Source organism: Rattus norvegicus, chromosome 14 (genome assembly GCF_036323735.1).
Source record: "Rattus norvegicus strain BN/NHsdMcwi chromosome 14, GRCr8, whole genome shotgun sequence".
In the NCBI taxonomy this organism is placed as follows: domain Eukaryota; kingdom Metazoa; phylum Chordata; class Mammalia; order Rodentia; family Muridae; genus Rattus; species Rattus norvegicus.
In genome coordinates this window covers 15,646,833-15,765,100 of record NC_086032.1, presented here as the reverse complement: position 1 = coordinate 15,765,100, position 118,268 = coordinate 15,646,833, and the positions used below count along the sequence as shown (strand labels likewise).

At 44.1% G+C, this 118,268-nt stretch overlaps 3 protein-coding genes and 2 long non-coding RNA genes across 22 annotated transcripts in view; 4 read left to right on the top strand and 1 right to left on the bottom strand.

Moving 5' to 3' along the window:
• The first annotated feature begins 6,926 nt into the window (after positions 1-6,926).
• Positions 6,927-10,332, top strand: Stbd1 (starch binding domain 1). The gene is made up of 2 exons (NM_001013988.1): positions 6,927-7,208; positions 8,681-10,332. The coding sequence occupies exons 1-2, from the start codon at positions 6,983-6,985 to the stop codon at positions 9,454-9,456; spliced, it is 1,002 nt and encodes a 333-aa protein (NP_001014010.1). The 5' UTR covers positions 6,927-6,982; the 3' UTR covers positions 9,457-10,332.
• A 1,872-nt stretch (positions 10,333-12,204) lies between these two features.
• Positions 12,205-69,645, bottom strand: Ccdc158 (coiled-coil domain containing 158). Of its 17 annotated transcripts, none has more exons than XM_039092669.2 (26): positions 69,449-69,644; positions 65,487-65,530; positions 64,520-64,589; positions 61,564-61,700; positions 59,832-60,049; positions 56,950-57,059; positions 56,302-56,629; positions 55,907-55,983; positions 54,061-54,171; positions 52,133-52,247; positions 44,869-44,988; positions 44,112-44,309; positions 43,239-43,721; positions 41,211-41,400; positions 39,072-39,224; positions 36,763-36,875; positions 31,716-31,874; positions 29,835-29,927; positions 28,647-28,772; positions 27,879-28,021; positions 25,474-25,533; positions 22,922-22,981; positions 19,724-19,791; positions 15,592-15,750; positions 13,536-13,643; positions 12,205-12,405 (listed from the first exon to the last, which is right to left on the bottom strand). In XM_039092669.2, the coding sequence occupies exons 4-26, from the start codon at positions 61,628-61,630 to the stop codon at positions 12,329-12,331; spliced, it is 3,336 nt and encodes a 1,111-aa protein (XP_038948597.1). In that variant the 5' UTR covers positions 61,631-61,700; positions 64,520-64,589; positions 65,487-65,530; positions 69,449-69,644; the 3' UTR covers positions 12,205-12,328. The 17 variants fall into 17 exon arrangements, with proteins under 17 accessions (XP_038948597.1, XP_038948590.1, XP_038948598.1 ...); XM_039092662.2 differs by having other exon boundaries at positions 13,536-13,635; XM_039092670.2 differs by having other exon boundaries at positions 13,536-13,622.
• On the top strand, positions 41,396-44,270 carry LOC120096575 (uncharacterized). The gene is made up of 3 exons (XR_005493167.2): positions 41,396-41,882; positions 43,464-43,726; positions 44,160-44,270. It is a non-coding gene; the product is annotated as an uncharacterized LOC120096575 (long non-coding RNA).
• A 61-nt stretch (positions 69,646-69,706) lies between the features above and the next one.
• Positions 69,707-70,676, top strand: LOC134481722 (uncharacterized). Its single transcript, XR_010057472.1, has 2 exons — positions 69,707-70,034; positions 70,141-70,676. It is a non-coding gene; the product is annotated as an uncharacterized LOC134481722 (long non-coding RNA).
• A 13,266-nt stretch (positions 70,677-83,942) lies between these two features.
• Shroom3 (shroom family member 3) overlaps positions 83,943-118,268 on the top strand; it is a 297,390-nt gene continuing 263,064 nt past the window's right edge. The window contains exon 1 of one of the 2 annotated variants that reach the window (XM_006250723.5): positions 83,943-85,002. In XM_006250723.5, coding sequence (XP_006250785.1) covers positions 84,838-85,002 — 165 coding nt within the window. In that variant the 5' untranslated portion in view covers positions 83,943-84,837. The remainder of the gene's footprint in view (positions 85,003-118,268) is intronic. The other variant, NM_001100889.1, reaches the window with a different exon arrangement.

The following is a 118,268-nucleotide window of genomic DNA, read 5'->3' as shown; positions in this document are numbered from 1 at the left end:
GCATCAGCCGGGCTGTAAATTCATGGGAGAGGCTTTTGTCCAACAATCTCAAGGCTTTATGGCCATACAGCCCAGAGTCATGTAGCCACCTTGAGCTATGCAGTCACAAAGCGGCCAGGCCCAAATCCAATATGGCTCCCTACATACTTGGAGTCATAGCCACATTACATTCAATACCTAGCACAGTGCAAATTATGACCCTGTCGTTAATACTGTGCTGTTTAGGGGGTTAATGAGAAGAGAAGTCTGTCCATCAGTGTTCAGCAAGGACAAGACGGGTTTGAGTATTTTCAACTCTAACTGGGAGGGTGGAGACCGCGAAGGTACAGGGTGGGCAATGGCACTGCGGTGCAAAAACATTGCCTCCCAAGTGGAGCTTAGGGTCTGGCACACCACATCTATGTGCATCTAGTGTAGTAGATCCCCTTCTCACTTTTGCTGTAAAAACAGCTTCTGCATTTTGTGTGCCTATAATCCTAGCACTCCAGAGGCTGGGCAGGAGTGCCAGGAAGTTTAGGCCAGTGTGGTCTATTCTGTTCTGAGTTAACAAGTGAGGATGATGATGGTGGTGGTGGTGGTGACGATGTTAACGAGGGTGATCAAATAGGTTTCTCAATGAGAGCCAGTACTGAGTGGAAGACTGTAGCCATGAATAAGCGTTCGGTAAGCCTATAAAAGCTGGTGTGGGTGAATGTCTGTTAAGCAAGTCAGCAAATCTAAGCCCAGAACAACTTTCTAGAAAAAAAAAAAAAAGATAACATACTGTTCTTCCCGAAGAGTCCTTCAGTCTGCAGCCACCATGACCCTTTCAAGTGTTCATGGTGGTATTTATCGAGCAGGGTGGAAAGGATTAGGGAAACGTTACAAGTGCTTAGAACAGCCCCTGGCACATCGCTCACACATACTGGAGGTTAGCTGACATCCAGGCTTGGTGGATCAGATAACCCCTGGTTGGTGACGGGCACCTGTCACACAGCTACCAACTGTCTCAGGGTCAGCCTGCTGTATTTAACGACTGCCCGGCAAGAAACCAAGAGAGCAGTTTGATGCCGCCAGATTTGTGGCTCAGCTGCAGAACACTGAGTGCCCGAGCTAGGACTCGTTCTGGACTTGATGAGGTTCTATTCAGAGCCCTTCCTGCTGCAAATGCGAGTGCACCGGCTGCGTGGGTTTGGAGGGCTTGGAGCTCAAAGTTGGGCTCCAAGTTGGCATCTTCTCGGACTGCTGAATGAATGGGCAGAGGGAGCATATCTAAACCAGGCCTCCGGACCACTTCACAGCCCTTGGGCCAAGAGCGAGAAATGCTCTTCCAAAATCCAAATGGAAGTGTAGGAAGCTCTCCATCACCTAGTATATCCAACAGATGAAGTGTCTATGATGAACCTAAGAGCATAGGGAATAGTATAATGTGCTTTAACTAGGCGAGCTTCTTCACTCGTTACCTGTGAGTATCATTTACTTAGCTGCCGTATGTGTGACCGAGTGTTAGGAGCGGTAGTTTGTGCCCCCCTGCTCTCTGAATTCCTAAATGGCTTTGTGGATTGGTACCCTGTCTCGGGCACACTATCTGTCGTAAGAGCCAAGGCTAAAATGCATGTTAGGGGTGAAGAATAAAGACAGCAGTTTTCCTGCCATTTCCCAAAGCTGTTCCCACAAAGTTTATCCCAGAAGATCTCACGGAAGTCAGGGAGTTCCCAGGGGGTAGGGAAAAGTCTGTGGTAAAGGAAAGTACTTCAGTTCAAGTTGGTTGGGAAGCAAACAGCAAACTGGGATTAGATGTCCTCAAGACTAATTCCAGGGGCATCATGAAAAGGTGGTGGAGCTCTCTTACTCTCTGCCCCTTCTCTCCCTGACCCCTTTCTCCTCCCCCTCCCCCCTCTCCCCACATATTCCTGGTCAGCTTCTCTCTCTCCCTCTCCCCTCTTCCCCCTCCTCTCTCCTTCATTCCTAACTCCATTCCCATGCCCTAAATAAACTCTATTCCATACTTAAAAAAAGGTGGTTGAAAGCCATTAGACTAAGATGTGTGTCTGATTCTGGGGAGAATGAGGTCTGAAGTAAGGAGACCTTCCACCTCAATTTGAAGCAGATAGAAGTTCCAGAAGTTTAGCCTGGAGATAGGAAGACCGTCAGGAGGACCGTCAGGAGGATGGTCAACCTGCTTCACTCCTGCCGACTGAGTCCTGAGTTAGGAGGAGCCTACAGGTGGGCAGCACAGCCTCAGTATGACAGTGGACTGTATTCAGGGAAGCATCCAGCTCCTGGAAACAGTTACTCTTGCTAAGGTGACTGAATGACATAGTTCCACGGGTTGGAAGTTTGGGGCACTTGAAGCCTTCTTCATTTTCCTTCATGCTCCCAGGTCAGCACTGGGGACTCAGCCTTTCTCAGGCAACGCTGTATCCTCACGTACGAGCTCTGGACAAGCTATGCATTCAAGTTGCATTGTGGGTAGTTGGGATAGAACCCAGGCCTCGAAATGTTAGCCATGCTGTTCACTGAGCCCTGGCCTTAGCCCTGGAGCCCTGGTTTATAGCTGGTCAGTGGCAGACACGGGTGAAGCTCCCCCAGGCTTGTGAGTGCTGTGCAGAGGTTGCAGTCTCAGGGACCAGGCCCCTCATCTGTGGAATCGGTAATGTCTCCGGGTAGATTCTGCCAGAGTTAAGCTGAATAAGAGGAAACACAGCTACTTTTGCTGAAGAAGGACTTGTTGGGTGGATATGGGGAAGGTCCCACAAATCTGATCACAGAAGTTACCTGTGTTTATAGCGTAAGGGTTCGCTTCATGCAAGGCTTCTGACTACGCCTGGTAACTTTCCCAGCTGCTCCAACCCGTTTTCCTGCCAAACTTTGCTTCTGGGATAGACACAGACACCTTCCTTGAATTCACCCCTTTCTGATTACCAGCGATTTCGACCCTCTCTCTGTTTGTTTCTTCAGTCTGTGGGTACCTGCTGAATGTCAGCTCAGTGAAGAGTGTTCTTTCTGCCCTTGTCAATCTGTGAGAATTTCTTTCATATTTGCATATTAATCATTGTCTTTTAGACAACACAGCTATCTGCCCTTGCCTGGAGCTATCTGGTAGCTTTATCTAACCGTCCTGCATTGGATATAATTATATCCAAACAGCCTCCTATGTCCTGTACTCTCAAGGTGACAGTGTCTTGGCTTTTATTCCTTAGCCTTGTACTTTCAACATTTTCACGGTTTGGTGATTTTTATTCCACCTGAAACACACCTTTTCAAGCAGCACGGCTTACCTAGCCCCGCCCCGACTGAACTAGCTCCACCCCGATAACCTAGCCCCGCCCCGACTAAACTAGCTCCGCCCTCTCCCCTTCCCCGCCCCGCCATGGTGAACTAGCTGGTTATTCCAATACAGATTCTCCATTTCTAAAGGTTTCATCATTACCAAGCATCTCAGCCTGGAGTCCATCCAGGTGTCAAGATGAGTCAGAGGTTTGCAAACAGTTGCAGTTAGAAAATGTCTCTATGAAACCTGAGGCTGGGAGGCTCCGACGTGACTGATCTGCAGGGAGGGCTTGCCTGCGGAGAATGTCACATGGAGACACAGGCACAGCGTTTGACAGAAAGGAACAGGTGCTGTGGTACATCCCCAGAGAGCCAGGGCTTGGAGAGAGAGGAATTGGAAACTACCAGCATGCCTGCAGTGCTGGAATATTCCCGGAAGGCAGCCATGATGTCACCCATCCAAATTCACACACTTCTAAAAGGTATGTGTTGAAATGTGAACACGTATAGCCAGAGGCTCTGGCCCGGGGTCTGGGATCAAATCCCCTGGTTAGTCATGCCCTGGATGACCTTGATCAGATCAGGCCTCTGATGAAATATGTATGAGGTAATCCTGGTGAAGCACTTAGCCAGGGGCCGGCATCAATTACATCAGCAAGGCTCTCAATGAAAAGCAACAATAAAAGAAAGAGTGTATTACGTGATAGACGTGGCATTTGATGAACAGACTCTCTGACCCTCAAGGGATTTGCGAGCTGAAGGAAGAGACAAGTTCCAAAAAGAAGTACATCCTAAGAAACCCCCAGACCTTGTGCTAAGAAGTTCCTATGTGCAGAATTCAGATTTTTAAAAGAGAGTGTGTTCATCTGAGAAATGGGAGATTCTGAGTGGATTCACATTGCCAAGCTTTAGGAAAGACTGAGCAGGGTTAAGCCGAGAATCGTTGCAGGGCACAACACAGCCTGCACAGATGAGGTCTGCACAGGGTGTGGACACTGAGACCAGCAGGGCAGAGGTCAGTGGAAAGGTAGGTTTACTCTGTTCCACTCTTAAAAAACCTCTCCAGACGGAGAGAGCTGGTAAGTAGGGAGAGGTTTTGCACACCAAGCAACTCCTGGGCATCAACTCGATGTCCTCCCATTTAACACAGTTCTGACTTCTACCTGGTCAGTCAGTTTTGATCTCATATGTTAAAGGGCTCAGTTTAAGATTCTTCCCACTTCAACAATCCGCGAGTCCACGAGTTTTCTGCTTCTGTTGACTGATGAACTTCTGAGATCTAGCAGTCTTTTCCTTGGGTTTCATGATTTGCTGGAACTCAAGGGAGCACTATTCTAATTTTCCCTAATCTATTTCTTCTGACTACCTACCTACCTATCTTCCTTTTTGGAATCGTAAATTCACCAAACTCAAGGAAAGCATGGGCTTATGCTCACTGGTTTATGGTGGAAGGTACACGCTACGGTTTGGATATTCCAGACCGTATTACGGTGAACCCAACTTCACCATTAATCTCTAATCAAGACATGAAATGTAGTTGACAGGGAACACACCAAGTTCTATGTAAGTCATGCTCGCAAGGCACTTGGGAATCTATGTAACTTGAGGAAGCCACTGTGGCTGGAAAGGGCCAGCGAGGTTGAAGCCCGAGAGGTCATGGGGACAGGTTTTCGCTATAAGATGTAGGGTCATTGGAGAGTCTTCCGTGAAGGCCTGACATGGCTGCCGTTGGATCTGCTAGCCTCTATCTAGTCTGAAGACGGGCAGCCTGCAAGCCTTGTGACTCAGGTTAGCCTGGGTGAGTTGAATTGGACGTATCATCCGGCAGCTCGGCCTTTCTCCTCTACTTCTGCTTCTCTGGATTATCTGTGTGTTTCTCCTCTTCCACCTCTCCTTCGTCTATATCTTTCTGACTATCTACCTATCTTCTTGGCTTGGGTCTTAAATTATTTACATTTTTAAATTAATTTTAAGCATATTTTGATCATATTCTTTCCTCTCAGTTCATCCCAGAGCCTTCTTGTCTTCTTACCCACCTGACTTCATGTTCTCCACCTTCCCTTTCTCAAGAAAGAAAACAAAAACAAAACAAAACAAAACAAAAAACCGAATATCAACAAAGAAAGAAAATTAATAAGACCAAAAAAATAAATCAAACAAAACAAAAAGTACACACACACACAAAACAAACAAACAAACAAAACATGGAGCCTGTGTGTGTTGACTCCTGGCATGTGGCTGATATACCCAGTGAGACTCCATTGGAGAAAACTGATTTTCCCCTCCATCAGGTATCAGTTGTTGCAAGCAGCTTCTTGGTTAGAAGTGGGACTTGGCGCTCACACACACACCCCACCCCACCCCCACCCCTGCTCAGTGCTTGGATTCAGTCTGGTTCTGGCTTATGCAGGTGTTGTTCAAGCTGTTTAAATCTCTGTACGTGCACGAGTGCATGGAGTCCTGTTGTGCCTGCAAGGCACTGTCTCCTTGGAGTCACCCACCACCCCTGGCTTCCTCCTTCCACCGTCCACCTCCTCTTCACTTAGATCCTTAAGCCTTGAGGGGAGGGATTCAATAAAGGGATTCATCCCGTTTAGGACTGAGTACTCCAAGTGGGTCTTGGTGCGGCTTCTCTGACGAGGGCTGAGTGATGCTCTTTGTACAGGTAAAGCAGTATCCATTTGAATATTAAGCAAGTTAATAATAAAGCAGGAGTCACTGTGTTGCTCTATTTCCTACCTATCTACCTACTACTCCCTTAGGAACTGCAGCCTATGCCAAGAGAAGAGCAACCCACCGGGCAGTCCCTGTCAAGAGATGCTGTGTGATCTTTTATGATCTCAGGGATCCAGCAAGGAGCACTGTTGAGAGATCGATCCTCCCAGAGGGAGCCATGTTAGCAATAATTGCGAGGCATATACTTTCCAGCTGTGGCCTCAGCAACAGAATGTGCGTTATGTGTTTAAGGGAACGACTCCAGGTCTGAAGTAAAAAGTCCTGGCTCATTACCCTGAAGTAGGTGTGCACATCGGTGCACAGCAGTGTGATCTAATTCTTCTCTCACAGGGCTTCTGCTGTGTGAGGATCGATTTAAATTTATCACAAAACCACTTTGAATATATGACGCTGTGATAAAGGGTCGCTGCTTTGTTAATATTTACTTGAAGGGATTCCATCCCCGGGGAATATCCAATTCAGCGGGGTGGGCGTGCATTGTGCTGCAGCGAGCTCCACAGAAAGAGATAGGAGGAAAAGGCTTGTTGATGCAGGCTGTAACTCACAACTTGAGACGCAAGAAGAGTTTGAGACAGCCTAAAGACTTCTAGTCTGGAAGCCTCTGCGCCCTCCTCACGACCCTCACCCTCTCCACCCCTGATTCTGCTAACGCTCCAGCAAGAGCCCTGGGCACCGAGCCTTCACCAGCCTCGGAGCTCCGGGCACCCCCACACCCCCGGCCTCGCTCGGCGCTGTGCGCAACCGGGCTCTTCTGGCATGGGATAGAGTGGAGTGAGACCAGGAGCACCGATGAGAGTAGGCGATCGCGGGTTGAGGAGGCCGGAGGCGGGTCGAGCGGGTCGGGAGGCGGGGCCGGGAAAGTTCGCGGCGGCCGCGGAGGGCTGGGCTGGCCGCCACCGAACCGTAAAAGGCTGGGGCGGGCGGGGTGGGTGTGGCCGTGCGGGGTGAGTTGAGCCGTGCACCGGGACTCTTATTCTCCCGCAGCCTCTCAGCCATGGGCGCCGTCTGGTCAGCCCTGCTGGTCGGCGGGGGTCTGGCCGGAGCGCTCATCCTGTGGCTGTTGCGGGGTGACTCTGGGGCCCCGGGGAAAGACGGGGGTGCGGAGCCGCTGAAAGACGCACCTCCAGGGGAGGCTGCGGCCCCGGGAGGCGGTCCGGGTGGTGGTGGCAGTGGCGGCCTGAGCCCTGAACCTTCCGATCGGGAGCTGGTCTCCAAAGCAGGTACTCTTCCTCCTCTCGAGCCAGTTGTTTTCACGTTCCCCGGGGAAGGGGAAATGAAAGGCACCTGGAGCTGTGCGGGTGGGTTCTGGTGGACCAGCTTCCCCGACCCCGAACTGAACCCTCTTCAGTCCTCATCGCGTTCCGGGGCTGTCCTGTCCTGGAGTAGCCAGGCGGGTCCTCCGGAGGCCGCGCCCAACTCCTGCGGCCTCAGCGAGCACGGTCCTCCGCCTGGCCGCGCTTGGCGCAGTGCACACGAGGCTGGCTTGAGGGGCATCTCACAACAATTTCAGTTTCTGATAGAGCAGGGAGGGACACCCTCTGAGTTCCAGTCCTGACATACCACACCCCTCTTTAGATCTGGGGCTCATGAGCGTTGAGCACTCACGTCTACATCTGGACAGTCCTTCTTAGACTTGGGTCACGAAGGCCACTGTAGCTAGTAAGGCTGTGCGCTGGCCGCGTGAACACTTAAAACAGCCCAGGGTGGTGGCCTACGAGGGAATCCAACTCATGAGAATTGTCACCTAAGTTTAAACCGTCATTTTGGAGATCCTGCAGCAGGCAATCAGTGCGCACTGGCATAAACCCTTAGCTCCTGTGCCCTTTGCCAGCTGCCTGGCAGAACTTATTTTTAGTGGTCATTTGTAGCTACTCCGTGAAAAACCTTTCCTACTGCTCATCTGTTTTCTTCAGAAAATTGGGAATTCAGAGTAATAGTTGTTGACACCTCACTTCAAAGCTCACCCTTAAAAAGAGGCAAAAATGTAGCAAGAGTTCTCCCAACCCCTTGCTGATTTATGGTTTTAGGGTGTTTGGGCTTGTAGGAGAGGTAGCCAGGAAGGAAGCAGGTTTTTAGAGGACTTGGATGTATGCTTTTAAGAACAGTTGTCATAACTGTGTGTACTTATAAAGGGGAGAAAAATCTCGTGCTTGTTGAATGAAGACTTTCTTTTTCCCTTAACACCCCTTCCCCCCCAATTCTGCTCAGTATTCCTCACAGACTGCTCTGTTGCTATGCCCTCCTGTTAGCTGGAGCTGGCCCCCACGTCTTACATTCACTTTGAGGGAGTTCAGATGTCCTCTCTGGTGCAAGGGAGCCATGTAATCCCTTGTTCCACAGAAGCCATCGGCATGTTTGGCTGGGCCTTGTGCTAAGTTCCTGCCCTAACCCTTGGACAGCATTTTTTTTTTTTAAATGACAGAGCCAAGTGGTTTAACTCTGGATACCTGCCAGCATGGTCTGGACTGTGGGAGACTTTGCAACTTGCCATTTCATTCTCTCTCATGGTGTTCACTGGGACTCCTGAGTTTGATTTTGATCGTTGGCTCTACACGTGTGCTCTTAGAGCAGGAATGGGAATGTGCAAATAGGTACAAACAGGGCCTTGAACTGCACCTAGAAAGACAACAGCAACCAGTTTCCTGAAGTTTCCTTTGGAACCACCTAATGTTACTGCACTCTCCTTTCTTAGAGCATCTTCGAGAGAGCAATGGACATTTGATTTCTGAGAGCAAAGATCTTGGTAACCTGACGGAAGCACAGAGACTGCAGAATGTTGGCAATGCCAGAGAATATGTTCCTGTGGGAAAGGTCCCAGATACACACTCCAGAGCTAACTCTGAAACGTCAAGAAATCAAAGCCCAGAATCTCGTGTAGGCGAATGGAGACTCCCCAAAGGACACGAAACAGCTGTTAAAGTAGCGGGCAGTGTGGCTGAGAAGCTGCCCTCCAGCAGCCCGCTCATGGACAGAGCTGAAGCAGCCAGCCTTGCACAGTCGGCAGGCCACGAGGACTGGGAAGTGGTGTCTAGGCACTCGTCTTGGGGGAGTGTTGGTTTGGGTGGCAGTCTTGAGGCTTCTAGGTTAAGTCTAAATCAGGGAATGGACGAGAGCAGAAACAGTCTTGTGGGAGGGGGCTGGGAGGTAGATGGGAAGGTGGTGTCTGTGAAACCTCGGCAGGTCAGCATCCAGTTCAAGGTGCACTACAGCACAAGCACTGACGTGCAGTTCATTGCAGTAACTGGAGACCACGAGAGTCTCGGGGGATGGAACACATACATCCCACTCCACTACTGCAAGGATGGGCTCTGGTCTCATTCCGTCTTCCTGCCTGCGGACACAGTGGTAGAGTGGAAGTTTGTGTTGGTAGAGAATAAGGAAGTTACTCGCTGGGAAGAATGCAGCAATAGACGCCTACAGACTGGCCATGAGGATAAAGTGGTTCATGGGTGGTGGGGGATTCACTGACTCGGCTTTCAGAGCATCCAAGAGGCTGCAGCAGAACTCGGAAGAGGCTAAGGCTGTAGAGCACAGCGTAGTTTAAAGGCGGTGTTATTCTAATTGTAGCCATCACGGTTCCTTCAGATTTGCTAGTGTGGCTTTTGTCCAAAATGTAGGAAGATGTATGCATGCAGATAATGCTTCCTGTAGGCTGGCAGTTGTCCCTTGTTGTATCGACTGGCTTGTGCTGACACATCATGACTTGAGGGATCGAGCATCCTGGGTAGTTGCTTTGGCTATGCCTGAGGTGTGGACTACATATGGGCAAGGAGAAACTAACCAACTGCAAGGGTAAAAGGCAGCCCTTAGGAGCTCTTAGACTAGGAAGATTACAAACCTCATCATACACAGCTAAAGCAACACTGTTTACACTGATGATGGCATCATAGGGAACTGTGACCAGTAAGTGAAACTCCGAGGCTCCCCGTTAGTCTCTTTTTAACTGCTGAGGAGAGGTGGGACATAGCAGCTGTGTCTGTCTTAGTGGTTGGCAGCCCTGTTGAGAGTTGGGCATCCAAGAAGCAGAGCCTGAGGGATTGGGGTGTGAGATGCTGAGGCTTGAAGGGTATAGTTCTTTAGGAGCGAGAGTAGCAGGGCCAAGTCTGAGGCACCCCTCCCTTACCCACAGTGCCCCGGTCAGACGGTCTTTGCCCACTGCCCTGCCCCACTCGAGGTCTCAGCAAATGGACTGCCCCAGAGACCTTTTCCATCTGTTAACTCTTCACTCTCCTGACTAAATACCTATATAGGACCATGGTACAGAAGATTGTCTGTGCTCGGAGAAGAAATAGTTAAGCTTTAAGTTATGACTGAATAAATAAATCCCAAGTTTTACTATCTTTATTCAATGTCTCAGTTATTTGTCTCAATTTTAGCACTATAACCTAGATATAAAATAACTATTTTACATATAGAGAAAAGCAAGCCTCAAAAGTTATAGCAGATGCCATATGGGGAGTCTTTTCCTTCCCCTGGAGAAAGTTTTAAATTTTTTTTTTAATTTTTGGAGAAAGTCTTAAATATTTTTAAAAACTTTGCTTAGAAGGGGGTTTTTGAGGTGGAGTTTCTTGCAACATAGGCTTAGCCAAGGATGCCCTGAAACTGGTCCACCTGCCTACACTTTTCAATCCTGGAATTACGGGCATGTGCCGCCTTATCCAGTTCTATGCAAGCGCTCCCCAACTGAGCTACAGGCAAGCTTTGCTGTTTTCAAACAGGGGAGCCCAGACTGGCCTGGCACTCCCTAGATAGCTAAGGATAACCTTTCACAGCTGATTCTCCACCTTAAACGAGCAAACAAAGCTCGTTAGTCCAGATTCACTGAACGCAGCATCAGGACATCTGTTTGGAGGCTTTGGGCTCTCAGCAGTTTTGAGCCGAAACCCATGCGTTCTGCTTATGGATCTCGCAATGAGATCCACACAAGACACTGGCCATTAATTCACAAAGTTCAAGCATCCCTATGAAGTAAAACAATTTAAATAAGAGTCTCTAGAATTCTATTTATAGTTGCCTGATGAAATTTAAGTTAACCTTTCATTAAAGCCCATTGACTTAAAAAATGATGGGGCTGGAGAGATGGTTCAGTGGTGGTTAAGGGCACTGGCTGCTCTTCCAGAGGTCCTGAGTTCAATTAAAATTGTTTTGAAACAAACAAAGAAGCCATGCTATGTATATACACTTCTGTCATTTATAATTAAATGCAAATCTGTTTCAATGGTTGTTTGATAACTTTGTTGAGAGCAGCACAGGGCTCCCCTGAGAGAGCACGTACACCCTCCTCAGAGCCCCTGCTGGCTGCTTTGTCAGTCAGCGGTATCAGGTCTTCTGGGCAGCATCTTCCTTCCTTGTAGAGTCCTTCAGACCCCCTTCTGCCTGTGGTGCCACCTTGAGGGCCCTCCCCATCCATGGCATCCAGTCTGTGGGAGGAAAATAACTTGAGAAAACTCCACAGATTCAGTATTCACACTCAGACCTGAAGGTAGCCCACAGCTCTGTTCATTCCGCCTGTGGGAACTGGCTAGGTGACCGTCTGTAGAGGTGAGGGATGGACATGGGGCTGCAACTTGGCCTCCAGCTAAGCAGTGTGTCTCCATGACAACGGTGTACTTGGAAGTGGGAGAACACATTTTGGGAACATTAACCCTGCCACATTGTCTCTAATATTTGGCACAAGTGGAACTCTTACCTATCTGTCCTTGCCTCAGTAGATTTGGTTTGCATACAAATACTCCCAGTTTATTAAAATTTAATCAAGGTAGACTGTATTAATTCAATGTAGAAGTTACCTACTCATTTGTTAAAGAGTAACAAAGTATTTTCTTTCTTTAGTTTATGCAAGAAAGAGATTTCTAAGTTTTGATTGGGGGCACCAAAGTTTTGTTGATTACTGATATTGACAGAACAAACACTGAGTTCAAGGTCACCAAAAAAGGCTGGTGTTTGTCCAGCATGCTGGAGTTTGTCCTTCTGTTCTTGGCTCTGCACCCCTTTACACCATCTGAACATGTTCCCCTGGCTCCTGAAACTCAGAATTTGTTAAAGCAGGAAAAAAATGACTCTACTACCTCAGAACCAGTAAAATAATTTAAAACAATTATACCACCATGCTAGAATTAGCATAAATTAATATAATATATGAATACTCTCAAATCTAACTGAAAGTGTTCTAAGTTTTACTGTGAGAGCATTCAAGAAGTTTATTTCAAAATAGTGTACAGGACAGGGTATCTTTTATTAAATTTCACATAAAAAGAAAAAAGTTTGCAGGGCACTAATTATAAAGAACACCACGATCAATCGTATGTCAGCTCTTTGTAGACAGCAGGCAAGCAACTCATCATTTCAGTAACATCTTTTCCTGGTCTTTCACTTTCTGAATTCTCTTCTCTTGATTTCTGATCATTGAAGACATTGCTGAAATATCAATAAAAGGAAGTTAGATTATAAAGTCAACTCAGGTTTTGAACCCCTTCACTCACCTTCAAGGATGAGCTGTCAGCCTGCAGAACAGACCCACTCTGACCTGAGGTGCATTCAGTGCACTCCCATAACTAAGGTAACAGCCTCCAGGAAGCAGGGCCAGATAACAGGGCATAAATCAAGCACCTCAGGGAGGTAACAGAAGAAAGCCTTCTGTCCTTCCATCTCTGGGGCCAAAATCCATGACTGTCAGTAGTTTGGGGAGCTTCTCTGTGCTCCTGTGCGCACGCACACAAGTGGAGATACCTGTATGGTTTTGGCTTCTGCTCGTGCTGGGGACTAAACTCACAGTCTTATGCGCGCAGGGACATCTCAACATCAAGTTCCACCTGCAGCCCTGTAGTTTCAGTTTTGATAAATTCTGCCAAAAACCTCCGAAGACATTTGTTCAGAATGTCAAGTGCCTTCTTGCCAGGCATTGCCTCTGGCCCAAGGCACCATCCTATGAGACAGATGCCGCATGTCTCCCAAACAAACAGATGCCTCTGGGGTGGCATAAGCAGGATGAACTCAGAAAGTGTGGATGTAAGAGGGACCCCAAAACAATCTATGTTCTTTTAAAAAAACCCTCACAATAATACTGGCAGTGCAAAATGTTTTCTTACTGCTCAGAGAGAGCTGGGCTAACACAACTCACTTGAGACTTTCTTTAACAGCAATGTCCTGTGACCTCAGTATGTTAAAGGATGTAGGCCTCCGCGTCAGAAATAGCAAGCGTCAAGCCTCAGCTCTACGGTTCACTGCGTGACATGGGACTTACTGTGTCCTCATTTTCTTTGAGAATGATGATAGAACCCACACTCCCATGCGGTGTGAAGGCTGCATGAAGGCAAGAAGAGCATCAGGAGGCCAGGGGCTGACTGCACATGTGGGAGTCGCTGATGGATGCCGGCTGGCGGGTATAGTAACATGTTTACAGTCAGTCTGCAAACGTCTTGTATGTGCATGTATGTGTCTATCTGTGAGTTTCCCCGCTGCTGGGACTGAACCCAGGGCTTTGTTAGCTAGACAAGTGCTCTGTCCCTGAGCTACCTCCCAGCCGTGGGGACCTCTGCATACTGTACCTTGGTTCTTCAGCTGTAAGTCTTCTACCAGGGTTTGCAAACTTTCCAGTCTGTTCTGCAGTTTTCGGCATGTTTTTCCTGTTGTTTCTAGTGACGGAGACTGTGAATCTATTAGAAAATTGCTTAGATGTGATATTAAAAGTCTATTTAATATTTCTTTTATAAATCTTCAAATTACACGTTAAACAACTTTTCTTTCTTTTTTTTTTTTCTTTTTTTTTTCGGAGCTGGGGACCGAACCCAGGGCCTTGTGCTTGCTAGGCAAGCGCTCTACCACTGAGCTAAATCCCCAACCCTAAACAACTTTTCTTATGAAACATTTAAAACATTATTTTAAAATGAAAAGGTTTCCTACTTAATTAGAGCAATACTAGCTTATTTGATTTTGTTTCAAGTCAATTTGATTTACTATTATTCAACTACATAGTTTAAGCAAACTCATGAGAAGAAATTACAATATACTGTATGGGTCATCTAGACACCAAACCCTACGAGTACTTCCTAACTGGGGGCTTCCAGTGTGCGCCTGTCACCTGAGTGTGGCTGGTCTGTGTGGTGGGAAAGGGCTGTAGGCATGCTGACACCGCACAGGGACTCTACGATGTGGTGGCACCAACTGACAAGGGCCCAGAGGCACCAAAGCTGACTCTACTAGGTGTGTGAAGTTCTATCAATTTCTGAAAATACTTAGCAGGCAAATGGATCTCAGGCCCCAACTAGATGAATACTTTTGAAAACATTTTTATTGACTTACTTTTTATTCCAAAGTACCTTTCATTGTAAATATAGTATTAAAGATAATTGTCTAAATGTTTTCCAGTACAAGAGGATGAACAACAGTATCTTAGGAATCTCTGAACAAAAAGAATACAGAGCGCGATCAGGTCCTTGGTGAGGACCTGAACTAGGGACTGTCCTATCACGGCAATGCTATGGCTCTACCCTCTGCTCTGGACCACTCTTGGCAGGTCCTTCCACCTGCCTGTGCTCTGCTTGCTGTCTTTCACTATTACTATGTAGCCTCAAACGGGGTGTCACTGAGTAGCCAGGGATAGCTGGGGTTGCTATGGATTGCAGGCCTCTGACTTTGGAGACCTCCTTTCTGTGTCCTGAATGATGACCCAAAGAACTTAGTGACAAAGACAGAGTGGAATGCATAAAACAGTAAACAATGAAACATGCTCATATGTGATTAGGTTTTGATTTTTATACATTTTTAGGATCCAGAAATATGTATGGCATAGACTATCAAATGTCTAAGATGCTTGACTCTGACACCCTTTGTGTGGCTGATTTCTTATCAATGGGAATGGCTCACAGGGTGATGGATTGGTTTTGGTCACTGCTGTATAGAATGAGAGACATTTCAAGTACAATTCATCTCATAGGTAACTCACATATTTTAAGGCACTTAGTACAAATCAAATTGTTTTTTATTTCTTTTACAAAACAAAAAGTGAACTTAAAAGATTTGATGAGGGCTGGAGAGATGGCTCAGTGGTTAAGAGCACTGTCTGTTCTTCCAGAGGTCCTGAGTCCAAATCCCAGCAACCACATGGTGGCTCACAACCATCTGTAATGAGATCTGGTGCCCTCTTCTGGTGTGTCTGAAGACAGCTACAGTGTACTTATATATAATAAATAAATCTTTAAAAAAAAAAGATTTGATGAGATTTTTAAAAAGTTTGTATAACAGCCATTTACACTTAAAAAGATGCTGGCTGAAGGAAATCCCTATTTTAACTAAGCAAAAGTGGAAATCCCCAGCACTTAGACACGGAGTATCATAAAGTTATAAAACTAACAGAGAACAGCAACAAAAACCAAGGAGAAGGTTCACTGTTCATGTCACGCAAGAGTAAAATGCGTTTACATATGACATCTAAGTCTTTATTGTACCAAGGCCTGAGTGAGTAGACACGGTAGCTGTCTCATTTAAACACCGCATCACTTACAGCGCCAACTGCAGGCTGCATGGGTGTGAGTGTGCAGAACCGCACCAGCCCCGGGATTAGGAAATCAACCAGCCCCATCCGAAATAGCAGAGCCGCCTTACCTTTTGCCGAGTTGGATGAATGAACAGGCTTGGCAGACCGGTACTGCGGTGTGGAGCCCACCGACTCCTCGGCTGAGCTCGTGAGGAGGGAGTGCACTGGAGACTTTTTAGGAGAGGAATTGAATGAACGAGAAGCTGAAATTTTCACAGATGGACTTGCTAAAATTGCATAAGGACAAAGGTAAAAAGAACTAGTTAAAAACAGTGACTGCATTATAAAGAAACACCCCCCTCCCCCAGTGACAGGGATGGGAGGAAAATTCAGGTTAGAATTTTAAAGATTTATTTATTTATTTTATGTATATGAATACACCTAGCTGTCTTCAGACACATAAGAAGAGGGCATCAGGTCCCATGACAGATGGTTGTGAGCCACCATGTGGTTGCTGGGAATTGAACTCAGAACCTCTGGAAGTGCAGTCAGTGTTCTTAACCGCTGAGCCATCTCTCCAGCCCAAGGTTAGAACTTTAAACATGGTTGTAAGAATGGTTGTACCTTATGTGGTGGGTTAATCTCAGCTAACTTGATTAAGTTAACTAGATTGAGAGACATCTAGAAAACTGGTAGAGTATATTTCTGAGTTGTTTGTGAGGGAGGGAGTTTCTGGCGACAAGTGGCATTTACATGTACAAACTGGATGAGGGAAGACCCACCTTATACATGGGTAGCACTGTCATTGGGCTAAGTCCAGCTGGAACAGAAAGTGGTACAGAAGCTCGTCCGTGGGTACTAGTTTAATTCTTCTCGGGGAGTTTGGTTTTGATACTGCCCTCGTCTGCAGATGTCAGGGCCCAGCATCCCACCCGTGGGAGTAGGCTCAACGGGTAACTCTCTAGCCTCAGCCTCACACTGGGGTGGAATCATTGCCTCTCTTGCTGAACCTTCAAGATTCTTAGCTAAGCAACTCTTCTTCCTGCTGTTCACTTGCAGATGGCCTTTGTAGGACTCCCGAGCCTCTGATCATAAATATCAATCTATAGTTATATAAGCATCATATGGTTTTGTTCCTCTGGAGAAACCTGGCTTAGGAATGAGAATGTGCAGAGCCCTGATATCCAGAGGTCTCACTTCAGATAAGATCCACTACTGATTTGATCAAACTGATTTGTCAAATCACTTAGCTGTCTACAAAAACAAACAAACAAAAAATGAATTTTGTCTTGAAGAAGGTAATCTCGATCTGAGTCTGAACCCAGTATCATGAGATAAAAACTAACCAGGGGTAAGGAGAAAAGATGATGTGGGAGAAAACCAAGAGAGGAAAAGCAAGCAGGAGATAACTGGGCCAGAGGGAGGCCACACAACGGAGCTGAGGCTTCCACTGATTCAAACCACATGACATCGAACACCACGTGTTCTACTCGTAAAAATGGATATATTGGTAAGAACTGCTAAAACAAGCAAGAAAACAAAGGCAAAAATATCACAGCTATGGCCAAGAGGGAAAAGGCATACAACATTAAATTTACAGCTGACTTCTTAGTAGATACAGCAGAAACCCTAAGTGGGAAAAATTACCCACATTGGTAAAAATGTGGTGAAAAGAATCCTAACCTGGAATTCTATGCTCAATAATCCCTCAAATGAGGATGAAATACACAGTCTCAGGATCTGGGAAAATTTATTACCCTCAGACATACATTAAAAGCATTAAGTAAAATTAAACTAGTTAGAAAGTATAGAACCAAGACGTCAGCATATCACAGTGAATATTAATTAAACAGGAAAATACAAATAACCTGTCCTGAGCCAGGTGTGGTGGCACACACCTTTAATCTGAGAGCTTGGGAGGCAGAAGCAAGTCGAACTCTGTGAGTTTGAGGCCAGCTTGATCTTCATATTGAGTTACAGGACAGCCAGGGCTACATAGAGAAACCCTATCTCAAATAACAAAACAAAGCAAAAACAAATAAACAAATCCTATCTTGTTTGGTTTTTGTCAGCTTGACAGAGCTAGAGTCATCTGAGAGGAAGGAACCACAGTTGAGGACAGGCCTCCATCAGACTGACCTGTGGGCAAGCCTGTGGTACATTTTCTTGACTGATGATTGATGTGGGAGGGCCTAGCTCACTGTGGGTGATGTCACCCCTTGACGAATGATTCTGGGTGCTCTAAGAAAGCAGGTGGAGGACTGGAGAGATGGCTCAGTGGTTAAGAGCACTGACTGTGGGGCTGGGGATTTAGCTCAGTGGTAGAGCGCTTGCCTAGCAAGCGCAAGGCCCTGGGTTCGGTCCCCAGCTCTGAAAAAAAAAAAAAAAAAAAAAAAGAGAGAGCACTGACTGCTCTTCCTGAGGTCCTGAGTTCAATTCCCAGCAACCACATGGTGGCTCACAACCATCTGTAATGGAATCCGATGCCCTCTTCTGGTGTGTCTGAAGACAGCTACAGTGCACTCATATACATAAAATAAATAAATCTTTAAAAAAGAAAGCAGGTGGTACTCCATGAGGATAAAGCCAGTAAGCCCCACTCCTTCCTAGCCTCTGCTTCAGCTCCTGCCCTGGCCGACTCCCTTTGATGACGGGCTGTGTTGCAGAACTGTAAACCAAATCCTTTCTTCTCCAGGTTCTTTCTGTAAGCCATGTGTTGTCACAGGACAGACAGTTAGCTAAGACCTAACAACCATGTGACAATGAATGTGCACTACATCAATTGTTGAAAGCTGAAGGATACTGAGTGGGGTTAAAGTGTTCGATGGTATTCAGAATATATGAGAAGGCAACTATTCTCTTAGAGCAATCCAATTGGGCAAGAGCATTGCTGTCAAGTCTTGACTCATCATTAAAGTAACAGTGACAAAGGGCTGGAGAAATAGCTCCATTGGTAAATACTTGTTATGCAAACAAGAGTGCCTGAGTTTGATGGTGTGGCCCATGTCAAAAAGTGGTAGCATGAGTTGGAAATCTTAGTGCTTGCCATGCAAAGAAAGGAGGATTCCTGGGACTGCTGGCTAGCCAGCCTAGCCTAACTTGTGAGTTTCAGGAGGTGAAAAGCTCTGTTCCCTAAAGCAAGATGGACAGCATCCTGGGGAATGATACTCAGGGTTGATCTCAGATCTCATCTCTCTCTCAACACACACACACACACACACACACACACACACACACACACACACACACACAATGTTTTAACTATATTAACATTCTTCTATAAATGAAGCTCTTCTCACATAGTACTGGCCAGACTTACAGCCCTGTTTTCATTCAGTAACTGTGACTGTCATTCTTTCCCAATTGTTTCCTCTTCTGTAAGTCAAATTATGTTTACTGTCGTGCCTTTGCCTTTGCTTCCTAAGGCGTCTAATGTGCTGTCTATAATTTGTCTTCCTAGTGAAGTTTGCTTTCTGTAATTTGTTCTTTGGCTGCAATTTAAGTCATTCTCTGTAATGTTTTTATTCTTCTTTCCCACTCTGAGTCTGAGTTATGCGACTTCTAAACAGAGTCTGTTCTTCTGGTCCCTCTGCCTCTTGTTTTTATGGGAATCACTTTGTACTTCACTGGGAATGACATGGAGAGCTGTGGTTCTCCCTTTATCCCAGCCATTCAATAAGCATTTATTCCGCATCTGCTGGGCGTCAGGAAGGCTCTAAACACTCAGGTATAGCAGGAAGGGAAAGACTACAGGGTTATTTCCCAGGCTATGGCACACGCTAACAACATGAATTAGTAAGTTACATGACATGCTCAGGGATGATGTGTAATTGAAGTAGGAAAGGTCAGGGGGACTGGAAAGTGTGGGAATGTTATGATTTTTTTTTAAAAAAATAAATGATGAGACTTAAGGGTTTCTGGGAAAGTGACATTTGAACATTACTTCAAAGAATCTGGGGCTGTTGGTTGGGGCTGGGGATTTAGCTCAGTGGTAGAGCGCTTACCTAGGAAGCGCAAGGCCCTGGGTTCGGTCCCCAGCTCCGAAAAAAAGAACCAAAAAAAAAAAAAAAAAGAATCTGGGGCTGTTGGCAGTGTTGGTGCAAGAGCCCTAACGGGCAGACAGCCTAGCAGGTTTGACTAACAGTTCAAGGTGGGGAGAACTGAACAGGAGCTGAGTTACTGAGGGCTTAACCACTGCTGTGACTTTGGCTTTCTTCTCTCAGAAGTGAGGCCCCCCTGCACATTCCACTGAAAACTCACCTGTAGATGTGAACGTGAAGCAGCTAGACGGATCTTCCAGGTCTCCTGGATGCAGTGCGACTGGCTCTCTTTAAACATAAGAACAGTGCGCAGGTTACTCTTGACTGTCAGTCAATTGGCAGCCATTTCAATCTAACTGGAGTGAGAAACCATGGGAGATTATCAGGGAGTACAGCTGGGGCAGGGCATCTCTGGCGTTTCTGGAGAGAATGGGGTGTGGAGGCTCTGTGAAAGAAGCTGAGGGAAGAGGAGGAGCCTAGTCATGGGGAGTAGGCCACTGGAGGCTTGTCTTTAACGGTCCCTTCCAGTGTTTTCCCCATGGTCTATTTTCCTTTCTTCCATGAGATAAACAGTTTTTCTCTGCCACTTACTGTTGTGGTTTGCCCTGGAGTTATCTGTATTTTGATGCTAAGCACAGTACTAAGATATATGGAGCAATGGAAGCCATTGTAGGCAAATATGATGGCTTGAAATAGAAACATAAGACGCCCAATCGTAACCGTAAGCTGTAAGGTTCCCACTGTAGTGGGAAAGCCAAAATCACATTATGGTTTTGTATTCAGTACTCAAGAATAATTGTTCCCCCTTTTTGAAACAGGGTCTCTAGCCTAAGCTACTCTACAGTTCCCTATGTAGCTGAGGATAACCTTGAACTTTTGACCTTCCTGCCCACACCTGCTGAGTTCTGGGATTATAGGTATGCACCCCAGCCCATTCCCTAGAATCATATTAATAGAATCTTGGTTAGAAATTTTATTTTTGTATAATAAAGATTACAAATACAAATAATTTTCTCATATATTGTATAAGTTGCTATTTTAATCACTCGTTTACCAACAAGGAAAGCAGCTGAGTGCGACAGCACACACCTGTAATCCCTGCCCTTGGGAGGCTAAGCTTGGCCATCTGAGTTCCAGGCCAGCCAGCACTACATGGCAAACAAGTGACCAGAAAGGAAACAGAAGAAACCAAAGAGAGTTAACAAGAACTCAGCATTAATAATCCAAGGTTACAAAACTCTAAGGTACAGTCAGACCGTAGATGGAAAGAGGCCTGGTCCTGAAGGGCTCAGCTCCTCTGGGTGACTGGCACGGGGATGTTACTAGCTTAGTTTCACTGTGTAAGTGTTGTATTCAGAGACATCATTGTGCATGATACAGAGTAAAGAGAGAGGTAACTTAAGGAGTTTCTGGATGTTACTCTGTCAGTTCCGAAGGCTGCCAGAGTAGGCCAGATGGCTCAGCAGGGAAAAGTGCTTGTACTGGCCTTGATGGTCTGAGCTCAGTCCCTCGTCATACAGTGCAGCAAGAGAACAGGCTCCCACAGATTGTTTCTCTGACCTCCACCCATGCGCTGTGGTACATGCGTGCACACGCACTCACACATATTCAATAAAGGGGAAGATTTCTAAAGGAAAAAGTCCTGGTCTCTGAAAAGCCTCAGTGGAGTCCCTGGGAAGCCCTACTGACAGTTGGTTATCACAATACATTTGATGCAAACGTAGATGAGAGAATCTAGGTGGCTTTGGCTATACTAGTCATTCGATGTAAAATTATATCTTTTCAGTGACTTTTCTATAATAAAATGAGTATTGACAATTTCATTATTGAAAGACACTCTACAGTGGAGCTTCGTACCTGGGGAAGTAACTCTGCTCTGTGCCTGTGACTGGCTTCCTCCCAGGCAGCTCAGGGAAGGCCCCAGAGGCAGGACACAGTAGTGGCTACAAACTTGTGCTTTGAAGCCAAAAAGGCTCAAGTTCAAAGTGGCCTTCAGAGATAACAAACTGAATGCCTCCAGCAAGTGGCTTACACAATCCCGTTTTCTTTATTTCTACCCTAAAAGGAGGAAGATAATAGCTACCACATATACTAGATAAACAAAATGAGATAATCCTAAAGCAACTAGGAAACAGGAGGGATGGAATTATAATATGGTTATTATTCATAGATACAGTGCAGTGCTATACATCAACGAAAGAAAATCAATACATCCTTTCTGTTTAGATGAAAAGACAAGAGCTAGAAGGATTCAATTATTGTATTGGGATTAAGGATCAGAAACAGTATTTAGGATGCTGTCTTGATTCATGCACTGAAAAGTATTTACTGAAAGGTTTTGGGTAGGCATTGTGCTCAAGTGCTGAGGACACAGGGATGACTAAGCCCATTCAGAGTTAACTATTGCTGTCACCAAACACCAGGACCAAAGCAACTTAGGGAGGAAAGACTTTATTCAGCTTACACTTCTACACCACAGTTGTTCACCAAAGGAAGTCAGGACAGGAAGTCAGACAAGGCAGAGACCTGTAGTAGGAGCTAATGTGGAGGCCATGAAGAGGTACTGTTTACTGGCTTGCTCTTCATGGCTTGCTCAGCCTGCTCTCTTATGGAAGCCAGGACTACAGTCCAGGATTGACAACACCCACAATAGGCTGGGCCCTTCCCCCTCAACCACTAATTAAGAAATGCCCCACATGCTTGCCTACAATCAGATCTCATGGAGTCATTTTCTCAATTGAGGCTCCCTCCTCTCTGATGACTCTCTACCTTGTGTCAAGTTGACAAAACTAGCCAGTACAGTAACTAAAATTCAAGCAGTTCTGAGTATGTAATCATTTTCATATTCCTTTTTTATTCTTCTCTCATACAATAATACATCCCAACCACAGTTTCCTCTCCCTTCACCCCCATCTCCCAAGGGTCCACTCCCTACCTCCAGTCTCCCCTAGATCCACTCCTCCTTCATTTCCCTTCAGAAAAGAGCAGGCCTCTTAGAGATATCAACTGAACATGGTGTAACAAGCCCTAGTATCAGGGCTGGGTGAGGCAACCCAGTAGGAGGAAAAGGATCTCAAGAGCAGGTGAGCGAGGCAGAGACACCCCCATTCTCCCTGTTAGGAGTCCCACAGAAAACATGTCCATGCTCTTAAGAAAGATATAAAGATGGTTTATATTTTTATGGGTCATGAAAACAAAAAGGATTAAAGTAAGGATTTTCTATAAGTTATTCTATAAACAGACATTATAATTTTATGCAACCAAAGGGTTAGGACTGAAGTCTGTTTGCTTATATATTCCAAGGGCCTAGGACAGCATGTTTGGTACATTACAGAGTTCATGGTTTTTAAATCAGTGAACAGAACAAAACGGGCGGGGCATTTTACAGGCAGGGGCAGGCAGTGAACTCATTCCTCACCTGCTGAGAGTCTCACTGGATTTGCTGCCTTCGGTGGACTCCCTCAAGGAGTTGTTGCTTCTGTTGGTGGGAAAGAGGACAACAGGAATTAAAGAGACAATGTTATCAGGCTGGGCACAGCAGCCAGGCGCCTAATCCCAGCCCTCAGAAGGCAGAGGCAAGCCAATCTCTGGGCGTTCCAGGCCATCTTGGCCTACATAGTGAGTTGTAGGTCAGCCAGGGCTAAATAGTAAAACCCTGTCTTAAAAACCAAAACAAAACCAAAACCACAAAAAAAAAAAAAAATAGGATGTCATTTTCTTTTCTTTTTTTTTTTTTTTTTTTTTTGGTTCTTTTTTTCGGAGCTGGGGACCGAACCCAGGGCCTTGCGCTTCCTAGGTAAGCGCTCTACCACTGAGCTAAATCCCCAGCCCCAGGATGTCATTTTCTTATTGATATAATAAAAATCTGTAAGAGAAATGGTTTATTCTTTAGTGAGGAAGGGTGCTGGGAATTGAACCCAGGGCTGTGTGTGAGAACAAGCTTCTCCCCAAGGACAACTTATTGTTATACTGATAGCTAGATCATCAAGTGTTAGCTTTATGATATAATTCATTTTCATTTGAGCACTGATTTGGGTCTGATACAGATTGAAAAGAGTGAGGTTGGAGCGCTGGCTCTTCTGGGAGAGAATGCTAAGTCAAAAGGGAGAGAGCTGTGAGATGCTCTTCTGGACCAGGCTGGCTGCAAGTCTGACAACATGAGTCTGATCCCCAGAGTCTGATGGAGAGACTGGATTCCTACAGATTGGCTTGTGGTACTTGGGGACTAAAGACAGCTTAACTTAGTACAGTGCTTGCCCGTCATGTACAAAGCTCTGGGTTTGATCACCAGAAGCATGTAAACTGGGAGCATGGTCTGTGCTGTAATCCTAGCAATCAGACAGTGGAGGCAGGAGGATTAGGAGTTCATTCAAGATCACCCATTCCTGGCTGTACATAAGATTTTAAAAAAGGGGTGGTGGTGATGGTGGACAATCTAGTTAGATTCTAGCACTGTACAGCAGTACAGGGTGTGACTTAGGGTTATCGTTGCTGTGAGGAAACACCATGCCCAAAAGCATCTGAGGGAAGGAGTTTATTTTGCTGATACTTTCACATCACAGTTTCACATCACTCAAGAAATTCAGGGCAGGAACTCAAGGTAGAAACCTAGAGGAAGGAACTGAAGCAGAACCCTAGAGAAATCCTTCTCACTGGCTTGCTCTTTATGGCCCGCTCTGCCTGCTTTCTTAAACAACTTAGGACCACCAGCCTAGGAATGCTGCCGCTCGCTGTGGGCTCAGCCTCCCATCAATCATCCTTCATGACAATACCACATAGGCTTGCCTACAGCACAGTTTCAGGGGGGCCATTTCTTAACTGCACTTTCCTCTTCTCAAGCAACTCTAGGGTGTATTAGGTTGACTAAATTGACTAAACTAGCCAGCATAGACTTGTTGCTAGAAGTCAGAGAGTTTTCAATGCCAGACTGGGAGATCAGTGTTCATTGTACCAGGCAGTGATGAGAAAGGATTTTTAAAGCAATGAGTTTTGTGTCTTCTCTGAACAACAAACTTTTAGACTTTTTTTTCTTTTTCCTTTTACTCACATTGCTCTCAGGAATTGTCCTTTTTAGAGTTTTATAGAATGTTGTAAGTTTTCATTTTTTTAAATTATTTCCTTTAGAATTCAGCTATTCAATTGATGAATATAGGATTACCTTTAGTACAAGTCTCACAATCTTACATTGATGCTGTTGTAACTTCCTTCAAAGTTACAAAAGACACGTAAATACATGTAAATGTATAGAAAGTCCTTCAGTACCAATAGTTCATGTGGCTAAATATCAGTGCTTTTAGCTGGATGCTGAATGTCCTCCTAAGTCCCGTGAGCTAAATGCAGGCGTAAGGCTTGGTGCCCAGCTCGGAACCACTGGAAGGCAGTGGGGCCTTCAGGTGTGGGCAGTACTTGAGTCACCGTGAGTGACATGCAAGGGAACTGGGATTCCTCTCTCTCTCTCTCTCTCTCTCTCTCTCTCTCTCTCTCTCTCTCCCTCCCTCCCTCCCTCCTCTCTCTCTCTCTCTCTCTCTCTCTCTCTCTCTCTCTCTCTCTCTCTCTCTCTCTCTCTCTCTCCTCAGCAATGAGGTGAGCAGCCTGCCTCATAATTACACAGCTTTACTGTTGCCATCTGACACCCTCAACAGGCTCCCAAAGCAATGGCAAAGCCTGATTATGGGCTGGGACCTCAAGCTTTGTTCTTATAAGTTTCTCTCAGGCAGTGTGCTAGCTGAAGCTCACAGTCAGCAAGATTTAAAATAAGCAAAAAAGAAAAGAAAATGCTTTCAGTTCACTCCTAGAACCTTGGCGTCCTTTTTAGGGCTAAGCAGTGTAATAGCTTTCCTTCTCTGAAGCCAATAGGCACTCAGGTTCCATGAAAACTATTCAAACAGACAACCAGCCGGCTTCCCAAATTGCCAGGCCATAGAACACATGCCTGTACAATGAATCAGACCAAGAGTCTGATATTCTTACCTGTGGCAGAGCTCTGATCTCAGGCTTGAGTCAGTGATGCAGTCCCTTACTCTGTCTTCTCTGTGGAGACAGACAGAACCCAGCTGAATTAAGCATGTGCATTTCTGGATTTGTCTTAGACAATCACCTACTCACTTATTTTGATTTTTCTCTAAGCTGTGTATCTCCACTATGTCTTAGGCATCCAAGCAAGTCTACCAAGAGCCAGCTAGTTCTGGATTTCAGCTCAGACCATGCTTTCTTCCATGGGTTTGTTTTTGGTGTTTAGCTTGTTGTTTGAACAGGATGGAGGTGTCATAGCACTGACTGGCCTGGAACTCACCATGTAAACCAGGCTGGCCCCAAACTTGCAACAATCCTCCTGCCTCTACTCCACAGGCACTGGACTAGGATTCCAGGCACACACCACTACACAGGTTTTCTTCCAGGCATTCCTCAGCATTAGGGAGAAGTCAGACTTTAGTGACAGGGCCATTTGGAGGATTACAGAAAATTCACCCGAATTATCACCAAATACATTTGTTTGAGGCAGTCCCAAGTTCAAGGCCACTGGGCAGCAGTGATGGAAACTAACTGGGGAGGCCATGGTAACCCTCTGCACCATTAGTGCTCAGGACAGGGCTTGTGACATTCTCTTGGTGTCATAAGAGGAAGGTCAATCCATGCTGAAATGTATTCATCTGTGAAATCACCTTACAGCACTGTCCTGGCACAGGGTCTATTAGAGTTACAAGAAAAATGACCGTGACCAGCTAGGTGTGGAAGCACATGCATGCCTGGAGTCCTCACAGTCTGGATGTGGAGGCAGGAGGATCAAGAGTTCAAAGCCTGAGGACTGAACCCAGGGCCTTGCACTTGCTAGGCAAGCGCTCTACCACTGAGCTAAATCCCCACCCCCAAGACTCTGTTTTTATAAAAAGCTGTATGTGGTACTGCACCCTTTAATCCCAGCACTAAGGAGGCAGAGGCAGGCAGATTACTGTGAGTTTGAGGGTAGCCAGGTTTACACAGTGAATTCCAGCACAGCCAGGGTTATACAGTGACCCTGCCTTATTCCCACACACACAGAAAAAAAAAGTTCTGCAAGTCAAAGGATTCTTTGCTGGAATAGCCAACAGAACAGTTCTGATGCTATGTGCCAGAGGTAATGCAGTATGATACATGGCCGGTATACTACTGATGCTTTACTGTTATTACTAGCCATTGTGTAAGTCCAGCTAATGCCAGCATTTAGATTAACTATACATTCTCAGAACATCTTAAGGAACTGGAGGTGAGTTACACAGAGATATTCAGAAAATTTTACTTTCAGATATTTGCCTAAAAAAACACTTCAATTTACAAAAATAATCTTAGCACCAACATGGATACCATGTGAAATGTTTAACATAAGTTTATCTAAATGGCAATGGAAATCCCCCTGAGAAGCACCCAGGAGTCTCACTGGTCTGTAGATATGGGCAAGGCGGAGCTGGTGAACTGACTGAATCTGTTTTGGATGGGACTTATTACTTTGATGTAAGCCATTGTCAAGAATAGCCAGAGACCTGACTTTTGCTATTAGCTTATTCCTCGAGTGCTCCTAGTCCCCAGTGCTACACAGGTCTAGCCTCACAACAGACTGTGTCGCACACAAATCAGCCCTTTGGGATTTGTTTCTCTAGATTGTGAGTCTGACAAATAAATGCTGTCCCACCTTGTATCGTCATGCTTTTTCCACATGCTTTGGAGGGACCAAAGGTGACCACCATGTGAGAAGTCAGGCAGAGCAGCCATAGGCCGCTTCTCCAGGCAGGAGATTAGCAATGCAACTAAAGCTGGGGGCAGTTCTGAGTTGCTGAACAAGGAGAAGGTAACTGAGCAAGGGAAGTTGAGGAAAGATTCAGGGTGCTGAACTAAGAGTATTGGGAAGGAAGGGCAGGCTAGCTCCGGGAGACTAGAAGAGCCCAGCAATTGAGCCAATAAGGCAGGTTGAAAAATAACCGTGTGTGTGTGTGTGTGTGTGTGTGTGTGTGTGTGTGTGTGTGTGTGTGTGCGCTCGCGCACGCATGCACGTGTGTGATCCTCAGACCTGATGGGGCTGGCAGCACGGTCTTCGCAACACCACCTTCTCACAGTTGGTGGAGTGTGGTACTCAGGTAAGATAATGGATGTGAAATCTCTGGGGAATCATAAATTAGCACAAATAACACTGACTGACACCATGCACAGGTCACTATCTGGACTGAATGAACATTCTTTTGCTCTCGGGGACTGGCCTCTTTGCTTTTGTCTAATCTCTCCACCTTCACACTTCTTCAGTTGTCTAATCCTTGCCCTCCCAAAAGGAGCACGTGGACAACCTAATGGCGGCACACTCCTGGGAGGAGCTTTGCCTGAGCGCGCAGCCTTCCAGCGGCACCTACAGTGCACCAAGAGATGGGGTCTCCTCCTCGGTCTTGCTCAGGGGCATGGCCGGCTCCTCATTGATCACACTTCTCAGCTCCTGCAGAAGCTGCTTCAGGTCCCTCGTCGGGTCCTCCTTCAGTGTGTTGGTTTTTAAAGAGTGCTGGTTAAAGCAACACACACATCTGCACATTAGATTTTTTTATAAAATTAGTGTAGTTGCTAAACAGAAGCTCGGGAAAAGGAGAATAAATGACAATTTATTTTGCAGTACACAAGTCCATTTCAACTACTAGTCATTTGGTTAGCACCCAACTTTTATTTAAATAGTATTTGCAGTGGTTCTGATGATCCTGTCGCCATGTTAAAGACAGGACTTTTAAAAGTAAAAGTTTGATTATTAGAACTGATGGATGGAACAAGTATTTCTTTTTTAAGAGTTAGAGCTGGCTACCAATTATAAGGAATTTGTACATTTTCAGAGAAAGCCTGAATTATACTGTCTATTTTTGAAAGAATAAAAAGTTCTGCATATAATGCAATTAAAAATACTTTAATATTTTTGTTATCATTAATCCCAATGCCTATTTCATTTTGTCTTTTCTAAGAAAATAATTAATAGTGAAGAAAATAATTTTTTCAATCTGGATTCCTAGAAATTGTATACATCTAAGAGCTAGTCATTGGAATGCTAGCTATGAACATTACTTTTGAAGGTGACTTTCCCCACCTTAAGTCACGCCTATCTTTTGTCATTCATTTCATGGAGTACAGGATTGGTTACTAACGTGAGACAGGAAGCTGGCCGTAGACTGGGAGGATGGTACGTTGGAATGAGACCGAGCTACAGAGGCTGGCTGGAGAAGGCGAGGTTTCATTGAAGAATTAGAGGTGTATCCAGGGCCCTGAAGTTCCTACAAATAATGCAGATGTGAGCAAGGTGATACCAGCCCACAGCCTCAAAGAACTGCGAAGTCAAAGTCACTTTTCAATTTCACAGGCAAACCTATTATTAAAACTTTACAATAATGATCAACTTAAGCGATACAAAATAAAAAATATACATTTCTGTATAAAAGCACTGTTCTTAAGAAAAGATGTTTCGGGGCTGGGGAGGTAGCTCAGTGGTTAAGAGCACTGACTGCTCTTCCAGAGGTTCTGTGTTCAATTCCCAGCAACCACATGATGGTTCACAATCATCTGTAATGGGATCTGATGCCCTTTTCTGGTGTGTCTGGAGACAGCTATAGTGTACTCATATACATAAAATAAATAAATAAATCTTTAAAAGAAAAGATGTTTCGTCCTGTAGATTATTCCACAAACAAGCTAAGCATTGATCCCTTGGGTCTCTGTATTTACTCAGCATCCTAGTGTGTAAAACTCTCCCCTTAGGTATTCAAGGCAGGTACTTGTGGGACGCTGTTCTACTTGATTATTGTCTAGTAGGACTAACATGTGATGTCTCAATGTTCTCTTACATCACAAGTGTGGACACATGGAGAAGTAACACCTCCACAGACTTCATAAGTGCTAGCAGCAGACTATGTGGAAACAGTATTTTAAGATAAAATATGCAGGGACCCGGGGTTGGCTCAGATGGTGAAGGACTTGTGTGCAAGCCTAAGGACTTGGACCCCAGTACTCATGCAATGAGTCAAGTGTCTGTGACCCTGGTGCACAGAGGTAGAGAGATGGGGTCCTGGGGCCCTGCTGGTTGGCCTGCCTGACCTAACTAGTGGGGTAGTGACTGAGAAGGAGCTAACATGGACCTCTGGACTCTACAGTGATCACTTAAAAACACACAAATATGTTTGCACACACACACTCTCTCTCTCTCTCTCTCTCTCTCTCTCTCTCACACACACACACACACACACACACACACACACACACACTGTATGTAAAGAAAATATCAACATGCCAAGCATAGGCCTCTTTTCTGCTTAAACTATGTATTATGAAAACACCCTTACTTTCACATCCAAAGTGTGCTGAAGTTTTAGACGCACTGACTCCTGTTCCTGGCGCTGTATTATATCTTGACACTCTGCAAACTGCAAAGATGCCTACAATCGAGCAACAAGTGGTTTATCCCCCATTCTTTACACACTTTGAATTCATTAACCTTTAATATAATTTTCAACACTTCAAGGAAAACCATCTATCCCGGCACACTGTATTCTAGTTATCCATGTATCTGTTGCATCCAGGCATGTGGCCAATACTATCCAGTGCACACACAGCATATATGTAGTTAATTAGTATGAATGCACGAACTAAGGATGAAATGGGCAAAAAAGCTTTATTAAAGCATGAACTTTATATCTGGGCTCAGAGGTGCTAACCTAGAATTCTAGGACATAGGAGGCAAAGGCAGAAAAATCAGTAGTTCACTGTCACCTTGGGCTATATTATATAGCAAGATTGGGGCCACATTCAAAAATCCAAAACTACAACTGAATTCAGAATAGCACGGTTTAGGAAACATGGCTGGCACAGTCAGATCATGGAGTATTTTACCTAACCACAAAGGTCTGGCTTCTTACGAATTAATGATTGGTTTTGATACTGTTAGGTTTTCAGGGTTTCTACGTTATAGGAAGACAGATTTACCCCTGTGTAACAATGATAACAGTGCCAGGCCCTTCTCCTTTCAGTTGTCTTCTACCCAACCTTTCCAGACCCAACAAGGTGTCAGATATTAGCACTATCATTTTATTAACATTTAAGAGACTATATTCCCCCTAAAGTGTTGATCATTTTTGATGCTAAGTTCGATGTTCCTGGTGGCATGTTTACTCAGGTCAGTCAGGATAGCAAGGACATATTATATCTACTGCTCTGATGACTGTGTTAGCTTGAAAATTGTAAAGAGAACATCTTGTGTACTATCCCCTGAATGGATGCATAACCTGCCAATTAAAAAAGCCTATGGCCTATGGCTTAGGCAGGAGATAGAAAGTGGAAATCTAGGAGGAGAAAGAACTCTGGGATAGAGCCAAGTGGGAGTTACACCCGGGAAGATGTGAGGAGATGGACACAAGGTACCTGAGCACAGGTGACCAGCCACGTGGCAGAATGTAGATTAGAATGAATGGGCCATCTAGTTATATCTAGTCAGACAAGAGCCTGGCCATATGGCCAAGGTGTTTGTGAATATAGTTTGAGTCTGAGTCTTATTTCAGGGAACATGGGACTGTAAGGAAAAACTTAGACCCTAACTTCAACAGAAAATGGTTATTTTTTTTGAGGATGGGGGAGAAGTATGCTATTATGACCTGAGTGAAAAATGTTTCCCACAGGTGGTGGAAGCTTTAGGAAGTGGGGCCCAGCAGACAAAAAGTCCCTAGAGCAGCAGTTCTCAAGCTTTAGGGGTTAAATGTCCCTTTCACAGGGATCACCTAAGACTATCAGAAATATCAGATATTTACATTTACTATTCATAACAGTAGCAAAATTACAGCTATGAAGTGGCAACAAAAATAACTTTATGGTTGGGGATCACCACAACATGAGGAGCTGCATTAAAGGGAGCAGCATTAGGAAAGTCGAGAGGCACAGGCCTAGAGACAGACTTTGCTTCACCCTGACTTCACCGTGACTCCCTGGTCTGTCATGATATGAGTGTGGCTGCCATTCTTCCTACTACCAAGAGCTCCACAGCCACCTTCCTTGGTACTGGCTATCTACACAATGGCAAACTTCTAAATCATCTCCTCACTGAGGACAGCTTGCCTCCGTGCTATAAGATTGGGATATGATGCAAGTTGGTGGTACAGAACTGCCACTGAGAACTCTCCTACCCAGCTACTGTCCGGGTGCTAATTCCCACATCAACTCAGCTTACAAACTACCTTGTCAAGAGCGACTTCCATGTTGGCAACCTTCTCCTTCAGGCGTCGTTCCTGAGACCGCAGCACTTCTAACTCCCCAGCCATCTTGTTTTTCTCTGTTGCTACGGTGCTCAGCTCCTGGCTGAGCTTACTCTTCTCTTCTTTCAAAAAGTGTTTCTCCTACAATTATGGAAGAGAAAGAATCAGGAATAATTGCTGATAAAAAGTGCTGATAAAAATTGGATAAGTGCTCAAGCCCAAAGCTTCTGTCAAAGACTCTGATACATTTTCATCTCTACTAGTATCACTTCTTAGGTCCTCAGATCTCTGGTAACATCTACAAAGTATGAAGCAGCCATGCATTGTAAAAAACAGAATTTTGATCTGTTGTACAGCTTCAGGTTAGGAATGGTGATTTATCCCGAAGTTCTTTTATTGTTCAGGATTGTTTTGGCTATCCTGGGTTTTTTTTTTTTGTTTTGTTTTGTTTTGTTTTTTCCATATGAAGTTGAGAATTGTTCTTTCAAGGTCTATGAAGAATTATGTTGGAATTTTGATGGGGGTTGTACCGAATCTGTAGGTTGCTTTTGGTAAGATGGCCATTTTCACAGTGTTAATCCTACCTATCCATGATCATGAGAGATCTTTCCATCTTCTGATATCTTCTTCATTTTCTTTCTTCAGGGACTAGAAGATCTTATCATATAGATCTTTCACTTGTTTGGTTAGAGCAATAGTGATAAACTCCATGGTATTAGTACAGAAACAGACACATTGTTCAATGGAATCAAATTGAAGACCCACAAGTAAAGCCACACACCTATGGATACTTGATTTTTGATAAACCATACAATGGTAAGCCAAAGCCATACAATGGAAAAAACGAAAGCATTTTCAACAAATGGTGCTGACTAACTGGATATCTGCATGTAGAAGAATCAAAATAGATCCATATTTATCACCTTGCACATCACTTAAGTCCAAATGAATAAAGGATCTGAACATAAAACCAGATACACTAAATTTCATAGAAGAGAAAGTGGGAAATACCCTTGAAAGAATTGATACAGGAGACAATTTCCTAAACACCAATGGCTCAGGCTCTAAGACCAACAATTAATAAATGGGACTTCTTGAAACTGCAAAGTTTCTGTAAGACAAAGGACACCATCAATAGGACAAACTGGCAGCCTACAGATGGGGAAAGGATCTTCACCAACTCTACATCTGAGTGAGGGCTAATATCAAAACTTTACAAAGGACTCAGGACGTTAGACATCAACAACCCAAATAACCGAATTTAAAAATGGGGCACAGAACTAAACAGAATTCTCAACAGAGTAATCTCGAATGGCAGAGAAGCACTTAAAGAAATGTTCAAAGCCCTTAGCTATTAGGGAAATACAAATCAACACAGCTCTGAGGCCCCATCGTACACCCATTGGAATGGCTAAGATCAAAAACTCAAGAGACAGCGCATGCTGGTGAAGATGTGGAGTGAAGGGAACACTGTTCACTGCTGATGGGAGTGCAAACTTGTACAACTACTTTGGAAATCAATTTGGTGGTTTCTCAGAAAACTTGGAGTCGTTCTACTTCAAGATCCAGCTATACCACTCCTGGGCACAGACCTAAAAGGTGCTCCAACATCCCACAAGGATGCTTGCTCGACTATGTTCATAGCAGCTTTATTCATAATATCTAGAAACTTGCAACAACATAGATGTCCCTCAACTGAAGAATGGATAAAGAAAATGTGATACATCTACATAATGGAACACTATTCAGCTATTAAACAAAAACATCATGAATTTTGTAGGCAATAGATGGAACTTGGTAATATCATCCTGAATGAGGTAGCCCAGTCCCAAAAGGACATGCGTGGTGTGTACTCACTTATGGACATGCGTGGTGTGTACTCACTTATGGACATGCGTGGTGTGTACTCACTTATGGACATGCGTGGTGTGTACTCACTATAAGCAGATATTCGCCATGAAATGCAGGTACCATGCTACACTCCACAGACCCAAAGAAGCTAAAGAAGAAGAAAAGCCCAAGTGAGGAAGCCTGAGTCTCACTCAGAAGGGGGAATAAACTAGTCAGAAAAGGCAGATGGAGAAAGGGTACTGAGGTAGAGGGGTGGGGAGGGGCATGGGGGGTTCGGGATCAGGTGTAGGGAAGGACAGGAGAGATGGCTAGATGCCCATGAATATGAATAGAAATCTGCAACTGACTGGGGAGAGGAGGTGAGGGGCATCTCCAGGAAGAGACAGAGACTGGGGATAAGGGAGGTTCCCAAGAATCAATGGAGGTGACCTTAGCTGTGACTCACTACATTGGGAATATGGAACATGAAGAGGCTACCTCCTATAACCAGACAGGAATCCCAGTGGATCAATAAGAGACACCAACTCACCCACAAGACTTCCAATGCAAAATTTATCCTGTCTACAAGAAATGCAGACAGGGGGATGGAGCAGAGCCTGAGGGAACAATCAACCAATAACAGGCCCAACTTGAGACCTATCCCATGGGCAAACACCAATCCCTAACACTAATAATAGAGTATTAATGATACTCTGTTATGGGGCTGGGGATTTAGCTCAGTGGTAGAGTGCTTGCCTAGCAAGCGCAAGGCCCTGGGTTCGGTCCCCAGCTCCGAAAAAAAGAAAAGGAAAAAAAAATGATACTCTGTTATGCTTGCAGACTGCATGTTGTCCTCTGAGAGGCTCCACCTAGCAGCTGACTCAGACAGATACAGAGACAGCCAAACATTGGATGAAGCTTGAGGAGTCTTATGGAAGAATAGGAGGAAGGATTTCGGGCCCCAAAGGGAACAGGAACTCCACAGGAAGACAGAGTCAACCAACATGGACCCTTGGGGCTCTCAGAATCTGAACCAACATCAAAGGGCATAGACAGGCTAGACCTAGGCCTCCCCACACACATGTAGCAGATGTGCATCTTGTTCTTCATGTGGGACCTGAACAACTGGAGCAGAGGCTATCCCAAAAGCTGTTCCCTATGTGTAGGATATGTTCTTTCAGATGGACTGCCTTGTCTGGCCTCAGTGGGAGAGGATGTGCCTAGCCTTGAAAAGACTTGAAGTGCCAGGGTGGAGGGATACCTGGGGCCCATCTGCTCAGAGGAGAAGTGGATGAGGGATGGGGGAAGGACTGTGGGAGGGGGTGACTGGGAGGGGAAACAGTGAGTGGGATGTAAAGTGAATTAATAAAAAAAATTAAACTAAATTAAAAAGTAGAATTTTGGTGCAGTTGGATTGAATAATGATATACTAATTTTTTCTGAAATTTACTTTAAATAATAACATAGTTAAGAAGATGCATTTATTTGAAAGTCACAAGAGTTTCAATTATGCTTTATGGTTGAACACTTATTTCACAAATGTCTACTGCAGATTGTATGACATAGAAACAAATGAGACAGACAGAAATCTAGCTTTCAAGTCACCTGTCAGGACAGTAGTGGAAAAAATAGTTGATATAATGTATTTGGTATTAAACAAAAAAAGTTTTCCAAATTATGTGTGTGTGTGTGTGTGTGTGTGTGTGTGTGTGTGTGTGTGTGTGTGTGTGTGTGATTTCCCCCCTTTTCTGACTGGACTGGCAGGAACATCTGAGGAATGGAAGATGGATTTGTATACAAGTCTCCTCTTATTCTGTTTGAGAGTGTCTCTGAGCTGTTGGACACTTGTTTCATGTGGAAGCAGGCTTGCCGTGACATCCAGCAGTAACCTCACAAAGTCCTGATTACCATCCACTGGGAGAAGCACTGCTTTAGATTCCCAGAAGGAAGGAAGAAGGAGACAGAGAAAAGACTGTGTTCAGGAAAAGAGAAAATGGGAAGGAGGCGAGAAAGGAAATCTGGTAAGAACATCAGATAAGGGGTAAACCAATATGAGTACATTCTGAAGGATCCCCAGGGCTCACTGTGGGTGATCGGCTAGTAATTAATTTAGTTATACTGATTATTTTTACTTATGCCATTTCTTTTGCATGTTCACTACAGTCAGTTCTGTTATAAATATGACAATGTAAATTTGCTTCAAACTGACACCAGGGAACATCTGAACATAACACAAATTCCATGTTTGCTTATGAACATTTTCAGTCAATGACTGTGAAAACTCCATGTGACTAGCCAGAGCTGTGTAGGAGCACACAAAATGCCTACACACACCCCTCAAAGGCATGTATCAGCCACCCCTGTATGCTGGATTGTGAGCCATTCCTTCACAACAGCCGACAGCTTCATGAGCAAAATGCAGCCTCCTCTTCAGGTAGAAGACCACATATACACGCACATGTACACACACATCTCATTTCCTTACCTGGGAACCAAACCGGGCCTTTGCACTTGCCAGGCAGGCAGCGAGTACCCTATCACTGAGCTGTCCCCAGCTGCTGTACTGGACAGCTCCAACTACCTCAGTAAAGCTGTCCCTGTGCTGTAGAGCTCCTGCTCATCGACGCCCTGTGGTGTTCTTTACATCATAGTTTAAGGAAGACATCAGAGCAGCATCAATGATATTTTTTAAAAATATAAACTAATATAATCCTGCCACTACTAGAAACGGCCTTTGACTGTCCCTGAACCTGACACTAGCTATTCTTTAGGATCCTGGAGGTGACTCAGCAGGTTAGAACGTGCTACTATTGCACAAGACCACGGTGTGGTTCCCAGCATCCACATGGTGGCTCACAACCATTAGTGACTCCAGTGCCAGGGCGTCTGACACATCTTCTGATTCTGCACACACATGGCATGCATGTGGTACACACACATGCATATATACACATACATACACATATATGTACACACGTGTGCAGGCAAAATGGTCAAATATATAAAATAAAAACCCTAAAAATTAAAGTAAATTTAAAAATTCCTCACACAATATTCCTTTGGAAACTTCCCCTCGTTCTCCCAATGAGAAATCTCTCCCTAACTGTACCTCCTGCGCTACACCTCCTTCTGCCTTATGGTGCATTAACCAGTGAGCGGGTGAGCGGGCGAGCATGCTGGTTTCGCAGGACAGACTCACCTTATTGGCACTTGTCACGGCCTCTTCTAAAAACTGCACCTTGCTCTGCAGGGCATCGATCTGGCCTCTCTTGGCTGTGATTTGCTTCTGCATGCCCATTGCCACCTTCATAGCTGTGAGAAAGATGCGAGTGGCACATCATCTTGAGCCTACTGAAATTTATGGCACGACAGCAAGGGACATAAGTACACTAAGGTCCCTGGGCGGTGTCCATGAAATATCGTGAAGTAAGGACTTTAGCGTTCACAGTAGTGGGTTCTATAATAACTGCAGCAGACACCACAGATTCTCAACTAAGGGAAACATATATGCTGATGTTTTGTGGTTTCTTTGCGATTGGAATTAATTTCACTGACTACTGTTAGTTCATGTTTTCACTAGTAGTAATAACACTGAACAGATTTGTACACATATAGAAAACAAACACATAAATAGCCACATATATTTAACCAAGATGATTTTTTTCAGAAACCCATGTTTTAAATATCATTTGAGATGTCTACTATTAACAGACTTTTTACAAGATTTCAGGATGTCACAAGCTATCCCATTTCATTCTCAAAAGTTATTGTCACACGCCAGAACCCAGTACAGTCTGAGTAGCAAAAGTGCCACGGAAGCATACAAATGCTTGTTTTGGGGAAAAGATAGGACTTTTATTTTATTTTTAATTTTTAAATATTTATTTTATTTTATATGGATGAGCTTTTGTTGCCTGCAGTATGTGTGTGCACCACATGTGTGCTTTGTGCCGTCTGGGAAGGCCAGAAGAGGGCGTCCGATCCCCTGGAACGGGAGTTACAGAACTGTGAGTCACCTACAGGAGACTTCAACCCTGTTCTCTGCAAGAGTGACACCTGCTTTAATGCACAAGCCTGTCTCTCCAGCCCAGCCACGAGAATGCTTTAGCTGGACACACCCCACAGGCTCCTTAGGGTGTGGTAAGCTAAGGAAACAATATGGGGAGCCTATCTTTACATAGAAATGTAAAGTCAGAAGACCCTATCTTCTATTACAAGTCAGTTGAGGAAATCGGTTTGAAACTAATACTGCTTTGAGTGAGGCCTAGCTATAAATTAGAAGTTAAAAAGGAAAAGAAAGGGGTTGGGAATTTAGCTCAGCGGTAAAGCCCTTGCCTAGGGAGCACAAGGCCCTGGGTTCGGTCCCCAGCCCCGAAAAAAAAAAAAAGGAAAAGAAAAACATACTATCTGTTGAAAACAACTCATTAGAAAAATACTAAGTCTGATTTTTCATTAACAACATATGGTTCTTGCCAGGTGTGGTTCAGTATTCCTCTATTCCCAGCTTCTGGAAATAGAAACAGACAGAGCGGGAGCTCAAAGGCAACTTCAAGGCTAACCTGAGCAAACAAAACTGCGCTGTTGGACAAGCATAAATAACTAATTAGGACAGACAGACAGAAGGGCCAACAAAGGGGTTGGGGATTTAGCTCAGTGGTAGAGCACTTGCCTAGCAAACGCAAGGCCCTGGGTTCTGTCCCCAGCTCCGAAGAAAAGGAAAAAAACAAAAAACAAAAAACAAACAGAAGGGCCAACAAGATGTCTCAGGGGACAGCCAACTTCAGAAAGTTGTCCTCTGACTTTAACACACATGCTCTCACACAAGAAAGACTGTCTCAAAAACTAAAGTGGAGAATCATGGAAGACACCTAATGTTGACCTCTGACGCATATTAAAGAGATCATAAAATACAAAACCTACACTTAAATCTGTACAGTGAGCCAATACAGATACACCCAGAAGGGCAGAAGGCCCTGAGAGGAGCAGCTGCTGTCACTGACAACCCTTACCAGCACTCACAAGCACTGCATGGGTCAGCACAGCCCTGAGCAGAAAGGTGTCAACTGCTGAGAGATAAAGACACCTTGTCTAGAGGTCCTATTACCAAATCTCATCTCACTTTTATCACAGAAAAGTCAAGAGTTGCCAATCAGCCATTTAGTTACAGGTTATATAGACACTGTACCTGTAAAAAATATGAGGGTTAATGAAAATAATCAGTGGCTTGTATTTCTATCTTGAAAAGTAAGGGGAAACAGTGGGATTTGTTAGAAATTACTAAGATAGCCATAGAAAGAAAAAGTGATGTCTTCAGATGAGGTAAGGGCTCAAGCCCTTCTCAATCTCCCTTAAACCATAGAAACGCTCATTCGTGCCACCCAGCACGCACGCTTGGGCATGTATTTCTCAGGTCACCTGCACTGTGAGGAGGTTCTAGGCAGTACATTCAGGACTGTGAAACCATCTAGGCCATGGGTTTAAAAACCAAGGGACTGAAGCAGGGCGTACCGTGGCCATCGGATCCTTCCATGGTCTTGAGCGTGTTCCTTGTTTGCTCCAGTTCTGACTGCGCCGACTTGAGCTGCATCTTCAGCCTGTTTGTAGTGCTCTCCATCTCTTCACTTTTGTTTCGGAAGTTCCTCTTTAGGACTTCATAGTCCTCTGTATAACACAGCGACAATGTCTGTACTTAGTGATGGTGGCACCTTAGAGGCTGAGACAACCTCACTCACTACCGACATGAGCTGTACACACAGCGCCGGGATCTGCTGTACTCACTTTTCACCCGCCTCCCTCTCGCCCACCTTATTCTAGGGCTTCTCTCTCCCAGTCTTCGTAATTAGCTCACAACTGTCCATCTTCTTGGGGTTTTTTTTTTTCAGTCTTTTATTTATTGATTGACTGACTGATTTTGAGACAGGGTCTCACTAATGATGTAGCCCTGGCTGGACTTGGAGTTTCTTTGTAGTTCCAGCCTAGGCTGGCTTGAAAACCACAGAGAAGCACATGCCTCGCCTCCTAAGTGTTAGGATTAAGGCCATAATTGACCATGCCTGGATTTATGTCTTTTTATCTTATGCCTTCTTCTTGGATGACCCCCATCTTCACGACTACTGTAAATAACTAAAAGGTTTCACATGTCTTTTCAAAATCTGTTTTTTTAAATTGACTTCCAAGTCAATTTGCCATCCTAATGTACTATATATTGAAACCAAGACCTTGGCTATGCAGGCAAGTATTTTACTACCAAGTTATACCTCTATCTATCTATCTATCTATCTATCTATCTATCTATCTACCTATCTATCTATCTATCTATCTACCTCAGTAACTATGGAAACACCTGGGACACAGTCAACATTCCAGCATTAATGAAGGGAGAGCCTCCCAAGAGCCCACTCATAGCTGAGGAACCGTCTGGTAGTTGATGGCCACTGGGGAAGACTTCCTTTTCTGTTTGGCTCTGCAGGGCTGTTGCAGGCTGCGCATGCGTACTTACACAACACTGAGTGGAATCAGTGGCTATAGAAGTAATAGTGAGAGGACAGACGCCAAGTCGGGAGGGAGGTGGAAGAGGGCACCAGGCAGAGTAGAACAGAAGTGGTGAGGATGGGGTGCCCCAGTGCAGTGCGTGTGTGAGTGGAGGGTTCAGAGGTTTATGTACTGTCCCTCATCTGCTGTACGTGCTATTTACATAAGAATAGGATAGAGATATTTGAGGGGAAGCCAAAGTCTCACGCAGTCAGGCTGGTCTCAAGCTCAATTCACAGCCAAAGACTCCTGGCTGTCCTTGTCATGCATCACCCTTGGCTACGATAGAGTTACAGACACAGGTCCAGCTGCACATGTCCTCGCGCTGCCTCGTGTCTTACCCTTTGCTCTCAAGCCGCCTCTTCTCTAGAAGGTCCCTTTTTAGTTATTGCTGTTATTGTTTCCTAATCCCAAGCTTAAAAAACCCAGCACATATGTGCCAGTCACTAATTCTACTGCTGCAACCTTCCCAATTATTCTTTGTGTGTGTGTGTGTGTGTGTGTGTGTGTGTGTGTGTGTTGGGGGTAAGTGTGTGTGGTTTGTGGTTGTGGTTGTTGTTGTTGTTTTGAGAAAGGGCCTCACTATATAACTCTGGCCCTTCTGGAACTCACTGTGTAGGAAAGGCTGGTCTTGAACTCAGAGGCCCACTGCCTCTGCCTCTCCATTGCTGGGTTTAGAGGTGTGCACTACCACACTGCCCAAAGGAGTCTCAAGACTTTGCTCTTCTCCCATTCTTGCTGCCACTGCCTCTGTTCAAGTCCTCGTCACATGGATTTCTCCTCTCAGTGGTTTTGCATAATTCTATTTATATGTGTCAGTTTATTAAACCTTTAGAAGGCTGCAAGGTTCCCATTTCCCTAACCGTAAAGCTGTAAAGACGACTCCTCAGGAGACCTCTACTCTTTGGAACTGAGGACTGAACACAGGTAATGGTTAGCAGGCATCAAGATGCAAGCCCCTCAGACAACTGTGAGAAGTGCAGTGCAGATCACATGACTGGAGCAGTGTGGCATCTGTATTTGTGGTGTGAGACCAGATACTCTTCTTTTGTAAGTGTGTGGGCAGCCATGTGGGACCTCACAGTATTTAGGACAGAGTGAACTGAGGTGCCATACCTGAGAGGTTGTTCAGTTCAGTCCTACTAGTCTTCACCTCATTTAACAACTGATCTCTCTCCTGTCTGATGTCCTTCACTGCTCGGAGACGCTCGGAGCCTGCATTCACCAGCTTCACCTTCTCCAGTTCCAGGTCACTCACTCTGGCTTCAAGCTCCCGGATCTTCGCATCTTTTTTATCTTTTAAGATCTGGGTTGACAAATCCAGAGTCCAGTGAAAGGAGTAAAAGAACATGTACACGTATAACACAAACCAGTCTCGCTGACACTATCTGCCTTTAATGTCAGTACTCCTAAGGACGCTAGTATCATTTCCTTGTGATAGAATGCCCATGAGAAGCAACTTAGGGTATATGTGTGGGTGATACTTTGGCTCCAGTTTCTGAGGATGCACCATGACAGGAAATCATGGGAGCTCAGACATCTCAGTCCAGTGGCAGGGGTACGGGGTGCTGTATGGCTTCCTGACATCTTGTCAGAGCAGAGAGCAGAGAACTCAGGCCAGAACCCAAAGCAAATATTGCCTTCAAGACCTGCCTCCAGTCATCAATTTCTGCTGATTAGGTCATAGACCTAAAGGTTCTACAACCATCTAACATATCACTGTCACCTGGAACACGCTCTCAAGCCACGAGCCTGGGAGGACATCCCAAAGTCAAGCCATAATAGCTGGTAAAGGGAAGAGACTAGCAATAGAATTGGAGGGAAGTGAGGGAGGGGATGGAGGTGGGGGAGGGGATGGAGGTGAGGGAGGGGATGGAGGTGAGGGAGGGGATGGAGGTGAGGGAGGGGATGGAGGTGGGGGAGGGGATGGAGGTGAGGGAGGGGATGGAGGTGGGGGAGGGGATGGAGGTGAGGGAGGAAGATGAAGCTGAGGTGAAGGGCTGCCTGTTCCTGTTCATCCATCGAGATGGCTGACAAGGCTGGCCTTTGGCTGGCATTTAGGAATTCATGAACCCTTTTGACACTTAGCTGCTAAGAGTGGCCCACTGTGTAAACTGTTTCTGTGAGCAGTGTAGTTATGCTAATCACCTGCTTTCCTTCTTGGAGATGAGAAACTGGACCCTGCAATGAACAGGCACTACACCATCAGCCTCCATAAAACATCCTGGGACTGTGTCTGTGACAGTGGAGAGGGGCATTTTAGTTCTCATGGTTTCTTACTAGGGAGGAGCTGAGGCTACATGGGGCATAGAGTGACTTCTGGAAGCTGGCTTCCTCTGGGCTTTACCACATTGCCTTTTCCCTTTACCAGCTATTATTGTTTGGATGTGGGGCTCCCTTGACAGGCTTGTGGTTTGAATGCTTGTTCCCTAGCTGGCGGTGCTACTCTGAGTACCTTCTTAATGGAAACAGATCATAGGGCAAGCTTTTGAAGGTTGAGCCAGTCCACTCTGCTTACTGATTTATATAGTAACTCCAGACAGTCATGGTTACATAGTGAGACAATCTCTAAAAAAAAAAATCATAAAGATGGGGAGAAAAAACCTACAAAGATAAACAAGATGTGTGCCCTGCTTTAGGAAGTCACTTGTGCAGTAAGGAGACTCATTATTTAAACACACAGAGGACACACAGACAAAGTTGGTGGGATAATGAATAGGGAGAAAAGACTAATATTTACATAGGCCAGGCTGTCTTTGATGTATATTTTCTTATCTAAGCCTCACAATAGTCCAATAAAGTTGTTTTTCTGTTTGCTTGTAATTTTCACAGACTCATGCACCAAGAATCAGTGAACAGGCCCATGTTATATTAGGAGGAAGGACATGGAGTCAAACTCACATCTGTGAAAACTCCCTCCGACTCCAGGCTCCATGACCACTCCACAGAGGGGTTGCACTCCTTGCTATTTCCCTGAAGCATTTGGGAGCCACACATTCCTTTTCTCAAAAGCACAAATGCGTATCGACTCAGATACTTCCCATGGTAGGCCACAGCCTCAAGGATCCTTCTCAGTAATTAGGTCACTGCTGCTTTGAGAACAGAAAATTCAAGAGCTAACCCACCCCAAACCACCACTCAGACCTTAAACTCCTGCAGTTCCAGCTTCCGGTCATTAATCTCTTTCTCCAGCTGAGCCTTCTCCACTTGCATTGCACCTGCCGTCCGTCCGTGCTGGCCAACCAGCTGCGTCATGTTCTCAATCTGCTGCCTCAGAATCTCAATGACCTTGTCCTTTTCTGCCATCTGCAGTCTGAGCGCCTCGCACTCCGTCTGCACGTTTCTGAGGTGGTCCCCCTCGTTCTTCAGGTGCTGGAGCTCCTGTAACTTCAAGTCCACCCGGGAGCGGAGCTTCGTGATCTCTGCATTGGTGGCCTCGATGGCGCGTTCCTTCTCCTGGAGGGAAGCGGTCAAGTCGGACACTGTCCTCTCAGAGCTCTCAAGGTTCATCTTCTTGGCTGTCAACTCTTCCACCACCTTGCGCAGCATCTCCTTGGTGGACTCCAGCTGTGCAGTGAGGGAGGACACTTTCTCCAGACTCTCGTTCTTCCCCTGAATGGCTGCCATCTTTGGTAAAATGAAATTTCATAAATTTTATTTTTGGTGGTGGGTAGGCAAGTTATCTCAAGGCATGCAATCCTGAAGAGTTCAAATGTTCTAACTTAAATCATTTTGCTGTCAGAACATTAGGACTCTGTGTGTGTGTGTGTGTGTGTGTGTGTGAGTGTGTGTGTGTGTGTGTGTGAGTGTGTGTGTGTGTGAGTGAGTGTGTGTGTGTGTGAGTGTGTGTGTGTGTGTGTGAGTGTGTGTGTGTGTGTGAGTGTGTGTGAGTGTGTGTGTGTGTGTGAGTGTGTGTGAGTGTGTGTGTGTGTGTAAAGAAGCTCTGCAAGCAAACATGAAGAACATTCTCCCCCTGGAAGAGGCCACCCGGCAATGGCACAGCTTGTGTGCTCTCACCTGCCGCTCCATCTGGCCCTGACACTCGTTCTTCATGGCCTTGAGCAGGGCCTCCAGCCGCTGCACCTCCATGTTCCGGTCATCCAGCTCGCGCCGCAGGTGGTCGATGGTGATGCTGTTGCCTGTGTCTCGGTCCCACAGACGCTTGTTCTGTTCTTTCTCCAGACTAAGCTCCTTCTCCCTCTTGTGGAGATCTGCCTGAAAGAAGCGACAATGTTCTTTCTCCATCCTCTGTCATATGATCAGAACAAACACTTCCTTTTGCCTCACCTGGTCTGGAGCTGTGTGATCTGAGAAACCTTAGATTATTCAAAGGGAAGCTTTTCATCAGCTTGACTAAGAGTGACTGTTTCCTAGAAAAATATACTAATATTTTGCTTAGACATTTTTGCTAGTCTGTGAGTGGCAATTTACAGCTGTAATCTCTATATTTGGGAAGTGCATAATTTGTGTTTTGAGTGTCATTTTGCTTCAAAATGAACATATTACAACTTGAATTTAGTAGATGGCAGTTCTAATTCAAAAACTATGGCTACTTAAAAGCTTACAATCTTTAACACTGTAACAGCCACGCCTAAGGAAAAAGACCCAGAGAATAGAATACCTTATTTAAAACACATGAAGTATATAGAATGCTATCCCATGTGGAGGCACAAATATTTTATAAAAGCTGTAATTTTATAATATAAACTAGTTTGTGAAACGTATTGAAACTTCCCCCAGATTCCAGATGGTGTACTTTAGAGCAAAATCTCACCAACAGCTTTTGGAGTTGGTCATCCAGATTTCCCGACTCCTGACTGAACTGGTCCCGCTCTGTGCGTGCCTCGGTGAGCTCTGAATTGGCAAGGACTAACTGCTTCTCCAGCTCTTCTATCTGGAAGAAAATCCAAATCAAACCCATGCAGCTGGGTTGGTTGTACACAGACAAAGCCTGACAAGAACAGACGGTCTCCCTGGGAGGTGAAACAGAAAGGTCTTATGCAGGGTTTTCTAACCTCAACATCTCCATAGGAGTTAGCATGGGCATTAGTCAAAATGAAGCACTTGTCCCTGCTGTTATCTGGGCACTGCACACTGTGTTTTACTCCTCAGAATTTATCTTCTGTGGTGACAAGCTCTTCTTGTGGCATAAATAATGTGCTGTAGACCCCAAACAAATGAATCTTGGAATACCAAGAAGAGCTATTTTGCTTTAGCATGTCAGAGTCTCAGCTAAGCGTGGTGGCACATGTGTTTAGTCCCAGCACTTGGGGGACAGAGGCAGCTCTAAGCTAATGGCCAGCCTGGTCTACAGAATGAGTTCCAGAATAGCCAGAGCTACACAATGAGACCTTGTCTTGAACACACACACACACACACACACACAAACACACACACACACACACACACACAATCAGAGTCTCAATTAGATACTGAATATAAAAGGATGAGTCAGGACAGTATTCCTGCTGTCATCATGGTGCCATATTTCAAAAGAATGAATGAATATCTATATAGATTAAGAATCAGGGGAATATTGTGTTGGGCAATTTAAGCATTCAGGACTTCATTCTCTTCAACTACAACTTCAATGAATATATTTTTCCTTCAGTCAGGACAGCTATTTATCTGAATAAAGAGAAATTTAGTTCACTGAACCAATGATGTAACAGTTATTCCTTTCCCAAACTCAGCATATAGCAGGTCTACAGGAGGAGAAGGTCTTCAGGATTGCAAATGTTCCTACAGCCCTCAACACAGGCTGAGTGGAGATCCCAGACTATGGAGATCATGGGTTTTAATCTGAGCAGAGCCACACAATATCACGAATTAGATAATGAACCATTTCATAAGAACATGTTAATATTTAGTGTTATGCAATGAAACCAACCATAATTACAACTATTTTATCTACTTTCCAGAATTCAAAAAGCTTTCATATTGACATAAATACTACACATTTCTCCCTATTTCTAAGGTTATTAAAAATGGTTTGAAAATTTGTGTCAAGAGTAAAACTTGGTTTGGACGTGATCAAACTTTCTTAACTAGAAAACATATGACCAAGACAAACTTTTTGTTAATAACTTTTTATTTTCACTTGAAACAAGTTCACTTAAAAATGTTCATTTAAACCAACATATAGTCAATATAACATTACATATACACAGATACACATATGTAACTATCTCCTTGACAAGAAAGCATACATATGTAGAGCTTCTATATCTATTTGCATGGACACATAAGTAATTTAAGAGAGTGCTAATATAGAAATATCATACAGTTCTGCATGTCTATAATGTAGTATTGGGGCCTATAGCACTTAGAACATAAGTTTTGACATTTACACTGAATTTATGTTTAAGTTGGCTTTACGTGATTATGTTACATATTAAAAGTGTTTCATGAGGATTAAGTACATAAAGCATTAAATTCTGACGGATTATATTTGATATGCTATAAGGCATTTTCATAAGTATTAAGCATACACGGAATATTGGATTATAGATTGTATTTGATTATAAGATGCATATTAAAAACTATTTCACAAGAATTTGTTGATTACTGGCTTGAACTGCTGCTGTGCCTGGCTTAAGAACTATCTTTCAACTGGAGATATAGCTCAGTGGAAGAGTGCCTGCTAGGCTCGAACCCTAAAGAAAAAGGGGGGAAAACCCCACACCAATAAGAAGACAGATTCTCATGCCCCTTTGAGGAGACTGTAACCTCTAACGTAAGTGACTTCTGAGAAAATGAACCGTCAGCTGAGGTGATCTTGTTGTCCGGTCCTGGAGAGGGAGGCCTGAGTGAGCACACTCAGGAGAGTAGGAGCCGCAGCCCTCACTGCCCTCACACAGCACAGGGTCAGGGAGACTGTGCTGGGTTCTGCTCAAAGTTCTGCCTCATACCACTCTCCCTCCATTCTGCTGAGGTACATTTTTTTTTAATATTCTAGATGGTCTCTCATGTTTCCTCCAATTGTGTTCCTTTACTTTAAAAATATTTTTTACTTATTATTTAAGTTTTTCATGACTTCTAAGAAAAGTATCAAAAAAGTTAGACTCTACATTTTCTCTTCTTTGGGCCCTAAGTCTAATGAGAGTCTTGAGTTTGGATCCTCATGAGTGGAGCAAACACTCCCTACTCCTTGCTCTGTTTTTCTGCCAAAAATAAATAAATAAAAATCAGGATGGCTCTTTCATAATATCAAACTTGACAATAACAGGACCAAAACTAGAGAGAAGGAGGAAACTAGAGGAGGGGGAAGGGGAAAGCATCTTTCCTGGGACCCGCCGCAGGGACCGGTTTCGTAGTTGTCAGTACTGACTCAGCTGCTAAGCTCTGCTTTTACCTTTCACTTTTAGAGCACAAACATCCGCACACATTAATGGATAGTGAAAGGGGAACCAGTCAAGGAGCAGCTGAGCTGATACAAACAGCTAGAAAACTGCATGAAAAGCCTTCAAAATGTCCAGAAGCACTGATGTGTGACAGACAGGAAAGCTTTCTCCTTCTTTTCTTTCTACACAGCAGCCTGGTTTTCCCTTTTCACCATCCATGAACAGACATTTTGGGTTGGATCAGTATAAGAATTTTATTCAAATTTTACTGATTTTAGGGTAATGGCCAATCACATCAAATCATATTGGATCTGTGCTTTATTTTTTGTTTATATGGGGGAGTTTTTTTGCTCTGATTCTGTGCTCAAAAGGACATTTGTGGCCCAAGAGGGCGTTGCGCTTCAGCTTGAGGCTGCACAGACCTCTGCAGAGCCTTCGCACTCTGCCAGCATAGTGGACAGCTCCACACAGCGCTACTACATCCTCACTGGGGACTAGGAAATCCAGCACCAACTACTGTCAAAACAGAATAAACTTAGAATCAAGATGGTGATATATTTTTTGTTGTTGTTTCAAAAAGCGAAAGTTAAGAGTAAAGCCAAATCTACAGAGCCAATAGTGACAGCTTCTACTGGTCCAGATTCGTAAAGGGGAATTCTGGAGGCTCTCCTAAACGGAAAGAAAAGAATAGAAGACAGCATTATAGTAAAACACTTTTGTCAGCTTTTAAAAAGGCTACATCTAAGATTTTCCTAGAAATACAATTTCTATTTCCACCAATATGAAATACTTTTGTTAACCTGAAAAAAAATGATCCTTTGTAAAGCCTTTCTCTGAATTTACACACTCTTGGTAGAAAAGTTTTGTTCAGGCCTATCAAAATCATCTTTTGTGTCTAAGGCAGTCTCATGTACCTCAGGCTGGTCTTACACTCACTATGTAGCCAATGATAACCACGAACCTCTGATCACCCTGCCCCTCCTTCCCAAGTACTGGGATTTGAGGCACATGCTGCCATCTTAGGTGTGCTCTAACACACTGTGATAGGTCCGCTCTGGGACCCTGTACTGGGGTCGACTCAGAACCAGGCATGCTAACCAGGCACTCCACCAACTGTGCTCTATCCCCAACCTTGCTGTATCATTTCCATTGCTTTTTTCCTCTTGGTTTTTGAACATTGTAAAATCTGTACTGAAACAGCAAAGGAGAACATGTATCTTAAGATTTTAACAATATAAAGTCACCATACATAAAAATGAAACAAACTGTGCACAAGAATATGCTTTTAAAATCCTGTATCCAAGTCTTCCAGGCAAAAACATTTCATTTCATAGTGTTTTGTGTTCCTCCAAATGAAATCCTCAGTAACATGCTTGACCTTTGTTGCTTGGTTACACCAAGTAGGCGGCAGAGCTGCTTCCTCTGAGAGCCTAGTTATCTGCCAGCGGGTCCAAATCTCTTCAGTTCACCATGATACATTTTATCAACACTTCAAGATCTGATTAAAACGGACAAGCCCTTTTTTTGAGATAGGGCCCCAAGACGTAGCTCAGGCAGGCCTTGCTTGCATGGTCCTCCTGGATCGGCCTCCCATGTGCTGGCTATCCTTCTTATTAAGTGTTTACTACTTCAGGTTGTCAGAAGTCGGGGCTGGAGACATGGCTCAGCGGTTAAGAGCACTGACTGTTCTCCCTACAGGTCCTGAGTTTAATTCCCAGTAACCACATGGTGGCTCACAACCATCTGTAATGGGACCCAATGCCCTCTTCTGGTGTGTGTGAAGACAGTTACAGTGTATTCATATACATAAAAATAAATAAATAAGTCTTTTGTTTAATGGAGGTGGAGCTGGAGACAGGGCTCAGTGGTTAAGAGCACTGACTGCTCTTCCAGAGTCCTGAGTTCAGTTCCAGCAATCAGATGGTGGCTTACAACCATCTGGCTCATGATCATAATGTGATCTGAGATCCTCTTCTGGCATGCAGGTGTACATGCAGATAGAGCATCCATATATATTAAATAAAGAAATACTTTAAAAAAGATTATCAAGTGTTGGTGATCCATTGTTTATACTAGAGCATATTAGGACAATGGCCCTAATAGATCAACATGATACATTAGACAAGATAAATAAACTGGATGAAGCTTATGAAGAGATCATTTTTCCAAGCTACAGTATAATAGAGAACCATAATAACTACAAATTACATAAGAAAACATGGGCAAATTGAGCTCGGTTTAGTAGTCTGTGACTTTTCAGAGTCTTTTTTTTTTTCAGAGCTGGGGACCGAACCCAGGGCCTTGCGCTTACTAGGCAAGCGCTCTACCACTGAGCTAAATCCCCAACCCCTTTTCAGAGTCTTATGTCAGTAAAGATCTGTCTTTTCAGAATGGTTTGGATAGTCATGAGTAACACCTGTCTTACTGGGCTATAAGACAATGACTGTCCTTTGTCAATGACCCTCCTAGCCATACTGTACTGAGACCGTGTACCCTTCTCTTCTGCTTTCTGAAGGGGGAGGTCATGTCTTTTGTACAGGATGCTTTGTCTACAAAGGAGTGGACAATCACCACCAAGACAAAGGTTTGTCCTGAGAAAAGAAACTAGAAGACAAAAGTGGACTTTTCTTGGTGCTGGTGCTGGTGTTGGAGTTGAGCTGAAAGGTCCATCTTGGGTCCCATGATTAAAATCATTTTGCCTTGAGACTAAGAGCTATACAGAGAAGTTTAAAAATGAGGGACATTATTGAAAATTACAACTCCTTAGTCAATCATAAAATCAGTTTAATGATCTTCAAGTCAACATCTGAAGAGAGAAAATTCCACATCGCACTTAATAGAGGTATTGGTTCTTCAGATGTCTGTGTTATGGGGTGGACTACTTTCCTGTGAGTAGTGACCAAAATGTTTGAAAGACATGGCTGTGGAGAGAGTCAGATTATCATGGAGCAGTTCCTGTTAGTCTCTTCTGCTGACTTTAATAAAACCATGTCAAAACTTCCTCCTCTTGCTACAGAGTTAAAGGTAGACATAATACATCACTGAGCCAAGGAAGACAGTGCTTTCCTGTGGTCATCACTGGAATGGCAGTGGGAGTTAAGCTGTGCTGCCCACAGGAAAGGAAGTCAATGTGTAGAAGCCTTAGTGCTGCACCATCTGTCTATTAAATCTACACGCAGAGACCCCTTCCTTTATTGCAGCTAACAGGGTGGTTTTCACTGATCAAAGGACTGGTAGCGGCAGTACCTTCTATTTCTTCTAAATCACCACTCTAAATAAAGGCATGGGCAGTGGAATAAACACGATGTGAAACAGTACCTAAGTTACCTCTGCAAGGCGCTCTAGAGCAGGGGTCCCCTCCTAACCTGTGACCCTTTAAGACACTTCCTCAATTTTGTGACCAACCACAAAATTATTTCATTACTTCATAACTATAATTGTGCTGCTGTTGTGAATCATAATATAAATATCCGATGTGCAGGATATCTGAAATGCTACCTCTGTGAAAGGGTGAGTGGATCCCAAAGGGTCGCAACTCCCAGGTTGAGAACTACTGCTCTGTGGGGTGGACTTATCTTCTAAGCTTTCACAAAATAAAACCCTGGTACAGTAAGTGAAACCCAACCACCTAAGGCTGACGTCAACCACACTTCTCAGGGAACATGAAGAACATGATCTCCTCTGAAAGACAACTCTTTGTTTTTCTAGTTTTAGGAATTTCACTGTTTTCAAATGGTTGAAATTAACAAAAATCTAAGCTCTGAATAAATGGTTGATAAGAATACAGAATATCTTCTTTTTAGCTGTAAAAAAAAAGCAAAAACAAAAAATAGAAATAGCACCATTTTTTTAATGAAAACCAATTTGAACTCCGTGTGTGCGTGTGTGTGCGTGCGTGCGTGTGCGTGTGTGTGTGTGTGTGTGTGTGTGTGTGTGTGTGTGTGTATGCGTGCAGAGTATGTGGATGGTAGAGCCCATGGAGACAGTGGACATCCCTGGAGCTGGAGCTATGGGATCCATGGACCGTATGTCAACCGTATGCAGTGGGCCACAGTAACTGAACTCAGGTCTCTCTGTAAAGGCAGAACACAATCTTAACTGCTGAGCCATCTCTCTAGCCCCACCTCTTCCAAAATATTATCTGCTTTTAAGACAAATTATGTGATGAAATAGGAAGACTAAGTTTCCTAATTTTTACTTTAATTATTTTGAGTATCTTAAAATTTTGTTTTCTAGTCACAAAAAATGATTAGAAGTTGAAGGGATGAAGCAAGTCCTCAAACACTGGTGGTAGACACAGACTGCTGGCCATGTTTGCTAAAGCCAGGCCTCAGAAAAGATAAAGAGCATAGTCCTATTCTTTATTTTTTACTTAATTTTGTGGTAGTAAGGATTAATCTAGAGCTTCAGGCATATTAGACTAGTGTTCTTCCTACACTGTGTTACTCAATTTATTATTTGGAAATTTACTTGAAAAATATTTCTCAATAATTTTATGATGAATTTAAACATCAACTTAAATAATAGTTTATAAGTTAATATTTAGATAATTTAGTATGTTTGTATACCAACTAACACGGATTTTAAAAATATTCCTTTAGTTAGAAATTATTTTGATTCTCTATTTTCAAACAAACTATTAAAAATAATTTGATTTGGTGTATACAACAGCCCTTGGAAGTGGTGTAAACTGACCTTGTCTTCATACATCCTCTTGGTCTCCCTCAGTTCAGAACGCAGCTGAGAGACAGTAGACTCCAAGTCACTGAGCTGGCGCATATACATGGAGTTCTGGTTCCTCGCCTGCTCTCTACGAAGTGTTGAAAGGGTAGAGAAACAGATAGCAAATTAAGAATATGCTGGGGCTGGGGATTTAGCTCAGTGGTAGAGCGCTTACCTAGGAAGCGCAAGGCCCTGGGTTCGGTCCCCAGCTCCGGAAAAAAAAAAAAAAAAGAACCAAAAGAATATGCATGGTACCTCAAGGACCCCTCACATCTCTTAGATACTACCCGTAATTACTTTACATGGAGTCATTAGAACAACTGCCTTTCATTAGGCAAACTCGTTTCTTTACAGCTCAGGGTTGAGGACAAAGCTCAGAGATATAAGTTAGGTGTGCTGTGTGTAAAATTCTGTTAAATTCCTAGCACCCAAAACAAGCCACTTGCCAAAGCTCATGGTGTGTGTGTGTGTGTGTGTGTGTGTGTGTGTGTGTGTGTGTGTGTGTGTGTGTGTTTATGTTATGCTATTCTCTACTTCTGCTCATGATTAAAAGTATGAGCACTGGAGGACAGAGAGATGTCTCAGTGATTATGAGTGTTTGCCTTGCAGTCACGAAGAGCAGATTTATGACCTCAGCACCTTTGTAACATGCTGGACATTCTGAAAATACCTAGAAATACAGCTCCTAGAACTCAGATGCTTTTTCTGGTCCATACATGCACATCGGTGCTTGTATCTGTGCACAAAGGCATACATACTCATACAAACACAGTAAATCTTTAAAATAAAAAGCTTATGCATAGTCTTATGCATCAGTTCAAATTATAAAATTTATGCATATACATTTTATGTATATATTTGAACATATATATCTATGTATAACTATGTTCATAGATAACACACATAATTATACATATACATGTATTTATTTATATACAAATATAGAAAATATTTGTTTGTTCTTGCTTTGTTCTGTCATTTTAAATATGAACAACTCAGTAAATCCCAGGAGCCTGAATACTTGCAATAGCACTTTGTGCACAGCGACACAAAAGCATGTTAGAAAAGTCTTATCACTGTCACGAGGAAATTGCTAAGCAATTTCAAAATATTAGGATAGCTTAATAGAATAATAGTTGCAGGCTTGTCTCTTCAAAGACAGATGGCGTCCACCTGCTCTCCTGGAATGCTGGAAAGAATGTATTTTACAGCCTGGTCATCCTTCGCTATCTGCAGTTAGGTCCACCCACATCCCTCAGAAGTTATGCTTTACTTATGATAGCCCCTTTCCTCCTAACTCTTGAGCATCCTTATGAGAGATGTCACTTGTACTTTACAGAAGCCTAGGTGACTTCTACGTTCTCTTAGGGCCAGGCCAAAATGACACTCGCAGGCACATTTTCCTTAGTCGTTCTCCCTAGACCCTAAATCTTGGCCACCATCTCTGCATCAATAGTATCCATCTTTGTACATTATAAAGAATTCCAATGTAAACATGTCTTAATCTCTGCTACACTCATGGGACTGAGATAATTGTTATCAGAAATTTTTTTTTCCCGAAATCGTGCTGTACTTAAATATGACTAAAGTAAACCAGCTGGTGCCAGACCTTCGAAGTTAGGCCCAGCACTGGCTTCCTAAGTTAGGCTGACCCAAGTTTCATTCTTCCCTCCCCTGGATCATTTCCCTACCAGTCATAAAGCCTGCAGGGACGCCCCTTCCCTTGCAAGAATAGTCACAGATAACAGTAATGAGCTGCCAGGTGAGTGCTGGGACTCGAACCCAGGTCCTCTTCAAGAGCAACAAGTGCTATTAACTACTGAGCCAAATCTCCAGCTTAAAATAATAGTTTTTAAGTTACAATAAATGGCATCAATTTCAAACTCCTAGTACACACATACTGAATTATTTCCAGTTGACTCTGGACACTGTTGGCTTGGCTTCGAGCACTGCTGGCTTTCTCCGTAAGTCCTGTTATCTCAACTTCGTGTTCACTTATCAGCTGCTCAATCCTAGGCAAAAACAAAGCAACTGTTATGATACAGGAAGCTCTTTCTTCCTAGACTTGCCTCAAAAGTTAATGCTTTCAATGACCTTCACACTTAGTATTCGTTCCAGTTTTATATCTGCTACTCTTTCATCCATTTGAGACAGTGTGATGGTTTGTATATGCTTGGCCCAAGGAGTGGCAATATTAGGAGGTGTGGCCTTGTAGGGGTAGATGTGTCACTGTGGACATGGAAGTGAGTCTTAGCTCCTCCAGCCCCACATTTGCCTGGATGCTGCCATGCTCCCATCTTGATGATAATGGACTGAACCTCTGAACCTGTAAGCCAGCCTCAATTAAATGTTGTCCTTATAAGAGTTGCCTTGGCCATGGTGTCTGTTCACAGCACTAAAACCCTAAGACAGACTTTAATTGTGTAGTCCTGGCTGGCCTTGAATTTGTAGGCAGTCTTCTTGCCTCTACCTTCTAAGTGCTGGGATTACAGACATGAACTAGCATGCCTGGTTTTTTAAATGTTACTCCCTCCTTCTTTCTCTCTCTCTCTCTCTCTCTCTCTCTCTCTCTCTCTCTCTCTCTCTCTCTCTCCCTCCCTCCCTCTCTCTCTCTCTTTTCTTCCTTCCTACCTTCACTCCTTTTTTCTTAAAGTTGTTTCTTTTTGAGACAGGATCTTTCTTACTATGTAGCTCTGGATGTCCGGAACTTGCTGTGTACACCAGGCTACCCACAAAATGACAAAGACCCACTTGCCTCTGCCCCTGAGTGTTGGGACTAAAGGCATGCGTCATCATGCCCAGCATGCTACTCCTGTAACAAAACCTCTAGAATCCAGCTAGCAGTAAACTGGGAGAACCAAACAAGGCATGGTGGTGTGTACCTCTGGTCCTCTATAGAATTCTGCTATAGATCCCAGGCTGGCCTTGAACTCACAGCATCTTCCCATCTCAGCCACCCGAGTGCTGAGATTACAAGTATGTGGGACTACACCAGCGTGAGGAATAAAATCATAAAACAGAATGTGAAGCAGGAAGGTCCCTGGAATACAGGAATCCAAGGCCGGCCTGGACGACATAGTGAGATCCTGTTTCATAAACCTTGAGTACTGTGAGTAATATGTTATACAATATGAATACTATATGCCATATCTCCAGGGAGATAAAGGAAAGGGTCCTATCAATCAAACACATGATGACTACAAGCTTACAAATACGCACACTAAGTCACAGAGTATTAAATGCTTCATTTAACTAACCAACAGGTAACTGACAAATCAACTTAGGCTCTTCTACCTAGACTCTGCCAGGCCAACCACGGCAAGAATAGTCTCATTCTTGCTGTCTGGTTAGTTGTCGACAGGTGATTAAGTTGCTTAGTTAGCCTTGAGCTTGAAAATCTATCTCCACGGCCTACCTTTAGGAAGACTCACCAAGCCTATGTGAGTAATGGTCAATCCACCAGAGCCCTCACTTTCTTTCTCATTGGAAATCTCCACTTGTCCTTATTGTCCTTATTGGGAGCTGAACTCATTTTATTCCCCTGTAGCAAAACTTATAGTATTCTAGGCTTAAATAAAGCCTTCCTTACAGCTTTAAGGTGTCAGAAAAAACTAAATTTGCTACAGGTCATTAAGGCTATTTTTGTTGTTGAGTTACCTCTGAGTTTATAGACTTTGGAACTGCAGGTGAGAGACTACAACTAGAATACAGTGTCCCTGTAAGTTTTTGTCTCAGTCAGACACCTACCGATCCTGATGTTGTTGAAGTAATAGTTCTATTTTATTCTGTGATTCAGACTTCAGGGTTTCAAGCTGATCCTCTACCTGGTTTTAAAACAGAGATATTAATTTGGGTGTTGGTAATTTTAAAGCTTAGAAAAGGCAGAGTTTCTAAGATAGGAATGCATTAGGGAGCTAAACATAGAAATAATACTAAATGAAGCTCTATGCCTGTATTTTATAGCACCTGCACACTGACTATACTTCCATTAAGCGGTACAGACAAAATAGCTAGTTTTCTATCAGGAGAGAGCATTGTGTATCATTTCAGAGAACAAAAAATGAAGACTTGGCTTATTTCTAAGGAGTTCACAAACTATCTCTCAATGCATTGTAATATAAAGCAGTGTTCTCACCACTTACTGGAAAGATCCTCCCTTTAAGAAAAGAGATCTCTGTGTCTAATTCTCTTAGGATTTTACTAATAGCTGAGCCCAGGCTGCGGAAGTGCATGGTAGACATGCTGTCGTGTTCACATATTTTCTTGCCTGAGGCTTCTTCAAAGTCAACTAAGACCGATCGGATGTCTTGAAGCACGCCTTCATGACTAAGCATCAGTTTTCGTAGCTGCTCTATCTGTGTGCTGCTGTCCTTCAGCATATCCTCCTTAAGGGACTTGGCAGCTTCAAGCTCATGAACTGTATTCTGAAGCTGATTTCGTAACTCCTCCTGGGACTGACTCTCCCTTCGCCTAGAAAATGAATGAAAGAAAAAAATAACATTGATAAAGCTCAATTTTACTACAAGGAGTAGAAAAAAAATTATACAGAATTTTGCTGTAGATCCCAGGCTGGCCTTGAACTCATAGCAATCTTCCTATCTCAGCCACCCAAGTGCTGAGATTACAAGTATGTGGGACTACACCAGTGTGAGGAAGGAAACCATAAAACAGTTTCTGGGCTGGGATGATTCTCACTGACTACCATCTCCCTTGTCGTCTACGAAGCCCAGAGCCTGGTTCCAGCTCTGGCACTGCTGGAGAAGGAGGAGGAGCTCAGGTGACAAACCCACCTGATGTCAGCCATAGCATCTCTCTCCATTTGCATTTCTTGAAGTTTTGTTTGCAAATCAATGACTGACTGTCTTAAGTAAAATTTTTGTTTTTCATGTAATTCATTGCTCTGAAAGGAAAAATGCACACAAATTAATCTATCTATATATAGAGAGATATTAAACCATCAAACTATAGATCCTATAGACAATAATTTCCAAGGGCTATGTGTTATTTATTAATTTATTGTTATGCATATAAAACCTTCCTCCTTCACTGTTGTAGCTCAGAGCCCAGTGAATAATTTCTCACCTAGATAAGTAGAAAACACCAACAAGTTTCCCTGGCTTCATCTTTTTTGGTTCATTTTCTGAAACAAATCTGTTTTCTAGCTCAAAGTAAAAATGGGAAAATGTTTTGCCCCTTAAAATTGGAAAACTGGTTGAAATTATGTATAAAGAAAACTTTACCTTCAACCTAATTAAATGCTTTGCAAAAGCCACTACCATCTAAAACTCTAAAGCTGGTGAGATGGTTCTGTGGTTAGGAGGACTGGCTACTGTTGCAGAGGACACTGAAGGTTTGATTCCCAGCACCCATGTGGCAGCTGACAGTCATCTATACCTCCAGTTCCAGGGGATCTGATGCCTTCCTTTGGCCTCTGTGAGTACTGCATGTACACTGTGCATATACACACACCATGCAGGCAAATCATCTACACATTTAGACTACAAGTAAATAGACTTTTAAAATAGAAAACCAAAACTCTGAAGGTATTTAATTACAGAAAAATTCAGAAATTTCCAAAGCCAGGCACTGAAGCATCTTTCTACTGACAGCTAACGACAAGTGTATAATAAAAAACTCTTTTACCTCATTTTATTACCTCATTTTTGAGTCTGAATGAAAAACAAAAACCACTGAAAATGAAAAGATTCTAAAATACAAAAATAGAGACTAAAATCAAGCAAACAGAAAAGATAAAGATCTAAAAGAAGCAAAGGTAACGTAGCGTCAGGAGCATGCGCTTGCAGACTCCACTTCCACACAGGAAGATCACAGTCACAAACAGTGGTGTGCCTGGGCGGGGGGGGGGGCGGGGGGCAGGCAGATCTCTGAGTTTGGGGCCATCCTGGTCTACAGAGCAAGTTTGGAGTCAGCCATGGAGGAGAAAAAGGAAGGAAGGCAAGAAAGATGGAAGGGAAGGGAAGGGAAGGGAAGGGAAGGGGAGGGGAGGGGAGGGGAGGGGAGGGGAGGGGAGGGGAGGGGAGGGGAGGGAACGGAAGATGGAGAGGAAGAAAGTGTGGGGTGGGGTGGGGGGAAGCAGCAGCAGTTAGCAGTAGAGCCTTGCCTAGTGTGCATGAGGCTCCAGGCTGATGCCTGACACTATCTATCTGAGCACACACACGTTATTGTGTCAAATGCTGCCAAGTCAAGCTGGAAAAGAAAGCCCAAGTATCACCACAGCAGGCTTCACATCACCATTCATCCCATCTTTAACCCTCACAATAGTCTCTCCTACTTTAAATATCTCAAACACAAGACTACAAGTACGGGACCCTGTCTTTCCCACCTGTGGGAAAACTCTGCTAACTAAGGTCGAAGTCTACCATTGTCTAGATAGTCTCCTGACCTGGGCGCTAATGGAGGAATCCCTTCAAGGGCAGAGCTCCCCTCCTACTTTGTCTGCCCTTTTCCTCCGGGGAGTTCAATCCTCCCCCCCTACACACACACACACACACACACACACACACACACACACACACACACACACACACACTGTCACATGTCATCTCTGCTACCCCCTTTTTGGCCATCTTTATATATCTGGTACCTAGCATGCTTCTGTTCATAGGGTTATAACAACAGCACTGTTGGGTAAATATTACAAGTGGTCAAACAGTGCTGTATTACTGATTTTACTGGGACATACTCTACCAGGAGATTATAGGCAGTAAATTAGACATAGAAAATAAATTAGGCCTGCCTGCCTGCCTCCCTCCCTCCCTTCTTTGTTTGAAGGAAGGGTTTGAATTCAGGTGGTCAGGCTTATGCATTAGCACTCCTCCCCACTGAGCCATCTTGCCAGCCCAATTACTGTTTCTTTTCTCTATAAGTATGTCTGTTTCCTCTGTCTCTATGTCTTAGCAATACGTTTATCACAAGGTCTCACCACTACTTGTTTACACAACTGGCTCACCACCAAAATTATGAACTCCTTTGAGAGAGCCCTGGTTTGTTTATTTACTTTTGTGTGCCATGTGTATAATAAAAAGGCACATAATTTTTCACATCTTTAATAAGAGTGTGGGCTCCTCTACAGTCTTCATCTAGTCTGATGAGGAAGAGTAGCATGCTATTGGACAGCGATGCTGGGGCAGAGGGGACGTACAGAGAACGGGTACTGAGCGAGACTGACATGAAGTATATGGTAGTAAGAGGTCTGGTTTTTACGAAGCAGACCACTGGGACTTAATACACAGTTTGATTCTAGATGAGGTCCACTTACGTTTTTAGCCAATACTTCTGAAATCTATTTAACCATCAGTATGTACAGACATGTAAAATCCTTTCTACCATTGTTTGCAAAGAGAAGTCAGGTATGGTAATAGCAGGACAGCAGACCCAAACCAATTATTAACAGCAGATGAATATAATTAATTATAACATTTTAAAGCATTTGGATTTTACTGAAATTATATCATGAACCTAAGACATTATTATTACCAGAAAGAAAATGGCATGTAAACGTCTCATTAGCCCAACAGAAAGGAGAGATCATACTAACAGGTTTAGCTGATGGACCCATGACTGGTGTTTTCTTTTAGGGGGTTAAGTTTTATTCCAAGACAACATGCCTCCTGTCCTAATGGGCCAGGGGCTAGAGGAGAATGCAACTCACTTCGTTCAGTCTTCTCTGCAAATCTTTAACTTGTTGTGAATATTCTTCCAAAACACGTTCAATGTGCTCTTTTCCAGGGTAAGAGGTGGACTTTCTAGGAGAATCAAGTTCCACTTCATATTTAGGAAAAAAGGGAATTTGTGTTAAAGTCCCAGCTGAAGACGTGTTTTCAATTATTGCACCGTGAGTAGATGTTACAAAAAATGGGCTTGAAGAACCTAAATATTAGAGAATTCATTAGTCGTAAATAACTGTGAGGCAAACACTATTGTAGGGGTTCCTCTAACGAACCCTGAAGGAGCACAGGCCTCATGGGAGACCAGGAAATGAAGTACAGCTGAGAGCACCAAGAACACAGGAGAATGCATAGGAGACAGGCTTGGGAGAGGGTAACCGTGTGACCTAAGAACTAAAGAGACTTCAAGTTTTAGGAGTGACAACCAACCAGTCTGGAGAACACAAGAGACAGGGCACTCAAGAGTGGACAGCTGGGAAGTCCTGGGCAGGAGCGACGCTGCTGCCACATCCAAGGATGAAATAGAGACCGTGAGGGCCTGGTGGTCATCCTTTGGAGTGTGAATCACTTAGCATGGTACAGCTTTGAAATTGGGAAGAGACCTGGTCATGGGAAATATTTCTCAGAGGCATCAGGACGCTGCTGAGGTAGGAGACCATGACTACTAAGTGGCAGACTGGTAAGAGATCCATAGCAAAAGCCCTCTAGCAGCTCAACACAAATGGAGGTATTAGGTAGCCGTCTAAGCGTCTGGGTGCTGTGAGAATGCAGAAGGTATAGGGGCAGGGGCACTGGCACGCCCACAGAGAGTGGTGGTTCAGGAGTACAGCAGAGTCTGTACAGCTCTTGTACATCAGGATCACCTGAGACACTGTAAAGTAACACAGTTGTATCATTACCTCCACCGCACTCTGGACCCACAGGATTAAGTGTGAATCTAAGGTGCTTCAGTGTTAGAACTGAAAGGCTAAGGCTGGGCAGTGATGACAAGGCTGAAAATAGGGGCTCCATAGCAATAATACGGCAGAGGGCTGAAGCAGGAGACTCATTACAGAGGTCTAGCGCTTGCTAATAAGATGTGTGCATAAGGCGAGGAAGGGGCTGGAGGGCTCGGGAATTAAAGCACAGGATCCAGGTTTGGTTCCCAGGACCCAAATGGTGGTTCACAACCTCTGGAACTCCAGATCCATCAGATCTGATACCCTCTTCTGATCTCAGAGGGCACCAAGCACACATGGGGTGCATAAACATACCAGTAGAAAAAACACTCGTACAAGTAAAGCAAATCTTAACAAACAAACAAACAAACGTTAGTGGTCAAGAAGTTGTGAGCCTAGGATCTTGTTAGGCCACCAGGGGGTCAATGTTAGTAAGAATGACGCTGTACCTAAAGAGAGACGATCTGACATGAGCTGAGTTTAACCAAGGAACTCTGGAGGAGATGAAGGCATGAGGGAAGCCGTAGCATCACCTCAGCACAGAAACGTTTATATAAAAAAGATAATGGACACATGTCAAAACCAGACATGCTCAGTTACAGAGCTAGGTAATCTCTCACTCAAAGACAGAATTATAAATGGTAGACACTCACAGCTAACTTCTGCGCCTTGCAGTTAAAAACAAAGCACACTAAATAGGAGCTAAGGTGGTTATTATGAAGACTGTTTAATGTGGATCTCCCCCCACCCCCGTTTTTGTTTTAGAAAAGATGCATACCTCCTTTGGATATGACGCCACTTGATAAAAGATCTTCCTTTTTTGATTCACAAGTTTTTGAGTCCATGTTAACCGTTTTCTACCTCTTCTTAGGGATGTGAACGCTTACTTCCCTGTTAGGGTCATTCAGTTCTTGTCTATGAAAGATAAAGCATTCACTCTTCGTTAGTTACGATCTTATTGAAAAGGCGAATAGGGAAGCAGGAACAGGCTTGGTTAATGCTTTTGACACTGTCCTCTAGAAAATAGTTATGAATACAGAAATACCTTATTGTTACATAAAACTAATGTGCAAGTCAAATCTTAGTAAAACTTGACTTTAAGACCAAAGGAGTTCTTGTTACTTTTGTCTGGACAGGGTCACCTAGACAAAACAAGTATCCTTGGCTGGCTTATAATTCACTACGTACACCAGGCTAGCCTTGAAGCACAGAGATCTGCCTGTGCCTTCTTCATAGGTGCTGGGATTACAAGTGTGTTCCATCATGCCCAGCCTTCAAAGGGTTACTAAAGAGAAACTAAAATTTAAAGATTAATACTTTACTTATTATGGTAACTAGTGATCTGACTGGGACAGTTATTCTTTCAATGTCTTATAAAACTATATTGCTAAATAATCAAGATTATCTCCCTAACAAAGGCCTCAAATCCGCAAATTAAATGTCATTAATAAAAACTGAAAAATGTATTTGATGTTAAATAGTATTTATAGTTTTACATTTGTTCAAGAGGTTGCTTCTAAGTTTGGAAAATAATGGTGGTAGCCTAATTCAAAATTTCTTATTTTTACTCAACAAGCATAAAATCAAGATGGAAACCAATAAAACTATGTGTGTTCCACACTGTCAGTGCTTTAATGACAGAATACCTTCAGAGATCTAGAAATAGAGGAGTTATCCCTCCCAGGCAGTTCCCCAGCTCTGCCGTGAACCACTGCTGTGGAGAAATAGGAGCAGCAAACCAGAGGTGAGCCAAAGCCAGTGCAGACGACTACACTGAGAGCCAGTGAAACAGCAGACGCCAAGACACGGGGCCACATGGGCCCTGAGTATGGCTATCAGCCTCAGCAGCAGGGTGAGGAGGATTATGTTTAAAAGGCAGCTTTCCTGAAGACAACAGGCTAAAGGAAAGAGAGAATGGAAGAGGGGAAATTAAGGACCCAGCAGGAGCAAAACAGATGACACTGGAGCTTCCCTCTATACCCCCCACCCCACCATTACCACAAAAGTTACACAGGAAGAGTGCATGCACAGCCCGGGGGTGGGGTGGGGGCTCTCTGAAAGAGAGGGAACAAAAGCAGACCATCTCCATACAGAATGCACACAGAAGTAAGAGAATGTGCAAAGACTTTTCTGCTGGTCAAGTCTCCACCGCCAAATGGCAGATGTGAAGCCAAAGAAAATTTTTCCATGAAATTCCAAAGTAAACATTCTCAAGCAAGTATATACACCCTCACAAAGACAAAATAATTTTATAATAAAAAGTCAAGACAAGATACCACATAAACAGCAAATATAAGATGCCTACCTACTAATTTCAGACAATACAGAATGTAACCAGCAGATGACAGAATTTCAGCCAGACAGCGGTTGTGACCTAAGTCTGAGGAGACTGCACCTCTCACTGACGGACATACAAACCGGCCCACACACACCACTTCTCTGAGGGCTGGGACTATAGCAGGCTGGTGGCTTGCTAGCCCGGCATACTGAGGCCCTGTGGAGCCAGCACTACAGCAGGTAGGTGTGCAGGGCTCGGGATAGGCTCCATGCCTTCTACTGAATGGCCCTTGTGCCAAAATGGAGACTCTTTCTGTGGGCTACACTAAAGCTCACAGACTCAGATACAGGCCCATCCCTGTTCCCCCAATAAAAAAGTATGGAAAAGTTAGTTCAGTTAGTAGTGTGCCTGCTTGGCAAATACAAGGTCCTGGATTGAACCCTGTACCGCACAGCCTCCCACCCCCAAAGTAAGGACTATAGCATAGGGTTGGGGTATTCTCACTTTACAGCAGCCATTGTTTTACAAAGGTGCTTGGGGCCTCTATTTGGCATGGCTGTGAGTTATTTTGTGAACTTTAAAATAATGAAGTCTATATAAAACAAAGCAAAACAAAACACCCAAAACCAAAAGCTCCCTGCAATTCAGTTTGCACTATTTGGGAATGACCATATGCTTATCAGTGATTCAATGTTCTTCCACCTTGCAACACTTCCATTAAAACTGAAATACTCTATTTTTAGGCACAAGTTTGCAAGATCATTGAGGACTTCTGGAATCAAAGGATTTTTTTTTCTTCAAGAAACCATAAAATTGTTGAGCTCTGCACTTGGATAATTTGAGGATCATAACATGAACTTACAAGTCTTTTTCCCCCCAGAAATTTGTAGTATGAGTGCCTTTATTTTTATTTCTTTCTTTATTTTTGTGGTACTGGGGAGCACAGTACACATAAGACAAGCTCTCTGTCATTGTCACTGAGCTACATCCCCAGACCTACAAGGGTCTACTTCAAATCTGAGTGGCTTGTTCTGGGACCGCCTTGTAATTGTCTATTACAAACACTTCTGCATCATTTAAATTTATGCATATGTTCACACTGAAAAGAGCCTTAAAACTGACAAAGGCAGTCAGGGTTGGAAGGTTGCAGAAAAGTCCTGGAAATCACACCCCACATACAAAGGCCTTTTGAAGATGTCTGTAGGTTTTGGTACAGCCGAGCTGAAGTGCTTAGAGCATCTTCTGAGCACTTACTCCTCCTTCAACTCCAGTCTCCATCTCCACTCCTTTCCTTAGGACTCTTGTTTACGTGAACTCTTATTAAGGTGAACCCAACTACAATAGACTGTCTCCAGGGCAAAATGATTTACAGTTAAGTCCTATTTTGGTTGGCTGTGTTACTTAAAAGTAGGTCTATCCAGGTCCCCAGATTTATCAACTAATAATTCATACTTACCATTCTTTCTTCTACAGAAACTTAAGACTGGGAATTTCACAGGGTTGGTGTTCACTCCCTGAAAGGCAGACTGAAGGTATAAGGAGAGCAATATTGAACAGCACTTACTGCCAGAGGATTTATTTAATTAAGAATTGCATGTTAACATCACACTGATCTGCATTTTATTCCTAATCACATGCTTTCCCCCTAGCAGTTGTCATTCAGGAAGCATTACCTCTGTAATCATGAGACCAACCTTTGACATCTCTCAGATTATGATGTGGAAGTGGTGTGCACACTTCACAAGAGCAAAGGTTAACTGAAAGAACTCATGTGTAAGCCCTCTCACAGGATCTGCCTCAATTATATGCATACAGTACTACCTAGTAGTGTAGTAATAACATGAATTGGAATGCATCTTTATAATTTGGGCTGTGTATAGCAACTTACTGTCCCATAATAAATGATTTTATCTTTCTATTTATTCAGAAAGAAGATACAAGCTTTATGTAAGTTCATGAACACACAAAAAAGTAGAATCAACCTGGTTTAGCTAAATATAAACACAGGGCTACTGTAATATAATACAGAAGTTGGCTCTGAGGATCAAATGTCATCAGTATATCCCAGACAGCCTTTAATACTGAAGAGCACATAACCTAGACTGAGAAAGCTTCATTCTGTTGCATAACTATTAGAGAACAGACATAGATTCTAGCTCTGAACTTCAATTTCCATCTACACTAATGAGATGACCACTGAGCTTTTCAAACTTTTTCTAACCATCTGAAGCTAGGAACTATTCTCAGCTCTAGCTACCAAAACCTTTCTCAGGTCTATGAGAGTCATCCATGAAAACAGAGCTCCACTAAACAGTCTGGAAACCACAGATACAAAGCCCTCGTTGCTTTTATATTTAGATATTCCAGGTTAGCTACTCATCAAGTTCAAAACTGTTACTGATAATTAGTAGAATAAGAGATACCTTAATTTCTGGATATTCTTATTTTCAGTTACTTCTATTAATACCTGAAAAATGAAATTTGCTTATTACTATATTTCATTGACTAAAATTTACTGTTCCCCAAAATTTCAATTTATAAGATTTTTAACATTTAACGTTTAGAAATACTCATATATAACAAGACAAGTTTATTTCTTTATTATTTGTGTATGTTTGTGATAGCAGAGACATGTGTGTACCATGGCATGTGTGCTGAAGTCATAGGACAACTTTGTGGAGTCAATTCTCTCCTTTCATGTGAGTACTGGTCTTTCTACAAACCCAAGTCCCAAGTGTGCACATCATGGGCTTCTCTGCAGTGTTCAAGCTTGGGAGCCTCCTGAGATGACAATGGCTACCTGATGACCTCATCTGGGAAAGCATTTGACTAGTTCATCTCTAAAATTTCTAACATCCCAAGATTTCCTACAGAAAACTCACAAAAAGGCACTTTTGATGGCTAATTTTAGTTATGAGCAAATGCAAAAAGAGGATGGTTCTGCTTCCAGTAAGTCGTCTTGGATAAATTTTAATGCATTTCATTGTACTAATTGTTCTACGTATGTCTTTGCAATTTCATTAAATCTATTAAATCTGCTTTCATCAGTCCACTAAACCTGCTGTTCCGAGTTCTTAGCGTTGATGTGATGACCGTCACTTCCTGAGTCAGACCTGCTAGTATCCTCCGCTATTCTCCAACTGTCTAACCAGCACATACAACTAACTGATCAGTGCATTTGGCTGGGTCTATCTCTGTCACACAGTAGAGCTCAGTAAAAATACATTAGATGTGGCAAGTCACTGGGGCAAAAATTCTTTAATGATCTAACTTTAGTTCTATTAATTTTTTAATGTTCTCATCAGACCCACTATAAAATATCTTAAAAGGTATTCCTTGTTTCCCTTAAAAGCAATGTCATTTTCCTATCTTGCTCCAGGACTAGTGGGCAAAGCCCTTCTCATCTGGCCTAAGTCCCTCTTCCCTAGCTGAAAACCGTGCTCTAATGCAAGTCCCTCTTGCTATGCCCTGAGTATCGAACTCCTCAAGGTCTTCTATCTGCGTTGGTCTTTTCATTCTTCCTTTCTTCCCTAACAACTTCTAGGCTTCAGTTTAGAGGGTACAGAGAGGTTCAATACCATGTTTGATCCTATCATCTTGAAAATTGATGTGCTAATAAGAGAAAGGAAATGCCTCTTTAAATAAACAATCTAGTTGATGTGCTTGGAACACAAATATAGTTTAGTTTCTCTTCTCATGTATAAACTGATAGGCTTCAAGTAAGTAATTCCTGTACTGTCTTAGTTAAGAGTTGTATTGCTCTGAAGAGACACCATGACCAAGGCAACTTTTTTAAAGGCACATATTTAGGTGGGGCAGGCTAACAGTTTCAGAAGTTTTATCCATTATCATCACGGCAGGAAGCATGGCAGCATGCAGGCAGACATGGTGCTGAAGGAGCCAAGGGTTCTACATCTTGATTCTAAGGCAGCCAGGAGGAGACTCAAGTTTCACATTGGACAGAACTTGAGCATAGGAGGTCTCAAAGCCCACCTGCACAGTGATGCACTTCCTCCAACAAGGCCATACCTCCTCCAATAAGATCACACCTACTCCGACAAGGCCACACCTCCTAATAGTGCCACTCCCTGTGGCCAGGCATTCAAATACATGAATCTATGAGGGCTAAACCTATTCAAACTACCACATGCACATGAAACATTTTGCACAAAGCCTCAAAAAGAGCAAGCATTTGATAACAATTATTGTTGATGGCACTTGGATAGTTTACATAAATAGAATTTCTTTTACTACCAAGGATAGAGCTGTCTTAGATCAATGCCAACCAAGGTTCTGCCTTGTGAACTTATAATGGGAAAAGAGAAACACTAATGGAAATAAAAGTATAATTTTAAAATTTTCAGTTAAAACATAACTTTGGAGATTAGCCTGGTGAAATGTGTGACTTAGGTGCATTGCTGTATGTTCAGTGTCCATAGTAACTGTAACAAATTACCACAAACATAGCAGCTAGAAACAACAAATATCTCTTCTTTTGTGATTCTGGAGGTGATAGTTCAGTATCAGTCTCCAAGAGCTTAAAAGCCAAGACATGGGCAGGCTCCAACCTCCTCAAATCCATTTTGTATCTATGTTGATCACCACCATACCTGAATTTATACCCATCACTCCAGTCTCTGTCTTTGTAGTCTTACCTCCTTCCCCACCTCCTTCTGCTTCTCTATGATCTATGAGTTACATTGAGGGCAAACAGATAATTTATGATAACCCCTCCCTTTCGAGATAGTTGACTTTGAGGCTGGAAAGATGGTTACATCCTTAAGAGCACTGATTGCTTTTGCAGAGGGCCTGGGTTTGGTTCCCAGCACCCACATAATAGTGTACAACCATCACGTATGTAGTTCCAGGGAATCTGATGCCCTTTTCTGGCCTCTGTGAGAATCAGACACTAATATGGCATACATAAATACATGAAGGCCAAACACTCACACACAAAAATAAATCTAAAATTTAAAAACAAATATTTGATTTAAATCACATATTCAAAAACCTTTTTTCCAAAACATTTCCAGGCTCCAGATACAAGGAGCTAATTTTTTAAGTGGAGGTTATTTAGGTCACAGAGTTAGCACATGCACTCTGAAGACTGGTGGTTTAGAAAACTGCCCTTTTAAATAGATGCTTTAGGTTTGGTTTTGGTTTTTGTGTCTGAGTCTCTCTACATAGCCCTGGCTGGCCTGGAGCTCTCTATGTAGACCTCACAGAGATCTGCCTGCCTCTGCCATCTGAGTGCTAGAATTCAAGGAGTGTACCACCATACCAGCTTTAGATTTTAGAGTCTTAAAGTGGTTCACTCTAATACAGGAGAACAGAGTCAACCCCAAAACTAAAACAGCATGCACAGGCTTTGTATATATACATCAAATTAAAATTTAACCACTACATTTAGAGGGTAAATAGCACTATGACAAGAAATCTATTTTACACTAAACTAAAATGAATAGGTAACTGTATCAAAATTTAAAAAATGGTACTGGGATGATGGCTAGGCCTTAAGAGCACTTGCTGCTCTTATAATGGGTCCAGTGTTCAGTTCCCAGCACCCACATGGCTGTCAAAACGTTCTGTAACTCCAGTTCCTGGGGATCCTACACCCTCTTCTAGCCACCAAAAGGCACTCACATAGTGCTCTTACACACAGGCGGGCAAAACACTAAATTAACATAAAATAAAAACACATCTTGAAAAAAATAATAAATGTGGCACAGAGGTGGGCATTTCAGATCTCTGCCTCACCTTTCCCGCTCCCGTGGATTGTATGTACACACATTAGCAGTCCGTCCAACTCTCCCTCTGGAAAGATTCAGAACTCTGGACCTTTATTCTTATGTAGTTATCAGTCCACATCACTTGTCTTCTGCATTCCCATGACCCTAAAGCCAACCTGACATTTAACAGGAACAATGTCTAGGACAGCTCGAGTGGGGACTTCTTCAGTATTGTGGGGAAGGAAGGAGTCTGTTGCTGAGGGGGAAAATCTAGGACTGAAGCGGATTATCAAGAGGCTCCAGTCACACGGCGTTAAACAGTCTCATGTGGGAAGGAATACTGGTGACAGCCCGAGACCCCACTGTCTGTCCACGTCTTCCCATCTCTTCCAGAGGTTCCAAGGAGCCAGGCCGGAAGAGGTGAGCAGGGAGCAGTCTTGTTGGGCCCAAGGAATTCTGCAACTGACGCCACAGTCACAGAGCCCAGTTTTCCCGCCACTGTCCCTCGAGAACTCTCCTAAAACAGCCATACAAAGTCATTAGGCTGCTACCACCTGGAAACAAGGCCGTGGAAAGTTCCAGAACAACAGGAGACGATCCTGGTCTTCAAGAGAACGACCCAGCCCTGTACCTCGAGGCGCACTCTGTCCCCATACCTGCTAACAACACCTCGTCCTAAGAGACCGGCCGCATGTCCGCGGGGGCCGCGGCCGCACCTGTGCGACCCCGCCGGCTCCCACTGTGCCCCGAGGCCGCGGCCCGCGCGACCGCTTCTACGCAGCGCAGCCTCACGAGGCCTCGAGCTCCCGGAGAGCTGCTGCCTGACAGTTGGCCTCAAGGAATCTAGCGAGAGAAGGGCGGGGCGTGGGAAGGGCGGGGCGTGAGGGTAGGGCGGGGCGTGAGAGAGGAGTGGGGAGCTTGAGGCACGAGAAAGGACACCATGTGAGGGGCGGGGCGTGAGGAGGAGGGCGGGGCAGGAGAGGGGCAGGAAGGTTGAGGTGGTAGAAGAGGGGCGGGGCTTGCGAAGAGGGGCGTGAGGGAGAAGGCGGGCCGTGAGAGGGGCGGAGCAGGTCGCAAGACCACGCCCCTGGACTCCTACGTCCTCTCCCCCGCCCAAGGCAACCAGGCAGACTGGGCAAGCCACTTTTCTCTTTTCCCTACTGCCCAGCATCCCCCGCTCCTAGCCTCACTCTGCTGTCCTTCGCACAGAGGCTCCGCAAAGATCCTCCCAGCTACCAAAAGGTAAATCTCTGTTACCTGCACGCTGAGGAAGGGGCAGGCTGACACCCGAACAGTCCGCTCCCCCTACCTGTTCAAGCTAACATTCAGAATTACTTGCATTTTGCAGCCTGCCTGTGATTAGCCTGTGCTTTTAACTTGCACCTTCGTCCAGACTGAGACTGTTTTTCCAGGTTCAGACGAATTCTCAGGGTAGCCGACCTTTCCGCTTCCGGAGAGCTGTTTCCTCCTCCGTGCTTCGGTTACTCTAATGTTAACTCTTAACGTGGAATTTATCAGCTTGAGATCGTACACTGAGACTCCTGCGTGCTGTTCAAGTTACCATTCCAATGAAAGAGTTCCAAAGAGGCGGAAGATGAGAGATACAACCTGTAGGGTTTGTTGTGGTTTTGAAGACAGAGACTCTACACGTTGCCCATGCTGACCACAAACTTGAGATCCTTCTGCCTTAGACAATGCTCTTAAAGAAATGTGTAGATCAGCTCTTGCTTTGTGATGTTGAATTCTGTTAACTATCAAGGTTAAGTAGACTACAACAACAAATATACAGTGTATCAATTGACTATAAATATCAAACACTTTTATGTAATACAGTTACACATTGTAACAGTTTATGAAGCACCATTAAAGACTTTTATCATACCATTTATTGCGTCGGAGACATCAGGATTATAGTGTCAGGAAATTAAACCATAAACCTTAAGCAGAACATTAAGTGGCTAACCTCTGTGACTAGACTGAAAACAAATTCCAATTAGTTTAAACATTTTTATTTTTATCAAAACATAAGTGTGTTCACTTGACATGAAAACATTTTAATTGCCTAACACGTGACTTTTATTGGTGTCTCATTTTGGGTTTGTACACGGAATAAAATTTTTTCTCTTGATTGGGGCTATGTGATGTAGGAAGACTCAGCCTAAATGTGGGTTCCAGCCCAGTTGGGAGTGGGAGGGAAACCTTCCAAAGATGGGCTTGTGGTTTCCCCACCATCTTTTGTTACCATCGGAACCCAGTTTCTTCAGCCTTCCCATGTGGACTGATGACCAGGAGCTCCCCAAGCTGCCTGTGCCAGCCTAAGACTGCTAAGGCGCCCAGCCTCACGCACTGAATAGCTACTGGGTTTTCAGCATTTTCAGAGGGATACAGACCTTACTGTGAAAGGCAAGCTAATAAAGCCGTTCTTAACTGTAATTCACTCTGTTGGTTCTGTTCCTCTAGAGAGCATTAATACAGTAGGGGTGCAAGTGGAGCCCAGGGGTCAGTGTGGGGTGTCTTCCTCAGAGAGCTCTTCCTCTGCCTCTTTGCATAGGTTCTTTGGACAAACATAGGTAGTCAAACTTGCCAAGCAAGTCCCTTTCCCAGGTGAGCCATACTGCAGGTCCCACCCCAGTTCTTGAGATAGGGTCTCTTACTGAGCCTGGAGCTCACCAATTGGCTAGACTGACCCACCAGCAAGACCCAGAGAGCTTTCTGTCTGTCTCCCCAAGCTGTTAAAGATGTGGATGCTGAGGACCCAAACTCCAATGGCAGTCTGAGCCATTTTCCCAGCCCCGCTTTACTGTATTTTTAAAAGAATTGAATAAAAACAATACCTCCTTGCTTTTTTTTAATATTTTATTTATTTATTTATTATATATGAGTACACTGTAGCTGCCTTTAGACACACCAGACCAGGGCATCAGATCTCATTACAGATGGTTGTGAGCCACTATGTGGTTGCTGGGATTTGAACTCAGGACCTCAGGAAGAGCAGTCGGTGCTCTTAACCACTGAGCCATCTCTCCAGCCCGCCTCCTTGCTTTTTAAAACGGAGAGCTGCCCAGGAGCGGCAGGACCCCTGCCTGAGACACCGCCGGAACCTGAGGGAAACAGACCGGATAAATAGTTCTCTGCACCCAAATCCCGTGGGAGGGAGAGCTGAACCTTCAGAGAGGCAGACAAGCCTGGGAAACCAGAAGAGACTGCTCTCTGCACACACATCTCGGACGCCAGAGGAAAAAGCCAAAGACCATCTGGAACCCTGGTGCACTGAAGCTCCCAGAAACGGCGGCACAGGTCTTCCTGGTTGCTGCCGCTGCAGAGAGCCCGTGGGCAGCACCCCACGAGCGAACTTGAGCCTCGGGACCACAGGTAAGACCAACTTTTCTGCTGCAAGAAAGCTGCCTGGTGAACTCAAGACACAGGCCCACAGGAATAGCTGAAGACCTGTAGAGAGGAAAAACTACACGCCGGAAAGCAGAACACTCTGTCCCCATAACTGACTGAAAGAGAGGAAAACAGGTCTACAGCACTCCTGACACACAGGCTTATAGGACAGTCTAGCCACTGTCAGAAATAGCAGAACAAAGTAACACTAGAGATAATCTGATGGCGAGAGGCAAGCGCAGGAACCCAAGCAACAGAAACCAAGACTACATGGCACCATCGGAGCCCAATTCTCCCATCAAAACAAACATGGAATATCCAAACACACCAGAAAAGCAAGATCTAGTTTCAAAATCATTTTTGATCATGATGCTGGAGGACTTCAAGAAAGACGTGAAGAACTCCCTTAGAGAACAAGTAGAAGCCTACAGAGAGGAATCGCAAAAATGCCTGAAAGAATCGCAAAAATCCCTGAAAGAATTCCAGGAAAACATAAATAAACAAGTAGAAGCCCATAGAGAGGAGACACAAAAATCCCTGAAAGAATTCCAGGAAAACACAATCAAACAGTTGAAGGAATTAAAAATGGAAATAGAAGCAATCAAGAAAGAACACATGGAAACAACCCTGGATATAGAAAACCAAAAGAAGAGCAAGGAGCTGTAGATACAAGCTTCACCAACAGAATACAAGAGATGGAAGAGAGAATCTCAGGAGCAGAAGATTCCATAGAAATCATTGACTCAACTGTCAAAGATAATGTAAAGCGGAAAAAGCTACTGGTCCAAAACATACAGGAAATCCAGGACTCAATGAGAAGATCAAACCTAAGGATAATAGGTATGGAAGAGAGTGAAGACTCCCAGCTCAAAGGACCAGTAAATATCTTCAACAAAATCATAGAAGAAAACTTCCCTAACCTAAAAAAAGAGATACCCATAGACATACAAGAAGCCTACAGAACTCCAAATAGATTGGACCAGAAAAGAAACACCTCCCGTCACATAATTGTCAAAACATCAAACGCACAAAATAAAGAAAGAATATTAAAAGCAGTAAGGGAAAAAGGTCAAGTAACATATAAAGGGAGACCTATCAGAATCACACCAGACTTCTCGCCAGAAACTATGAAGGCCAGAAGATCCTGGACTGATGTCATACAGACCCTAAGAGAACACAAATGCGAGCCCAGGTTACTGTATCCAGCAAAACTCTCAGTTAACATTGATGGAGAAACCAAGATATTCCATGACAAAACCAAATTTACACAATATCTTTCTACAAATCCAGCACTACAAAGGATAATAAATGGTAAAGCCCAACATAAGGAGGCAAGCTATACCCTAGAAGAAGCAAGAAACTAATCGTCTTGGCAACAAAACAAAGAAAATGAAAGCACACAAACATAACCTCACATCCAAATATGAATATAACGGGAAGCAATAATCACTATTCCTTAATATCTCTCAATATCAATGGCCTCAACTCCCCAATAAAAAGACATAGATTAACAAACTGGATACGCAACGAGGACCCTGCATTCTGCTGCCTACAGGAAACACACCTCAGACACAAAGACAGACACTACCTCAGAGTGAAAGGCTGGAAAACAACTTTCCAAGCAAATGGTCAGAAGAAGCAAGCTGGAGTAGCCATTCTAATATCAAATAAAATCAATTTCCAACTAAAAGTCATCAAAAAAGATAAGGAAGGACACTTCATATTCATCAAAGGAAAAATCCACCAAGATGAACTCTCAATCCTAAATATCTATGCCCCAAATACAAGGGCACCTACATATGTAAAAGAAACCTTACTAAAGCTCAAAACACACATTGCACCTCACACAATAATAGTGGGAGATTTCAACACCCCACTCTCATCAATGGACAGATCATGGAAACAGAAATTAAACAGTGATGTCGACAGACTAAGAGAAGTCATGAGCCAAATGGACTTAACGGATATTTATAGAACATTCTATCCTAAAGCAAAAGGATATACCTTCTTCTCAGCTCCTCATGGTACTTTCTCCAAAATTGACCATATAATTGGTCAAAAAACGGGCCTCAACAGGTACAGAAAGATAGAAATAATCCCATGCGTGCTATTGGACCACCACGGCCTAAAACTGGTCTTCAATAACAATAAGGGAAGAATGCCCACATATACGTGGAAATTGAACAATGCTCTACTCAATGATAACCTGGTCAAGGAAGAAATAAAGAAAGAAATTAAAAACTTTTTAGAATTTAATGAAAATGAAGATACAACATACCCAAACTTATGGGACACAATGAAAGCTGTGCTAAGAGGAAAACTCATAGCGCTGAGTGCCTGCAGAAAGAAACAGGAAAGAGCATATGTCAGCAGCTTGACGGCACACCTAAAAGCTCTAGAACAAAAAGAAGCAAATACACCCAGGAGGAGTAGAAGGCAGGAAATAATCAAACTCAGAGCTGAAATCAACCAAGTAGAAACAAAAAGGACCATAGAAAGAATCAACAGAACCAAAAGTTGGTTCTTTGAGAAAATCAACAAGATAGATAAACCCTTAGCCAGACTAACGAGAGGACACAGAGAGTGCGTCCAAATTAACAAAATCAGAAATGAAAAGGGAGACATAACTACAGATTCAGAGGAAATTCAAAAAATCATCAGATCTTACTATAAAAACCTATATTCAACAAAACTTGAAAATCTTCAGGAAATGGACAATTTCCTAGACAGATACCAGGTATCGAAGTTAAATCAGGAACAGATAAACCAGTTAAACAACCCCACAACTCCTAAGGAAATAGAAGCAGTCATTAAAGGTCTCCCAACCAAAAAGAGCCCAGGTCCAGACGGGTTTAGTGCAGAATTCTATCAAACCTTCATAGAAGACCTCATACCAATATTATCCAAACTATTCCACAAAATTGAAACAGGTGGAGCAATACCGAATTCCTTCTACGAAGCCACAATTACTCTTATACCTAAACCACACAAAGACACAACAAAGAAAGAGAACTTCAGACCAGTTTCCCTTATGAATATCGACGCAAAAATACTCAATAAAATTCTGGCAAACCGAATTCAAGAGCACATCAAAACAATCATCCACCATGATCAAGTAGGCTTCATCCCAGGCATGCAGGGATGGTTTAATATACGGAAAACCATCAACGTGATCCATTATATAAACAAACTGAAAGAACAGAACCACATGATCATTTCATTAGATGCTGAGAAAGCATTTGACAAAATTCAACACCCCTTCATGATAAAAGTCCTGGAAAGAATAGGAATTCAAGGCCCATACCTAAACATAGTAAAAGCCATATACAGCAAACCAGTTGCTAACATTAAACTAAATGGAGAGAAACTTGAAGCAATCCCACTAAAATCAGGGACTAGACATGGCTGCCCACTCTCTCCCTACTTATTCAATATAGTTCTTGAAGTTCTAGCCAGAGCAATCAGACAACAAAAGGAGATCAAGGGGATACAGATCGGAAAAGAAGAGGTCAAAATATCACTATTTGCAGATGACATGATAGTATATTTAAGTGATCCCAAAAGTTCCACCAGTGAACTACTAAAGCTGATAAACAACTTCAGCAAAGTGGCTGGGTATAAAATTAACTCAAATAAATCAGTTGCCTTCCTCTATACAAAAGAGAAACAAGCCGAGAGAGAAATTAGGGAAACGACACCCTTCATAATAGACCCAAATAATATAAAGTACCTCGGTGTGACTTTAACCAAGCAAGTAAAAGATCTGTACAATAAGAACTTCAAGACACTGAGGAAAGAAATTGAAGAAGACCTCAGAAGATGGAAAGATCTCCCATGCTCATGGATTGGCAGGATTAATATAGTAAAAATGGCCATTTTACCAAAAGCAATCTACAGATTCAATGCAATCCCCATCAAAATACCAATCCATTTCTTCAAAGAGTTAGACAGAACAATTTGCAAATTCATCTGGAATAACAAAAAACCCAGGATAGCTAAAGCTATCCTCAACAATAAAAGGACTTCAGGGGGAATCACTATCCCTGAACTCAAGCAGTATTACAGAGCAATAGTGATAAAAACTGCATGGTATTGGTACAGAGACAGACAGATAGACCAATGGAATAGAATTGAAGACCCAGAAATGAACCCACACACCTATGGTCACTTGATTTTTGACAAAGGAGCCAAAACCATCCAATGGAAAAAAGATAGCATTTTCAGCAAATGGTGCTGGTTCAACTGGAGGGCAACATGTAGAAGAATGCAGATCGATCCATCCTTATCACCCTGTACAAAGCTTAAGTCCAAGTGGATCAAGGACCTCCACATCAAACCAGACACACTCAAACTAATAGAAGAAAAACTAGGGAAGCATCTGGAACACATGGGCACTGGAAAAAATTTCCTGAACAAAACACCAATGGCTTATGCTCTAAGATCAAGAATCGACAAATGGGATCTCATAAAACTGCAAAGCTTCTGTAAGGCAAAGGACACTGTGGTTAGGACAAAACGGCAACCAACAGATTGGGAAAAGATCTTTACCAATCCTACAACAGATAGAGGCCTTATATCCAAAATATACAAAGAACTCAAGAAGTTAGACCGCAGGGAAACAAATAACCCTATTAAAAATGGGGTTCAGAGCTAAACAAAGAATTCACAGCTGAGGAATGCCGAATGGCTGAGAAACACCTAAAGAAATGTTCAACATCTTTAGTCATAAGGGAAATGCAAATCAAAACAACCCTGAGATTTCACCTCACACCAGTGAGAATGGCTAAGATCAAAAACTCAGGTGACAGCAGATGCTGGCGAGGATGTGGAGAAAGAGGAACACTCCTCCATTGTTGGTGGGATTGCAGACTGGTAAAACCATTCTGGAAATCAGTCTGGAGGTTCCTCAGAAAATTGGACATTGAACTGCCTGAGGATCCAGCTATACCTCTCTTGGGCATATACCCAAAAGATGCCTCAACATATAAAAGAGACACGTGCTCCACTATGTTCATCGCAGCCTTATTTATAATAGCCAGAAGCTGGAAAGAACCCAGATGCCCTTCAACAGAGGAATGGATACAGAAAATGTGGTACATCTACACAATGGAATATTACTCAGCTATCAAAAACAACGAGTTTATGAAATTCGTAGGCAAATGGTTGGAACTGGAAAATATCATCCTGAGTGAGCTAACCCAATCACAGAAAGACATACATGGTATGCACTCATTGATAAGTGGCTATTAGCCCAAATGCTTGAATTACCCTAGATCCCTAGAACAAACGAAACTCAAGACGGATGATCAAAATGTGAATGCTTCACTCCTTCTTTAAATGAGGAAAAAGAATACCCTTGGCAGGGAAGGGAGAGGCAAAGATTAAAACAGAGACTGAAGGAACACCCATTCAGAGCCTGCCCCACATGTGGCCCATACATATACAACCACCCAATTAGACAAGATGGATGAAGCAAAGAAGTGCAGACCGACAGGAGCCGGATGTAGATCGCTCCTGAGAGACACAGCCAGAATACAGCAAATACAGAGGCGAATGCTAGCAGCAAACCACTGAACTGAGAATAGGTCCCCCGTTGAAGGAATCAGAGAAAGAACTGGAAGAGCTTGAAGGGGCTCGAGACCCCAAAAGTACAACAATTCCAAGCAACCAGAGCTTCCAGGGACTAAGCCACTACCTAAATACTATACATGGACTGACCCTGGACTCTGACCCCATAGGTAGCAATGAATATCCTAGTAAGAGCACCAGTGGAAGGGGAAGCCCTGGGTCCTGCTAAGACTGAACCCCCAGTGAACTAGACTATGGGGGGAGGGCGGCAATGGGGGGAGGGTTGGGAGGGGGACACCCATAAGGAAGGGGAGGGGGGAGGGGGATGTTTGCCCGGAAACCGGGAAAGGGAATAACACTTGAAATGTATATAAGAAATACTCAAGTTAATAAAAAAAAAAAAAACAAAAAAAAAAAAAACAAAAAAAACGGAGAGCTAAAAGATCAAGGAAGGGGTCCAGAATTCCTTAAGCAGCCATTCATTCCTTAAGTGCATTCATTATTGCACAAATGTTGGTGGGCACCACGGTTCTGGGATGAGTGAGGAACAGTATCATGTCCTGTAGTTCTTTTCTGTTGTCGTTTCACATTTTTAAAATGCTATGTGTATGGACGTCTTCCCTGTGTGCATGTCTTTGCACCATGGAGGTAAAAAGACGGTGTTGTACTCCCTGGGACTGGAGTCACAGGCAGCTGTGAACTGACAGGTGCTGGGATTTGAATCCCATTTCATTACAAGAGCAGCCAGTGCTCTTAACCACTGAGTCATCTCTCCAGCCCTGCTACTGTGTATTTATCTTTTTTTCCTGTTGTGTTAGGAATCATATTCCAAACACAAATGCTAGGAAAATGCTGCAAAACACACACCCACATATGAGATGTAAATATATATCCCATGATCCCACAGTTGTTTTATGTACATTTTAATGCAACAGTTGTTTGGAACAGTATTTTAAATGTATATATAATATATTATATATATCCCATATATATATATATATCACATATCACACACACACACTCATTCATATATATATGTATATATATGTATATATATGTATATATATATATATATATATATATATCCCAGCTCCAACAATGCTATCTTTTAAAAGTATACATATACATATACACAAGAGATGGCTCAGTGGTTAAGAGCACTGACTGCCTTCCAGAGGTCCTGAGTTCAACTCCCAGCAACCACATGGGTGGCTCACAACCATCTGTGATGAGATCTGGTGCCCTCTTCTGGTGTGTCGGACAGCTACAGAGTACTCATATAAATAAAAATGAATTTTTAAAAAAATTTTTTTAAAATATACATAAAATGGTCATTTAAACCTTTTAAAAAATTACATTTATTTGTCTGTGTAGCGGTCAGAGGGCATCTTACAGGCCTTGGCTCCTGCCTTCCACCACGTATATTCCAGGTATTGAAGCCAGTCAGTCAGATGTGGCTGTGCGTACATTTACGCGTTATGCCGTCTCACCGGCCCGTGGCTCCATTTTGGGCATTTTTCGCTGTAAGTGGTGTTTAGCTCACTCACTCTTCTGCTGCTTTCTTTTTAAGCGCATAGCTGTGTGCATCCACCATAACTGCCCTCTCTGAAGCTTTGTTCTTCCCCAGCTGAGACCCAGTGCCTGTTATACTCCAGTTTCTCCAACCCCAGCAACCATCATTCTAGTTTCGGTGTCTATGGCCCTGTTTGCTGTAGGCACTGCTCATAGTATAAATAAATAGAGCTTTTTTTTTTTTTTTAAAGGTGTGTTTATGTTATTTGTACAAGTGTTTTTCTTGTGCGATCGTATGTGTACTTCATGTGTGACTGCACCCTTGGGGCCAGAAAATGCCCTCGAATCCCCTCAAACTGGCATCACAGGTGGTTGGGAGCCACCATACTGGTGCGGAGAACTTGGGTCCTCTGGAAAAGCAGTAAGTACTCTTAACTGGTGAGCCATCTCTCCAGCCCCAGTGTCTGCTTTGATGTGTCTGGCTTACCTAGTGTATTTTGAAGGTTTATTTCTGCAAATGCATTTCACTCCTTTTGCTTTGTTTTGTTCTGAGACATGGTCTTGCATAGCCCGGGCTGACCTCAAACTCACTATACAGGCAAGGATGACCTTGAATTCCTTGTCCTCCTGCCTCTACCTTCCAAATGCTAGATTACAGGTGTGCACTGCCATGCCCAGAGAATTTCATTGTTTTTAAGGCTAAAGAACGCTTCATCCTGTGTTATATTGCACAGGATGATGTTATTCACTCATTTGTTCCTGGGATCCTCGAAATCCTTGTATAATAAGTATGTGTGCTCACCTTCCTGTCTGCTATTGTTGCTTGTTGCTTTTTGAGACAAGAGTGTCCCTACATAGCCCAGAGTGGCCTGGAATGTCATATGTAGCTCAGCTGTCCTTGACAACACTCCTGCTTCTGCGGCTATGCTGGGATGGCAGGTGTGCACCACAAGGCTCAGCTGGCTTTTTAAAATTTAACATTAGTGAGGCAGATTTCCCTTTGAATAAGTCGCAACTGCTTCCAGTGAACCCGCCCGTGAGTTGTGGCAGATGTGTGCCTCTAAAACCACTGTCGCAGTGACTGTTGATCCTTTCTGAAAGATTTTGGTTACCTGTGCTGTGCTTATTGTGACACGGGTCTTACTGTGGCTCGTGGAGCAGGTGCTGTACATTGTCTGTTCACTGTTCCCCTTTTTGATTCTTATTGGACCCCAGTTATGGGGAAGTAGCCAACATAGCATTCTATAAGGTCCTGTGCTTGAGGGAAAGTTCTAGCATGGAGATCCTATTGGAATAAACTAACTTTCGTGCCTTCATGCCTTTCCCAAGTAAGTACCTGCTTTCAGGGGCAATATGTAAACTACTTCCTGGTCATTGTAGGCAAGGAGATGCCGGCTCCGTAAGAGGATCTTAAGAAGACCCATGAAGAGGTGACTCTTTTTGTCTATGAAATATTGCCTAGAGAGATGGGGGAACTTTAAAATAAGATGGATTTTGTTTGTTTTAGATTGTTCAGAAGCATTCAAAGACTAAATAATTTTTCAACCTTGTACGTTAAAAAATTAATGACCCAGAAGCACCACTAGATGTCACCGTGGCTTCATTTTCAGAGACGCTCGTGAGCAGTTAAAAACAAACCCAAAATTCAATGCCTTGAAAATTAATTGGAAGCGCTGCATTAGGGAGGCAGAAGCAACTGGACCTCCGTGAGTCTGTGGCCCTCCTGGTCTACATTACATCCTCCATGCCAGCTAGGGCTAGCTACATAGCGAGACTGTGTCTCAACAAAACAAAAATAAATTAATTAATGAATTAATAAATCATATTAGAGATGCCAGCAAAAATAGGAGCTGTGGCTTGAAGGCAGAGCTTTTGTCGTGGAGTGTGTGTAAGACTCTGTCTCCCTGACACACGTACCCCCCAAAAAACCCAAAGAACAAAGAGGAAAGAAAATGTTAGTAAAAATAGAAAGATACTATACTGGCATTTGAAAGAATTGAGTGTGGGGATGCTAGGTGGGGAGCAAGACGTTAGGATTATATTTCTCCTCTGTAGATGCAGAATTTGTCAAATATATACTCGAAGTGCAGTTGCCATCTGATGGGGGTGTGTCTGTTATGAATTTTTATTACTAAAGTACAGGCAAGTCTAAATAAGAGGCAGAAGGATGGGGATACAGCAGAAATCAGAAAAGAGATGGTGACATTTTTCTTCTGAGACCTTTCTTCCAAATTGGGAAGAAGCTAGGTGGGTTCTCTTGCACATAGCAGAGATTCAACTCGGAATGGTTTGTCAGTATTATGGGGTTAGAGATGGTTACGGTTCTTGCCTTCAAACCTGATAACACAACCTGAGTTTGACCCCTGAGACACTCCCATTAGTTGTCTGTCTTCTGACCTTCATGGGCACACCATGGCTGTCAGATCAAGTTACTCCCATACCAAAATGTCATACCAAAATAACAACAGGAAGGAAGACCCTGAAAAACGTAGAGGGAAAGGCCATATTACAATGTGTGTGTATGTGTACATGTGTGTGTATGTGTGTGTGTACACATGTGTGTATGTATGTGTAAGTGTGTGTACATGTGTGTACATGTACATGTGTGCGTGTGCATGTATGTGTACATGTGTGTACATGCGTGTACTGTGTACATGTGTATGTGTGTACATATGTGTACTGTGTGTACATGTGTGTGTGTACGTGTGTGTGTGTGTGTGTGTGTGTGTATGTGTGTGTGTGCTCGTGTGCACCTTCAGGATACTCATGCCATGGGGCACATGTGGAGGTCAGAGAACAACATGTTACTACTTGCCTACTACCTAGCTAGAAATGGGGTCCCTGCTTCATACAATCAACTAGCTGACCTGTAAGCTTCCTAGCTGACTTACTAGCTTCCGGGTTCTCCATCACCATCTTCGGTCTTCCAGTGGGAGAACAGGGGTCACGGACATGGTACCACTGTGGCTGGCTTTTACGAGGGTTCTGGGTCTTAGAACTCACTTGCACAGCAGTGCTTAACCTATTGAGCCCACCCTACTATTTTTTCTTTTTGAAACATAATATTGCTATGTTACTAACGATTAGTACTCACGATTCTCCAGCCTCAGCCTCCAGCTTAGGTAGGACTACGAACACTCACCACCAGGCCAGGATTTCCTTTTATTCTTTGTTTACAAGTTAAGCTGCAAACAGAAGAATCAATAAAAAACAGCCTACGTTACCCCTAAGGATCAACTCGCATTTACCACTTTCATTTGGCATTCCCATGTTTCCATTAGAAGATTATCATTATATAAAAATGATATTTTCCCCTGGCATTGGGCCCTTTGGGCAGAGCTATTACTCAAATGAAACAATGCAGGCCTTGGGGTTGGGGATTTGGCTCAGTGGCAGAGCGCTTGCCTAGGAAGCGCAAGGCCCTGGGTTCAGTCCCCAGCTCAGAAAAAAAGAACCAAAAAAAAAAAAAACAAAAAACAAAAAAAAAAAAAAACCAAACAATGCAGGCCTTGTGCTTATATATTAAATGTTAGCTTTTTTAGTAGGGTCTCATGTGCCCCGGCTACCCCGAACCTTACGACTTTGACCTTCAGATGCTGCTGATGTGCTGCTAAGTAGAGCTTCTTGTACGCTTCAAGCAAGCACGCTAACAACTGAGCTACACTCCCCCCACGCCAGCCTTAGCATCACGGTTGTTGTAGCTCATGTATTTATTTATTGTGAGCGTGTGCATGTGTATGTATGATGTGGGTGTATGCATGCATGAGTCTGAACGCACTTGTGTCATGGTGTGCAGAAGATAACTTTGGGGATTCAGTTCTAGCTGCTCACCTTGATGTGGGGTCTTCTGTTGTTTCTGGGGCTGGGCTGTGTACTCTAGGCTATGTGGACATGAAACCTCCAGGCCATTCTACTGCCTGAGCCTCCTGTCTAGATGTAGGGGTGTTGGGATTCCAGATGGGCACCCCTGCATTTGGCTTTTTATGAAGGCTCTTGGAACCGAGCCCTAGTAGTTAGGCTTGTCGAGTGTGTGAGCTGTTCAGATGGCTCAATATTGCACTGTCCCAATCCCAGTTTTATTTGCTCTGTAGTATCTATGTTTTATTATTTATGAATAAAAACGCTGACATCAAATTTTTATCGCATTTCTATAATTTTAAACTGCAGTTCCGAAAAAATAAAATTCATCTCATCACAAATTTAAGTAGAAAAACTTTGGGTAAGCATATTCCTTGAAAAGAATTCTAATTTGTTCCAATAATCTCAGCGAATTCTGGGCAGGACAAATAGCCGCTCAAACTCTGATTGGAAAGCAATGTTAAGTGTTATATGCTATACAGTATTATTACAAAGTTACACTGACAACCCATAGTAACATCGAGCCATGGGTCCCTAGTGCTTAACAGCAGGTATCAAGTAATCTTGGGGTAGACCACAGTTAAAGGCAGAAAACGCCTTCCTCATTTTGCATAGCAAAGCAGTTTGTCTGGAGAAGCTGATCTTATGCTGCATGTGGTATTCTCTGCTAATGAAATCAATAAAGCCCTTGACACTTGAAAGTTCGCCCAACCTGCTTAGGCGCAGCTTCTCAGACTCAGCGGCCCAGCAGCAGAAGTGCCTGGAGGGATTTTCAAAATACCAACGCTTGCCTGAAGTTCTGCTTTAATTAGTGAGAGGCGGGGCTCTTCTGGTAACTATTTCTAGCCGTCTGCCCTGCATTTTCAGTTTCCTCGTTGTTATCCGCTGTAGGCCGCCTCTGATTGCCAGGTCTTTGTGGCTGAATTCTACAGAGCTCGCTCCTCTGCCACCCCGCACTCTCACCCCGGGCCGCTGCAGAGGGACCCACCATCGCTAAAAATGCCAAAGAAAAGAAGCGCATTGCCTCGCTGAGATTTGGGGGTGACTTCCTCCAGACACTAAGAATTTCCGCGCTCTAACCCATGTCTTTTCCTCTTGCAAACCTCCTCCAATCCGAGAAGCAAACGTTAAACTAAATGCCTGACAAAAATGGGTACAAAGTTTTCGCTCAGCCTTGCCGCCCCCCGCCCGGGGGACAGGATCGAAAATTCCGAGGGCAACAAGAGCACCGCTAGCGCCTGCTTTCTTTAAATGCAGCTTCTGCGGAGGGCGGACGCTATTGTCATGGTAAATTCCACTCGCTCAGGAAGAAAGGGTTGGTGATCAATCAAAAAAAAAGAGGTATTTCTTTGCGGCTCTGTCGCTTTCTTCCCAGACCCGGGTGAAAGGCTTTTTTACTGTTCTCGGTTAAAAAAACAGAAACACAGACAAGGCTTTGGCGCGTGTGCGAGCCGAAAGCAGTCTGCGGGAACCCTGGAGGACGTCGGTGCGAACGCTGTGGGCAGACCCCACTGGGGACTTCTGCGAGAGCCCCGAATTCCAGAGGGTGTAGTGGGAGAAGCATCTCCGGAGAGCCGGGAGCTTCGCCGCCGCCCGGACTGCGTTTCTCCTAGCCTGCGGGTAGCTTGCAGGACGGTCTAACCCAGCAGGGGAGCTCCGCTAGCCTCCATCTGGGTCAGACACTTTAAACAGAAGCCGACTTGACCATGTGTCTGGCGCGATGAGGACCCCCGAGAACTTGGAGGAGCCTAGCGCCACTCCAAACTCCAGCAGGACCCCCAAGGAGAGATACGTTTATCTGGAAGCGCTCCTAGAGGGAGGGGCTCCCTGGGGCTTCACCCTGAAAGGTGGCCTGGAGCATGGAGAACCATTAATTATTTCCAAGGTAAGTCTATCGTCTGCAACCAACCTGTGTTTTGTTTGCAGCTTTTAAAGTTGTGTCAGATTTGTCAAAAACTGAAAGAAAAGAAAAAAAGCCTGCTCGTTGCCTGAATTGCGCTTAAACCACCCAATTTGTTGACTCATGCCTTTCTGATTATCAGGAAATGTTTTTGGATGGCTTGGTGTTGGGAAGAAAAGTGTTTCTAGTTCATTCATTCTGTGAAATCCTCAGGAAAATGTGCTCAATTGGTGGCTAATCTTCTCTTTTTGTGTATGAAATGCAAGATCAGTTCCCACATGAGCCTTCCGTTATAAATCAGATTAAAGATCATCAGCAGCAAAAGGTCATGACATAGCACACGGTCCAGGTCAGAAAAATCTTGCCCTGCAACCGAGAATACCCAGCTTTAAAATTACTTTACATGTTCTATTAAATTAGATCATTAGCCCGGGTGTACAGGCCCCCAAACTCAGCAGGGGGGACACGGAGACAAGATTTTTCAGTAAGGAGCAAGTTAGCAAGACCGTCTCAAAATCCAAACCAACTGAACAAACAAATAATTTTGATCGCTTTGTATACAGAAGGATTTAAAGTGGTGTTAGTATGGACAAAACGCCCCATCTGTCACTCTCTTTATTATTTGTCTGATTTTTTAAAAACCATGTGATTATGCAATATGACTCAATCTTCATTGATCTTTTGGTGCTTTTAAAAATATTTGTTTGTTTAATATATATGAGTGTCTATCTTCCTGCACACCAGAAGAGCGAATCAAATCCCATTACAGATGGTTGTGAGCCACCATGTGGGTGCTGGGAGTTGAACTCAGGACCTTTGCAAGAGCAGCCAGTGCTCTCAAACGCTGAGCCATCTCTCCAGCCCATATTTTTTCCTTTTAGAGTTAGTTTTCTTACTTTTCTCTGAAACAGCAGACTTTCAAATTATTTGTTATAATATTTATTTTGAAACCACAGACTAGTAACAGTTGAGGACAATAGAATATTTCAAGGCTTTCAGGCAATGGCATCCCCAAGAAAACATTTGTAACTGAGGGAGGAATTCTTTTGAGTTTGAGGGTAGAGAAAGAAATACTAGGTGTTGAATTTGAAGTCTGTTATCTGGTAAGGTTGCTTTTTACAGATACACACACACACACACACACACACACACACACACACACACACACACACATTCACACACACCCTCACCACCCCCACCCCCAACATGTGTTTTGAGGAAGAACAGAGAAATCTTAAGGTGGACAAGCCAGGAGGAATTGGAAGTGACAGTAGTTGGCCACCAAATATGCCAGACATCCTGCAGGCTGTGTGCTTTCTTAAGGAAAACAGAGGAGACCTGTATATGTATCCACTAGAAAAGATTTCATTTATTGAAAAACCAAAGCCCTGAAACCAGAGCCCTTAGTAAACGAAGGCTTGTTTTCCTTAGGGCTACAAGAAATCCAGACAGAGGTCAGCTGTTGGGGGGAACAACAGCTTCATCCAGTCATGGATTCCATGTAGATCTTCCATTAGCCTTTCTTATTTGTGGTCCTTTGTCCTCATGGTTGTAGGGTGGGTGCTGTACCTCCGCCCGTGTGTCTTCATTCCAGGCAGGGTGGGAGGTTTTTGCTTTTCAGACTTTTGCTTCTTTCTCATTGGCCAGAACTGTGCTGTATCTTGTAGAGAGCAAAGGAAATTAATGACCATGACCTAGACCAGCTAGGGTTTCTCTCATGAATTCTGAATAGGGGCCTAGCCTTCTAGAAGTCAAGGATTCTTTGGTACTATTTGAGAGGGGGAAAAATTGGTTCTTTCTATGAATGAGGTAGAGTTAACTGTTGGATAAACAACCAAGAAAGCATGTCGCAAATGTGTTTGAACATGTGTGCATTTAGAAGCCGATCGAACGACCTCCCTGGCTATTAGTGATAAAGTCCATGCATGTGTTCATGAGAACACTGGTGGCTCTCACAGAGGTTTAATCCCCTTCTACTGAGCCACTGGAACCCGCTGGTGTCTGTGGGGCACAGGCATAATACTCTATGTCAGTTGAATGTAGTGTAATGTCTGCTACAGAGAAAGTCTTTTTTAAATCTTGGTAAAGATTATGGCTGCAAAACTGAACAACGGGACTCAAGCGAGCCACAGCCATGATAGAAGAAACTGAGAGGGAGACACGTCCAAGTCTGTCCTGCAGGGATAGCAGTTCTGGGCTCACCTGTGAGCAGTTACAGGAGCTAAAGATGCACTTCGAGACAGGCCCCAGCCCTGACGAGGAGACTCTGGAGGCCTTGGCTGATGTTTTCAAACTGACAAAAGGAGACATCAGGATTTGGTTCCTATATTGAAAGCATGAGATGGAGCTCAAGCAGTTGTCCAGGGCCAAACGTCTGAGCTGGAGTCTAGGGAACATACTTTTCCATCGCAATTTGTCAGAAGCTATGGGTCAAAGTGTAGCCTAAAAGTTAGTTTAACATACTATCAGCATCTGGTTTTGGAAAGTTACTCCACATACCCATTGGAGTGACCAGGTAGAACCCCAAGGAGCCCTCCCAAAATGACCCTGGACTCCCCCAAGCTTTTGAAGCCTTGAAGAGTCTCACAGTCTCTTCTGGGTACCAAAGCAGGGATGGCATGTCACAGGATTTCTGACTCCCTGGCCTATCTATCTATTTTTGTTAATAGTTTGTCAACTTCCTTGTTGGGGCAGGGGGCTGTTGGGTCTTATGTCTTTCGATGGCATATTAATAAACCTAGCTATCCCCAAAGAGGGGAAAAGATTAGGGTTGCTGCTATTCATTATCCTGGGAGACCACGCTAATTACTTATATGCTAATTACATATCTGACAGAAGCAACTTATGGGAGAAAGGATTTATTTCAGTGCACAGTTTCTCGAATACAGTCTATCCAGGCAAGGGAGGCATAGAGGCTAGGGAGGTCACCTCTGTGATGGCACGGACTTGCAGCGTGGCCTTGTACACATTTCAACTGACCAGGAAGATGAGAACCAGAAACTGAGATTAACATGAAGGCTTCTCTCTTTGGGGCTGTAGCCCCAAAGGTTCCTTAACATCTCAAAACAGCTGAGGGCCAAGTATTCAAATACGGGAGCCTGTGGGGACAGTTCACTTTCCAGCTGGAAGGGGAGGAAGTTTGTCTGCAGCTACATAAACAATGGCGATGTTTATATCTCTCCCACGTGATAGTCAGAACGTAAGCCGAATTGGAAAGCAGCTCTTCAGGTTGCCAGACACTGGTTCCTACCTCCATCCCAGAGTGATGATGCCCTATTGGCATATCAAGGTAACTTGTTGCTACGTCTAATTTCCAGCCATTAAGAAACAGGCAGGAAGGAGAGAGAAGGCCGTGTCCACAGGAGTACACACTGGTTCAGTCTTGCCCACTGGGATAGCCAACAGCCATTCCCATTTCTGTTTCAATGAAAGGCATCAGAAAATGAAATCAAATTTAAAATTCTGACCCTCATTTGCACTAATGACATTTGAAGTGTCACCACACATCAAGGTTTCTGCACATCTTTCCCTATCTTGTGTGGCAAGGAAAGCCCTGCCCATCCACGCCTGCCCCCTCAGATTTTCCTTGAGGTCCTGCGATGAGATGCTTGGTCTCTCTTCTCTCCTCCTAAGTCACGTATTTATTGCACGGAATCATGGTATTTTATATATGTTGATTAACTTGTTGGGGTCAGGGAGTACTTTTTTTCATTTTTGACATGTCTAACCCAGAGCCTGTAATAGGGGTCTAACCTTCTAGAAGCCAAGGGTCTTTGCCTACTATTTGAAAATAAATATTGACTAAATGAAAAGGCATGGCAATATCTAACTTTTCTTAAATTATCAGGATCCAGTACAGTGCCTGACATTGTTAGCATTTAGTGAGTCAACTTGCAAAATCAGGCAGTAGGCGGTTTCAGCAGGGAAGCGGAGTTCCCGTGAGATGGACAAGGCCAGACAGATTTCCAGACTTTAGGTATATGTCCGGTTCTTGTTACCGCTAGAACAAATTTCCCCAAGTTCGCTGACTTAACACTATGCAAGCTTACCGATCGCTAGTCTGTAGGCCGGAACCAAGTTTCACTAGGCTAAAATCAAAGTGTCTGTAGGGCCAGACTCTTTCTGAGGGCGCCAGGAGAGACTCTAACCCCTCTCCCTTTCAGTTCTAGAGGCTAGAAGCACCACACTGGGGGTGGGGTGGGGTGGAGGGTGGGAGTCCCCATCTTTCTTCAAAGCCAACCAAGGCAACTTAAGTCCCATTCATGACTCCACCCTCAGACTCTGCCTCCCTTCTACTTGGTTACTTTGTTTATGGTTCTGGGAATCAACTCAGCATCTTGCATGCCTGGCAAGTGCTTCTAGCCCTGGTCCCTTCGTCACCTTTTAAAGACCCCATTGATTTCCTTGGGCCTACTAAGGTAATGTTGCTGTTTTTAAAACCAGCTGATTCATAGCTTTAATTCCATGTGGTCCTTCCTTTGCCATATAGCCTAACACAATCCAGGGATACAAAGCAGATGCCTTTGGAAAGAGAAGGAGCTACTTTATCCACCCCAGGAAGTGTAAGCGTTGGTGAAAGTTCATAGAGTGAAGGCCAAACCAGAAGAGAGCCTAGGGCAGCAGATCTCAACCTTCCCAATACTGCGACCCTGTAATAGAGGTCCTCGTGTTGTGATGACCCCGAACTATAAGGTTATTTCATTGCTACGTCACAGCTGTAATTTTGCTACTGTTGTGAGTTTACTGTAGTTTAAATATCTCATATGCAGAACATCTGATATGCTACCCCTAAGAAAGGATCATTTGACCCCTAAAAGGGGTTACAACCCACACAGGTTGAGAACTGGTGATTTAGAGTGAAACTTAGCCACTGAAACCGATTTCACTTCTTTGTGAGCCAATGAAAAAATGGACTTATGTACTGCTGTGTACATTCACAAGGCAGGGCGGTTCCCTCTTGCAGGGGAAGGGAGGAGGCAGTACATTCCGAGTCCTAGGAAAGGCACGTACACATTATACACACAGGTATAAGCAGCCAGGTTAGGGGTGACGGAATAATTCAGGAAGCATCTCTTTTCTTCTGGTACAAAACAAGGCAGGAAAATGAATGGGGGTAAAAAAAAAACTACAAAGGAGTGGCAATAAAAGATTATCTTCCACTTGCTTTCTCTGGGATTTAATGCCCTTGAAAAGGAAAGGCGGGGTCGAGGAATGAACTTCTGCAATGGACGAGCTTCAAATAGAAAGGGTACCTGAAAAAAAAATTGGTGGTTGTAAGTGGATGCCCGGACAATTCAGTGATTCAGGAAGTTGGCAGCCTGATTTGATTGCGAGCCATTTGCTCGGTGCGAGAGCTGGGAAAAGCAGTTCCACCTGCTGCAGGGGTGCACCTGCTCCTGGGGCTCATCGCTGACATTGGTGACTACAATAACAGCTGACAGCCATTGCCAAGAGTTTACTGTGCTCAAGGCTCTATTCCAAGTCATCTACAGGTGACAATTGTTCAAGTTCTTTAACTCCACGAAGAAGGTCACCCTAGTGTGCCAGTGACCCCCCACGAGGAATGGGGACACAATCTAAGTAACTCTCGGAAGCTTCTGTAGCTAGTGTTGTTGAGAGAAACCGCTCTCATGGTCTATTCTTGGAATAAGAGCGATTGTGGCCGGGAAACATACATTTATATCTCCCCACATATAGCTGCAATGTGGAAGCTTAGCGTGGTCTGGAAACCTCACTGCAGTGACAAGGGAGTGACGAAATGACAGACACACATACACAAAAGCTGAGATTGGGTGGGCTGTGCTCTCTCTGATGGAGCCTCGGCGTGCTGATAATGTACTGCACAGCGAGGAGGGGTTAGCTAGTCTGGTTAGCAGGTATCTGTCTCAGAGCAGCCTCAAGTTTCAGTCATCCAGGAGAAGGGACCTGAGGTTACTAGTTTAGGTGCACATTACCAACATTGCACTTGGACCAGAGTGAGGTCGTACCATCCCCTCAGCCTCGGTCCATGGGAAGGATTTGCCACACTGCTATGGATCGTAATGTAGACATTGGATATGCCAGGTGTCTGATATATGACCCCTGTGAAAACATCATTTAACTCCCAAGGGGGCTATGATTCTTCATGTGCAGAGAATCATCTAGAACACTCTGGTCAGCCTGTCGTTTCAAAGTGAAACAAGTTGCTTTGCCCATCCTGAGAGGCACAGTGAGTGAGGTTAGGAGCCAAGGGCTCCATGGGTAGGCACAGAGTTGTCCAGGTGACCATGTGACAATTATTATCATGTCCGGATGTTCTCTGTCTGTCTAGAATCAGCACGTCTTGGCTCTCCAACTTTCTTGGCACCCCTGGGTTTTGTCACACGAGCCTTGGACATGAAACTGTCTTGGTTCACTTCTGCAGTAAAACAGGGCTTACTTACCAGCAATCAGCCGCTGGTCATTTAATTTGAAATGATTTTTAAGCATTCCCTTCTAACTCCGGGCTGGTTAAATTGGCTCACTGAAGCCATCTCTTTTGTGTGTGTGTGTGTGTGTGTGTGTGTGTGTGTGTGTGTGTGTGTGTGTCTGCCTGCCTGTCTGTCTGTCTGTCTGTCTGTCTGTCTGTGTGTCCTTCCAGGTGTTAAGTAATATTAGCTTGCTTATTCTTTCCCCACCCCCTAATTTGATACAGCGTCTCATGTAGCACAGGCTACCCTTGAATTTGCTTTGGAGCCAAGGCTCTTCTGCCATCTTCCAAGTGCTGGTGTGACAAGTGTGTGCCAATTCCTTAGCCATCTCCCTGCCTCCGCCTCCTAGGTGCTGGATTTACAGACACGAGTCGCCATGCTTATTTTGATATTTTCAAATGCCCAGGTTTTCGCAACTTTGACCCTTGGCTTTCTTCCTTTCTTTTTATCTCTGACACCCACTCCTTGTCCTTCACACCCACTCCCCTGCTGCTCTTAAATAGATGTGTGTCCCCTCCTCTCTTGCTTTGCTCTGCCTCTCCTTTTGCTGCTTGTCTCCTAATGACAACAGTTCTTTGCTCTTAGCCTCCTGTGGACAAACTGTGGTCTCCCTAGGGCCCCATAGATTTCACTTGTGCTTGTAAATCCTGCCTTTACTGGCAAAATACCTCACACTCCACACACACACACACACACACACACAGAGAGAGAGAGAGAGAGAGAGAGAGAGAGAGAGAGGAGAGCAAACTCTCAATTTAAGCGGCTTACAGGATTTTAGAGCCGTAAAGAACCTCGGAAGTCATGTGACCCAACTTCCCGTATTATACTGAGGGGAAAAAAAGCTGAAGCACAAAGAGTGTGTATGTTTGCCAAGGTGCTTTCTGGTTTTGCTGACAAAGTGTGTATCTGTGTGTATGACCTGTGCGTATCTGTGTGTATCATCTGTGTGTATCTGTGTGTATCATCTGTGTGTATCTGTGTGTATCATCTGTGTGTATCTGTGTGTATTATCTGTGTGTATCATCAGTGTGTATCTGTGTGTATCATCTGTGTGTATCTGTGTGTATCATCTGTGTGTATCTATGTGGATCTTGTGATGTCCGCATATGTATACGTAAAGCCCCTCTTGTGCTTTCGGCCATTTTTATATGAACCCTTTTGTATTCCCCTTTCAGATTGTGACTGTGTCTGGAAGCGAAGGACCTTTCCTTTCTCTCCTTCTCTTGTCTCTCCCTCTACTCCCGGCTTTCCTTCCTGCTATCCACAGTGCTGAAATTATGAATAGCAATTATGAAAGTGCACTAACGAGTAGAGAGGAAATGATTCCTATTGAAGCAGATCATAAGATTGATCTGGGTGGGTGGCACACATCTATGACTATAATACTTGGTGGACGCAGGGGGATCAAAAGTGAAAAGGCCAGCTTTGGCTGCAGAGCAAGTTCAAGGCCTACCTATCTCAAAAATAATTTTTTTCTTAGAAGGATATCTATAAACAGAATATTAGAAAATACGGCTTGAAGGCCAGGGACATAGGTCAGTTGGTAGAGTGTTTGGCTAGGATGCAGAAAGCCCTGGGTTCAAACCAAACACTGTAAAAACTAGGCATGGTGGTGCACACCTGTAATCCTCACACTCAGGAAGTGGAGACCAGATGGGAGGACCAGGAATTTGAAGTCTTCCTTTGGCTACATAGTGAGTTTGAGATCATCCTGAGTTCCATGAAATGTCTCTGAAAATCAAAAATTAAAAACAGATGAATGATTCCTGCCTGAGAAAAAAAGCAACCAGGTTAACGTATACATATATATATATATATATATATACATATACATGCATATACACATACACACCCACACTTACGAGTAACTATATATTTGTGGACATTAAATGAGTAATATAATACATAGTATATATGTATGAATATATATGCATAATATACATATATAATTAAAAGTTATATATTATACACACATGCACATATGCATATGTATAATGTATATGTTATATATTTACTATATAGAGTATATTATACACATATATATTTTACTCAGATATGTATATTACACATATAAAGTGTTTGGCAAATGTCTCAGATTGAATTAAATTAGTCAAAACAGGGAAACACATGCTTTTAATTTTTAATGGGTTTCCCAAGCTTTGGCTGCAGTGCGACGTGTTGTGAGAAACAAGCTAAGGTTGCCCTCCATCCCCTGTTGTTGGATGGAGAAAGATTTTATTCAACAAACACCATGCCTATCTTAGACGCCAAGTGGATCCGAGTGTCAGTGAGGACTCTGCTTTCTTTTAAGGCTAATGCATCCCCCAAAGCTTTCTGTCCTACATAGAGAACACAGTTTAATTGAAGAAATATTCATCTCATTTTGGTGAGCCCACGGTGCGATTGGAGACACATAATGAGAGATTTTCTGTCAATCTTTGAAAAAAAAAAAAAAAAGACCAAAACCTCAAAGACATTCTGGATCCCCGCTAACCCACAGACAGAGTCCTCCACATTGCTGCCTTTGATGTGGTTCCAAACAGTGAGCATCTTATCCCCAGGGCTGCAGAGCTGTTGTTCTCGGTCCATCCCGGGAGCCCATCCGTCTCTGCGCTCCGACCTCCCACGCACTCCTCAGTGTAGTCAAATGATGGAGAGAGTCTCAGATAAATCAAGCGCCAGCCCCCCTCTTCTACTGACTTTTCCCACAAAAACAAAGTTGGTGTATCTGACCTACAGAATGGAAGCGAGATTTCTCTCCTGCCCTCCCAGGATGCTTTACTAACTTGGCAGGGTGGTCCACGAACACTCGGTCCTGGGCCTCGGAGCCTCAACTTGCACTTATGTCAACTGCATTTTTCATTCCTCCTCTCTACACACGCAGCCCCCCCGCCCCCCGTTTGCTGTGACCCTTCCCTTTTGAACTGAATTTTTTTCTTTGAGATTTTATCTAAATCTTTATTTTTTTAAAAGTGCTCTTTGGTATGTTTGTAATTTCTGTTATTTTCGTCGTTTGGAGTGAGGCTGTCAAGAGAAGCAAAATACACATCCCAGATGGTGGATGACTGGGACTGATGATAGAGTAAAAACACTGATCATGTAACCATGTTGAAGGGGCTCCGCTTTCCCAAAACTCGGTTTTCTTTAAAGCTGTAACATCCTTACCCAAAGTGGTCCTGATAAATATCCCGTGGATTAAGCTGTTCGATGGTGGGAGAGCGAAGCATCGCTTCAGATGTTAGGTATGGACAGAGGAAGGAGGGTCGGCGTCCAACTGTAGAAGGCCATTCCTGTAACTCATGTAACGAAGATGATACCTGACTGGCCTTCCAGATTATGGCCAGAGCTGACACTTCAAAGTGAAACACTGAACAAACCAACATCATGTGTTCATCAAGTGATGGTATCCAGGGGGAGAGGAAAAGCAGGGATTGCACTCAATCGATCAAATGAGAGGGTCATGGCAATGTTAAATTTGAGCTAAGACCTAGTGGATAAGAAGAGGAAAATCAGACATGTGAGGTTTGTAAGTTGGAGGTACGAAAGTCTTGTCCCATTCCATAAGCAAACAACAAGGCAAGGGCCGGGGGACATGGCTTAGTAAGTAAGAGGACTTATTTTTGCAACCATGAGGACCTGAGTTCAAACCCCAAGCACCCATATACAGCACTGAGCATGGCTGCACAGACTTACAACTCCTGTAAAGGCAGAGACACAGGATCTTGAAGACGCTCCAGTGTCAGGGATAGCCTATCTGAAGAAAATCAGGGGAGGACGGGATGACCAAGAGAGTCAAAGTCCTTCTTTACCTCCATAAGTGTGTGTGCATGTGAGCATGTATACGACCCCCAGTTGGTTGTATACACAGCACATAAATAAAAATTAATTAAAAATAAACTTTAACCCCACTCCCACCCCATCAAGCAATGCTTGGAGGTTGCCAAGCCAGAGAGAAAGTGGCATGGGATAGGAATGGAGGGGTTCGAGTGATGGCTGGGTGGGGAACACTGCATACCCCTTGTTCCAAGCCACATGTTTGCTTACTGTAGAACTAACTGTCCATCCTCTTTCTTTTTTTTTTTTTTTTTTTTTTTTTTTTTTTTTTGGTTCTTTTTTTCGGAGCTGGGGATCGAACCCAGGGCCTTGCGCTTCCTAGGCAAGCGCTCTACCACTGAGCTAAATCCCCAACCCCCCATCCTCTTTCTTTGTGTGGGATTGGAGTTGGGGCCTCACCGTGCTAGGTAAACGTACTACCACTGAGCTGTACTCTCGGCCCTCGCCCGTTCCTTTGAAAAGTTAAAACTTTTAACGGATAAAATGTGTGTGAGAATAAGCTAAGCTTTCCTCGCCTTCTGTGTGTTCTCTGGGAAGTTGGAAGTCTTCCGACTTGTCTCACGGAAACTGGGAAGTGAGCTCCTGGAACTCAGACCAGCATCTGGGTGTCATCCAGAAATGAATACACATGTTGGTATTGAGATAAATAATTGTAAAATTGGACAGTGAATAACCCTCCGGGGATGGTGAGGGGAAACCGCACAGCCCTTTCTCTGATGCCTCTGTGTACTGTTTGCTTTTCATATTTTTTGCTTTTGAGTGTTTACTAATGAGCAGCCAGCCAAAAAGGAGGCAGCCATCAACCTAAGAATAAGACAGCAGGGGAAGGTTAAAAGAATTAGCCATATTCTTCTTGCTGCATTCATGGTTGTGTGGTGGTGCTCTTGGCTCGGAGTCTACGATTCAACAAGCTGTTGGCACTCTCTCAAAAGGACTCCTGTCACACTTTCCCCTACACATGGGAGTCAGTGGATGTGACCTTTTAGAAGAACAGTCCGGTTAGACTCTTTTTAGTGGGATGAGCTATGTGGCTCCTCCCTGATTCCAGGTATTAAATGCTATTGGTGCCTGGCTTCTTAAACAGAGGAGTCAGAAGAAGAAAGGGAGAAATATATACTGATTTCCATGTGTGGGGCAGACACTGTCTCAGGATGTTATCATAGCAGAACGAGACTTGTTTTCATGTATGAGGAAAGAGCTTTCTCCTAAATCCCGATGGAACCAGGATTTAAGGCTAAGTCATTTCATTTTCTCACTACTATATTTAGTCAGAACATTATTTACTGAGTGTGCAAAAATGTGATGGTCTGGGAACTATTTAGTGAATTAGGTCCCTGAACCTAATTCATCTTCCCCTTTCCCCTTCACCTACCGAAGCCCCCTCTTTATTGCTACTATGCCCAGATTCCCTTACTCCTCACTTGGGACTGCCAACGGTCACCGTTGTAACTCTTCGTCTGAAGAGCTTTATTTTGTCTCTCCCCTTTGCTACCAGAGTCAATGTTGCCAGGAGCAAGCTTCCACCCATGGTAGACTGGAGTTGCCGTAGCTCACCTCAGATAGGATAACTCTGGCCTGACTTTGTGCAAACACCTAGAGTGCCCCTTGTAGAATGAAGCAACCGTTGTCTATCGTTGAGCTGGCTTGATGTGAAACACTCTTCCTTTCCAGACCTTGCCCGCTTCCCTGCTAATGTTATTTACTACCCACAATCGGCTTGCCTTGGAGCCTAGTCTCAAGGTCTACTTGCTACAGGGTATTTGACCTTGTTTCTTGTTAGGGTGCGGCTCAGCCTTTACCTCGCACCTTTAATCTCTCTGACTAGAATACAGACGCACCCTTACTACTCATCCCAAACAACGAAGGTAAAATTAGTTCGTAGAAGGAAGCACCCATGTTTGAAATCGATGTCTAATTGAGTGACAGAGAAAGTAATGAGTCAGAGAAAGATTTGACAGCAACTTCCGTGAAAAGAGAGAGGGAAAGATAGTGTAGGAAGAAGAGGGTATAGCACAGGATACAGTAGAGTTTGTGGAAGGGCAGCACAGTAAAGTTGAGAAGGAGAATAGAGCAGCACAGACAGGGGTGGGCTTTGAGGCCCTCCTCCTAGCCACCATGGGAGGCAGTTTTCCTGGGAGAGTTTTACAGAGAGAGAGATTGAAGAGAGAACAAGGTAGACGCAGGTGAAGACAGAATGAGCCAGAGGATGAGAAGGAGCCAGAAGATTAGAAAAGGTTGTTAGAGTTGGTGTGAAGCCAGGCAGAGCAAGTCAAGGGCCGAGAGAAGACAGATTGAATAAGTCAGCTGGGAGAAGGGTTTGAGCCAGAGCAACTGAGTTGAACCAGCCTGCTAGAGTTCAGAAAGAACAGGAAACGGTGAGCTTACTCAGAAATCTCAGAGGCTGAAAACATTCTAGGCCTAGATTGGATTGTATAGAGGCTAGAAGCTTCCAGGGCTAGGCCTAGGCTAGCAGACTAAGGCAGTGAGCCTCCCAGACAACAATTACAGCTGGAGAATAAAAGTTATCTTCACATCTGCTTCCGAGAAAACCCAAATGCAACCCTCATTAGGAGAAAGCTTACTCAGGGAAAGGAAAAGACAGGGAGGGCCTGAAGTCCAGTGGAGATTTTGTTTCTAAGCTCAGGGTCTGTCCCCTTCACTGTGAGATTCACGCAAAAGATTCACAGTGGGTTGGAGAGCTGGCTCAGTTGTCAAAAGCAAGAAATGCTCTCCCAGGGGGCTTGAGTATGGTTTTCCAACTGCATGGGTAAGAGTCAACTCACTATGCACTCTATGCCCAATTCGATATTTCATTGTTGCTGTTGTGTTCACTGAAGTCTGACGAACAGTTGCTGCGTGGGACAGCCGTTAGTCTGCCTTCAGCCTCAACCTAAACTTGAATGGGCCGAATAGTGAGTAGATTCCTTTTTACATAATTCATCACTAAGTATATCAAACAGGCAGTTGAAGAGAAACTAAATGCGATTCTAGTCTTCTCTCAATTCATATTCGAAGGAAATCGTGTAGTCACTTAAAGCACTTCTGCAGCAGTCTGACCTCTGATGAAACGGGCAGGGAGGAGGGTAGAGACAGGGTGTGGTGGCTTGCATATGCTTGGCCCAGGGAATGGCACTATTAGGAGGTGTGGCCTTAGCGGGGTAAGCGTGTCACTGTGGGGGTAGCCAATGAGACCCTCCTCCTAGCCACGTGGGAGCCAGTCTCCTTCTGTTTGCCTTCGAAACAAGATGTACAACCGTCAGCTCCTCCTGCACCATGCCTACCTGGACGCTGCCATGTGTCCTTGATGTTAATGGATTGAACCTTTGAACCCGTAAGCCAGCCCCAATTAAATGTTGTCCTTATAAGGGTTGCCTTGGTGGGCTGGAGAGAAGGCTCAGCGGTTTAGAGCAGAGGTCCTGAGTTCAATGCCCAGCAACCACACGACGGCTCACAACCATCTGTAATGGAGTCCTATGCTTTCTTCTCACACCACACAAAAGGTACTAGGGAGCGTTAAGGAAAGGGAAGAAGAGGGTAAAGGGGGTGAATATGGCCAAATACATGAAATACTTCATTGCCAATGTCCTGATGAAGCCCTTCGCTTTGTGCAAGGATACACACTAATAGAAAATTCAGGGTTAGAGCGATGGTTCAGCAGTTAAGAGCACATACTGCTCTTTCAGAGGATCTGAGTTCAGTTCCCAGCCCCCACATCCAGCAGATTGCCCCCTTCCTGCCACATGCACACAGACATACATACATGCCGATTCTCACACATATGGAAATTAAAAAGTAATGTAACTCTTACGATGTAAAACCAAGGACCCATATTTAAAGATGCATCTAGAGAAAGGCTTAAATGCCTGTGACCTCACTATTTCATACTAACCAATAAGTGTAAAAAATCCAAATGGCCATCGGGCCATATAAACAAAACGTTAACAAAGAACGTGACGGAATACAACTTGTCAGGAGACAGGGACCGAACATGGTGAAATATGTTACGAGATGGACGGACCTCAAAGACCTGGTGCCTAATGAAAGAAGCCAGCACAAAAGAACACATAACCCATTGTATCAGAGGCCCAGAAAAGGCAAATCTAAGGAGACACAGGAGATCAATGGTGGCCTATGATGGGGGAGAGGGAGTTGGGTGGGGCTAGGAATGGAATAGTATACCTACCTACCTGCCTAAAAGGCTTCCTAAAAAAAAAAACAAAAAAAAACCGGGTGTTGAATCCAGGGCTATCTTCCCAGCTAGCACTAATAGCAAACTTCTTGATGAAGAAGTTAGAACCAGAAAAATCTGGTCCTTAAGCCTTGTGTACCTCATGACTCAGCATCTCTAAAAGGAAACCGGATGCAAGGCGCTGCCCGTGCAACTTTTTCCTCCCCTGATTTTTCTTTTTCTTTTTTTTTTCTTCTCTCGGTTCTTCATATACGGGTCCAACCCCTATTTAGTGAATGAGGCCTGACAGAAGGCTGAATGAAAAGCTCCCCACTCTCCACCGGAGCGCTGTCACAGCGGCTCAACCTAGGCTCCGGGGGAACTTTGGCAAGCGGAAGAATCCTTTGTCTTCAGACTGTGACAAGAGGGGGAAAAATCCCAAGTACTCAGCTGTGTAGCATCGCTCAAGCATGGCTTAATGGGGGAAGGTCTAATGAGGAATGCGGGCTTTGAGAACGTTAGTGTTCAAAACCTCCCAGTGCATTCTCACTGTACAGCGCGACACGATTATAACGGATAGGATCCGAACAGCAGCCAGAGATTGTGTTACCATCCCGCCCAGTTTAGCCGGTCACGGATGCTGCTTTTTCTTGACTGGCTATGTTCAGAGAGTTACTACAATTACATGCGTTGGAGAGAACACCCCCATTTTTCACGGGCCCTGTAGAGGTTGCAGGAATAAGAATGAAAGGCAGTTTAACTACCAAGTCAATCTCCGCCATGCAGGGCCCTCTGCCCCCACCTTCTCTCTCTGGCTGTTGACCTCCACATGGATTCCTGCTCCAGAGCGCTTAACTCAACTTTCACGGGAACGGGACTAATCCTGGTTTGGAAATTGCATGGATTTCCAGAAACGGGACTAATCCTGATTTCGAACTTGCATGGATTTCCAGCAGGTACCATTTCTGTATCCCCCTATGATTTCTTCTCCAGTTACTTCAAAAAGCATGCACCTCCTACCCTTTGTCTCACGGCTGGCGAACGTGCTTCTAGCTTTCAAAAGGAAGGAAGGGGCGGGGAACTGGGGGAAATACAATCGTGAGGCCCAGAGTTCAGACCTCCAGGACCCGTGTAGAGCCAGATGGAGTTGATGTATCTGTAATCACAGCGTTCCTATAGCAGAGGCGGGGAGTCTGGAGGAGGAGGGAGAATTCCCAGAGGTTTGCAAGTCTGCTACCCTGGCAGATACAGAGGCAAACAACAGACCCTGTCTGAAACAAAGGGAGAGGGACAGACAAGGTTGCCCTTTGACCTCTACATATGCATCGTGGTACCCGTGAGCATATATTTTCATACATATGTACATATCATGTACACATACAGGACTCAGATTTTACCTTTGCTGGTATTATCTTAATGTATTTTTGCCTTCATTAAGTAATATGAAAGTTGTATTGGTCTGGCGATGGAGCTCAGTGATAGAGTTCTTGCCTTGGCTGGGTGAGGTGTGAGTTCTGTTCTCAGCCCCGTGTGGGTGTGTGGGTGGGTTAAGGAAGAGGAGGAGGAGGAAGAGGAAAATAAAATAAACATTTTTCATCCTATACTAAATTCTTATCTTTAGAGTAGGCCTACTCTTAATTTTTTTTGTTTCATGCTTTCATTGGCCAGTTAAATTCTTCTTGTGTTTGAAGTAGCTCACTTAAGACTGCAGTAAAACATGCAAATGTAAGGTCGTGGTTTACTTATTTATTTATTTATTGTTTTTATTTGTTCGTCTTCTGAGCCAACTTTCTCTGTGTAGCCCTGATTGTCTTAGAACTCACACTGTTGACCATGCTGCCCTCAGACACAGAGATTCACCTGCCTCTGCCTCCCAAGTGCTAGGATCTAACACATGCACCAGCACCGTCCAGCAAGATTATAGCTTAATACCTTTTATTGTCGCTAAGACAAAATGCCTGACCAAACATTGAAAGGAGCAAGGCTTCACTCTAGCTCACAGTTTGAAGTTTCGGTCCATGATAAGGGGGAGGTCACAGTCACTTTCGTTGGAGTCCCCCTGCTTGGGTTTCAAGTAGCTTCTCTCTGTGGTCTCTCTTTGGGTATTCACTTGCCTGGCCAGCCAGACCAGATTACGAACCAAGTTCATGGCATTATAATTTAATTCTTGTAAGACTCTAGCTCCAAATACAGTCATATTGTGAGACTGTGATATTGGACCTTTAAAGCTTTAACGGGATTTTATAAATGCTCTATAATTTGTAGGAAATGTAAAATTAGCCAGATAATCACGAAGTAACCAAAGGCAATTATGAGTCTAGTAGTAAGATTTGTTTAGGGGTTGGAGAGCTGGCTCAGTGGTTAGCATCATTGGCTGTTCTTCCAGAGGACCGGGTTTGGTTCCCAGCACATAGTGGCTCTCAACTGCCCATAACTCCAGTTACAGGGGATCCAACACCCTTCTCTGATCTCTGAGGGCACTGGGTACATACATGGTGCACATGCATACATGTGGGCGCCTATCAAAACAAATAATTAGAATTCATCATAGAATCCATTCGGAAACACTCATGCATAGGAAATTATGTATATATGTATGTGTGTATGATGTGCATATATTATATGTATATAATATGTATATATGTATATATAAAGATTTCTTTAAATGACTCATGAGGTACATCATACAGACATAGACAGAGATAAAAATAAGAAAGACAGACACAGGGGTTGGGGATTTAGCTCAGTGGTAGAGCGCTTGCCTAGGAAGCGCAAGGCCCTGGGTTCGGTCCCCAGCTCTGAAAAAAAGAACCAAAAAAAAAAAAAAAAAAAAAAAAGACAGACAGACACAGAGACAGAGATGAGAGACAAAGAGAGAGTCAGAGAGAGCGCTGGAAGAACATTGAGGGTTAACTTGCTGACGAACACAGAGCTTAGGATCTTTGAGGAGCACAATTTCACTTTTCTTTAATAATTGCTCTTACCCTCTTTTTCTTCTTTCCATTCAGTCTTCCTTTCCTGCAAAATAAGTTTTGTTTTGTTCTGCTTTTATTAGTACCCTGCAAGTAAGCAGCGAACTGGGCGATTAGTAGAGTACTGCCCACAGCCAAAAACACATTTCCTAAAAGAAGAAGAGGAGGAGGAAGAGGAGGAGGAAGAAGAGGAAGAGGAGGAGGAGGAGGAAGGAGGAGGAGGAAGAAGGAGGAGGAAGAAGAAGAAGAAGAAGAAGAAGAAGAAGAAGAAGAAGAAGAAGAAGAAGAAGAAGAAGAAGAAGGAGAAGGAGAAGGAGAAGAAAAGAAAGAAAAGCAAATTAGATGTTCCACATGTAAAAGATTTGAATAGAATTGAAGCTTTTCACCTAGAAAAATGCTGTGCCCTCGGTGTGGGTATATACATTCTAAATATAATTTCTAACTGGCAGTTCACTTTGTTGTCATTTTGGGTTTGGGGAATGCCAGAGGTGGCATTCAGGCCCTGTGCCACAGAGCTATTCTCTCCACCCGCTCCAGGCCACTGCATATTCCATTTTAAAGTGGATCCCAAGCAGAGGTTGAACTGCTGAGATGGGGTACAGCAGCCAGACGCTTCCCCCCTCCAGCAGGATGTGCACAGGCTGGCTGCCCATGGGTCTCCAGAACACACACACACACACACACACACACACACACACACACACACACACACAGGCTGGCTGCCCATGGGTCTCCAGAACACGCACACACACACACACACACACACACACACACACACACACACACACACACACAGGCTGGCTGCCCATGGCTCTCCAGAACACACACACACACACACACACACACACACACACACACACACAGGCTGGCTGCCCATGGCTCTCCAGGACTTACTCTTTGCTTCTTGCTCCAGATCATAAAGCATCAGTGCCTCAGTGCGTCCTCAGAAATGAAAAACGTGGGGTTTGTGCACTGCTCTCAACAGACTGCTTGAAAAAAAACCACTTTTCCTCCCTTCAAAGATCAGCTAAAACTGACTATGGCGTCGTCTGTTCTTGGTTGCCTGAGCGATGGGGTCAGACTGTCATCTGACCTAATTGAGGAATGACGGGCAGCTCTGAAGTGAGCGTTATTGGGCATTATCACAACCTGGTCAAACAGCGGAAGGCAAAACGGGTTTTCTCTTCTCCCACAGCACCTGCTCTCAAGTGTTCGTCCTTTTTCATGTTCGGACATGCTCGGTGAATTTTCAGGATGACACAATGTATTGCGTTTAGTGAGCTGGAGACTCGGATGACCCCTGACTCATGTTTATAATCCTCAGGCATCCAGCCAGTCTCTTCTAATCCTTCTTACCTAGTACAGAAATCAGGACCCCACTGTGTCCTTGATGTGTCAGCAGCTTCTCACTCGACAAAAATCCTGCGTTTAATTGTGAAAGAATCTTAAACATCCATCTTGTAACAGTAACAAATCCTAAAGTCTTAATCAACTTCATAAATACCCAAAATAAAACAACTAACAACGATGACCAAATCCTAAAGGCAAAAAAAAAAAATCAGTTTTTTTTTTTTAATTTTACAATTTAGCAGTAATAAGAGATAAAGGATTGGCCTCTTGGGAGCTGAGGGGACATAAGAGATTCTTATGCACCCCTGCCAGAGAGCGAAAAGGAGACTGAAGTCAGAGCCATTCACAGTTCTTTTGGTGGGGATGTGTGGTTTGAGACAGCATTTTTCTATGTAGCCCTGGCTGTCCTAGAACTCAGAGATCTGCTTGCCTCTGCCTCCCAAATGCTGGGATTAAAGCCACGTCCCCCCACTGCCCTGCTACTGGGGCCTAACAGTCATGCCTTTTATCTTTAGTCCTGACCCTCCCTTGAGCCCAGAAAGGTAAGTATGCTGCCTCATTTTTTTTTTAAACACTAGAATCACTCTGTACAACTCAGACTTCACTTTAATTTGTGATCCTCCTGCCTCAGCTGTGATTATAGGCATGTGCACCGCCACAGACAACACCATCCCAATTTTAACAGTGACCAAACTGGAGTTGAGATCTCTGAGTTCTAGGACAGCCAGGGCTACATAGAAAAATGCTGTCTCAAACCACACATCCCCACCAAAAGAACTGTGAATGGTTCTCTATTCTGCCGGAGAGCACATGGTCTTCGTAATCATGTGATTATGATTGATCTAAGATCGAAGTCTAGTTGTTTGTGACTTTATAGAATTATAAAGGATAAGGCAGATACTAGTCAGGGGGTCTAGCACTGAGACCGCTGTGCAGAAGCTAAGGCTTGAGCAATCAACTTCAAGGGGTTTGGAGAATAGTCACTGGCGATGTTCAGGGAACTCTGAAGAGATAGGAGGAGACTCAATATGGGGGTATAGATTTAACTTTCTTAAACCTGGTCAGCACTGATTGGCTATGAGATGTGCCGAACTCTTGGTTGGCTGGGCTCACAGATGTTAGCACCAGGATTCTGAGTGGGTTATAAGTCTGACTACCAAGGACTTAGTACACCTTTCTGCTGACTGATGTTGGAAACAAGAGTGAAAGGATTTCGGCTTGATTTGGGCTGACTTAGCCTAGGTGATGAGACAGAGGGAAAACCAGGCATTAGATATTATATATGAATCAGTGCTTAGTGTTCGCCTAAACTTAACGCTGCATTTGCATTAGCTCATTTTGTCTTAGAAGCCTTGTATGAAGTGGGTCCTGCAAATACACCCCACTCTATAACTGAAGAGATTGAAGGCCAGAGGATTTGACCCTTGCTAGGGCTGCTTGCTCTACCACGTCTTGCCATCTACCTCACGGGTTTCTGTAGTGATCAAGTGAGTTTTTGTGTGAAAGTACTTTGGGAAACCATGAAAAACCCAGATGCGTAGAAGCCAAGCTGGAAAATATCTCAAGAGATGGGGAACCTTATCTTTATGCTCTGCGCTTCTTCCTGAAATACAGTACTTGGAAAGCAAACTACTGTGAGAGCTACAGTAAAATCAACTATTCTGTGGGGAACATGCGTTTGGATGGTGCTGAGAAAAATACAGTGGTTGAAGAAAAGAGAAGACACAAGAGCATTTCTTCAATGGATTTATTTGAGTGGGTGGGAGTTTTCTGTGGAGTTGAGAACCGCATTGCCCCAGTTTATAGGCTAGTCTGTGGACCGGGATTGGCCTAAGTAGGAAGTCAATGGCAGGCCCTAACAGATTGCTCCAACCTTCAACTGCTAATGAAGCCCTTGGAAAGCATGTCCCCACTTAGGGAATGAAGCCACAAATGCCAGAAGCCTTTGCCAAGGATCTGTTGTCTCAGCTCAGGCTGAATCTGTTATTCTGTTAGAGCGCTTGCCACCAAGCCAACCATGGGCAATTTAGCATGCCACAGTTGGGCCAGAATTTAATTCACCTAATACGCTCACTTCCGTGTGCCCTGAAAGAGACAAATACCCCGAGAATCAGGTGACAGCTGTGGGTAAAGGTAGCATCACGAATGTTAATGCTAATGGTGCGGTCTCCTGGAGACTGGCTCTGTAAGAGCTGGTCCGGAGGCTGCAGAGACAGCTTGGTGTTAAGAGTGTGGACTGCTCTTGAGGAAGACCTGAGTTTGGTTCCCAGCACCTACCTCAGGCAGCCTGCAGTTGCCTGTAACTCTAGCTCCTGAGGGATCTAATATCACTGGCCTAACATACACACATGGTTAAAAAAAAATTAAAAAAAAAAAAAAGCTGATCCAAAAATTAGGCAAGGGTAGCAGTTCCCTGATTTGTGAATTGTGCATTTTTAGAAGTTATTTTTATTTACTATGATTTTGTATGCATGTTCATAGGATATATGTGGGAATATGCGTATGCCATGGTTCGAATCGGTTATCACCATCTACGTGTGGGTTCTAGGGATAGAACTCAAGTCAACAGGCTTACGTGGCAAACACTTCTACTGGCTAAGCCCCCTCACTGGCCTCACCATGTGTTTTTGACAATAAAGCCTTTGTTATTTATATATTAATAAAGACAAAAATACACAACGGATCAGGGTGGTGTAACAGGTCATGGTGATGTGTGCCTATAATTTGAGCATCAACAGGTTGAGAGGGAAATTGTTGGGGGTTTGAGGCCATCCTGAACTATGTAGAAAGATCCTGCTGGGGGAAAAAAAGAGAAAGGGTATTCCTGAATAAACTTTGATTATATTGGCCTAATAATTGATTATATACACTATCATAGTAATACAAAGTATGCATGTGTAGCTTTAGTTCAAAGGAAAAGGTGATAAATATCGTTCAGATATAAAAGTGAGATTTGATTGTTTTCACCACTACACATTTCTCACGTGTACAACTTGGAAAGGAAGCATTCATGGTGGACATCCTTGGTGTTTTCTAGGTGTGTATATGTACATGTCTGAGAGACTCTGTGTGTGTGTGTGTGTGTGTGTGTGTGTGTGTGTGTGTGTGTGTTCATGTGCATGTAAATGCCAGAAGTCAACCTCCAGTGTTATTTCTCAGGTTCCATCCACATTCTTTCTTTTTTGTTTCCCCAGACAGGGTCTCGTGTGCCCCAGGTTGATCTCCAGCTAACTACATAGCTGAGGATGGTCTTGAACTTCTGATCTCCTTTCTGCACTTTCCAAGAGCTAAACTTCCAGGCCTCATCTCCCCAGGCCTCACCTCCCCAGGCCTCACCTCCCCAGGCCTCTTCTCCCCAGGCCTCTTCTCCCCAGGCCTTTTCTGCTGTTTTCTACAGTCTTCTGGGGAGCCCTTGTGGCTTAATCACTACTAACCAATGCTATTCTAAATGTTTTCATTCTAGAAGTCCCCTGACATAATCCTTCCCATATTAGCATTCTATCTTTTTAATTGACTTTTGATTTTTTGAAATTATATCATTTCCCCCTTCCTTTCTATCCCTCCAGCCTCTCCCATGTTACCCACCTCCCCACACACTCTTTCAAATTCATGTCTTATTTATCTTTAATTGTTGTTGTTGTTGTTGTTGTTGTTGTGTGTGTGTGTGTGTGTACGTATGTACGTATATGGAAACAAAAATATGTTACGATGTCTCAACATTAGACAACAAACTACAGGCACCTGAGGAAGGCTGAGAGTGGGAGAAATCGTCTTCTGCAGGGAGGAGCAAACCAGTTGATTATCCAGTATCATGCTTAGCATTTTATTTTCACCGAACCTTGATGAATCTCACAGGCATACAGCAGAGTTTGGGGCAGTCGTGCCAGCGGAATACCTCCAGGGATTGGGCTGCATGCTGAGTGCTACAGATGGGAGGAATTAAAGTTGGCTGGGGACAGCGGGGTTTGAATCCGATGGCAGCCATTTCTTAGGGTTGAAACTGGCGGAAAGACTTGGTGACCTAATTAGGCCCAAGAAGCTTGTGTGCTGAGTACACAGGAGAGATGACCTCTCACCCCTTCCCTAAGCCAACACCATTTGCCTCAGTCCTGTGACCCTCTCCAAACTCAGGTCTGAATTACGCTTTCCGCAGTGTTTCCCATGCGGATCTGTGCATTACTGAGAGACTTGGCCTCCCTGAGCGTCAGGTTACCACACTTCTTGTAAACCAGCTTAGCGACGACGGACGACAAAATCTAATTTACCTCTAGACTTTTTCCTCCTTCACTGGAGCCCCGCTGTTATCCTGTTTCTTGGTTAAAGAGGAGCTATAAAGAATGTCTAGATGTGTTTGACTGTCACTTTCACTTGCCGTCCCCCGGCGAGCCTATATGATCCTTTCGCTTCTTAAATACTTTCTGTATATAATTTTACTTCTCTGCTGTTGTTGTTGAGCAGACATAGCAGAAGATTAAGAATTACGATCCGTAGTCTGCCCTTTCATCTCTTAATCCTCCGTGTATAACCTTGTGCATCAGGATAATGCCTCTGGGAATGCACTGCAGGGTTTCTGTGACATTCGGGATTGTGGGGGAGCTGGGATAGGCTTGCCTACAGGGTCTGGGAGTCTGGAGGCCCTGTGAGTTCGGAGAGATACGTGAGGATTAAAGATACAAGAGAATGTTCATGAGACAGATCCACACTAGTAAGGGCTGAAGTAAGACAGAGAGTCTGGGAACAGCTCCTAAGTGCATGGGACTGGGTTTAACTTGATGTGCACAGAGACTAAGCAGCAACCCCCCCCCCCCAAAAAAAAAAACTACACAGAACACAAAGCACTTTCTGATTTGGCTTGGAGTGTCTGCATGTTTAAAGTAATTTTTCTTTTCTTTTTCTTTTTTTCTCACGTCAGATTTTCCTTGTATCTCCCAACTGGCTTCCATTCTCTTACCTTGGCCTCTTGAGTGCTGAGATTCCAGATGTGGGCTTACCAAGCCTGTCTCAAAGCCTTTTTTTTAAAGATTTATTTTATTTATATGAGTGCACTGTAGCTGTCTCCATGCACACCAGAAGAGGGCATCAGATCCCATTACAGATGGTTGTGAGCCACCATGTGGTTGCTGGGAATTGAACTCAAGACCTCTGGAAGAGCAGTCAGTGCTCTTAACCGCTGAGCCATCAAAGCCCTCAAAGCCTTTCTTAATGCTCAGTTCAATGTATTCATTTCAAAACTTTTACATGATTGTCCTGCTTTTTCTTTCTACCTCACTAAATATATAGTATGATTGGTATGTGTGTATATGCATAGAAGAGTAACTGTCTACACCCATACATACTTCTTATGAGGTTATCTATAATTGTTTTCAGAAATAAGTGAGGTATATATGATCAGCTGGGCTTGGTGGTGCACACATGTAATTGGAGCACTCTGGAGGCTGAAGCGGGAAGATTGGGAGTTGAGGCTAGCCCTGCCTCAAAGCCCAAACCAAATGGATGGCCTACGCAGGCTGCTTCGGGTTCTGCGAATAAGCTTCAGCCAGCATTTTCTTTCACATTATGGGAACACTCAACCCTGTCCTGCATAAGGAAGTTGAAAACGCAACAGAACGAAAGCCAAACAAAAGTCGCAGAGAGCCAATCATGGCTTGGCAGAGGCAGCTTTTCCTTCTTTCTAATTCCAGGAATTTCACTCTGTAAAAGTGTAGTTGAAACACTGAGTTGGGGGACCCAATCTCTGTTAGCAGAAACCGGGAGAGGGGACGGTGATTAGGATCTGAGCTCTGAGCCTCCATGAATGGGCCTGAGTAAAAAGACAGATCTGAGGGGTTGGGGATTTAGCTCAGCGGTAGAGTGCTTGCCTAGCAAGCACAAGGCCCTGGGTTCGGTCCCAGCTCCGAAGGAAAAAAAAAAAAAAAAAAAAAAAGAAAAGAAAAAAAAAAGAGTAAAGAAGACAGATCTGGCCGTTTACTTCCCTCTCCCCTCGGCCTGTTCAGCTTTCTCCACTTCTCTCTGAAAAGTCCAGCCTTCTGTGCCAGTCTGGCCTGTCCCTTACAAAGTAGCCTCTGGTCCGCCCAGCAGAATGTAACCCCCCAAGGCTTGTTAGGAAGTAGAGTCCAGTGTGGGGGCGACAGTCATTGTCATGGGGTAGAAGCTATTCCCTTCTCGGGTCACAAAGTATTCTCGGAGATTCAGGAGTAGGGACACTGAATGAGGGCCAGTCATATCTAGCAACTTTCTTGTGGCCTGAGCTCCTTGCCCTTGCTTGCCCCTGATGCCTGCAGACACTCTGGACTCGGCACTTCTATGAGGAAAGGGATTTATAATTCTCTTTGGTTGAAGTTGGTACCGAGGGTTGGAAGGTTGTACATAAGTAGATTTGACAGGCTGTTTGTGTGGGAAGAGCTGTCTGCTTCGGATTTTTTTTAAATTTTAATTTATGTGAACTGGTTATGAACTACCATGTGGGGTCTGGGAATTGAACCTGGCTCCTCTGGAAAAGCGGCCATTGTTTTAACCCCTGAGCTCTCACTCCAGCCCCTTCCTTTGTTGCTTGTAACATTTTACTTCAGGTGGAAATGCTTGGAACTATAACCAGTCACAGATCTTTTTGTTTTTGTTTTTTTCTTCCCAAGCTCCTGTGAACAGGTGTGGTGTGGGTTTGTTCATCTTTTCCTTGCAGTTCTGATGCTTGTCTGTAAGAGATAGGAGTGGTGAACCCCTGGGACGTCTGCTATCCAGGCCTTGGGAGGCGGGGCTGACTTTGGCTAGCAGTGTCTTCACACAACAGACAGAAGCAGCAACTTTGGAGAGCGATAGCTTGGCCCTGAGCCATTCTCTGCTTTGCAGTTGTGTCCCCCATCCCAACACCAGTGCATTAGGCACCCTGTCTTTGTTCTTTCCCAAATCATTTGAGAAGAAATTTAAAAAGAATAATGGAACCTGGGACCCCACTTCTATTTACTGCTTAGACAACCGGGGGCTACTTCAGTTTTTCTGTCAGAAATATGTCGTAATTATTAAAAAAATAACAACAAAAGTATGGTTGAATAAGGACTGGTGGAAGAGCTCAATATTCAAATCTCTGACTTCACCTCTCAACTCCCTTCCCAGAAAGAAACCAACCAAACTAAATAGAACAGATTATTTTGAGGAATTAGTCCTGTGTTGGATCCAGACAGGTTCATGGTTTGGTCATTTCCTCCCCCCCGCCCTTGATTTCCTACTCAAATACTAGTGGACTTTCTCCCTCCCTCCCTTCCTTTCCTTTTGCATTTATCTTTCTTGGATGGGGCGAATTGCTTCTTTAATTTCATCCCTGTCAGCCTGGCTGTCTACAGAGTGAGCTCTAGTACAGCCAGGGCTGCAGAAAGAGACCCTGTCTCAAGAAAGCCAAGAGCAGAAGGAGGGGAGCAAAGGAGGGAGGGAGGGAGAAGAGAAGAGAAGAAACGAAGAGGAGGAGAAGGAAGAGGAGGAAGAGGAGGAGGAGGAGAAGGAGGAAGAGGAGAAGGAGGAAGAGGAGGAGGAATAGGAGGAGGAGGAAGAGGAAGAAGAGGAAGAAGAGGAGGAAGAGGAGGAAGAGGAGGAGGAGGAAGAGGAGGAGGAGGAAGAAGAGGAGGAAGAGGAGGAAGAGGAGGAGGAGGAAGAGGAGGAGGAGGAAGAGGAGGAGGAGGAAGAGGAGGAGGAAGAGGAAGAAGAGGAAGAAGAGGAGGAAGAGGAGGAAGAGGAGGAGGAGGAGGAGGGAGAGGAGGAGGAGGAAGAAGAGGAGGAAGAGGAGGAGGAAGAAGAGGAGGAAGAGGAGGAAGAGGAGGAGGAAGAGGAGGAGGAAGAGGATGAAGAGGAGGAGGAGGAAGAGGAGGAGGAGGAAGAGGAGGAGGAGGAAGAGGAGGAGGAAGAGGATGAAGAGGAGGAGGAGGAAGAGGAGCAGGAGGAGGAGAAGGTATTGCAACCTTTGCAGGAGGATCAGCAGCTGCCATCACTGCGGGTCAAGCTGAGCATGAGCACAAGGTTTTTTCCGTACACATATGCACTTGCTTTGCTACTTATAGCTATCTCAAAAGCTTGAACAGCTCTCTCTTATTTGTCTATTACAATTAAGTGTATTTGTGTCCAGCACATGTGTGCATGTGCGGGGATATAAGCACATGAGTGCAAGCACCAGAAGAGGGGGTCTGAAGCCCAGTCCCCCGTAGTCGGAGATACGGGCAGCTGTGTGGGTGCTAGGAATGGGATGTGGGTACCAAGGGCTCTTAACTGCTGACCCATGTCTCTAGTTGTCTATTTAATTGGCGGTTCAGGAAGGCCAGTGCGGATAGTAGGTAAGTTAGTAAGTTTAGAAAAGGTGAGCAAGGGAGAGACACACAGCTTAAAGAATGCTTTGTTGACATAGTTCACGCATCACAAGCGTCCTCAGTTGGAAGTGTACAAACCTGTATTTTAGTATGTTCGTGCACCAGTGCGATCTTACTGCAGGTAGAGAAAGGTTATCATAAGTAGACAAGACTGTCACACTAACACCGAATGCATCTCTTTCCTAGCTATATCTGGGTAATGGAGTGAGTCCATGGGGCGGATCCCGGAGCTTCTCCTTGGAGGTCCTCATAAGCGCTGACAGTAGCTCATGGTGAAGGGCTGTAGAGCTTTGCCACTGTTTAAACGCCAATATGTTGCCACATATCCAGTCATTCCTGTGGGGGAGGGGAGATAAGTGAAGCATGTTCTCGTGTAGGGGCGATGTGAAACCATGAGGAGATTTGGTTGGGGGAGGAACTGGTGGTGTCTCGGGTGCAGCCAGGACGTCCCCGTGACCATGTATGTTTTGCTCTGACAGCTCCCGGGGGCACCATTCACACGAATTCCGGAAGGAACGGCACCCCCTGGAGTTGTGTAATGTCTCGGCTCTGGCAGTAGTCTTTTATTTGCCAATTTGGAAACGTTTCCAGAATTTTCCCTCGTGAGGGACAAAGGTCTACTGTGTATCTTAAATACGTCTCTATTAACTTTTTAGCCCATTCTGAGTAACAACTTTTTAAATATCTGTTTGGTGAACAAGGGAGAGACACACAGCTTAAAGAATGCTTTGTTGACATAGCTCACGCATCATGAGCGTCCTCAGAAGTGCACAAACCAGAATTTTAGTATGTTCGTGCACCAGGGCAGTTTTTACTGTAATCCACTTAAAATTTTGACTTTTTCCTTCCTCTCTCCTAGACCCATTAGCAGTCATGTATTTACTGCTTTCTCTTGTCCTCAGTTCCTGACAACTACGAGTGGTTTGTGTCCCCTATATATTTGCCCACTGTGGACATTTCAGACGAATGGAACCACACAGTGTGTGGCCTTTATGGACAACGTCTTCTACTTAGCACAGCGTTTTAAATCTATTCACAGTGAAGAAGGATATAATCACAGGGAACTTACTTATTGCCAGGTTATATTCCATTGTATGCTGGACCATGATTTATCTGGGCATTGTTAGTAGAGATGTGAACTGACTCCGCTTTTCTCCGGTTACGGTTACTGCTTATGTGAACGTTCGGGATGTATGGTGTGAGTGTTTGTTTTCCAGAGTATATACATAGGAGTGGGGGTGCCACTGTATTTAAAGCCACCTTGTTAGTGGTATAAGTCTCCCTGGTTAGACCCTCAGCATCCCGCACCAGACTCCTCCCATCACGCCTACCCGGGTTGTGAGCCAGTAGGTGAAGCACACAGAATCGAATTGTACTAAACGTTTGGTCTCGTTGGACAGGGTCGTACTTACATTGAATTCACCCTGATTTATTGTTTTGCTACTGCACTTGGAACAGAGACGGTATTCACTCCGGACTGGAACTATAGACTGGAAACAGAGGTTCCCTGTTGTCATTTGTCAACTCTCAAAGGATGGATGGGGCTAACGGCAGATTATTCTAGGGCTCACGCTCTCTCAGTTCCATCCCCCTTTCTTCGGCCGGCTTGCCTTCCGTCAGCACTACTTACCGAGTTTAAGAACACGGCTGGTTCAGGCCAAGTGTTTTTATAGTCTCTGGGTGAGAAGAATGTGGAATTCATGTGCCGTCTTGGTTTTTATGACCCTTGAAACTTGCATTGCTTCTCTTAAAACCCTAAAGGAGCCACAGCCCACTTCTTTCTCCTTTAGGTCAGCATCTAGAAGTATGCTGCTAGAGTTGTTATTTTTTTTTAAGGCTACTAAAAGCACTTGCTAATCATTTGGAGGCAAATTACTACACACACACACACACACACACACACACACACACACACACACACACACGCAGAGCAAGCCACCAAGTAGGAATAAGGAATTATTATTATCTACTTTTTAAGTAGACAGCATGCTCGTTGTATTATTTAAACACAGGTACTAAGCTTATGAATTTGTGATGTGAACTTCGTCTTAGAGTTGTCACCTTAGACTTAATTCACTTTTTTGGAGGTCTGATATTGAAGGTCTGTTTAAACTGTGACGGTATTAACACTTTGCTCATGACGTGTACATTTAGAGTACACATATATACACTAGTGGTAGGGGATGTTGTTTGACTCCTAAAGGGAACATTGTCTCCCTAGAGAGGAATAATATATGGGGTCTCCTGTAGGCTCAGCAGTGCCAGATCTTGAGAACTTGAAGCATTAGCCCCATTGAAGCCAGCATCCCCCCCTTCCCCGGTCCATTTTCCCTAGACTCTTTTCTACACAATAAAATTGCTTGATTCATAGGCTGGCCCAAGGGTTTGAATAGAGGGCTGTGAGGAATGTTCAGGGAGTGTTCCAGCAAGCCATCAAGACTATTGATAGGTGGCCAAGCCCCTGGACAAGAGTATTAGTAATAACAAGAGCTCAGTCTTGCCTAGCTCTCAATCTATGTCAGAATTGCTCTAACCCCATGCAGGCCTACACTCAGGAGATTCTCACAGTGATCCTAGGAACCCAGGAAGTATTTGGGTGAGGGCACTGAAGTGCAGGTGGTCTTTGGAACTTGTTTGAGGTCCTATAGTCACAGTGGGAACCCGGGTGATCCAATACCTGTGTTCAGAAACTTGGAGGTGTTTCTGTGCCTGCCCATGATGCCTAGCCACTGCCCCAAGAGAGGCAGAGACTCCTAGTTCCTAGCCAGTACTTTGCCCACATGAACCAGGAACCTGGGCTTTGTCTTGGTCTTTTGCTACTTGGGCAAATCGAGAAGTCAAAGGTGCCTTCGATGCGTAGAATTCTTCCGTGGCAGGCTGATTTGTGGAAATCAGTGAAACCGACCAACCAACCAACCAACCAACCACCACCACCAACAACAAACAAACAAACAAAGAGCAGCTAAGTCTTAGATGCTAAGTCATGAGACCGTCACCAAATAGGAAGAAGTAACTTGTGCTACTGTGTAATCCCTGCCATGAATTTGGATGACTGCTACTTAAAGTGTAAACAAATGGTGTAATTGTGGTGTTATAAAGCCAAGACTTCGCAGGTCTTTTCCTTTCTGCCTTTTGAAGCTGCACAGACGTCTGATGGAGACAAGCAAGTGAAGCTACCTCTGAAAAAATGCCACAGAGCTCAGTCAAGACCTGAGCCAGGCTTTGTAGCCCCAGCAGGAGAAGGCCTTCCTGAAGAGAAAGCGAGTTCCCTCCACATTCCCCTATCATGAATACTGCTTATTGTGAGCATTTAGAATGCCCTGTGTGGATATTTGTTTTCTGGGGTGCATGCATAGAAGTGCGACTGCACCCTGTATTTAAAGCCATCTTGTTAATGGATGTGTCTACTTGGTAAGAGCCTCAGCGTCCTGCATTAGGAAACCGTGCCTTGAAGGTTGAAGCGGAGAAGCTTTCTTTTTGTGGTGTTGGGGAAAGCACCAAGGGTCTTGTACATGCTTATCAAGTGATCTACCACTGAGCCAAAACTGTACCCCAGGGACAAAACATTTTCATAAACGGACAGGATCTATTTATGAAAGGCATAGCTCGGGTAGATCGGTGGTATGTTTACACAGTAGAAGTGGAATTTTATTGCAGGGATTCAATCAGGTGCTTGAAGAAAAGGGCATTTGTATACATCACCCACCTGCCTATCATAACACGCATTTAGGAACAAGAATAACAGCAAAACCAAAATTCCCATTTATTTTGTTAGTTTGCTAATATGAATGGTACATGCGTCATATGTGTACTGTGCATATGCATGTGTGCATGTATGTACTGTGCATGCATATGTACACATGTGTGTGCATGTGTGCATGTATGTTTATGTGTATATGTATTGTACACATGCATGTATGTGTACATGTGTATGTGTGTGTGCATGTATGTTTATGTGTGTATGAATTATACATGTGCATGTATGTGTACTGTGCATGTATGTTTACCTGTGCATGTATATGTGGATAACAGTGTCATGAGTCTTCCTCTATCGCTCCACTCTTTGTTGTGAGACAAGATCTCTCTCAGAGCAAGAGTTCACCAACCTGTCTAGACTGGCTGGCCATCTAGCTCCAGTGATTCTCCTGTTTCTGCCTTCCCAATGCTAGGATTACAAGTACATACACCCCTGACTCGCTGTTTACCTGAGTGATGGGGATCCAAACTCACTTCCTCGTGTTTTCATGGGGAGCATTTTATTGACTGACTCACCTTCTCCCCCAAATTGTCATTTATAGACACTTATCCGTGTGCACTCTGTTTTGTCACATTTTAAAAAAAGGTTTATTTAGTATGTAGTGCTCAACATGCACACCAGAAGAGGGTACCAGATTTCATTATAGATAGTTATTAGACACCATGTAGGTGCTAGAAATAGACCGCAGGACCTCTGCAAGAGCAGCCAGTGCTCTTAACCACTGAGCCATCTCTCCAGCCCTGTTCTGTCACTTTTACTATGGGATTGGATTAACAGGATATCACACAGCCCTCTATTTCCGAGGCTCGCTTTGTGCTGACCTTAAAGATACCAGTGAGGGTTTGGGATATCTTCTGGGACTAATGAGGTTTTCCAAATAGGAAACGTGTGCTGGAGACACAGTGGCTGGTCAGGTTTCGCTGTTTCCTCTGTGAAGCAAGAATCTGATTAACACACTAGGTCGAGAACCAGAAAGGAAAAGAGTTGTAAAACTCACGAGAAGGAAAAGGATCTGGCACCGTGGACACTACTTGGATCTGGAGTGGGGAGCAGATTCTGTGATGAATTTGAGACCTCTGGAATAGACAGTATGAGCCACGAGATGTATTGGAGCTCATGTGCTAACGCTGCCTGGGAAAGGTCTTTTGAGCCCTGGTGATGTTTGCTTTGGATTTGTGTTGGGCAATGGTGGTGTGCTCAGCACCGTGTCCAGCTAAAGGGAAGGGAAACAGCTGTGTCCATGTAACCACACTCTGTCCACAAAGCAGACAGCCAAAGCTCTGAATATCTGCCTTACTAAACTAAGGACACCCAGTGGATACCACTGATGAGTTTCTAGGAAGAAATTTTTTTCCTGATAATAAAAATCCAATATGAAACCGCCTTTTTTCAGCTTTGATTTCTAACTATGAGGATGGGATCTCGGGAGCTTGAGCTGCGGCCATTTACAGTCTTAAAGGGTGGGCCAAAGAAACAGGTTGGATGCTGACGAAGCAGGGGTGAGAGGGCAGGAGGGTCTGACACAGACCAAAAGGACACAGCATTTCCTCTTATGTGGGTGGCAGAAAAGCAAAACAAACAAAACACCCCCCCCAAAAAACCCAACAACATCAACCCTCCCCATATTGTCCAGAGCTTTGCTTGTTTTTCTTTTTTGGAAGCAGGATCTCACTCACTATGTAGCCCTGGATCTCACTTTGAAGAGCAGACTGGCTTCAAACTCATAGCAATCCACCTGCCTCTGGTTCCCAAGGGTTGGGAGTAGAGGTGGTAACTACCATGCCCAGCTTCCAAAAACACTTTTCATTTTTGTTTCTGGAGCCAGAGTTTGACTCTATAGCCTGGCTATCCTGGACATCACTATGTAGACCAGGCTGGCCAGAAACTAATAGAAAGATACCTGCCTCTGCCTCCTGAGGGCTGGGGCTAAAGGTGTTTATCCCATTCAGCTACCAAGCACTTAAGATAGCCATTCCATTATCTGCGGCCAGGGCATCGAAACTGACAGGTTTTATGCAGATCCCAGATTACCTTGATCCAAGTCTCTATTTTCTCTTTTAGATATTAATTTAGATATTAATTTTGGGAAGATACTAGATAGAGAGAGGTCATTACAATTATCTACTGTACTGGCTGGTTTTGTGTGTCAACTTGACACAAGCTGTCGTTATCACAGAGAAAGGAGCCTCAGTTGAGGAAATGCCTCCATGAAACCTAGCTGTAAGGTTGGTGATCAAGGAGGGAAGGACCCAGCCCATTGTCAGTAGAGCTGTCCCTGGGCTGGTAGTCTTGGGTTCTATAAGAGACCAAGCTGAGCAAGGCAGGGGACACAAGCCAGTAAGTAACATCCCTCCATGGCCTCTGCATCAGCTC

Excerpts from the sequence above, each read along its gene's own strand:
- Stbd1 (NM_001013988.1), top strand. The coding sequence starts at position 6,983 with ATGGGCGCCGTCTGGTCAGCCCTGCTGGTCGGCGGGGGTCTGGCCGGA. Across the intron at positions 7,209-8,680 it reads GGAGCTGGTCTCCAAAGCAG|AGCATCTTCGAGAGAGCAAT; the intron begins GTACTCTTCCTC and ends CTCCTTTCTTAG.
- Ccdc158 (XM_039092662.2), bottom strand. The coding sequence starts at position 61,630 with ATGGACTCAAAAACTTGTGAATCAAAAAAGGAAGATCTTTTATCAAGT. Across the intron at positions 43,722-44,111 it reads AGGGCCAGATGGAGCGGCAG|ATGGCAGCCATTCAGGGGAA; the intron begins GTGAGAGCACAC and ends ATTTTACCAAAG. Across the intron at positions 41,401-43,238 it reads TGGAACTGCAGGAGTTTAAG|ATCTTAAAAGATAAAAAAGA; the intron begins GTCTGAGTGGTG and ends TTGTCAACCCAG.